Source organism: Poromitra crassiceps, assembly GCF_964638095.1.
Source record: "Poromitra crassiceps genome assembly, chromosome: 11".
NCBI classification, from domain to species: Eukaryota; Metazoa; Chordata; class Actinopteri; order Beryciformes; family Melamphaidae; genus Poromitra; species Poromitra crassiceps.
The window spans coordinates 14,001,065-14,116,835 of record NC_139643.1 but is presented as its reverse complement, the minus strand read 5'-3'; the positions used below and the strand labels follow the sequence as shown (position 1 = coordinate 14,116,835).

The 115,771-nt window shown below is 44.7% G+C and overlaps 4 protein-coding genes across 4 annotated transcripts; 1 reads left to right on the top strand and 3 right to left on the bottom strand.

Annotated features, from left to right (window-relative positions):
• Positions 1–2,852: 2,852 nt before the first annotated feature.
• Positions 2,853–12,052, bottom strand: LOC310785469 (triosephosphate isomerase; the record flags this gene model as incomplete). Its single annotated transcript, XM_083646553.1, has 7 exons — positions 2,853–3,318; positions 4,719–4,806; positions 5,593–5,678; positions 9,638–9,755; positions 10,210–10,309; positions 11,098–11,221; positions 11,938–12,052. 7 exons carry the CDS (start codon positions 12,050–12,052, stop codon positions 3,200–3,202), a joined length of 750 nt encoding a protein of 249 aa, XP_083502679.1. The 3' UTR covers positions 2,853–3,199.
• Positions 12,053–29,022: 16,970 nt separating this feature from the next.
• gnb3b (guanine nucleotide binding protein (G protein), beta polypeptide 3b) lies at positions 29,023–36,902 on the top strand (the record flags this gene model as incomplete). Its single annotated transcript, XM_083645883.1, has 8 exons — positions 29,023–29,088; positions 29,871–30,016; positions 32,037–32,100; positions 32,704–32,860; positions 33,336–33,402; positions 33,773–33,974; positions 36,311–36,527; positions 36,796–36,902. The coding sequence occupies 8 exons, from the start codon at positions 29,023–29,025 to the stop codon at positions 36,900–36,902; spliced, it is 1,026 nt and encodes a 341-aa protein (XP_083502009.1).
• Positions 36,903–41,300: 4,398 nt separating this feature from the next.
• On the bottom strand, positions 41,301–47,614 carry LOC310785281 (uncharacterized protein). The gene is made up of 2 exons (XM_083646301.1): positions 47,336–47,614; positions 41,301–45,107 (listed from the first exon to the last, which is right to left on the bottom strand). The coding sequence occupies exon 2, from the start codon at positions 45,064–45,066 to the stop codon at positions 44,530–44,532; it is 537 nt and encodes a 178-aa protein (XP_083502427.1). The 5' UTR covers positions 45,067–45,107; positions 47,336–47,614; the 3' UTR covers positions 41,301–44,529.
• A 2,415-nt stretch (positions 47,615–50,029) lies between these two features.
• On the bottom strand, positions 50,030–106,975 carry LOC310785640 (cell adhesion molecule CEACAM5-like). Its single transcript, XM_083646785.1, has 10 exons — positions 106,882–106,975; positions 105,872–106,210; positions 86,339–86,514; positions 84,601–84,742; positions 74,584–74,874; positions 63,949–64,227; positions 63,044–63,298; positions 60,152–60,269; positions 56,062–56,104; positions 50,030–54,381 (listed from the first exon to the last, which is right to left on the bottom strand). Exons 1-9 carry the CDS (start codon positions 106,928–106,930, stop codon positions 56,083–56,085), a joined length of 1,671 nt encoding a protein of 556 aa, XP_083502911.1. The 5' UTR covers positions 106,931–106,975; the 3' UTR covers positions 50,030–54,381; positions 56,062–56,082.
• Between the last annotated feature and the right edge of the window lie 8,796 nt (positions 106,976–115,771).

Here is a 115,771-nt window from a genome sequence, read left to right as displayed (position 1 = left end):
CCTACTGAATGTCCATTAGAGTAGCTGTGTTGAAAAAGAAGAAAGACCAAAAAAATTAAATAAAATAAAAAAGTAAAAAACAAAATGCTTGTCATTGAAAATGATGTGAAAATATGTGAAATAAAAAGATGGTAATTTACAGTTTCAATCACAATTGAGTTGTTGAGTTGTTTTTGTCATTTTTGTGTGTGCGTGTGTGTCTGTGCGTGTGCTGCTGTAGAAACTATAGTCAGCATAATGTAACACAATCAGTAATAAGTCTGTATTAGTTTTGACTGATATGTGTTTTTTGACAGGGTCATATTGATATAGGTGAATTTGCTGATATACAGCAGTCGATATTTAATACTTTGAAATGTGTCCATTTTCATGGCAAATCTGAACTGATGTAAAGATACGCGAAGATTAGCTTGCATGGACTAACTGCAAAACACACGCATGCACGCACGCACACACACACACACACACACACACACGCACACAGAACAATTAAATTGATAAATAAAACCGGCACAGGAAATGATTTCATGTCAGGTTTTCAGTATCAGTATCGGCAAACTGACATATCTGTGGTGCCAGATGATGTCACCTTCTTTAAAGTAGTCCTACTACAACAGGTGCTGATCTAAAGATGATCTAAAGATCTAAAGATGGGTCAATTGTAGTTAGCTGACTTCAAGCTGTTTTTTTTACTAAGACTTGACACAGATTTGAGTTTGGGGTTCAGTTTAGAATGAGAATGTGTGACGTGACTGTGTGACCCTGGGCTGAAGGTTTCTCCACATAGGCTAGGTAAAGAGGTGTGTGAGACAGGTTTCTCCACACATAGGTACAGAGGTGTGTGAGACAGGTTTCTCCACACAGACAGAAAGCCACCAGGAAGCCATCCACGAGCTAAAGAGGTGTGTGAGACAGAAGGTCCAGGTGATTATAGGTGTGTGAGACAGAAGGTCCAGGTGATTATGTGCTGTACTGCCAGCTCATGGACCTCAGCCTGCTGAGGACAAATCCTCTCTCTGTCTGACTGCTTGTATTCCACCTGCAGTTCTCTGTCTGACCACAGGGAGGCGCCGCTGCTCTTGAGATGACTGTACAGTGACTTCAGACTTTGATTGTGATTGATTGTTAGACATGATTCTCAACCTTTTCCATATCAGGGACCCCTGATTTAGTCCACGACCACATCTGATCTATAGATCTATAATATTCAAACCAAATCTGACAATATGATTTATTGCTAGATATGATTTTGTCCAGAATTCCATGAATATCTTTATTGTACTGTAGCTGAGTGATAAGGAAAACTATGATTAAAACAGTCATTCTTCTAGTTTCTCTCATGCTGCCTTCTTGGAAATTAACCGGCACTGTCCGCTCAGTTTACAGTGAGCTACAGTCGTGAAGTTAGTAATTATCGCCATAGAATGGAGGCTAATGGTACAGCTATAGAAAATCTGCCAAAACACACATCTCATGGTGCCAAAATACATGTTGTGCTTCGGGAAGAGGTCGGCGGCCATGTTTGGAAAGTAGTGCCGGCTACCTCTTTTCGTTCCAAAAAGACCAATAATTATGTGCATTTTGGATTAATATTTCATAGTGTGGTGAGTACCCGAAGCACACCATGTATTTTGGCGCCGTGAGATGTGTGTTTTGGCAGATTTTTAACAGCTGTACCATTAGCCTCCATTCTATGGCGATAATTACTAACTTCACGACTGTAGCTCACTGTAAACTGAGCGGACAGCGCCGGTAAGCCATGGTGTATCTTGGTTATGTGGCAAATGAGCTAAACTTCCAAAAGAGTGGTGTATCCCTTTAAATAATAGTGAAGGTTAACAATTCATCGGTCTGCTGGGAACCCCCTCAAGGACCCCTGGTGGTAGCCTGGGTAAACCCATCCCCCACGTGACCTGCTCTCAGACCTGTTCTCAGTCACTATGACTGGGAACTGAGAGAGCAGGTCACGTGGGGGCTGGGTTTACCTAGGCTACCCTGGTGGTCCCCGGACCCACGTTGAGAACCACTGAGTTACACAGCAGCAGCTCTAAACATATTGATTTCCTTCATTTGAACACTTTTTGGTCCAACTGTCCAGAGGACGAAGACAGAGACGGAGCTTCTGTACAGATTCATAACTTTTATTGCGATCCTCAGTCTCGCAGGGTTCTACTTGACTGACAGCTGGTTCCACCAATAGGAGAAGAGAGAGGGGAAGGGATACACAGTGTCTGCTCTTTGAAGCCTATTTTACACATTTTGCTTACAATCAGTGAGACTGGCTCCTGCAGTTTTGGACATAACAAGTGCAGCGTTTAACAATGACTGTTAAATCATAGTTATTTCTTTGGGTCATACATTAGTAATGACTTGTTAGGAACCGGTTTCCATTGGACCATTTCACAATAAAAGTCTCTCACTTCTCAAAACTGACTTGAGTAGGAGGACTCTAACGCTTCAAGTAGGTATATTCCTTTATTGTGAAAGACGAATTAACTAATTAACAGTTAGTGCAGTTAAGTGAGGCAGATTTCATCAGGAAAACATAACACCTCAACACAGTTAACAACCTGGGCTGATTGATCCTCTGAATATTGTTGGGAACTCTGTGATACCAAACTGTCTAAAAAAAGGCAAAAACTCCACCAAATATATATATATATATATATATATATATATATATATATATATATATATACAGTATATGCATTGATTTCCTCAAAGCTCCATTGACTTCCTCAGTAAATGAAAAATAAATTAAAGTACATGTAGATGACATTAGATCCTATTGCAAGAATCTGCCATTTTGATCGTTTTCAGTGGCTTCTGACCATCTTAAAGTCTTCGGATAATCAATACTGACACCAAAAAAACAACAAAGTATTGATAATACTTTTAGCAATTGCCCTAATAGTGCATAGTGCAGGGTCATTTGACTCCAGGGTTTTTGAATACAGTCAAAATCTAAAGAAACACACACACAAAAAACTAAATAATAAAAAATTGTAAAATGAAAATATGGAAGTGTTGCAATTTTCTACTTCCAGTGAATGTATCGCCGTTCTACCCTCCCATACTTGACAGGTTACACACATGTGTAAAATAAAACATTGTGGTTCAGTCAGCCCAGTGTGTCGACGCCCAGCAGTCATGTGACGGTCTAAGCAGCAGCGTTCTGATTGGTCCGCGTGCGGAACACCTACGCGCGCGCGTTGATGATGTCGATGAACTCGGGTTTCAGCGAGGCTCCGCCCACCAGGAAGCCATCCACGTCGCCCTGAGAGGCGAGCTCTTTACAGTTAGCTCCTGTTACCGAACCTGTGAGAGAGAGAGGGGGGGGGGGGGGGGGGTGGAGGGGGAGAGAGAGAGAGAAAGTCACGTGAAAATGCTAAAGCCTAATGAATGAACGCATTTGGACACTTGTTGCTTTTGCATAATTATCAAATTCTTTTCTTGCTCGTTAAACAAACTGTCACGTCACAAAAAAAACCTTTTCAGCCGTGAATTGAAACTTTCACATGTGAAGTACAAACTGTCACGCGTGACGTCAGGCAACAACGACATGAGGAAAGTAATCGACATGAAAACCAACTTCACCAAGCTTTAAAGGGATACGTTAATCTTTTGGGAGAGTCACCTATTTGCCATATTGCCGACAGTAAATGGAGAATGTGGATGTCTTTATCGTCACTGTGCGTGGACTGCAAAGAGCGGTACAGCCCTCACTGATACTTAGCTTGTAAACACTCACATGTACATGTTGTGACTGTGACTCATGTACTCACCACGTGATAGGCTACATTTAAATCACATTAGCCTCTATTTTGAAAATCAGTAGTTAATGTATTCATATACACTTTCATTTAAATAGTTAGGCTAACACAGAGTTATTGTGCATGCACAGACAGACAGACAGACGCCATATTCCTATGTCACTCTGAGCCCTGTCGTGGTGCTCTGTCTTTGCAGGGCCAGAAGAATGCTAGGTTGTCTGCAGAATGCCTTCAAAAATATGCGTCAAGGCAGATGTAATCTGATGTGGGTCCTATATATATAACCTGTGTATCCATTCCTGGATGTACAACATGTGCATGTCTTGGCCAATATAATATTAATACATCATTTAAGACGACTTCTGACTCCTGGCTCAATTTCTTTGATCTCAAGTTCTTCAAGTGGTTCAATGTTTACCTTTTGGCTGTTAAATTCCATTCTACAACACCACGCGATGAAATCGTAATCTAACGTTACTGGAAACGGTCTTTTTCGAAGTCAATCCACACACCCAGAACGAACAAAGATGAACCAAACTAACCAAGAGTAACTGAAGTTACTTCCTCCTTTGCCCTGAGGCGCCTGCGCTGTACTGATGACTGCACACAGCGCATGCTCCTCACACTCACAACATGTACATGTGAGTGTTTCTGGCGCTGTTGGAATGTGTACCGTTCACTACCATTGTAGCGCTAAGCTAAGTATCAGTGAGGGCTGTACCGCTCTTTGTATTCCACGCACAGTGACGATAAAGACATCCACGTTCTCCATTTACTGTCGGCAATATGGCAAATAGGTGACTCTCCCAAAAGGTTGGCCTATATCCCTTTAAGCTTTGAAGTCATTGTTCTAGTGAGAGAGCAGAGTCCCGGCTCCTTCAAAAGCAAAAGCTGCATGTGATGTGGTAACATTCTCCTCACACAGATGATTTGTCCCTCACTGACCTCCGTAGATGATGCGCAGAGAGTCGGCCACGTCATCGGAGACGTTGGCTCTCAGCCACGCCCGCAGCTTCTCGTGCACCTCCTGCGCCTGCACACACGCACGCACGCACGCACGCATACACACACACACACACGCACGCACGCACGCACGCACGCACACACACACACACACACACACGCACACACACACACACACACACACACACACGCACACACACACACACACGCACACACACACACACACGCACACACGCATAAGCACACACATTCGCATGCACGCGTGCATACACACAAAACAGAATGTTAATCCCTCTAAAATGTTATTTTGTCAGTAAAAGCGTCGACCTGACAAACTGTCAATAGTATTTATTGAGCGTTGAGTTTGGCTCTGCACCATCTACTGCTGCCATTTATTTCTCATGTCTTCTCTTTCTTGTTTTTAAATTGGGCAAAAGAGTGACTTTTATGACAGTTATGCCTCACTTCTCTTGTATAGCAGGTGTCTCATTTTGGACGTCCGCTGTCCGGACGTCCACGTACGTAAGAAAATGGGGACTTTGTTTCAAGTGGGCACTGTTTGTTTAAGTTTTTGTCCCACTGATGACATCATCAGTGATGTTGTCAGTGACATCATTATTGACCAAAATCATCTTATGACATCACTGATGATGTCATAGGCACTGATGATGTCATAGGCATTGTGACCGTGATGTCATCAGTGATGTGAAGTTGAGCAATTGTGTTGTACGCATGCCAATAGAGCAGGCGAGGCCATGCAGCAGCCGAGCTGCGTGTGGCGAGCCCATTAATAATGTTGGCATGGAGATCCAGAAAGCAGACAAAGGGAAATAAATGGACTGTCAGTCCGACCTACCTGTTCAGGTGAAGCGGTCTTTCCGGTGCCGATGGCCCAAACGGGCTCATACGCCAGAACCACTTTGCCCCAGTCCTTCACATTCTCTGTAAGACAACACAACAGTAAGGCCCCATCACATGACTAGAAGTCACTGGTTTGAAGACCTCTGACAAAACGTTTAGGTCACGTGACACTGAAACTCTCTTACTTGCTATGTCATGTAGTATGTCATGAAGTACGTCATGAAGTACGTCATGTAGTATGTCATGTAGTATGTCATGTAGTATGTCATGAAGTACGTCATGAAGTACATCATGTAGTACGTCATGTAGGACGTCATGTAGTACGTCATGAAGGACGTCATGTAGTATGTCATGTAGTATGTCATGAAGGACGTCATGTAGTATGTCATGTAGTATGTCATGTAGGATGTCATGAAGTACATCATGTAGTATGTCATGAAGGACGTCATGTAGTATGTCATGAAGGACGTCATGTAGTATGTCATGTAGTATGTCATGAAGGACGTCATGTAGTATGTCATGTAGTATGTCATGTAGTATGTCATGAAGTACATCATGTAGTATGTCATGAAGGACGTCATGTAGTATGTCATGTAGTATGTCATGTAGTATGTCATGTAGTATGTCATGTAGTATGTCATGAAGGACGTCATGAAGGACGTCATGTAGTATGTCATGTAGTATGTCATGAAGGACGTCATGTAGTATGTCATGTAGTATGTCATGTAGTATGTCATGAAGTACATCATGTAGTATGTCATGTAGTATGTCATGTAGTATGTCATGTAGTATGTCATGTAGTATGTCATGAAGGACGTCATGTAGTATGTCATGTAGTATGTCATGTAGTATGTCATGAAGTACATCATGTAGTATGTCATGAAGGACGTCATGTAGTATGTCATGTAGTATGTCATGAGGGACGTCATGTAGTATGTCATGTAGTATGTCATGAAGGACGTCATGTAGTATGTCATGTAGTATGTCATGTAGTATGTCATGAAGTACATCATGTAGTATGTCATGAAGGACGTCATGTATTATGTCATGTAGTATGTCATGTAGTATGTCATGTAGTATGTCATGAAGGACGTCATGTAGTATGTCATGTAGTATGTCATGTAGTATGTCATGAAGTACATCATGTAGTATGTCATGAAGGACGTCATGTAGTATGTCATGTAGTATGTCATGTAGTATGTCATGAAGGACGTCATGTAGTATGTCATGTAGTATGTCATGTAGGATGTCATGAAGTACATCATGTAGTACGTCATGAAGGACGTCATGTAGTATGTCATGTAGTATGTCATGTAGTATGTCATGAAGTACATCATGTAGTATGTCATGAAGGACGTCATGTAGTATGTCGTGTAGTATGTCATGTAGTATGTCATGAAGGACGTCATGTAGTATGTCATGTAGTATGTCATGTAGTATGTCATGAAGTACATCATGTAGTATGTCATGAAGGACGTCATGTAGTATGTCATGTAGTATGTCATGTAGTATGTCATGTAGTATGTCATGAAGTACATCATTTAGTATGTCATGAAGGACGTCATGAAGTACATCATGTAGTATGTCATGAAGGACGTCATGTAGTATGTCATGTAGTATGTCATGAAGTACATCATGTAGTATGTCATGTAGTATGTCATGAAGTACATCATGTAGTATGTCATGAAGGACGTCATGTAGTATGTCATGTAGTATGTCATGTAGTATGTCATGTAGTATGTCATGTAGTATGTCATGAAGGACGTCATGTAGTATGTCATGTAGTATGTCATGTAGTATGTCATGAAGTACATCATGTAGTATGTCATGAAGTACATCATGTAGTATGTCATGAAGGACGTCATGTAGTATGTCATGTAGTATGTCATGAAGGACGTCATGTAGTATGTCATGTAGTATGTCATGTAGTATGTCATGAAGGACGTCATGTAGTATGTCATGTAGTATGTCATGTAGTATGTCATGAAGTACGTCATGAAGTACAAATCACAACAATCTAATTTCTTTAGTTTTTCACACTTTTTCACATCAAAAGTTCGTTTTTCAAGATTTCATTGATAACAGTTACAGTTTGCTGACGTCACCTGTACTATCAAATTTCTACCCCATTTCAACCAATCATATCACTACATGTAGCTGTCAATCAAATCTTAATTTCTGGTTAATTTTCTCTTCCAAATGAAGTCGAAACTGGCACCTAGAGCCTGTCATCTGGCAGAATTCCTATCCCATAAACTAACTACTAACTTGGCCAATTGTTAGAAACATGAACAAAAAACAAAAGCTATAATCTCTAAGAATGCAAAGAAATGTAACTGGCTCGTTAAAACGCGCATTCCAGGGATATCGTATCGTTACAGCAGCGATAATGGCGCGCGCATTGGCCAAAGCCCAATCCAGTCCCCAGAATTGTCAAATAAAATCGACATGATACTATGACCCGCCTCTCAACCTGTCATCTTAGACAAACTATGTTTTCAGTCTGCAACGGACTCATTATGCACGTGACGAACAGGTTCAGTTCGACTTTAAAGGCATGGTCACGGGATTCCCGTGGGATGGGAGTAATTTTACTATAAATCCTGACAATAGACCAGTTTTTATATATAAATATGCACATGCAGCTCTAATATGAAGAAACACTATTGTTATTTATTCCTCCCGGCTGGTGGCTGGTTGATGATTGGTTGTGGGCAGACACCTGACCGTGCGTGCATGACGTGTGAGTGTGATGACGCACGGTAGTGTGCAGTAGAACAGGGGTTCTCAACCTTCCGTAACTTAAGGCCCTGAACTTAAAATGTACGAGGATCACCTTCATCATGAGGATCACCTTCCCAAATAAATGAGAAGGAAAAAAAACATCAAGAAAAAAGGAGAAAAAGAACCTGGGCTATATGTGTGTTATTATTATGCCACTGTCAGCTGCATGCTCATGGAAATTATGCACTTTAATTACATGCTTGTTCTTGATGGTTAGATACCACAGTGTGCAGAAATAAGGGAAAAAAAGAGAAGAACATTTTCACTGCATGCAGAACACTATGTCTTTAGGACCCTGGAGCTCTTAAACCCCATGTAGCTGACATATATATAGTGCCCAGGTGGGCTATCTCGTCTTTTTATGTGAAGTTTGCATGTTCTGCCCGTGCCCGCCTGGGGTTCCCTCCATACAGTATAACATCAATATGGACCCCCACTAAAAACATGCAGAAGATCGTTGTCTGACGGACCAGCGGCGGTTGGAAGAAGTTGGTCCCCGGGCGCTTCACTACAGCTGCCCACCGCTCCTGGCCTGAACCAATGAACCATGGAGGACGAGCCAGGATGGGTCAAATATGGAGGACACATTGCATGCATGTGTATGCACATGTGTAAGGCATTTATCCTTTATTGAGAGGAGGGTGGGAGAGAGAGGGGATGACATGACCACAAAGGAATACGGGTTGGATTTGAACCCGGGTCGGCCGCGCGAAGGACTAAGTCTTTATGGTATGTGCTCTACCAGGTGAGCCCCAAAACACTCATCTTCAACTTGAAAATATGTCACGGCCCACTAGAGGGCGCTCGCAGCGTATTTTACCCAGTGGTTGAGAAACACTGCAGTAGAACACAAAGCAATCTAAAAAGGATGGGGAGAACATCAAATCAAAATCATTGCAATCAAAATCATTGCAAGACTAACGCGTTTTGTTGTGTTGCATTGTGTTGTTGATGCTGTGTTGTGCCTTATGGTAAAGGTAAAGTCCCACACCTGAGTGTGCGAAATTAGTTCTCCGCGTTTGACCCATCCTCTGGGGGAGCGGTGAGCGGCAGCAGTGCCGCGCTCGGGAATCATTTTGGTGATTTAACCAACCAAATCCAACCCTTTTGATGCTGAGTGCCAAGCAGGGAGGCAAATGGGTCCCATTTTTATAGTCTTTGGTATGACTCGGCCAGGGATCGAACTCACAACTTCCCAGTCTCAGGGCGGACACTCAAACCACAAGGCCAGTGAGCTGGTACGATGAGTTGTTTACCTGCGATGACCTGTGTCTGAGCGTAGACCACTTCTTCGGTGGTGCCTGCCTCCCTCTCCTCCAGCTTCTCTCCGATGCAGGCGATCACTCCCAGCTCGCTCTCCAGGGCGTGCGCCACCTGGCTCACACAGCACGCACATTCAACATCTGGGGTGTGTTCAATCTGCAAAACGGTGTGCACCGTGCGCTACGGGTTTCCCGGGTTGAACGTCATGTTTCCTCGAAACGGTGCGCAACAGGCTGCGAGGTACGTGGTCAATCGTTTGCTGGGTGTGTCAGAGGTGTTACCCAATCAGCAGCGGCGTGTAAATAAACCCCACCGTTTAAAGAGGCAGTGGATCCAACAGATAGGTGCAACGCTTGCGTCACACAACAACAGGGTGTTCAAACTAAGCACTGCCGTTTCCGTTGAAATAAGCGGTGTCTCTTCGTCTGGTCTGGGTGTTTAAAACCCGACCCAGGAGGCGTGAGGTAAACGCATCGGTCGGCCTCTAGTTGCCGCTAGTCTTTTCGGTGTGTCAAACGCTTTAGATTCATCCCCTCTTTGCTGCACACAGCTGATTCTCGCTCACCTTCTGGCCAATCAGCTCGTCGTTTTCCCCGAAGATGTGGCGACGCTCCGAGTGTCCCAGGATCACCCACTCTGCCCCGCAGTCCTTTATCATGGCCGGACTGGGAGGGGGAGGAAGAGACATGAGCAGTTTAATTACACACCTCATGCTAATGATTTAGCATTAGAAATATCATATTAAAATGATATTATTATTATATTTTCATTTTCATTTGACCAGTCTCCTAGATACAACTTCCAGACTTGGCCACACACAAATAAAAGTACTTACCATTTAGCTTCAGAGCTGCTATAAGTTCTCATATTTCACTTAGGAGGTAATTCTATAGTCACCTATGATCACTCAGCATAGTGAATGCTAAAGTGTTACTGTAGCATGGAGCACTGGAGAGCCAATGGTCTACCAGAGACACGTGGCTGATTTTGGTGTCTTCTCATAGTTGTCCATCGGGGCAATCTCCTAAAACCTTGCTGTATTCCATATAAACATGAATCAAATATGTATCTCAAGTCCATGAACTGCCCAAAAACACATCAGTCAGTTTTCACCTGAACTATTTGCAACATGGCTATTAATCATGGCAGCTGTGTGTGTGTGTGTGTGTGTGTGTGTGTGTGTGTGTGTGTATATATATATATATATATATATATATATATATATATATATATATATATACTGTATATATGAAATGTTGAGCCGCATATATTAACTCATTTAGGATGTGGATTTCCTTCTACAGGCAAACATCTAAATCTATTTGGCAGCTACACAAGACAATTGAATATGCATTACAGCCCAGTCTACATCTAGGATTGCATTATAAACAATTTTGTATTACAGGATGTATTCAGTGTGTGTGTGTGTGGGGGGGGGGGGGGGGGGGGATACCTGATCTCCCCAGTGAAAGCTCCTTTGGACACTTTGAAGCAGTTCTGGGCTGCGACAGCGATCCTGGCATCCAGACTGGAGCGAGCGAAGTCCAGGTATATGGAGGGAGTGCCACACACCACCTCTGACAGATAGAGAGAGAGAGGGGGGTGCATGTATGAAACAGCTGGGTTTGACAATAATAAATAGAGAATAATTAAGTTTCTTGTGTCCGTTTATCTTCTCATTTCTGTCCTATAATTAGTCTGAGATTAATGGTTTTTATTTATTTTCTGTCCAGGAGTGATGCAGAAAACACGTCTACTTCCCAAATGAAAAACAGCTACAGTAAACATGCCCCAATAGCAATATTATAGTGACAATAGAAGAGCTAAAAAAAATACATAAAATATAATAAATTCACTACTAACTCACTACTGAATCCCATGGGCAAATCAGGTGATTTTTGTTTGTTTGGTTTAGGATAGTCCCAATTAAGGATCAAATTGGCTTAAAAATGCATTGGGGAGGAGCAATTCATGGCTATTCAAATGTGTGTCAAGTCAGTCAGTCCTGTAGAGGCTGTAGGCCTTTGCTGCAACCAGCCTGCAGGATTCACCTGACTCCCAATGTCACCGTGTCATCCATAGACTGTCGTGTTAGGCCTAATGTAATCTCAATCTAGATATTATTCAAAGTTTGAATCCACTCGCAATAACTTATTCATGATTACTGTCCGACTTTATTTATGCATGACGCAAAAAGACGCACGTAAATAATGGATCAGTTTCAGCTGGTTTAGCTCGGCAGCTTGGCGGGGGTAGGAAAGCAGAAAGGCCGGGTAGGTCACCGGCTGATTACCGGTGTGTTCGTGCAGGCTCGCCGTGTTCAGAGAGTCGATCAGCTGAGCCAGACTCTCTTTAGTCCCGTTCATCTTCCAGTTTCCCCCCACGAAGAACCTCCTGCAGGGCGACATGACTGCGCTGCTGCGACAGACAGGCAGAGAGAGCAGCAAGACAGGCAGGGCAGGTGATGCTGCTGGAGCAGAGAGCACTGAGCAGGCGGAGAGCTGTCCCGTCGGTCCCGTCTCTGCTGCTGCGTTCAGGGGCCGTGGGACATGTGGAAATCCAGGGCTGAAAGCATACAGTTGGTTGAAAGCGAAATAAGATTGGGGGGGGCGGGGGGCGGGCACATTTCTTACAAAATTATAAAAAAAGAAATGACAGTGTTGGGGGGCAACTTGATCAGGAAGTGTAATTAGATTACTAGGCTATAATTTTAAAAGTAGGCCTAATAAAATTACTTTAGCCTACTCATTACTTTGTATCAAAAGTAATGAGCTATGTTACTAGTAACATTACTCAGCCTACTATTAATTATAGTAGGCTATTTTACTTCTGCTACTGCCCCTTCTGCAAAAGTGACGCACACAACCTGTTTAGCCAGCTCCTATTAGAACTGACTCCATTTTATTAACAGACAACAATCAAAACTGGCAAACTGCATAGCCTACTTTTTACTTGCCTACTTAGGACAAAAACGTAATAGCATTCTGGCAACGCAGTAGTCTTATATATAGCCAGATCTCCACACTGTGTTTTAAAGTAACTAGCAGAATACCCCTGCAGTGTATCAGTTGGCAGTTGGCGAGTTGGCCTCGCCTCTCTCTCCCCAGAGGGTAGTCCACTTCCCTGGCTGATTCCAACTCTGCTCAGGTGTGCTCCTTCACTCCTTCACAGCTCCATGGTGCTGAACCTATGTTGAGTCATGTTTACCACTAATTAGCTCTTTTTGCCCATTTAGTCGGCCATATTTACTTAATTACAAAATACGGCCCCTTTAGGACATAAAATAGCATAACTGTGGCTGAACACAATTTGCTCTCTCTCTGTCTCTCTCACACACACACACACACACACACACACACACACACACACACACACACACACACACACACACTTTACATTCGTATTATAGGATGATGCAGTGACTTGAAGTTACTTGGATTAGTAACTGTAATATAATTACCTTTTCTAAATAGTAATCCCTTACATTACTGGACAAAGTAATACAGTATTAAGTTACTGCAACACTGGTTACAAACCCTCTGTCTGTATTAAAGCAGTACTGGAACAGACTACAATACATTATTACGCCCTCTGATTCTGAAGACTCTGATTATTGGACAATATTGCAGTGCTTAAAATTCAACAAACGCTGCAAGGCCGGATTAATAGTAACATGGGCCCTGGGGCTATGCATTTTTTAAAGGCCCGCCCATGCTGCCGTCAATTTTGGTGAGTTGTATCTATGCAATTCACATGTAAGTAGTAAACATTTTTCTTTAATTCCAGTGAATCATAATCATAGTGTTAGGTCATTTCCCCCACCATGTTTTACGGTGGGGAACATACATAGCTTGCAAAACGACATTGCCCGACATAGCTTGCAAAACGCATAGCTTTCAAAACATAGCTTGCAAAACGCATAGCTTGCAAAACATACAGTAGCTTGCAAAACGCATGGTATTTGCTAATGTGGCTCACGGTTAGAAACCGGAAGGTCTCGCACTGAAATTTGGCAGCGCATCTCTTCTTCTTGGGATGTGTTTGACTTCGTCCTCCACCGAGAGCTTGAGCGAGTGCAGTGACACAGTTACGCACCCTGCGTCACTCGTCACTGCCTCTGGGTTGGGTTGCCAGGTACCATGACACATATCCTACAAATCAGGAGATCAGTGGGAGAAAGTACCAATCGGGAGCACAGCAGAAAGGGTTAAACATTGGGAGACTTCCGCGTAAATCAGGAGTGTTGGCAGGTATGCCCTAACCTCTAAAAATATTAATGTTTTATTCTACATTAAGAATTGACCACAAAGTAGTTACATTAATGTAGCCAACTTTTTGTTAATAAACATGACCAACACAATACAGCAGTAAAAACAATGTAGCCTAGCATAGGTGTGAGGAAGTGTAACCTCTGTAAACTGGTATGTGTGGGTACACACACGCCAGTTTATAGAAATGATTCCTGTCAGATAATTATTTGTCATTGGAGGGTTTGTTTATTTCCATGAACAGAGTTTAAATACATAATCCTAAATAAACTGCATTAGCATGAACAACAGTATTGATAGAGAAAAATCCTTACAATTATCATGATAATATCATCGTAACGCTCAGCCCTATTTTTTGTATAGCCTGCCTCGATAAAAATGCACCAGCCACCCCTGGAGATACAGTAACTGTCTACAAAGTAAACCCTCAGTCAATTGAGCTAGAAAGAGTTATGCTAAACAAACAACATACTTGTTAAGTAAGGAGATCTGTTCAGGCAGAATTATTCACAACTAGCCTACTTAAGTGTCACAGCTTACATCATGCATGCAGCCTACAGTATGTGTGTCTTTAACGCACAATTCAAGACAAAACTCACTGGCCATCTGCTTAAGCGAGTATGGTGAGTACCATACCTTGCCATAATCCCACTTCTCCTTCTTCTCAAAAGACACACACACACACACACACACACACACACACACACACACACACACACACACACACTAGGCCTATATATAATTTTCACTGTTTGTTTAACTTTTGAGCTGTGTTTATGTGCACAATTATACTTTATTTTGCAGTTGCAGTGATAGCTGCAAAATAGCCTATCTACCATTTAATTCATATTGACCCCGACACCTTGATGGATGTAGTGGAACAAATTAATCTACAACCATTTATGGCTGATGCAGCTTTTCTGGGCGTACTTCTGCAGAGGCAATTAAAGTGACTCGTTTCCAAGAATAACAATAAAAACATGAACCAAAAACGTCCATTTTGTTGTTATTGTTGACCAAAAAGCAATTCAGTGCATGATAAATCATGTTTACGACCTGTGATTTAGAAATTCGGAGCTAACGGTGAGCACTTGAAGGTATCATACGTTAAGCCAACCAGAACGACTTCCTGCCCATTCTTTTCAAAATTAAAGCATTCCAATATTGACATCAAAGATTTTATTTTGCACAAACATAACCAAATCAATTAAACACAATTATAGAACACAAACAATGTTTCTCTGTGATAATAATTGTTCTAATCAATGTGATCATTTAAATAATGTTGATGATATAAGTTTATTTATTAGGAAAAAACCCTTGAGATGAACCATCTCGTTTACGAGGGGGTCCTAGCATGCAGTACAAAGTTATCAAAGGAACAAAATGGAATCAAATAAGTAACAATAAGAGGGACAAAACAACACACACACACACACACACACACACACACACACACACACACACACACACACACACACACACACACACACACACACACACACACACATATATATATATATATATATATATTGTATATATATATATATATAGCATCTATGCTGTCTGACCACAGACTGTAGAAAGCGAGGATAGCGGATTGCCAAGTGAATGTGATTGCAAGGCCATAACTTTGGTTTGAGAAGTGGGGGACATAATCCCCCCATGGAAAGAAAAATTGCGGGGGGACTTAAAGGTCCCAATTCGTGCTGCTGTAACCTCTTAAAAACGTGTGTCTCTGGTCCATAAAACATGATTCTGGATTAATTTGTCGAAAATATAGCAACCCCGTTCGTTCTGACGGAGTTCTCACTTCCTCATCTCGTCGCTTCCCAGGAATGGTCTGTTTCTATAATATATTCAGAACTAACAGTTCCTATTGGCCGCTGGGGGAGAGCCCGCCCCAGGCTCCCAGCGGCCAATCAGATTAGCGTCCGTGGACCAGCACGCTAGGTTGTGTCCACAACTAACTAACTAGCTATCGCTAACTTAACGGTTGCTACGCTAAACAGGACATCTCAAAATGCCTAGACTTACTGAATGCACCTCCGCAGTTGCTGGATCACGTACAGTTGGCATCGCTCCAGCTAGAAGTGTTAATTTTGTGGCTAAACCTTGATTGTACTGCCCCAGATTGTTGAAACATTCTGGGCTGAAATGGTTAGCACAGTCAGACCAACAGGTCATGATGAAACAGCTTGCTATGGCAAAGAATAGACAAAATGGCGCAGGTAGGTTGTGTGAGAGAGACCGCGCGCAGTATGCTTAAGGAGCCGCGTGACGTAACGCGAAACCATCTGGGAGAACAGAGTGTAAGGGGGCGTGGCTTGAAGGAGAGAGCAGGAGAGAGCTCGATAGGGACAAATCCAACTCTGGCAGTTCTGAGGTTCTGAGCACTCATTACAGGGAGGGATGACAACAGCATATATGCATTTAGAAGTAAAAACAGCCTTTGCACGGAATGGGACCTTTAACTATAATTGGTTGGATGTGGGGGGAATCCTCCAAAATACAAGACCTTGAGGAACACCATAGAAAAATGCATGCTGTGATTTGGTATCAAATAATTGCATTTTTTTCTGAGATTGGGTGGTGAGCAATTCCATTCTGGAAATTGCTCAGAAACCCCCTTATTGACAATATACATATAAAGCCATACATCCCCTGAATGTGTACATCTCTAGCTTGTGGTTGTAGTTTCACGAGGCTGTGATTATCCTTAAAAAAGAGTTCCTTGAAGAACCACAGTTAGAGGTTCCTGGAACTACCTTCAGCTTCGGGGTCCATCAGGATATCTTCATGAAGAGGTTCTTAGCCTACTGGCATCCCGCTGTGGTTGCAATCTGAAGAAACCCTCAAGGTTCACCAAAGCCCTTTTATGACATTAACCTGAAGCTCAATGGTTAATTGGCTTTTAAGCCTCTGACATAACCACCCTAACCATAACCCTCTTGCCTTGGCCTCGTTGCAGCTTTACCCAGTAGGTGGCACTACTGGGCCTCCAGCTAGCCTGCTGCTGTGCTAAACTAGTTCTTCTGAGAACCTTAACATGTTGACTATGCAAAACACTGAAGAATACTGGAGCATAGTGGAGGTGGAAAGTAACACACAGCTGCTGCAGTTCCTAGATTTTGAGTACTTATACATGCAGGATTTTAATGAGATGCAGGGTTCCCACAGTCTACAGAAAATATGTGAATGTTCGTCAATTCATACGAAAATATAACAAGACCTTAAGGTGTTTGAAAGTAAATGATTGTGTGGCTTTGAAAATACTTGGGGTTTGTCAAATATAGCACCAAAAGTGATCAATAGCTCTCTCTGTCTGTCTGATTATATGACTTCAATATGGCAGCAGTTTGAAATTATTTCACCAGAATTTCTTCTTAATTTGGGAACTTCAGGAGCAAAATGTTCTCTCTTGAGTTTTAGAATCTCTTTTACAGGGGAGTCCTGGCCAAGACAGCAACATACGTTTCACATAAAAGAAAAACAGACACAAGACAACAAATTACATCAAACAATTAGCAGTGTTCAGTAAAAGCACGTGCATTCAGTGGTCCAATAGTCCTTCATCCTGTTTTTATAATCTTCCATGCTTATAAAAGAATCGAGTCAAGGCCAGAATAGCAGCCCAAGGGGCCTCTGGGAGTTGAAGTTCCCTGGGCACCTGCCCAGGGCCCAATTTACCAAAAGCCAAATTCTTGAGTTTTAGGGGCCCTGTATATATAATACTGACTTCGTTGAACTGATTAGAAAGGGACCATCCGCAAACTTGGACAAAGGTTGGACAATAAATCCTCAAATTCTTTGCAAGGAGGACCATGCTAAAAATAGATAATTGTAATTTGTGCGAGATATTTGAATATTTGAATTTTATCGTTACATTAGACCAGTGGTTCTCAACAAGGGGTCCGGTGATGAGCAGGGCTCCTTGAGGGGGTTCCAGGGAGTCCCCACCCAGTGCTAAACTTCACTATTTCATTTACAAGTTAACACAATTAGAGAATGTTGATTTGTTTTGTTTTTATAGTTTTTTCTTTGTTAGTTTTTGTTCACATCACAGTTTCACTGTTATCTATCTCTCTACCTACAATAGATAGTAATTTAATTCTGAATTCTTCTCAAATCATATTTAACAAAAATATTTTCAGATTTTGGGACACTATAATTAAATGTGGGTCTGTGCCTCTAACTGTGGACTAAATTAGGGGTCCTGCATATGAAAAAGTTTGAAAGTTGAGACTCACTTCTTGAGACAGAATTTGCTTTGAAAGTCCATAAGCAACAATAATGAATCATTGACCAACCATATTGGAGATACATCCAACATATTTCCTCTGCCCTGCTCTGCTCTTGGCTGCTGGACCTACATTCAGTCAACCTATCATCTGGTCCGCTTGGTGTCAGGTGACCCCTCTTTAAGTGGGCTAAGAGCATCCCTGAATGAAGAAGTCAAAGGTGGAAGGGGTTTGTGTGCATGGGTCCTGCTTCCCTCCTGAGCTCGTTACTGCAGAGCTCGTTACTGCAGGGAGTTATCAGGAAGTCAGGCAGCCCTCTTCTGTCACACTTCATTAGCCAGGATTACAGGCCTGGACTTACAGAGAGGGACAGAGACAGAGGCCTGTTGCCAACTCTCAATGAAACAACTTCCCATTAACGTAATAATCCATTAACACAATAACGGGTTAAAATCTTTAGATAGGTAAAATTCTATCCACAACCTATTCGCAAATTTGGGTGAGTGTGTGTGGAGGAGGGTCATCAGTGATCCCTGAAAATGATTTACATTTGAAAAAGTTCCACCTTCCTGTTTTATTCCATTAACAGGAAAAACGTTATTACATCAATTGGGGGTATGTTTTATTATATTGATGAGAAATGTATTATTGGATTATTACACTATCGATATTGGATTATCAACTGCACTGTTGTTACCTTAACGGTTTATTACCTTAATGGGAAGTTATAATATGAGCAGTTGTATCAAGGCAGATTCAATTACAAAATAGTACATACTGTAGTACCAGTTCCAGATGAGGCACCACTCATCAATCTCTGGACTATGGATGGTTGATGACATGAAATTGCTATTACAGTAAATGTCTGTTTGTTTAAATGCATGAACTTAGACACCTCATTGTGGTACAGAGGTGGTGGTACAGATTACAGTCACCAGTAATGAACAGAAATATAGTAGCCTATATATAGTTCGATTTTCATAATAATAGTAGCCGTATACGCTAGCTAATTCCAGCAGAGATCCAACATAAACATCTAGTGCAGAGGTAATAGGCTATTTTTTTGCTTGAGAACTGTTCTAACGGCAATTGCTCGCCCATAGCACTGTCCTCCATCTTTGAGCATCTGAACATGCAAGGTGACTGTTCCAAAATAGAGTAAGCGTGAGTTTTTGAAAGCTGAATGATAGCAACTGGTGAAAAAAATAAACATACAGACCTTTTAGCGGGATAGGCAAACATGAGAAATAACAACTAACAACTAACAACAACAACAATAATAACAATAATAACAATAATAATAATAATAATAATAATAATAATAATAATAATAATAATAATAATAATAATAATAATAATAATAATAATAATGATAATAATAATAAAAGTGTAATAATAAAAAATAATAAATAAAGATTGAGCAATCTTATAGAGAGGGACAGGGGGAGGGGAAAGGGGAGAGAAGGGGGAGAGGGTGAGCGAGAGCAGGGGAGAGAATGGAGGGAGGAGGGAGAGAGAGGGGGAGACGGGAGCAAGAGGAGGGAGAGAGCAGGGGGAGGGCGGGGGAGGAGAGAGAGCAGAACAGACAGGGTTGGGTATACTGGGGATGGGCGATATGGCTGAAATCAATATCACGATAATCACAGGGGTCAGTTTTGAAACATACCAATGTATATCACAATATGGTTCATGTAATCAAAGTCACATTTAGTCATCCAATTATCATATTATCATATTAGACAGTTCATTAGCAAAGACATGGACAGAACGTTATGAGACAGTTTTAAAATGGCAAGATGGCAGCAGAAAGAGCTGGCCTAATTTAGTGCTGACATGTTGGAGTTGTTTAGTTGATTTAACCATGCAGTAACATGAGTATAGAGGCAGCTTTGTTTTGGGTATTACATAATATATAGTATAATATATTACATAATAAAGATTACTGTAGACATTACTGCATCATCAGCATACCATGCTTGATCTTGGCTGAACTACTCGGCCACCATGCCAACCAAGGACATATCTACACAAACCTGTTGCATCACTCACAGAAACAAAGAGTAAGGCTTATGTAAATTCCCCATTGGGAGAGGCCATTCAACTTCACTGATGATCTCAACATGCACCTGTGATGCATGAGAGCGATTGGTGGATTAGCGAGATATATTGAACCAATGAGGGACAGACTTAGGTCTTAGAGCCGGGTCTAGTCAGACACTCAGCCAACTGGCATGCCGTCCTGCAGCAGCAGCAATTAATCTGATCTACTGATTTGAATTGTTCCTTTTTGAAAGCTGTCATATGCGGCTGTGGCCTTAAGCCCCAGAACACTGATGCACACAGGTGCACATTGGTGCTGATGGGGAAAATAATTAATATATTTTATTATTATACTTGAATTCACAGGTTCTACTCTCGACTATAGATCAGTTAAAGGATGGCTTTACCGATAACCAACCCACTTTGTATCATTAATAATCTGGGTAATATAAGTGCATGGGCAGTGTTTACCTTCTCTCTCTGTTTTGCTCATTGAGATTTCCCATTTCCTCCTCTGGCAAAGCGCTCCATCACAACGCGTCACAACGGGGCTGCGGAAGTTCTGCTGGAGAGGCAGAATCTCTTATTGTTTATTTTTATTTTTTAAGTATGCACACATCCATGGAGAATTGCATTGAGAGCCTTAACGAGCCTTAATGACTTAATTGCAGCTGGCAGGGGTGGAGTTTCTGCAGGAGGATTTTTCTCCATGAGGTAAACAGAGAGAGAAGGTAAAACACTGCCCATGTGCTTATATTATCGAGATTATGATAGAAGTGGGTTGATTATTGGTAAAGCCATCCTTTAAGCATCACATTACAGCAAACTATTACTAATGTAGAGCTACACCTCACTCCAAATCCATCAGCCTCCGACCGTCTCTAACCCCGCCCTGCAGTAAAGACCTCCATCTATAACCCCGCCCTGCAGTAAAGACCTCCATCTCTAACCCCGCCCTGCAGCAAAGACCTCCATCTATAACCCCGCCCTGCAGCAAAGACCTCCATCTATAATCCCGCCCTGCAGCAAAGACCTCCATCTCTAACCCCGCCCTGCAGCAAAGACCTCCATCTATAACCCCGCCCTGCAGTGAAGACCTCCATCTATAACTCCGCCCTGCAGTAAAGACCTCCATCTATAACTCCGCCCTGCAGTAAAGACCTCCATCTATAACTCCGCCCTGCAGTAAAGACCTCCATCTATAACTCCGCCCTGCAGTAAAGACCTCCATCTATAACTCTACCCTGCAGTAAAGACCTCCATCTATAACTCTACCCTGCAGCAAATACCTCCATCTCTAACTCTACCCTGCACCAAAGACCTCCATCTATAACTCTACCCTGCAGCAAAGACCTCCATCTATAACTCTACCCTGCAGTAAAGACCTCCATCTATAACTCTACCCTGCAGCAAAGACCTCCATCTATAACTCTACCCTGCAGCAAAGACCTCCATCTATAACTCTACCCTGCAGTAAAGACCTCCATCTATAACTCTACCCTGCAGTAAAGACCTCCATCTATAACTCTACCCTGCAGTAAAGACCTCCATCTATAACTCTACCCTGCAGTAAAGACCTCCATCTCTAACTCTACCCTGCAGCAAAGACCTCCATCTATAACTCTACCCTGCAGTAAAGACCTCCATCTATAACTCTACCCTGCAGTAAAGACCTCCATCTATAACTCTACCCTGCAGCAAAGACCTCCATCTATAACTCTACCCTGCAGCAAAGACCTCCATCTATAACTCTACCCTGCAGCAAAGACCTCCATCTATAACTCTACCCTGCAGTAAAGACCTCCATCTATAACCCCGCCCTGCATTAAAGACCTCCATCTATAACCCCGCCCTGCATTAAAGACCTCCATCTATAACCCCGCCCTGCAGCAAAGATCTCCATCTATAACCCCGCCCTGCATTAAAGACCTCCATCTATAACCCCGCCCTGCAGCAAAGACCTCCATCTATAACCCCGCCCTGCATTAAAGACCTCCATCTATAACCCCGCCCTGCATTAAAGACCTCCATCTATAACCCCGCCCTGCATTAAAGACCTCCATCTATAACCCCACCCTGCAGCAAAGATCTCCATCTATAACCCCGCCCTGCATTAAAGACCTCCATCTATAACCCCGCCCTGCATTAAAGACCTCCATCTATAACCCCACCCTGCAGCAAAGACCTCCATCTATAACCCCGCCCTGCAGCAAAGACCTCCATCTCTAACCCCACCCTGCAGCAAAGACCTCCATCTCTAACCCCACCCTGCAGCAAAGACCTCCATCTATAACCCCGCCCTGCAGCAAAGACCTCCATCTCTAACCCCACCCTGCAGCAAAGACCTCCATCTCTAACCCCACCCTGCAGCAAAGACCTCCATCTATAACCCCACCCTGCAGCAAAGACCTCCATCTATAACCCCGCCCTGCAGCAAAGACCTCCATCTCTAACCCCACCCTGCAGCAAAGACCTCCATCTCTAACCCCACCCTGCAGCAAAGACCTCCATCTATAACCCCACCCTGCAGCAAAGACCTCCATCTATAACCCCGCCCTGCAGCAAAGACCTCCATCTATAACCCCGCCCTGCAGCAAAGACCTCCATCTCTAACCCCACCCTGCAGCAAAGACCTCCATCTCTAACCCCACCCTGCAGCAAAGACCTCCATCTATAACCCCACCCTGCAGCAAAGACCTCCATCTATAACCCCACCCTGCAGCAAAGACCTCCATCTATAACCCCGCCCTGCAGCAAAGACCTCCATCTCTAACCCCACCCTGCAGCAAAGACCTCCATCTCTAACCCCGCCCTGCAGCAAAGACCTTCATCTATAACCCTGCCCTGCAGTAAAGACCTCCATCTATAACCCTGCCCTGCAGCAAAGACCTCCATCTATAACCCCACCCTGCAGCAAAGACCTCCATCTATAACCCCGCCCTGCAGCAAAGACCTCCATCTATAACCCCACCCTGCAGCAAAGACCTCCATCTCTAACCCCACCCTGCAGCAAAGACCTCCATCTCTAACCCCGCCCTGCAGCAAAGACCTCCATCTATAACTCTACCCTGCAGTAAAGACCTCCATCTATAACTCTACCCTGCAGTAAAGACCTCCATCTACTGTATAACTCTACCCTGCAGCAAAGACCTCCATCTCTAACCCCGCCCTGCAGCAAAGACCTGGGAAATCTGCCTTAGAGTCACAAGTCAGATTACATGGAGGGGGCAGGGCGAAGGAGATCAACTCTCCTCCAACACCAATGCCTGCTCTCCTTCCTGTCACAGCTCAACCCAAAACCTACATGCTCTCTCTATCTGCCTCTGCTGTCTGCCGTCCTGCTCTGTCATCCACACATTATCTCTGCTGTCCTGCTCTTTTGTCCACATGTCTGCATTTGTGCGTCTCGCTATTTGAACAGTTTGATTCCAAAATGAGCTGATGTGCATCACTCAGTAAAGAGAATCTAGTCGGTGAAAGTATGGACATTTTGTTAGGCAAGGACTTAACCTACCTAGCATTCGCTAAACGCTCCCATCATTAGTTATTTTGTGAATCAATTATGTGGGTGGGTGCCGCGTTTCTCTAGTGGTTTTTCATTTTGGTTTCTCTTGATTTGACTCTTGATCCACTTCCCTCCGAGCCTGCGCGGTGTGTCAGGTGTGTCAGGTGTGACGCACGTTCAGCCGACCTGCTCTAATTCCCTAACGAGATTGCCAGTCCCCGGATATCTCGTTAGACCCTGATTAACCGGGCTCAACTCATTAGCTCTGGCAAACCAATTCACCCCATGCCAGCCTCCACTGCAGACTAACAGAGACATGTCCTGCCATACCACAATATGCCACCATGCCCCTACTCTTTGTACCATGTGGGACACTTTCATACTTACATCTCCTGGAAGTCAAATTACAACAAATACAAATAATGAAGGCTTCCATTTGTGAATAGCAACTTATTCGATGAGAAAGTCTTCTTCATTAGGTTGAAAGGTTTTTGGAATGTGCAGCCTTCTGCATTTGTCCTCTTTCATCTCTTTTGGCTCATTGTAACTGAAACTGAATTGTAACATTGTAACCGTTCGGAAACCGAGTAGAATTGTTTGACTGCAATAGAAAACAAGGGCATGCACGTGTTCTTTATTTTGAATCTATTTCGTGCAGAGTTGTATGTCAGTTGGTGTGGTATGGTTGGTAGGTATGTCAGTTGGTATGGTATGGTTGGTTGGTAGGTATGTCAGTTGTTATGGTATGGTTAGTTGGTATGTCAGTTGGTATGGTTGGTTGGTATGTCAGTTGGTATGGTATGGTTGGTTGGTATGTCAGTTGGTATGTCAGTTGTTATGGTATGGTTGGTTGGTATGTCAGTTGGTATGTCAGTTGGTATGGTATGGTTGGTTGGTATGTCAGTGTGTCTCCTTAAGCACCCAGTGAGTTTTGCCCGACAGGTCAAATTGCTTTGCAAAACTCCAACTCCAAAAATCTTTTTTTGCTGTCTCTCTCATAGTCTCACATTTCACCTCCACCTGTTCCTTTCTCCCTTTCTCCTCCTGTCTTGTTCTCTCATTTCTTCACCTGCTCTTGTCTTTTGACCTCATAACCTGATTTTCTCCCTCCAATCGGTTTACACACCTCTCGCCGTGGTGCCTCGCTCTGTCTCCCTCTCTCCTTCCCTCTCTATTTCCATCTTTGAGCTTTATCCCCTCATCCCTTATCTCCTTCATCCGCTTCAATCCTCATCTGCTCTTCACTGTGGAGGAAGAGAGAGTTTTGACACAAGTAAGCTCCTAGCAGTCTAGTGGGGAGAACGTCAGAGGAGCCAGCGAGCAGCGTGCATCCTGGGACTGTGGGATCTAAAAACTCGGAGAGAGGAATACTGAGCCTGGGACAGGAACTGTACGGGTGCAGAATACGTAGGGAAAGGAAAGGTGAGTATCTTTTTTCATGCTTTTGTAGTTGCAGACTATATACGTAGGTGCTTCCTCCGCTGTTGGAGACCCTTTGGGAACTGCATCGACTCCAGAGACGAGACGCTTGGATGACTTAACGCCAACGGATCCTGTCCTGCTGTGAGGCAACCACAGCGAGATGTTAAAGAAGGAAAAGTGGATTTTTGCTTCACTGTGCAACCAACCAAAAAGGTTCAAACCATGAATTGGAGTTGGAGTTTGTGCATTTTGCTGCGGTTTTGCAGAAGCAGAAACTTTTCCAGCACAGTAGCTCAGTGGTTAGCACTGTTGCCTCACAGCCAGAAAGACCTGGGTTCAAACCCCGGTCCATCCCAGGTCCTTTCTTTGTGGAGTTTGCATGTTCTCCCCCTGTCCGTGTGGGTTTCCTCCGGATGCTCCGGTTTCCTCCCACCATCAAATATGTGTATGTTAGGGTTACAACTACAGTGACTGGAGTTGGTCCCCAGGTGCTGAACTGGAGCTGACAACTGCTGTATAAGATGGGTCAAATGCACAGGACATATTTCCCCACAGGGCCTTAAAGTATATAAAATGTGCAAAATACCTCCAAATTTCAGATTGACGTCTCAAGTAACTCAGCGGTCATCAACTGTGAGAGAAAGCTGCTTTAGAAGCTGTCAGAAGAAACTCCATGCAGCCACTCCTTGCACATTGCACCTGATGTGATGATTCCCTAAACCCTCTGAAGGTGATCTTCAGATTGTGGAGAAGCTGTGAGAGAGGATTGGCGGGCCGGCTCAGTGATCTGACACACAAGGCCCAGACACATCCAGCTCACTCTCTCAGTTTCACAGCTTTTGATGCCTTGATTCTGAGATTGATTCTATCACAGACTACAGTTGCTTCCCAATACGAATGCTTCTTTAACAATCATATTTGGCGTTCTGAGTGTTTTTAGTTGTGGATCGGGCCTTGCATGAGGCATACAATGCATGCACGTGTATGGGTGGACACACATGCAACATCATTTGGGAGACATTCACAGGAGATGAGAGAACAGGAAAGAGCTGAGATGTTCATGCAGCCAAACGTTGGCCGTGACAGAGCCGAGCTCCACTCTCCCTCTACCTCGCTCGCCCTCCCTCCCTCTCTCACTGATCCTGAGGTAAAGAGCAGTCAGTAATCGGATGTCAGGAGATTTGACCGCTAAAGCTTCCCTTAAGAACTACCGCTGGGTTTAAAAGCCCTGTAGCACCCTGCGAGCACCCCCACCCCCATACCTCCTCAACCTTGGATCCCGTCGCTGGTCGAAGCTCCTACCTGTCCAACACGTAGGCCTTCATCCTGAATGCTCACCTGTACTGTTTTACAAAATACAAGTGGTCTTTCTCTCCCTGCCCCACTTCCTTCCTTATTACATAACGACCTTCCTAATCTTCTCATTAACTCTCTCTCTTCCACTTGTGTCTATTTTGATTGTAGTCCGCCTGTAGTCATCAGCTTCAGCCTGCAGTCTGCCTGTAGTCATCAGCTTCAGCCTGCAGTCCGCCTGTAGTCATCAGCTTCAGCCTGCAGGCTGCCTGTAGTCATCAGCTTCAGCCTGCAGTCTGCCTGTAGTCATCAGCTTCAGCCTGCAGTCTGCCTGTAGTCATCAGCTTCAGCCTGCAGTCCGCCTGTAGTCATCAGCTTCAGCCTGCAGTCTGCCTGTAGTCATCAGCTTCAGCCTGCAGTCCGCCTGTAGTCATCAGCTTCAGCCTGCAGTCTGCCTGTAGTCATCAGCTTCAGCCTGCAGTCCGCCTGTAGTCATCAGCTTCAGCCTGCAGTCTGCCTGTAGTCATCAGCTTCAGCCTGCAGTCTGCCTGTAGTCATCAGCTTCAGCCTGCAGTCTGCCTGTAGTCATCAGCTTCAGCCTGCAGTCCGCCTGTAGTCATCAGCTTCAGCCTGCAGTCTGCCTGTAGTCAACAGCTTCAGCTGATTGTCCGCCTGCTGTAGTCATCAGCTTCAGCTGCAAAATGCAGAGTTGCAGAGTTCGTTTTGATAAGTAAACAGTACGGATAATAGTATGTAGAAGTTAATTATTCATTTATTATATATTATTCATTTTCTCTCACTTTGTTAAGCTGCAATTTTGTCAACCATGCACTTAAGTTGACAACTTTCTTAAAAAGTGACCTAATGTATCTTACTGTAATATTGTGCTAAGTTTTAAGAGTAGGTGTCAAAAAATGCAGATATGGGGATCTCATTTTACACTGACAGTCTTTGATTGTCCTCATCAGCACTGACTAGCATATTACAGTATATTAAATATGTCCTGCACCTCTGGCAGACAAGTTGATTTCAGTGGGGAAGGGGTGGTGGTGGGGGGTTGGAAAGAGTTGTGCATGACGCTAATTGGTGTTCAATTAGGCAGACGTCAGTATCCTATTACAGAGTATTAGGCACACACATCGCACTGCACGCAGAGCAGTTGGGAAATGAAATGTATGTGTAAAAAATCAAATAGAAGTTGGGGAAGAGAATGGGGATGTTTCACGCTGCAAAGCACTGGCACGTCTCTATTGTATACATATTTTCAGGAAACAGAAGCAGCTTTAGATCTTTTGTCAAGAAGGCACTGTGTGACTTCACTTCAGTCATTGCTGTTGCTTGATTGTGATGTTGCCGACAGTAAGCTTAACATTGCCCAAAAATAAGTTGCTTTAGTGAGCTGTGTTCCTTTCAGAATCAGTCAGACACCAAAGCCGAAAACGCTGAAAACAAGATGGCCACCAGTTTATGGAATCTTCAGTCACACAGCACTATACTGTAGGTTGAGGGGAAACACTTTGAATTCAAGAACCTAGAGTGTAGCGTTGTCGGTTTCAGTCCGCAATAATTCAAATTCAAATAATTTTATAATGATTCTTAGATTAATTTTCGCTCTTGTATTCAGTGTGCTCAGCGGACTCAATTTCTGTGTTATTGTGAGACGGTATCGATACAATATATTACTTAAATTAAGAGGCACAAGACTTCTTCTCCTCTTTCAGGATATTTCACAATTTAATCAAACTCCAAGTTATGTTTTGGCTTCCGTTCATTTCTTAATTCTCTCGCACTTGCTTCCTTCTTCCTATATGTGTGGTGGCCTTCACACGTTACTGCTACACAGTCAGAACATTGGCTGAAAATGTGTTTTGCAAAGTCTTTTTGAGATTTTGAGTGATTTGGTTACTTTCATGGTGAATATTTTCATACAACAAAAGGATAAGTATTTATTTGTATGGTTTTGGTGGAATGCCACTGTAGAAAATATTCTCACGTTTTACTTTTAGACACATAACAGATTAGAATACTCATAACTTTTGATCTGAGAGAGCTATCTTAGTCATCCAAAAATGGAAATATCAAAACATGAAATTTTCACCAAGAGTTTTGACTGGCCACCACACAAATGTCTCCCTCTCTTTTTCTTCTATCCTTCCTTCCTCCCTCCATCACCTCCTGAACAAACTAATTAGACCAACATCGTAAGTAATTGAGAACTAACAGTGTTACAGGAGGGATTAAACGTGACGGCAGAAACCAAAGTGGCCTAGTTGGAGGTATCAGGGTCAGTGTGTGATAACGAGTGTGGCACAGCCTGTACAGTTACCTGGTGACAAAGGTCAAACTGTCAGCGGAGGATTTCAACATGTTCGTTTAATTTGACTTTGTGACAACTTGCATAATAACACAGACATGGGTCGGGTGGTACAAACACAACAAGATTTTTTCCCCCACATGTGCGTAAGTAATCCAGCTGTCTAAAAATGTCACTAACGTCAAACTCATTGTTGTCTTTTTCCTTTCCCCCTCTCTCTCTCTCTCTGTTTTCCATTGTAGATTGACCGTTCGTTTGGTTTTCCCGTCAGTAACATCCCCTAGCAACTGTTGCCATGTCTGAGAAAGCTGAATGCGAGAAACTGAAAAAGGAGTGTGATGGCCTCCGAACGAGGATTGAGGTGAGTTCCTGCACAGAGAGACCACAACCTGTTTAACGTCATCTGTTTAACGTCTTATGAGTCTGATTATACAGAACACCTATCTGACTATAGTAGTAGCCTACTAATACTATTATTACTACTGTTATACTCATATGCTCATTACACCAGAAAAAGAAAAATAGATCATCACAATTAATTGAGTCTGTTACCAAGATATTGCCATTTTAGCCTTTCTTCTAATGTACCTGAAAAAAAAAGATCCTTAATAGTCTAAATCAGCTATCATGTGATACTTTCCACAATTCAGTGATGTTGTTCCCACACAAAGGTGAGAAAATCAGAATTGAACGTGCACCAAACCACATTCATCTCTAACCTTAAACCATAAGCCGAACCCCCCACAGGCACCTCCAATCATGTCAATTAGCCTATCAGAAGCTTCTAAAGCCATGACATCATTTTTTGGGATTGGTGCAGTCAACTTAGTGCATGTAAACGTCTGACCCACTGGAATTGTGATATAGTGAATTATAAGTGAAATAATCTGTCTGTAAACAATTGTTGGAAAAATTACTTGTCATGCACTAACCGACTTGCCAATGTATCGTTCGTTGAATCGTAAAAAAAAGTTTTAATGACTTCAACCAAAGTGTATATATGGAAACTTCAGACTTCAACTGTACATGGTGAAAATATCTCTGTCCATTCACAGCTGCCTTAACCAGCTACCTGGCCTTTAACTAAGTGTCTCCTGTCTCTGTTCTTTCTCGCCAACATGCACTTCCCCCCTCTGCCACCAGACGGCCCGCAAGGGTGTGAACGATGGCAGCATGAGCTCGGCAGCAGGCGGCGTGGACTCACTGGGCCGGGTCCAGCTGAAGCAGAGAAAGAACCTCAAGGGTCACTTGGCCAAAATCTACGCCATGCACTGGAATGAAGACTCCAGGTGAGAGAGAGACATTAGCCATGCACTGGAATGAAGACTCATTTGAGAGAGTGAGAGAGAGACAGGGGCTGTGTTAGCATGCACTGGAATAAAGACTCCAGGTGAGAGAGACATGGCCTGCAGGCCTGTGTTAGCATGCACTGCAATAAAGACTCCAGGTGAGAGGGAGACATGGACTGTGTTAGCATGCACTGCAATAAAGACTCCAGGTGAGAGAGAGACAGGGACTGTGTTAGCATGCAATGCAATAAAGACTCCAGGTGAGAGAGACATGGACTGTCTTGCACTGGAATGAAGACTCCAGGTGAGAGAGAGCGACATGGCCTGTCTGTGTTAGCCATGCACTGCAATAAAGACTCCAGGTGAGAGAGAGACATTAGCCATGCACTGGAATGAAGACTCATTTGAGAGAGTGAGAAAGAGAGACAGGGGCTTTGTTAGCATGCACTGCAATAACGACTCCAGGTGAGAGAGAGACATGGCCTGTGTTAGCATGCACTGCAATAAAGACTCCAGGTGAGAGAGATACATTAGCCATGCACTGGAATGAAGACTCATTTGAGAGAGTGAGAGAGAGAGAGAGAGAGAGAGAGAGAGAGAGAGAGGGAGAGAGAGACAGGAGCTGTGTTACCCATGCACTGGGCAGAAGACTCCAGGTGAGAGAGAGACAGGGACTGTGTTAGCATGCACTGCAATAAAGACTCCAGGTGAGAGAGAGACATTAGCCATGCACTGGAATGAAGACTCATTTGAGAGAGTGGGAGTGAGAGTGAGAGAGAGAGAGAGAGAGAGAGAGAGACAGGAGCTGTGTTACCCATGCACTGGGCAGAAGACTCCAGGTGAGAGAGAGACAGGGACTGTGTTAGCCATGCACTGGGCAGAAGACCGTTTTTCAGAGCTGTAGCAAATAACTTACATTGATAAGAAAGAACTGAAGGCTAATATGTTGTTCCATTGCAACATCAGAAAACAGCAAATCTGCCATTCTGGCCTGAAGGAGATGATTGGCTGTCAACGTTCTGTGCTGTTGTCCTATTGGCCAAGGAGGCATGTTTTTTTTAGGCCAAAATAGCAGCAGCACTATTGTCAAAAAAGCATCAGAATTCAGCTCTTGACTTCAATACTCTTTGGCTCAAGTTAGCTAACTGGCTAACTTGAATAACAAAGAAGGAAATCAAAATATATACAAAATATAACAAAATACTAATAAAAAAATATAAAGGCAATGCCTTCTTTAAATTCATACCTGACATGGCACTTGGAAGCTCAGCAGCTAGGTAACTATAGCTTACCTAGCTAGCTATAAGCTAGTATGTTAGTTTGAACTTGAAAGGTCAAGCTAAGCTAACTAGCTAGCATATTGTCTTTTCTCTGGGCTTAACACTAGCCTACTTAGTCAAAAAAAAGGCAGATTTAAGCTCAAATTTAACACAGGTTTCCCATCTCAGACGTTACAGCATTTTCGAATTGATGTAAATGTATTGCTTGTGTATTAAACTACTAGCATCATAGCAAATGCTGATAATGTAATCATAGCATCATATATTTTGCTATGATTACATTATCATTACCAGCCACCACAAAACAAAAAACAAAACAAATGCAAACATGCAATGTGTTAATTTCTGAGCATGTAATCATGGATGAGGCTGTAATTGTTTTTAGATCAGTTGTTCAGCTTGTCTCGTGAAGTCTTGTACTGACAATCCGACATGGTGTGAAAACTGATACATGAATACATTTTGGGTGATTTCTAAGGCTGCTATATTTGACAATTTATTTAGCAATACACAACAACAGGCAACAAAGAGAGACAAATCACAATTTACTTGACACTCCTGTATCCTTCTGGAAGTTGCTCTACTACAATGCGTGTGAAATATGATCGCTCTAAATACAATTTTAGCCTATATTGCCAAGTCTATCTAAATGATTAAAACAAGATTAAATACAAAATAAATGTATCATACCTTGATATTGTTTGGGATACATGCTAATGATTTTATGTTCACTCTCTCAGGCACATGGTCAGCGCTTCACAGGATGGCAAGCTTCTCGTCTGGGACACTCACTCAGGGAACAAGGTGAGATCTTCTTCAGGGAATTATGTATCTCTGTGGCATCGGTGCAGAACCTGATACAGTCTCTGGTGCAGACTACAGTCTCTGGTGCAGACTACAGTCTATGGTGCAGACTATAGTCTATGGTGCAGACTGAGACATGGTGATAGGTTTCATACTGCCAGAGGGAACAGACCTCACATGCAGGACAACAAGGGGACAGACAGTGCAAGACCTACAAATATCACAAGCTTCTACCTTAAACTTCAGTATTTTACATTCCTTAAAGTTACCTTCAGCTTCAGGGTTTGTTTTGGTGGAGCGTTGCGTTCAAGCTCCTCAAATGGGTTTCATAGTATTCTATTAGTTTCAGTGCAGAGTTCCTGTCCCATGATGCTCTGCTGTTTCAGAGGCTCCTCCACCCCGACAAGACTACAATTCAGAAACCCTAAATATTTTGAATGTTTTGCCTTGAAAAGGGTCCGATTTGAAGATGTTGAGCAACTTAAAAGTGATCAACAACTTAAATCCGAATAAACATGTCAGACCCTTTATTGGTTAAACCCTTTTATGTGCAGAGAGAGGCAGTAAAGTTAAACCAAACTAACCTAAATGTGCTCCTCCCAGGTGTGTGCTGTCCCACTAAAGTCGGCCTGGGTGATGAGCGCTGCCTACGCTCCCTCTGGGAACCTGGTGGCCAGTGGCGGGCTGGACAACTTATGCACCGTCTACAACATCGCGGCTGCCAGCCCCAAGACCCTGAGGGAGCTGGACGCTCACACTGGTATGCAGGCCGGGCCAAACATGGGCACGCTTCAACATGTATTAACCCTCTATTTCATAGCCTACAAAGTCCTTGTATTTTTGGCCTAGAATGCACTTCTGTTTTTGAGATTTGCTGCAACATATTTATATGCACATATAATTTTTACTGGTCCATGGAAAAAGGAGTGCAGACAGGATTTCCTGATCATGTGATGTAATTTAAAAAAAGATCTGCCCCTTTTAGTGAAATTGAGACAAGTAATTGTTGCCATATGGCAATGCTATGCAATAGACTTAATCACAGTTGAAGATGTGCAAGTAAAGGCAAACAGTGGATGAATAGATGCACAGATGAAAAGATGGATCACTCTAGCTCTCTGTCCCTCCCTCTCTCTCTCCCTCCCTCTCCCTCTCTCTCCCTCTCTCTCTCCCCCCTCTCTTTCCCTCTCTCTCTCCCCCCCTCTCTTTCCCTCTCTCTCTCTCTCCTCTATCAGGTTACCTGTCTTGCTGCCGTTTCCTTAGTGACAGTGAGATCCTCACTGCCTCTGGTGACACCACCTGGTGAGTCTCTGCTGGATCGCTCACTTCATGGTTAGAGCGAAACATGCTTCCCTGTTGCCATACCCAAACGGGACGGAATACTAAAATACTGTAGGTGTTCAGTCAGTGTAGAAAGATTCATTTCAATCAAGCTCAAGTTCAATGTTGACATTGTACATTTCTCCAAACCACGGATATCTTCAATATTAACGTTTCTGGACCAGAAATATGTTGCATATCAACCGTTCAAGTCCTCCAACCACAGGAGCGTTTCCAACATGAATCAGAATTTTGAATGAGACACATTTTCAACTTCCGTCAACTCCATCTCCCTCCTTGGTTTCTTCTACTTTGTATCCCTAATCCACAACCATCCTCCTGTCCTCCTCAGCTGTCTCTGGGACTTGGAGACAGGGAAGCAGAAGACCATCTACACTAGCCACATTGGAGACTGCATGTCTCTGGCTCTGCATCCCGACCAGAACACATTCATCTCTGGAGCCTGCGACTCCCTGGCCAAGCTGTGGGACCTGAGGGAAGGCACCTGCAAGCAGACCTTCTCCGGACACACCAGCGACATCAACGCCATCAATGTGAGGAGCGCACACACACACACATCCACACACATATTTACATGTGTACACCATTGACTGTATACTAGATGGACATGATGTCATCTCCAAAAAAGTGAAACCAAAACATCTCAATACTGGCTGCAGTATATGTCATAAATCCCTCCCCAAAAAAGAAAAAGAAAAAAGTTAGCAGACGGGTCATGAGCCAAAACTAATCAAAGTACACATTGAAGTCGAACTGAACCCAAGAATTACTATTCTTTTCTTTTAGTTCAAATACCTGGGTATGAAGTGCACCTATTTAATAATGTAGGCAAAAAATAATAATCACAAAAATCAAATTTCTTTAGTTTTTCACACTTTTTCACATCAAAAGTTCATTTTTCAAGATTTCATTGATAACTATAATTTACAGTTTGCTGACGTCACCTAGTACTATCAAATTTCTACCCCATTTCAACCAATCATATCAAGACATGCAGCTGTCAATCAAATCTTCATTTCAGGATAATTTTCTCTTCCAAATGAAGTAGAAAATGGTGCCTAGTGCCTGTCATCTGGCAGAATTCCTATCCCATAAACTATCTACTAACTTGGCCAATTGTCTGAAACATGAACAAAAAACAAAAACTGTAATCTCTACGAATGCAAAGAAATGTAACTGGCTCGTTAAAACGCGCATTCCGGGAATATCGCATTTACGGAAATAGCGTAAATGACGCGCGCTTGAGAGCGTGGTTGTCAGGGGTCGCCCGTCGGAGATTCCAGGCGGGTGGGCAGCACCCATGCATCGGATTGTCCGCTCGCTCCGCACGAAGCAGGTGGCTGCCTGGTACTCCGCGGATCCCACTCGCGTAGCACGACAACACGCTGAATCCCACTCGATTTGGGGGTGGAATACGCCATGATTGACCAATGCCAAAGCCAGTCGACAGAATTGTCAAATCAAATCATCGACACGTATATGGTCCGCCTCTCAAATTTGTTTTCAGTCTCCGACGCTCGCGCTAGTGCATTCCGTTCCGGTTCGCCTCAACTTTAAATCCGTTTTTCCCAGATGATTTCTCTCATCAGGTAGTTCTGATCACGTTGATGTATCTTTGATGTATGTACATATATGATGTATGTTGATGAATGTTCAAGTGGTCATTTTTCGGATAAGTTTGTTTTTAAAAAGAGTTAATTGACGACATGAGAAGGGAAGTGAATTCGTAATTGTGTGGGTTACTGCAGCAGAGGAGAAGGTGGCTAGAAGAAGCCACCATGGTTTCTATAATATCCCATTGATATCCCATAATATCCCATGCAGCAGGGATACACACACAAATGCTGCATCAGGTATCAATGGGATAAATAACAACCCATAGACTGTAGGAACCGAGTAGTCAGCGTGAAGGGCCGTTTTGAAGTCAAACGCTTGTTCAAATGTTTCGAGTGAAGGCGGGGGTTTCCTACAGCATCGCCTGCTATTGGTCCAGCAAATTGGTGACCTGTCAATCGCTAGACAGGTGACCTGTCAATCACTGGAAAAAACAACCTAATTTCATAACCATTCAATTCCCTTAATGATGGAATTATTTTGAAAATCGCCATATGGACACTAATTAGAAGAAGTACAAATTAGCTACCGAAAATGAAACAACTATTTGAGTTAAGTCGTGGGTCAGGCGGGTTCGTGTCAGCTTGCTAGAAAATATCACGGGTTCGGGTGGGCGGGTCACAAAGTGACAAAGCAGCATCATTAAATAACGTAGCCTAGTGCTGCGGCAGGATCAGCACCTTGGAGAGCGCTATGCTGTTCAGAGTCCTGTGACAATTAGTGCTGTACTATGTGCACGGATTGGCTCTCATAATGGGTCGGGTCGGGTTATGCCAGTAATCACTTTTTAACCACCAAAGTAATTTATAGAGCCTCCATGAAAATGGCATTTTTCATAGAACTACGTCAAAGTTTGCAGAAGTTTAGACACTTTTTGAACCCGCAGCCAATCAGGAGCCAGTTTGATACAGAGCCATTGCTTTGCTTTGCTTTGCTTTGATTGGCTTCAAGAGTGTATGGTGGCCAGCAGGGACAAAGTTTGAAAACTGTACATGACAAGGCATTCATCTACAGTACATCTCAAAAGCTTACTTATCGACAAAAGACACATTTTACCAATATTATGTGATTTTGGATTTGGCGATTTTGGATTTCAGTTCATGCAACAAGAGTACAGAAGAAAAGAAACACACACACACACACACACACACACACACACACACACACACACACACACACACACACACACACACACACACACACACACACACACGCAAACAGACTCACCTGTCACCTCATCTCTGCCCCCCTCCAGTTCTTCCCCAGTGGAAACGCCATCATCACCGGCTCCGATGACACCACCCTGAAGATGTACGACCTGCGCTCAGACCAGGAGGTGCTTGGCTACAAGGACTCCAGCATCAAGACCGGGGTCACGTCAGTGGCTCTCTCCCTGTCGGGCCGCCTCATCTTCGCCGGCTACGACGACTTCAACTGCAACATCTGGGACACGCTGAAGGGAGAGAAAGTCGGTGAGTAAAAACTAAAGGGTGTTTTATTGATCAAAAACAAGCAGTCACGAAGCGACGTACTGTATACAGAGGATTACAAAAACATCAACTCAAGAGCGATAAGGTAAGAAATAAAGCAAGGCAATATTCATAATGATAGGAAATGTATAAAGACAAATCGCCAAATTCTCACAATCTGTCAGGACCATGTGCTGTCACTTAAAAAAAAGAGAGGAACAAATATTTTTTCCTCTCTTCTTTTCTCCTCTCCTCTCTTCTCCTCCTCCAGGTGTTCTCTCTGGTCATGACAACAGGGTGAGCTGCACTGGGGTTCCCCCCGATGGCATGGGCGTCTGCACAGGGTCCTGGGACAGTTTCCTGAAGCTCTGGAACTGAGGAGGAATCACGAGCAGAGGAGAGGAGGGGGGCAGGGAGGGAGGAGAGGAAGAGGGTAAATGAGAGGAGAGAAGGAGAGAGGAGAGGAAGGGAGGAGAGGGAGTTAAGAGACAAGTCAGGATGCCATCACACAGTTTCGTTGATGCTTTTGGTATCGCTCTCTCTCTCGCTCTCTGTCTCTCTTTCCTTCCTCTCCTTGTATGGATGCTAACCCTGAGCGGGTGTGAATGGGACTTCATAGAGCATATTGTGTAAATGGCATCACAGAAACGATGCAGGGTGCATCCCGCTGCATGTACTTGAGAGTGTTATTGCCATTGAGGCGATGACTAAGTTAACACCCAAAAAAAATGATATATGAATATAAAAAAAAAATAGCACGTTATTCCAAATGATTCCTGAGGATAAAATAAAAGCTCTAACTGTATCTAAAGTGATTTTTGGCAATAAAAGAAAGAAAACTGGATTATTGAAAATACTATTGACCATGATTGGATACGTAGAGTTGCAGATCTATTTTTATTGTCTGTATAAAAACCTGCAACTATTTAGATGAAAGCTTGATATGTACATTTATTTGTATTTTATAGCGAAGACGTTAGGATGCAGAGTTGATGTACAGTGCCGTTTTTTTTTTTTTGTTTTGTTTTGGGCCGCGCATATCCAGAGTATGTGTGTGTGTGAGAGAAGAGTAGAGCCGCCATTTTGGGCCGCTGCTGACCGGCAGCAGGCTTTGATCCAACATGGCTGCCGTTTCCCCCCATTTCACCATGCACAATGCAACGACGCACCCAGACAGCTGAAGGTCAGGCTGCCACCAAACGTCTTCTTCTTCTTCTCCTCCTCAGGGAAGTAAAGTCCTGACCTGACGAATACACTGTCAACTTTATTTCACTCTTCTGTATTCAACTGCATTTGGTAGTAGGCTACACTCCTGCAGTACCTCTGTAAAAAGATCAAATGCTTGTTGAAAATCTTTCTAATAAACATAGAATTCTGCATTAACCCCACGTGAAGGAGTCTGTGTATGTGTGAGCGTGGAGACTGGAAAATAAAGGATTTTTTCCCGCCAGGAGTTATTGACTTTTCTGGATTGAATTTGACCAAGTACTTTCCTTAAAAGTCTTTGGAAAGTGTTTGAATTTGATGTTGAAGTCTGGGAACCCTACAAATAAATCCTAAGAATGTGAATTGTCTGTGTGATGTGAGTGAGTGAGTGAGTGAGTGAGTGAGTGAGTGAGTGAGTGGGTGAGCAGAAATTGTATTCGGTCACAGCTATGCCATTTTATGTACAATCACGCTGAATCTTTCAGGAAGTGTAAAGAAGCACCCCAGCTGCGGGTGACCTAATGGAGCCAGACACAGGTTCAGCACCATAGAGAGCTCTGTTCGTAGCTACTGGTGGAGCTCACCTAAGTAGAGGAGCACAGCTGGGTCGATTTGAATCAGCCAGGGAAGAGGACTATGAAAACCGTCTGGTGAGAGAGAGGAGAGGCTGCATGCCAACTCTGTGACTAAATGTCCAGTGATTGTGTGCTGCAACGGGTAGGAGAATCAGAACTATAATAAGAATGCAAAGTCTCTGTGTGTCCGTGAGCGAGTGAGCTAACAACGTGCAGCCCAACACACTGCATGGGTATTCCACTTGTACACTCAAAGAAATCAGGATACCCAAAAACCAATCAGGATACCCCAAAACCAGACCTAACTATTTCAATTACATGTCGATTTTCCACGCATTTCAATGACATAAGTTCAATGTAAAATGTCTTAAAATGTCGTCAAGTCTACTCGATTAGTTTATAATCAGTTTATAGTAACCATATCTACATAAAAATGTGAACAAATACACTTTTGATTTGATATATCTCAGATACAATTTATATTCAAACTTTGCTTCAAGTTTACGAGGCCCGCAAATCTTTTTTTTTTCTTTTTTTGATAGGCTAAAGAAAAGTCCGGGAGAGCCTCTGATTGGTTGGGTTTAGGCATGAGAAGTGATGATTGGTTGGTTTTTAGGCATGAGGATGAGGTTGCCCCCCCTCCAGGCAGTTAGTCTACCTGTGTAATGCTTGGTGTTCTATCTTAAAGTTCTAAAAACTGCTGTCTATTCGCACATCATCAGCCAAAGAGCTGACATTGACAAGAACTGAAGGCTAATAGGTTGTTCCACTGCAACATCACGGCAGCCGCGCCGCGCCCGCACAAAACAGCACAAAGGCTTAATCTTTTGCCATCATATCCTCTTTGTCTGCGCTAAAGCTGGTAACATTAGCTTAGCTGCAGGCCGGATTATTGCTTACTGCTCAGTGCTCAACAACCGGCCAACGCATTTCAAAGCTGATACTCCCTTTGGAAAGAGGGACTTGAAATGCTTAACAAGCAAAACAGCAAAGTGGTTACAGCAGCAGGCAGTGGGCTTGCTAACACAGCTAACAGCTAGCTATTGAACATGCTAGCTCGTCCTCAGTCAGAATCGAAATTACATGATGTATCACTATAGCGTTCCATGAGTCATACGTCATGGTTCCATTTTAGCAACAGATTAATTTATTTTTACTTGAGGAAAAAATTAAGTTATTTATCAAAACACACACACACACACACACACACACACACACACACACACACACACACATAATATATATACAGTATATATATATAGCTGAAGCTTGACCTCATGGCACTTACTCACGTTGTTATCTTCTGACTAGATGATTGCTTGTTTTGTATAAAGCTCAGATGTACTCGCTTTGGATAAAATCGTCTGCTAAGTGAAATTGTAACATTTATGCCTGTGTTAATCTGAATGGCCACAAGATGGTGTCCTAATCTAACTTTCTCCTGCTGGTGGGCTGTAGAAGCATCAAAGATTCAAGTGATGGTTCATATGTTTTGTGGGTAACCCTTTATTTTACAGGTACCCTAGTTACATATGAACTATTTGTAATTACACATGAACACCAAATGTAATTACAAAGTAATTACCAATAGTTATAGATGAAGTTCATATGTAGTTACATTGTAACAGACCTGTAAAATGGAGTGAGTCTGTTCAACTGTAGTTCATTATGTACTTACATTGTAACAGACCTGTAAAATGGAGTGAGTCTATTCAACTGTAGTTCATATGTAGTTACATGGTAATGGACCTATAAAGTGGAGTGAGTCTATTCAACTGTAGTTCATATCTAGTTACATGGTACCGGACCGGCAAATTGGAGTGAGTCTATTCAACTGTAGTTCATATGTAGTTACATGGTAACGGACCTGTAAAGTGGAGTGAGTCTATTTAACTGTAGTTATGTAGTTACATGGACCTGTAAAGTGGAGTGAGTCTATTCAACTGTGTAGTTACATGGTAACGGACCTGTAAAGTGGAGTGAGTCTATTTAACTGTAGTTCATATGTAGTTACATGGTACCGGACCTGTAAAGTGGAGTGAGTCTATTCAACTGTAGTTCATATGTAGTTACATGGTACCAGACCTGTAAAGTGGAGTGAGTCTATTCAACTGTAGTTCATATGTAGTTACATGGTACCGGACCTGTAAAGTGGAGTGAGTCTATTTAACTGTAGTTCATGTAGTTACATGGTACCGGACCTGTAAAGAAGTTCTGGGCTGGGACAGAGATTCCTAAAATCCAGTGGTGGATTCGAACCACTGAACTTCAGATTGCAAAGCAAGCGGCTTTAACCACTCAGCCACGAGGGCTTTCCAACTTTCTTAGTGGAGTTTGAGAGGATAACTGTATGTGAGTCAGATGTAGTTGCCACTTCATAGCTTTGTTATTATAAACAGAGACTGGTCTGTTACAGTTGAACAGACTCACTCCATTTTACAGGTCTGTTACAATGTAACTACATATGAACTTCATTTATAACTATTGGTAATTACTGTGTAATTACATTAAATTTTGGTGTTCATGTGTAATTACAAATAGTTCATATGTAACTAGGGTACCTGTAAAATAAAGGGTTACCGTTTTGTGTGATTATTGACCAAAGATTTATGATGATATTTTCATCAAAGCATGCCCCCTTTTTTCTACTGAAAATCTATCTTCATACAACTTACATGACTTCAATGTACTGTACATGTTACATCGTACAGTAATACAGTATAATGTAATTTCTAAGCCACATCAAGGAAGTGTTGGACAGAGGAGAAATAATGCTCAGCTGTATTGAGAAAGGAAAACAAACTACCAGAGAAAATAAATAAGACGTTTGGTTGGTCCAGTGTTAGTGAACCAAAGGAGGTATAGACGTGATGTACAGAAATTATATTTTTTTATTTACAGATCACATTTCTGTATAATTTCACATATTTGATTTATATCAAGTTGAAAATAATAAAACAAGCAAAACAGCCTGAAAAACAGATTGAAATCCTTGTGACATATAAAAGCGCATTACAAGAAATTCAAAGCAATCTCTTTTCTGAAGTAGTTATAGGGATGAGGGAGGTGTTGGGTATCACTAGGTGTTATAAGGGTACTGGTTATTTTATTTTTATTTTTTGGGGGTTATTTTCTTGTTGCTTTTCCATGTGTGTGTGTGTATGTGTGTAAATATGCGTATATAATGAGTATTGTAGTCATATATTTAGATAAATATATGAATGTGTGTGTATATTAATATGTATATATGTATACATGTTATTGTATGATGTGTATATTATATTTATATTTTCATATTATTATAAAATCTGAAACAGAATTATTAGTAAATATTACACAGTAGTGTATAGACAGGGTTAGACCAGGAAGCTTGTTATTATTTATTATTTATGGAGAAGGGGTGGGAGTTAATAAGTTTTACTTCTTCCCACTCCTTTTCGAATATGTATATATTCTATTTGTCTTTGTTTCTGAAATGGCTTTTATTTTATTATTTTGCTTTCATATTCGAAATAAACACTTCAATCAATCAATAAAAGTGGTTACTTCACTGAAACATTCGATCATATAATCATACACCAATATAATTAAAACAACTTTCGTTGTACAGCAGAAATAAACCTGGCACTGTGCTAAGCTAAAAGATGCTACAGCAGCGACATTATCTTTAATACCATTACACATGAAACGTGTCTGAAAACATGGATTGTTTTTTCATCCCTGATGCATAAATCTAAATAGAAAGACTGAAGCACCACAGCTTGACATGACAGTCACAGCCATCATGAGCCATGTTAACACCAGGTCCTCCAAGTCTTCCAGAAAATACAAGGGACTTGGAATTGATGTCAGTTGACGGTATAAGATCCTATAAGGCTTTTATTTCACATTGTAATGTATTTGTCACTCGCTCCTCTCAGGCGTGGAGACAAGCCGGCAGTTTACACTGAACTAATGGTCATTTAAGATTTTTGATTAATTTACTCGTATCGATATTTTTTTTTCCAATTATTCAATTAATTATTAATCTATAAAATATGGGATAATGTATATTGAGGCGGTGATTACAGGGGAAATAATGACCGACAGGTGGATTGAGCCCGACGCGCCAGCGGAGGGCTTAATCGTTCACCTGAAGGTCATTATTTCCCAGTAATCACCACCTCAATATACATTATCCCGCTTAGAACACGGCCTACAACTAAATCATTCAATAATCTGACAAAAATAATTATTCAAATAGATTTTTTAATAGCGTTTTCAACGACAAAGCGGTTTCATTCGTAATTGGCACACAAGACACCACAGCTGCAACTGGTTGGTCTAATTAGTAGTGTCTTGCTGACAAAAAGCTCTTATCAACTGATTAATCCAGGTGTGGCAGAGCAGCGGTCGGTTGTCGAGAAATAATGACCGGTGAATATTGTTGATTGACCAATCAGAATCGAGTATTCAAGAGAGCCGTGTTCTAACAAGAAATAATGACTCCCCATCACAACTTACGGGTGATGATCAGCACGAAAAACATTGTTTGATAATGATGAAACAGCAAAGCAGCAAATCTCAGCATTTATGGAGCTGTAAGCAGCAAATGCTTGATGTTTTTACTTGAAAATGACTAAAACGATTAATTGACAGGAAAGCTACTTTGAAAGCATAGCTTAGAAAGCTACCGGCTACTTCACCATGGAAGTGGTTGAAACTACAGCAAATACCCTGGGAGAAATGTAATTTAGGAAACTACAAGCTACGTAGAAAAAGAAGTTCAAACTACTTTGTAAAAAGAAATACATTAAATTGACAATGTACATGTGTGATAGATTTGTGTTTGATGACTTCGCAGTTGAGAGTGAACCTGCTATCGGCTTGCATAGCTCACATGTAATATTACTTTTGTCTGTAGAGCTATAATGTCATGTACAGTATTTACTTAAATATGGCCATGGTGAGTCATCGGGCATTTGTCCATGGTGACGCTGTAACATGTGGTCGTGTTTATGGATCACACTACCTACTTTCGTGGCAAGACCCACCCTGAGCATTCAAGCGCTATGATTGGTTAAGGTTAGGGTAAGAATCTCAGGGCAAGCCAATCAGACGCAGCGTAGGCTGTGTGTACAGTAACATTAGTGGGATCCTGGCTGCCTTCACGGTCTGTGCTGCCTTCAAAGTGATCAGGACGAAAGAAAACGGGGCAGTCCTGTCAAAGGGGGTTAATATATTCCTTTAACACATTCACTGCCAACAGTTCTTTTTTACTGTAGGTAGCTTCTGCCAAGGTTTTTTTTTGAGGATTCTGGCTCATCTTTCAAGAGCCGAGGATTATTTTCTGCTAGGATTTTGTGAACACAAAATATCTCAAAAGAACTAATAGAATGTGTGCTTTCACTGTCTAAAAGAGTTAGTTTGTAGAGTTAGTAGTTATGTAGGCATTAGCAGTTGAATACAGCATGGTTTCAGCGTCAAAAATGAAAGGTGAGAAAAATGCCTTTTTGTGAAATTCGATAGAACAGTCACTTTAACCATTTATTTTTGGCATCAAAGACATCAGACATCTAAACAATTTGTTCTGAACAGTATTTTCCTCCATAACAGCACCCGCACCCCCCTCTCCTTCAAACTCCTCCCTCCGTGGGCGTTCTCCTCCTCCCTCCTTGGCTCTGCAGCGGGTGTGTCACAAGTGAGTAAAATAAATGCTATAGACTTAAGACAAAAAGACTGACAAGACAACACTCAACATGAAAGCATCTAGTGAAGAGTTTAAAACTTAACTCGCCCGGGGCAGACGAGACCCCCCCCCGTGGGGGTCGAGCATAGGAGTCTCCCATCACCGTGGAAACAGCACGCGCCCGCAGCAGCACACTCGCTGCTGTAGCCGGCTTAAAGACGTGACGGTCAGGCGGTTTGCTTATAAAGGTGCGAGATAGCGTGCAGAGCTTCTCCGCTGGTCATATCATCCAGACTGCAAGGGATACTGCAAGGAATATTGTTCCGGACCTATACAGGCCGTCGGTCAATATTCGGAGCCTCCATTCAGACAAAAGCAGCCCAGACTCTCTCTCCGCCCGGCCGTTCAATGTCCCTTTATTATCCCAGCGTGTGCTTCCACACACAGACAACACCGGTGAGCATCATCATTCATCAGTCAATCATCAGTCCCGTACGTGCAACACAGGTGAGAGTCATCAGTCCACAGGGAGGGAGCCCCCCCCCCTCACATTTCATCACACTCCTCCCTCCCCTGATGGAAAAATCATAGTCCTGTGACCACTCGGGTGCCCTCCTCTCGCGCACAGGGCGCCCTTGTGGTGGAGGCCGGCATGGCCCGCTGTGTGGCTCCAGGGGCACACCAGTGTCCGTTTCTCCCCGGTAGTCGTCCGAGGACTGACCACCCTCCTTTCCTCTGAGGGTCTCATTCTCCATTGCCCCAGAATTGGAGCCTCGTAATGGCCCCACTGCTCCTGGCTCCTGGCTCTTGGCTGTAGGCTGTAGGGCAGGCGTAGCACAATCAGGTAGCAAAGGTTACTGCTGCCAGTGGGAAACGGCAGTCCTCTTGTTCCTGCTCCGGCCTGGGACTCCACCCAGATGTGTTGGCGGTTCAGGTACACTGCCAGGTTCAGGTACACACTGCCAGCCTGGCTTAGCGACGGCCCCCTCTGCATTGTAGGCTGCAGGACAGGTGTAGCACCATCTGGTGTAGATGGCCGCTCCTGCCAGGGGTCATTGTTTCTGCCTTGGAATGGGACACCATCCAGCTGCATCAATGGGGCTGCTACACAGTCGTCCTGGGCAGATGATGGTGCTGGACAGGGGGACAAATAGGGTTTGAGACGGTTGAAATGTAACACACTCTCTGACCCCCCTCCTACTGGTGCCACACGGTACTTCTGTGGACCCTATCTTATAGGGGCCCTTAAAGCGCCTCTGCAGCTTGGGACACAACTCAGGGCCGATTCTACGGGGGGGCAGGGGTGGGCTATGCCCACCCAAAAATTAATCTTGCCCACCCAAAAAAAATAAATAAAAAAAATAATTGTATCTCCCTTTTTGAATTCCAGGCGACCGCACTTAGGGTCGCGACCCGAAGGTTGGAGACCACTGGGTTAGTTAGTTTAGGGCACCTAACAGTAGTTATAGCTTTAATTTGATTTGAGAAATAAGCTCATCCAATGCAAAGAATATTATGGAGTTGATTATTTTAAACTATGGATGAAGGATTGTTATTTATTTGATAGGGTAACAAAGTCAATCTGCTTTCAAAGTTTTAATTTCAGTTTGAGTTTGAATAAGACTAAAAGTCTTGTAAATATAGGTTTGAAGGCTAAATGGCAAATAGTTTTTAGCTATGGTTAAGTCTCACTGCACTAGTCTTTAATTTGATTTGAGAAATAAGATCATCCAATGAAAATAAATGTTATGGAGTTGATTATTTTAAACTGGATGAAGTATTTTTATTTATTTTTAGGGTAAGTCAATCTGCTTTCAAAGTAGTTTTCTTTGTCACTTTTCAGTTTGAATTTGAATAAGACTAAACGTCTTGGAAATATAGCAATAGTTTTGTAAATAGTTAGTTTGTACATAGTTTGCTAATAGTTTTGACAATAATAATGTAAACACTGGCCTGTCACCTGAGTGAAAGTTCCTACTTACAGTTTGGTGACCCAAAACAGAATGGTGACTCCTACTGGAACAATTTGGTTCAGTGTTTATGCCTGTGTTGCTGTCTGTTGTAGTGTAAAACGACTAAAGGGAGAGCAGGTGGTTACATGAAAGTGAGTGAGAAAAGGAGAAGATACTGAATAATGACATCACAACAGTATAATCCTAATGTTAATTTAAAATTAAATATTCTTGGATGAAAGTCCAAAAAACGTCAAATTTTCTTCTAAATGAGTGACATATGCACTAAGGAAATGTCTCCTCATCCCCCACATCCAGCATGATGTCCACTGGGAGGACCATCTCCCATCCAAACAGTACTTTATATGGGGTAAAACCCATACTCGCATGTACGCATGCTGCGATATGCCATCATCACATATGGTAACAAGGTGTCCCAATTCAACTGATTCTCTTCCACAAAGAGGGACAACATAGACAGCAATGTGCGGTTGAATCGCTCAATAAGACCATCTGACTGAGGATGGTACGGGGAAGTTCTTGTTTTGTGAATATTTAAAAGGTGACATAATTATTTGAACAGAGTAGACTCAAAAGACCGGCCCCTGGTCAGAATGAATGCTACGTGGAGCCCCAAACCTGCAAACCCACTCTTCCACTAGCACCTTAGCAATGTGTAGGCCTCCTGATTGGGCAGGGGAAATGATTCTGTCCATTTTGAGAAATAGTCTCCTATGACCAAAATATATTTATTTTTGGCAACTGTCTCGGGCAAAGGGCCGAGAATGTCAAGTGCTACCCTTTCATAAGGTCTTGAGACAATTGATGTTTGGAGTGGAGCAAAAGGAAGACGGCCATGCATTTTTCTAGAGGCACAATCTGAACATTGCCTGCACCACTGTTTCACATCACCGATGTGTAGCCGGCATAAAGATGTGATGGTCAAGCGGTTTGCTTATAAAGGCGTGAGATACAGTAGCGTGCAGAGCTTCTCCGCTGGTCATATCATCCAGACTGCAAGGGATACTGCAAGGAATATTGTTCCGGACCTATACAGGCCATCGGTCAATATTCGCAGCCTCCATTCAGACAAAAGCAGCCCAGACTCTCTCTCCGCCCGGCTGTTCAATGTCCCTTTATTATCCCAGCGTGTGCTTCCACACACAGACAACACCGGTGAGCATCATCATTCATCAGTCAATCATCAGTCCCGTACAGTACGTGCAACACAGGTGAGAGTCATCAGTCCACAGGGAGAGAGCCCCCCCCCCCCTCACATTTCATCACAGTACGTTACCATTTTACAATGTCGGATATTTTACAATTTTTTGGAGATCGGGTTGGTGAAGGAGGCAGCGGTCCAGTGGAGACACAACCTGTACACTGTACAGGTTACAGCATCGTCCTCACCAGCAGTGACCCGTCCATCGACTAGGCCAGGAAGTACAGAGCCCAGGAGGAGGTGGACAGAGTCAGGGAGGTGGCGAGGGCGAGGAGTCCCAGAGGAGGAGGAGGAGGATGAAGCAGGTGGTGTCCATGATCCAGGTGTAGGACTCTCGAGTTCTTCCTGGTGAGTCGTGGAGGATGGCGAGGAGGAAGGGGAGGATGAGAACAGCCAAGCACGCGAGCCAAGCCAGAGTGAGAACAGAAGCAGCAGTCCCAAAACATCAGTCCCACCAGTGGGTTTAATGTGCTACAAGAAGCATACTAGAAAAAGTAGATGATGACCTGCAGCAAGAGGAAAGCCAGCGGCAGAGGAGGAACTCCCACCCAGCAACCAGGAGTCACCGGCAGCTACAGAGGTGTTGCCGCCGCTGCCACAGAAATGGAGCAGGGGCCCGTGTCTGCACCAGTGCCCCAGACATCATGCTGGACTTCCCCCCACTGGTGAGGAGGGAGTGGAGGAAGAGGAGGAGGGGCGGTACCCTCCAGTATCGAGGCTCCGCCGACTAGCACATAGGCTCCACCCTCAAGCACAGAGGCTCCACCCTCCAAGACAGCTCCCCCCCCCCATGTGTTAATAGCTGGGCTGGAATAAGAATGTTGATGACTGCATGGGAGGCATATGTTAATTCAGTATACACATTAGATGCACTGTGTCCACCACTCACAATTGTTGCCCACCATAAAACTCACCTTTTGACCTACCTTTCCATGAAAATTTCAAAAAATGATGATGATTATTTAAAAGGGTTACTAATGACACATGATCAGGATATTTTCATGTCTGGGAAAAATTCGGGATTAAATGGGTTTATTCACAGGTGTGGCCATGTGCCAGCTGGGCTCATATCAATAAACCAATCAAAGTCGCCTATCCCATCCCCTTTAAAAGCCAGCATTAGCGGCTGGAGCAGGGCATAGAGAGAGAGACGAGAGAGAGAGAGATAAAGACAGACAACATGGCCAGCAGAATGAGAGCACAACGATTCACTGACCAGGAGATGGACGTTCTCGTGCACGAGGTGGTATATCCTCCTCCCACAATCAATTCTGAATAGCTATTGTAAAGCGACCCTTTCACTCACACATTAATTAATTCATTCATCCAGGATGGATGAGGGAGAGGGAGAAGATCCAATTAGTTTCATTTTTCCCCACATTCATTAATTTCACATGATGCTTTTTTTGTTAATTAAACATTCCCCTCCTTTTGAGATCGTTTTGTGTCCAGTCTTTCTTGCACTTAACGTAGGCTACACGGGGGTAATGCCAGGTACAGGCGCATTCCCTTTAACACAGTTTGCGCCATGCATGCGTAATTTGGGGGTGGCACGTCCGTGCGTAATGACGTACCGAAAAGGAATTACCTAGTACTGCACTGGCAGCAAGGAGAATAATTGGGCGCTCAAGCGCAGCGGGGTGTTTTAGCTCGTAAAAGGTGCTTTTCAAAGCTCTTAGCGCAAATAATTGTGCGCATGCTGACGATGACTGACGAGTGAGGACTGATGACTGACGAGTGAGGACTGATGACTGACGAGTGACGCCGTATTGTGCGATGACTGACGTGTGAGGAGTGAAACAGTAATGCAGGAAGAATGACAGCGTTTTCATGTGAGGACTGAAGGTGTTTCAGAGCACACTCGACAAGGTTTACTAGGAGACATGACAAGTGACAACGCTTAGACTGAGGAATGACAGCTAAACCTCTGAATGAGGAGGATGCCCTAAAATGGTTGCCGTACACCTGGGGTCTATCTGTGCATGTGCCTGATCCTGGGAATGAGAACCTGTTGGCTATTTGTTGACTAGCTTTGACATCTTAGTAAAAAAAAAAAGTAAATAGTACAAAAAGAAAAAGAAAAATGTGGTGCATCCAAACCTTTGATTGATAGTGTACATGAACAATTCAGTTTCAGTCTACCAGTGTCTTAAGCAGACTGAACTTGATGGGGCCTGTGTGTCAGGCAAATGGGTCTCTGTGACCAGTCACCCAACTTCCCCATTCTACGAACTATACACTGCATGTTTTTTATTTTTTATTTTATTTTATGCCGAGTTTTGTCCACCTCATCCTCAAATCAGATACTTCCTCCCCAGAGAATGTTGGTTTTTCCTTACATCACGCAGCATTATAAGAGCCCCCGATGGAGAAGGTGAGGGCCCTTCTGTTCTCATGGAGACGTCGGTGGACAAGGCGGAGGGCGGCCACACCAACCCACTGTCTGAAATGAGCAAGAGCAACAACCTCTTCAGCTCCAGCTTCCAGATTGAAGGTGAGTGCCTGAAGCAGAATTTATATGAGTCGTTTCAAAGATAATAGATTGAGTTTCACTATGGTATGCTCTCAACATCAAAGTTGACCAGGAATGCTTCTTTGGGTAGAGTTATATCTGCCAACTGTCTTAACACATCACGTGTGTCGGCTATGAGAGGGTAGTGCTTAAGCTAAGTCTTTTATATAAACATCTACAAACTGACTCAAAGGTTTCAATAGAGACCCATTGCTTAAAATGATAGGTCGCCCAGGAGGGTTATTCAAAGTCTTGTGAATCTTAGGCAAAAGATAGAGCACTGGGGTTGTGGGAAACTCCTTTTTAATAAAATCTAGCTGTTTTTGACTCATCCAGTGTCTTTTAGACAATTACACTTCAAGCATTTTTTTCTCCGTAATTCTACTCAATCGGCCACTGTATCTGACAAATTTAAAAATGAATCTACATTTGTTCCTCCTGGAGCACCGAATCCGACATTGGCCACCTTCAGTAAGGTTGTTGAAAGAGATATTGATCGATCGATCGATCGATCGATCAATCAATCAATCGATCGATCGATCAATCAATCAATCAATCAATCGATCAATCAATCAATCAATCAATCAATCAATCAATCCATTTTTATTTAAAGTGCAAAATCACCATGAAGCATGGTCCCAATACACTTTACACTTAAAAGAAAGCATAGGACAAAGTATAACAAACAATGCTCTGTTTTAAAATGTGACAAACCCAACCGATAGGGGGCGCGGTAGGCAAAAGCTCTGGAACCAACCATTTGTTAACCACGGGAATGGCTAGAAGACCAGCATGGAGAGAGCGAAGGGGGCATGCCAGGGTTCGAGTTATGGGGGGACCTATGGGGTCTTGGACCCCATAGATAGAGTCTGGGACCCCATAGTCCAGAACACTTGTGGGACCCCCACAAATATAACGTTCCCCCCCCCCCCCAAATAACAAATTTTTCGATGTAAGAATTAGTATTATTTATGTTAACTAGATAAATAGGCTAAATAAGAAACATGTTTTCAGTTTTCCCAAAACAACCGTGTGAATTGTTGTGTGAAATAGGCTGCATTTCACCTCCAAGCCACCATGCGCCGCCCATGAGCGCGTGTTCTTCTACTACAACCGAGTTGCGGGGAGAAGAAGCCACAAGATGCAACCATCACGTGATGTAAACAGCCGCCTGAGACAACAAGATATTAATCTTTAGTATAGCGTTACTATGCCACCGAAAAAAGGCTGAAGCTGCCAAGCCTGGATAGCTTCGGTTTCAGAAAGAAACAAAGAACAGCTTCAGACAACGGACAACAACCTGTTGGTTGCTACTAGCTAGTAGCTAAGCTAACGTTATGGTCGTCGGATGATGATGTGGACGCAGGCTGAGAGGAGAGGAGACTGACTTTTCATTTTGTAAGTACCGGTATTTAGCCTACAGTTTTTTGTTCTAACAAGAGGCTGCTACTGTATCTGCTGAAATATGCTGCTGTTTGTTAAGTGCAATTTGTTTTTCATTCACTAGTTCTTGATTACCTGTGCACATTCGTAAGGTTACTCTCGTTACTTCCGGTCTGTTGTTGCTATGCAACGGTAGCGTAGGCCGTAGGGGATGGCTGCCCCATTCATCTGTTTTCTTGTTGTTGTTTTTAGATAGCGTTTCTTGGGGAGTGCAGAGAACTGCTCGGAAAGCAGCAAATTGTATAATGTATGTATGTATAGGACGAATCAGCGTGACGTCACTTGACACCCAGCGGCAGTTATGAGTTGTTAATATCTCAAAAACTATCACATCGCTTGTATTTTGACATTCTGAGTGAGAGCAGAAGTAGCTCAAGAGTTTGATGTATAATATATATATGTCCTGTTAAAGTTGTGTGAACTGTCGCAGTTTTTAAAATGTAAACAGAGTTAGACGGCAAGAGTCAGACACACAAGCCTTGCGCCACTTGGGCTCCATAGGGTTCGATTGCCGTTGCCACTGGGTGGCATTATTATTAAATCTAATATTAAATTTAATATTAGATATTCCTCTAAATCGCCACAAAACGGCCACAATTTGAGGAAAAAACTGACCAATTTTTATTTATTTAGGGGGACCCCATAGCTATCTGACTATAACTCGAACCCTGGGCATGCCGGTACATAGTGTAAAAAGCTCAGATAAATACGGTGGTGCAAAGCCATGCAAGGCCTTATATGTTCAAAGAAGAACCTTAAAATCAGCTCTAGCATGCACTGGTAACCAGTGAAGCGAGGCCAGAATGGGTGTAATATGATTAAATGTTCTAGTCTTAGTCAATATTCTAGCTGCAGCATTCAGTACCAGCTGAAGACTTCTCGTACCACAACTAGGGAGGCCAGAGAGAAGGACATTACAGTAATCAAGTCTAGAGGATGCATGGATTACAGTTTCGGCGCTGCGCAGAAATAAAATAGGGTGGATTTTGGCAATGTTACGAAGATGAAAAAATGATGTCTTGGTAATAGCTGCAATATGAGACTGGAACAATAAATTAGAATAAAAAATCACTCTGAGGTTTTTAACAGTAGGACTTTCAGGGACAATACAGCCATCAATATTTACACACATTTGGGAACAATTTCTCATGTTTAGTAGATCTAATAACTAATAGCTCTGTTTTAGAAGCATTTAACAACAACAAATTTGAACCCATCCAGTTTTTGGCCGGTGTGCGCATGTGCCAACGGCCCTACATCTCCACTTGTCCAGACGATCTAGGCGCCGACCTAGGCGCCGATTTGGGTGCTCATCCTGGTCTGTCCTAACCTGACTCCGCCAGATGGGGGCGGTATTGTTCACAAATGTGAACCAACCTACATCCATCTGGCAGCGTCAGGTTAGGTCTGTCCTGCTGTTGCTCCCCCTCCGTTTTCTGGTCTGCTCACTGGTCATCACCGCTGTACTCCTGCTTAATTGCATATTGCGGGCGGACCAGCGTTCTTCTTCCAGCGTTTACTTTCTGTCTCCTCCTTGTGTTTGAAGCACATTCACTTGGCTATCCTGCATCTCTTTCTATCGGCTGTGGTCACACTCAGTGGGTCAGACAGACATCAGTTTCTCTTGCCTGCATGAAAGACACCACTGTGTGTTTTATGTTTCAGACTGTCTATTTGTACCGACTGTAAATATTTTCTGTCGTGTTGTGGGGCTATTCGTACCCCCTATTTACAAGCACAGCAGAGCGGCGGAGGCTCGGAGCTGCCTGCGAGTCAGGGGGAGGGCAGTACAGCGAGGCAGGGCGGTACAGCCTACTACGGTAGGCTATATACACGCGCAATACATCCATGTAGGCTATCTGGAGTTAATCTTTTATTTAAATTACCTTATTTTACGAGACAAAGACACAGCCAATACGCACAGCTGTCAGTGAGTCAGTCAGTCTGTCTGTCTGTATGTCTCTCTCTTAACGTTACTGCTGGCTGTGCACGCAACTAGGTTTGCATGAAATAAATTGCATTTTGTTCTTTAAACTGTGCTGACTCCACTCTCCTCCGCTCCGTTCCTCTCTCTTGTCATCAAGGCTCACTGACAAAAACAAACGCTCACTATATACCTACTTTACTTTTGAGATCTGCTTTTCTCCCCCTGTCTGCTTCCCCCCCTCTTTACACATCCTCCACACGCTACACTTGCTAAGATTGAGGGAAACATCAGTGATTCTTCTGGATTAAGGTTTGAATGAAACAGATTAGGTTTTGTTAACTATGAGCGAGAAGCGCCCTGGCTAGCGGGGTAAATGTGCCAGAAAACCACAAAATAAACAATGATGCTGATAAGAATAAAATTATATAGGCATATATGATTCAGTTTCAGTTGTTCTAGCCTTATAGTCTCGCAGACTATATGGGCGACTGAAGTTTATTTATCCACCTTTTTCTCACGATGTGAGAAAACTGCCTCAGAAATTAGTTTATCCACTTTTTTGACCAGTGACCACTGCTCCACCGAAAATAAAGAGCTGCATGACGTTTATAATTGACAAACGGCAGGTTCATTTAACACAAGCCAAGTAATGTTAAACTTCCTTTTTTTAGGCTACATTTTCCACTCCAGATAACATCCAATTCTGCAATCATCCTATGAGAAACATGATATGTGCACGCTTTACCACACCGGCCATATGCTAGGTTTCGAACTAGCCTTGTTTATATCTAACAGACATGCCTCTAAATTTAGGAGTTGGGAGAGATCATGTGGCTTTACGGGTACATATAGTTGGGTATCGTCAGCATAGCAGTTAAAATTGACACCATATTTGCAGATAATGTCACGAAGGGGAAGCATATAGATAAAAAAGAGAATAGAGCCAAGGACCGATCCCTGGGGTACACCAGACATTACTTGAGAAAAAACAGACATGGCATTGTTGTAACCAGATGCGGAGTAAGAGGACAGGCAAACCAGGCAGCCGCTTGGAGCCCCAGCCACTAGGGGGCCCCCTATGGCAGCCAAAATGTACTCCACAGAAATGACCGCAACCCCCTCCCCTTATAAAACCAATGGACGATTTCACATGACATCACAGTAGGAACCCTCCCTTGTGGGGCCCCATCTCATCTACCTTGCCTTCCACCATGTGAAAAACACTTTCAGTTTCATCCTGCACCCTGTACTGCGCGAAAGTGAAAGTAAGAAAGACGCATCATCAGAAAGATAGTCAGCTCTGCAGCATGAAATCAATGGTGCAAAAATGAAGAGGAGTTATCCGTCTGGAGCTGAAAAGAAGAAGAAGAAGAAAGAGGAGGATGAAAAGAGAAAGAAAGACAGTGGTAAGTGCAACACATTGCATTGCCACTACAGCTGACTCCATGAGGGGCTACTGATTAAGCAGATAACTAGTTAACCAAGCTAGCTAAGCTAACAATTTAGCCAGGACACAACAACCTTAGCAGGCTAGCAGCCACCAGCCAGATGCTGGTAAAGTGGCCAGTAGATTTGCTTCACTCAGCAAATACAACAACAAAATAAACAGTTAATCTATTGAGTGGCTAGATAGAAGACAGACAGATTGACTGACTGACAAACAAACAAACATGCACTAACCATTTCACCGTGGACCCAAAAAAAAGGGACATTTTGCACCTTGTATGAAAAAGTTATAATGACAGCTATGTGTCCTAGACTCCTAAGAGAACATTTCAACTTTAAACATGTTGAATTATAAGGTGAAATCATTTTGAATTGACTTTGTAAACATGCTATAAGTATCACATTTCTTTCTTATCTCTCCTCAGGATCATTATTAAAGTTCCTTACACCGGCAGGAAGGATAACGTGCCCCCTCCCAATGCTGATAATGAAAACTGTAAGTTCAGTATTCCACTTTAATTGATAAGATACAGTATGCCATGCCCTGTAAAGATTCTTATGACGGTAACCTTTCCCCCCCTCTATTTTGTCATATCAGTTCGATCAACATCCACCCCCGCCAGCGAGACAGCAACACCTGTGCCTGTCCATCATGACACGTCACACCCTACATGAACCTCAAGCAGCAGTATCACCACCACGACAACAATAACGGCCACCCCACCTCCTGCCTATGAGCAGGAAGATACACCCACGAGGCAGATGATCGAGCGCCCTTTAAAAAAAAAAATCTTACTGTTAATATTCCTCTAATCTGGCTTCAAGTGGTCAAAGTCAAGTCGCCAAAATTGGGAAAAAGTGTCATAATAATATGACAATAATGTCATAATAATAAAAAATAATGTAGCTAGTAAAGTTGTTGTATGTTCTGAAAGACTTATGTTGCAATATTCTTTGCTAAAACACTTTACAGCATTTAAAGAGATTATTTGGTCTTAACCAAAGGTACAATGAAATCTCCATGCAGCAGCTGCACACTTACTGTTTAAACTTGAATTATAATTGTTGTTTTTCTTTGTTCTTTGATGTGAATTTATGGCTTTTTGGCACATATAGCCCATGTAACCTTTTAAAGTTGAGATAATTGTATTATCATTATATGGTCCAAATATTGCAGTAAAGCACTTGAAGCACTTGAAATATTCTTGCTTGGCTGGTATCATTCTACTTGAAATGATGGTAAAATGCATTATTTGTAGTAAAATAACATGTCAAATGTCGGCCCGTGCATGGTTGGAGGGGCCCCTTAGGGAATCTGGCTTGGAGCCCCAATAGACCCTAGAATCGCCACTGAGGGTTGCCAACCGTCCCTTAAAATATGGAATCGTCCCGTATTTGTAAACAAAAAGACGTGTTCTGTATTGAACTGATACGCTGCTGCTCTGCCCCTCACCCTGTCTGGGGTGTCATCATATTACCTTCAACTACCCTAGATTGCGCCTCTCTCATTCTGTTTGTTGTGAGTCACGACCAATGAAGTGCTGTGTAGATGAAGATTGAAAAGCAGTTCTCAATGAGAGGCTTACCAGCAGTGCACAGTGACGTCTCTAGTAAGGAGTACTCTCAGCCCTGAAGGAAAACAGAGGGGAGAAACAGTGATTAGCACGGTAACTGTCTGCCTTTCCGAAGCCCTGCCACTCCGAACGTTAACTTCCATTATTCGGACTGGCGGTCGTTCACCTTAGAAGCCGCAATGCCGACCTTAGGTTTAGGCGTGGGGGTGGGAGAGGTTAGGTTTTGGGTTAGGGTCTGGGGGAGGTTAGGTTTAGGCATGGGGGGAGGTTAGGTTTGGCGTGAAAAACGGGGAATATAGAACCCGGGGAACATACACATGATCCCTTTCTGAGTGCCGATATTTCGGAGTGGCAGAACGTCGGAGTGGCACCATGTAACCGATTAGCACATATAGGCCTACACCGCGATGCTGCGTCAGACATGATAATGCACGCCACAGTCTGCAATATCAGCTGAGATGACATCATGCGTGGTTGCGGATGGTACGCAGACTGGATGAGAACAAGATAACGTGATTTCCGTTCCAACCTGAGATATACCCACCGCTCCAAACAACAGCGCTGGAAGTGGGAAGCTGCCGGGGCTGCAACCCCCTCTGGTGGCGGCCTCAGCTCCTTCACCTTCCTGACGCAGCCCCCCCCCCCAGCCTGTGCCACAGGCAGATAGACATCTATCTCTCTCTCTCACTCCCCTCATTTCCCCGTGGGTGCTCTGCTCTGGGCTGTGACTGAGCGGGGTCGAGTCATTTTACATTGATTTGATAGCAAACTCCACCCACCCGAGGCCCGCCGGCGGCCCCGGGTTACAAAATGAGTTGATCAAAACATAGCCCATTAATCTGATTGGCTGCATGAGTCAGTGCACTCTACGTGACCCTGCTGACGTAGTGACGTAAACACACTTGTGCTGTGCACTTGAGCGATATCTCAGAGAGAGTGACAGACTGACACATATCTCAACACAACTAGCCAAAACAAAATAAGGAGATTTTTGATCACAAAACCTAGTGCGTTTTCCACCACCACCAGTGCAACCGTGACGAGTACGACTTCCAGTTCCAGGTGAGGTGTAGTAGTGTATGTTAATGTTGGTTAAAACCTTTGATCTCTCAATCAATGGGTCTGTGTGGGTCTCTGATCATGCTGTTCATGTTCTATGGTGCTGAGATGAGTGTGTGGTTTAGAGTGCTTCGGTCCCTTGTTCCTATTCTGTCGAACTGAAGTGGTGTGTGAAGTGTGTGTGTGTGTGTGTGTGTGTGTGTGTGTGTGTGTAGGTCGCTGCTAAATCTCCTATGGTGCGTTTGCGTCACTACAGCTTTATCGCTTTATCGGGGGATGGGTTGGGCGACGGGCATGCGCAAGCATGGGCACCCACTGGCACAGACATAAATCGGCGCACCTGATTCCATTCAAGTTTTAAGACAATGTGCAATACAAGTGCCAACTTCACGCAGCATGCTCGCACAAGGCCACGCCGCGCATCGCACTTTGCGCGTGCATGCACCTTGCACGTGCAGTTGGATCCGTGCGAGATCATCATGAGAAAAAAATGAAAAACTGATCTTTTAACCTCTGCTCAACTGGCAGCTTCAGCCATCTGCAGCTGACACAGTGCCTCTGTATTCACAACACTAGCAAGTCAAGTCAAGTCAAGTCAAGTCAAGTTTATTTGTATAGCACATTTCATACACAGAGGCAGTTCAAAGTGCTTCACATAAAATGGTTGACAAGAAAATAAAAGAATAAAAGAAGAGAATAAAATGGACATTTAAGCAACTTTCACATTAGACCCACATGTAACAGTTCAGCTGCTTTGGAGGCTTAAAGTCCCTGGAAACCAAAATCCACAAAAACGTTCTAACTATGTTATTTAGGGTCTTATGTTAGTAATTGTGTGTCTCCGAAATTATTATACATTACTTTCAACCCAAAGCCTTAAAATCGACACTTTTCTACAAGATTCTACAAGATACTTCCTCATTGAAGAGAGCAGTCCGTGAGGTGCTAAAATGCAGGAGCTTATGACGTCATAAGCTCTATATAACCTTTGTACACGCACGCAACACGCAGTCCCGCACATTTTGCCTCCATCTCTCTTCAGAGTTCTAGTGGTCCCACACCTTTTTGCAGCTAGCTAACTACGCATTGCGTCAACACAAAGGCTCTTTTAAGAACCAACATCTATCTATCTATCTGTCTATCTATCTGCGAGTTTATCGCTTACTCGTCAGCGGTGTGTAGAAACCTTGAGAGGGAGAGATCTCTCCTCTGCCTGCAAGTGCACAGCGCTGCTGTGTGTGCTGTGTGTGCGCGCGTGCAGACAGATAGACAGATGACCGTCAGTCAGCACGACACACACACACACACACACACACACACACACACACACACACACACACACACACACACACACACACACACACACACACACACACACACACACACAACCTCTCTCTCTGGGAAATGTCCCTGCTGCAGACAGGACACGCCCACACAGTCCGCGGGAGAAAATACACTCTAAAAAATAATTGATTATCATTACTTTTGCCACACTGTCAAACCAAAATTTATATACTTTGCGACGTTCATCATCGTTCAAATTTGGCTGGTGGCTTATTAACATAGGCTCCTGTGATGTGATGAACTCAAAATGCTAAATAATAATAAAATATTTCTGGTTTCCAGGGACTTTAAGCCTTTGGGAGATGTAAGGTGACCACTTGTGTTTTTAAAGTCGATTTCAAGTGTTAAGAATAATGCAGGTGAAAGATAAAATTATGCTGAAACATATTGATCAGAAAATCTAATTGTGATTATTTGACAGAATATTGCAATTGCGATTTAAATTGTGATACAATATCATCACAAGCTTTTCTTGTCATACATTTCATAACTTTAAAATGGTTTAAAGAAAAGTGATTTAAAATGATTAAAGTGTAACTAACCCCCAAAACACTTTTTTCCAGCTTTTAACCAATATATATGGCTTTCGGGGTGGTGTGTGAAGAATTCTGGTCAAAATTTCCACATTTGAGACCAAACTGTTACCATTGTACCATTTGTATCATTTTCAGCCACATAAGTGCCCTCTATGGGTTCAAACCTGCTTTTTTTTGCCCTCAAAAATGGCCAAAATGTGGTACAACCTGACGTTTTTCACCTTCTTTTCTTGGTTTTTCCCATGGTTACCCCCCCCCCCCCAAATCAAGCAGCATGCCGTTTTGTCACATATCTGGCCGGGGGGGGGGGGGGGGGGGGGGGGGGGGTAAGTCCCCCTTTAAGTAATTAACTGCAGCCTCTGCCATTTTGGAATTGCAGACGTTCATAGCGATTTGGAGTTCAGAGAGTTCAGAGACATGACTCGTCCCTTCACCACGTCATTGAATAATAATGCAAGATGATGAGACATCATCATTTTCAAAGTAAATACATAGCCGGAACTACTTTCTTGACAAAAGCGCTGGGCACATGAACTTCACTGTCACAACCACCAATCTTCTTATTTATGGCATCTTTGCTCATTGGGACACCGTCAAGTTTGTTTTCTCAAGATGACAAAATTCAAGTAAATGTTACTCAAGTCAAATGACATTCAGCATGCACAGGACAGTGACTGGGGGAAATGTGACTCTAAATGACACCAGCATTCTCCTTTAAGAGACCAGGGCTGACACAGAGCAGTTTTAGGTAAGGGATGGTAAAGTCCCAATGATTGTCACACACCTGAGTGTGCGAAATTTGTTCTCCGCATTTGACCCATCCCCTGGGTGAGCGGTGAGCAGCAGCAGTGCCCGCGCTCGGGAATCATATGGTGATCTAACCCCCCAATTCCAACCCTTAGATGCTGAGTGCCAAGCAGGGAGGCAAATGGGTCCCATTTTTATAGTCTTTGGTATGACTCGGCCGGGGATCGAACTCACAACCTCCTAGTCTCAGGGTGGACACTGAAACCACAAGGCCACTGAGCTGGTCATGAGGATAGATTCATAGATAAAAGGCCTGAAACCCACAGCACTCACAGACCCCCAGATCTCAGCCCGTGACCCACTGTTAAATCCCAGGCCACGCCCACACAGCTTGAGAAAGCACACAGCAGACTTACGCTTGTTTCCGTCTGAGGTAGATCACTGCAGCGATGGCGGCCACCACGGCGATGAGGACGCCGATGACGATCCCAGCGATGGCGCCATCTGAGAGACCCCCGTGCAGCGTGCCCTCCTCTGAAACAACAAGATGGTTTATATGATCAATATAGTCAATGTGGGTTAACGATCGATTCCCGAATCCCGAATTGGAACAGACTAAAAAGAGTTTCTGTGACTCTCTTATGAATACAATATGAAGTGTGTTCAGCATTGCACTAAAAAGTCATTACAAGTACAATACTGTGCAAAGCAAAGATTCTTTCAAAAACAATTAACTGAAAAGTTTCTAGATATAGAAAGATTTTACTGTAAAGAACAGTGTACTGACACCATAATGCGGAAAACAAACAAAACATCGAAAATCCAGGGTGTCTCTGCACAGTAGGCTACATACAGTATTGAGGATGAATCAGTTGCATGCTGAGTGGGTGGGTGTGGTGTTAATGCGGGACTGATTAATTAATTTTCACTTTTTCTGCGTTTTCAGGCCCCAATAACACCGTTCCCGTGTAAAAGGAAGGCACTAACGCTAAAAAAGTTTGCCGTTTTATGCAGGGAGCGTTGGCGTGTAAAGGGCCCAAGAGGACAGAAAGCAAACAAAGGATTACTAATCATGATTACGTACACTGAGAATGTACTGGTATATATGGTATGGTATGGTTTGGTATATGGTATGGTATGGTATATATGGTATGGTATGGTATATGGTATGGTATATATGGTATGGTAAATATGGTATGGTATGGTATATGGTATGGTATATATGGTATGGTATATTTGGTATGGTATGGTATATATGGTATGGTATATATGGTATGGTATATATGCTATGGTATATATGGTATGGTATAATGTATATGGTATGGTATATATGGTATAGGAGACTGTGTGAGACGGGAAGCTGTGTTACACATCACATAGTGTTAACTGTATGGAGTGAGTCTCATTCCAAAATGATGAAAAATGTGAAGCCTACATTCGGCTACTCTGACGACGACGACGACAACAACAACAACAACAATAACAACATCAATAATAATAATAATAATAATGATAATAATAATAATAATAATAACAATAACAATAACAATAACAATAATAATATAATAAATATAATAAAAATAATAAATATAATACATAATATAAATATGAAAATGAATATGGGCCAGGGGCATATAACGTGTGTGTGTGGGGGGGAAGGGGGAAGATGGTCCCCTTGCTCGGATCACACTCATTCAAACTCGGCCGTCATTGTGATCACAACTACACACTACTGTAAAGTTTCATGGTTTCATCTTGCAGTTTTGACGCTATCGCTATGTGATAGATCCAGCTATGAAAGGTGTCTCCAGGAGCACATTATGCCATGATGACACACACACACACACACAGACTCACAAAGTGAAAATGATAGCAGCAGTAGCACGCTGTCATGGCTGGTTTTATGAATGGGTTCATGATAAACACATGATGAGTGCTGCGTCACATGGCTACTGACTCAGGAAGCGGTTGAGTTACACTGATACACTGTATCAAATCTCTGTGCCTCTGTTCTGTAATCTTACCTATTGGTTGACTGTCAGTGATTTAACCGTTATTTCTACAGTTGTAAGTTGCTGTGGAGAACAGCTTCAGTTAAATGCCTGTAATGTGAATGTGAACAGGTGTCAAGGATCAGCTTCAGAGAGAATCAGGGATGGAAAAATGGGAGGCAGGAAGTATAGAGTTTAGCCCAGGTTTACAGAGGATGGAGTCACATCTGAATTGTATCCTATAATTAGCTGATTTGATTTAGAGAATAAAATAAAATGTAATCATTCACAAACTCTCGCCTCCCGCAACAACTGCTACTCAGGCGCTCTTGGGTATTAAAGGCATTTAAGCCCAAATTGCTCAATTTCCAAGACTAGAGGTCTGTGGTGGCACTGCAGCAGCTTCAAGGTGTGACTGTGGAACTGTGTGAAAGTGGACCTCCAATCTGAGATTGCTGCACGGATTCAGCCGAACATATAAGCATCTTTTCATTTCAGAAACAAACATGGATTAACAGCACTCTGTGTCACAAAGGGTTAAAGGAATGCACAAAGTTTTTTGGAGATTGATCCATTGGTAAATTTTCCAGTTGAATGATTATGAATACAGACCAAATAAGTAAAAGCACTAACAACTATTTATCACTATTCATCAATTTTCTTTTGTCCACTAATCGCTTTGGATAAAAGAGGTCGGTGGTTCGATCCCCGACTCCCCCAGTCTGCATGTTGAAGTATTCTTGGCCAAGATATACTGATGAAGGCCAGTTTGCTCTCGGTGGCTGTGACAGCACCCTGCATGCTAGCAGCCTGCCACCATCCGTGTGTGAATGTCTACGTGAATACGTGTGAATGTAAACATTTGTAAAGCTTTTAAAAAAGCCTCGATCTCATCTATGGTGGCCGCCATTGCCATCAGCGCACTTGACAACGGCATGTTCCGCCCATTGCGCTGTTTATTGACACTGATTGCTAATCGACAGACATTTGCATCTCATGATGCCAGACCAGAAGCATACAGCCAAAACACAAGTCTGTGGAGTGGGCGCGGTTTCGAAGGTCTGGACCCAGGCAAACTCAACGCTATATATAGTATACGCTAATGCATTAGCATTAAGCCTCCTACCACTCAACATAGTGTATGCTAATGTGTTAGCATTGAACCTCCTCAACATCGTTTATGCTAAAGCGTTAATGATCTATGATTTTGGTTCTGTACTTTTTTTCACTTCAAAAAGGGGCCAATCTCCCCAAAAAGTGGACGTATTCCTTTAAAAAATCAAATGTGAGGTTGTAGCCTTGAGACTTGGATCTGACCTCTGACAGACAGGGTGTGCTTGCTTTGGAGGGTCACGCCGGTGATGGCATTGTGGGCGATGCAGGTGTACGTCCCCGTGTTCTGGTAGGTGGCTTTGGGGATGTTGTACTCGGCTGTGGTCACGGCGGTCATGGAGCTGTTAAACTTCCAGGTGTAGCTGGCAGGGGGCATGGAGACAGCCGAGCATTTGATGGACACGGTGTCGGTCACCTCCACTTCAACTTCACCCGTCATCGTCACTGGCTCAGGACCGACTGGAGACAGACAGAGAGGAGAGAACCGGGCTAAGAGTTTTCATTGGGGTTTTTAATATCAGTATAAATCAATACAGCACCACGGTTAAAGGGGGACTATAGGCAGCCCCCCCTCCCCTTCCCCAGAGTATACCTGGAAATAGTAACGGCCTATATAGAGATCCAACAACATACATACAAAAACACTGTCAGCAACAATAAAGACATGCCAATAAATGCCATACAGTATGAACCACTGCAGCCAGAGTTTAGAGCAGGGATACTCAACTTGCTTTGTCTGGGGGCCACTTTTGTATAATGATAGGAAGCCAGGGGCCAGTTAAACAAACATTCATATTCTTTTTTTCTGTACAGTAGCGGATTGTAGGTTTTTGGGGTGTCAGCCGGAGTTTAGTCTGACAATTTTGTGCACACAGGATAGTTAGATATGTTAGGTACATATTTGTGCCAGGGTGGCGAGCAGACGGCGGTATTTGACAATTTAGCTGGAGCTCAGTCAAACTTTATTTCACATGAGTTTTCTTTGTGCAGTAGAAACTGGTCGGCCGGCCACTCTGCACCCTAACGTGTCATCTGGCGCCCAGCCTGCGAGTTGAGTATCACTGGTCGAGACTGTACCAAAAGAGAAGCAAACCCTGTGGTCCACTCACAGTTGACCACCATCTTGTAGCTGGTGCTGTCGGTGCTGACTTTGTTGGAGAGCTGGCACTTGTACTCTCCGTTGTCCTCCTTCTTCACCGGCTTCATGGTGACGGTGCTGCCGTCCTGGGACAGCACCACGCGGGCGTTAGGCAACAGAGGCTTGTTGTCCTTTAGCCACACCCGGGTCGTCACGTTGCCCACCGTCGCCTGGCAACTCAGGATGGCCGTCTGCTTGCCGGCGATGAGGGTTGTAGTGGGAGCGGTGATCTTGCTGCCTGAGATCTCCTCTGTAAACATGGAGGAGATACAGCTTTTATTTGAGTTATTTTACTGTATTTTCTCTTCTACCTACTAGATATTATTTGTTATTGCCATTATTCTAATTGTTTCTTTTGATCTTATTGGACTTTTTCATCGTCATCATTTATGTTATGATTGTTTATTACAGTACCAGCAAAGCTTTGGAAATATATACCGATTATTTACTTCATGCCAATTAAGGTTTGTGTCCATCATAGTGTTTTTCTCTGAGCACCAGCGCCCTTTCCCGATCAAAAGGAGCGGGAGGCGGACGCAAGGCGCACAAAAGGCCTTCTCCAGGCGACCAATCACAATGACGGAGACGTTGGCCGTTTCCCATAGCAACAACAAATATGGAGAAAGTGAAAGTGGCGGTGGAGAAATAGGACATTGTAATCAGTGAATGTATGTTACTGTAAGAGCGATCATGAAGGCTGTATGGATAGAGGTATTGGAAACATCTGGTCAGCCTTTGCTTGTTCCACAACACTGTGTTGTCTGCTAGAAGAGCTAAGCAGCTGGTTAGCTTGTGATGTCATCATCTGATTTCACTGTCAAAAGTGCTCCAGGTAGTGCCTCCATGCAAAAAGAAAGAAAAGTGCTATGTAGAGATGCACCCTCGCTCAATTAATTAAACTGAACTCATGAGAGAGAGAGTGAGAGAGAGAGAGAGAGATTGAAGATAATCATGGGAGAGAGTGAGGGAGGACTGTAAAATGTCAGAGGGAGAGAGATAACAGAGAGAGATGGAAAATGTGATGAGAGAGTGAGCGAGGGATGCCAAGTGTGTGTGTGTGTGTGTGTGTGTGTGTGTGTGTGAGAGAGAGAGAGAGAGAGAGAGAGAGAGAAAGACTGAGAGAGCATGTTTAAAGAGGCACAGAACAGATGGTCAGACGCAGGTTTAAAACAGAGGCTCAAACAGATTCCAGACTCATCACAGCAACACACGACATTAGAGACATTAGAGGTTTGAAAGACTCAGGCTCTAAACTTGTCTTTTAATTCAGCGGATTAGCTATAGACCATATTCACAGCGCGGCCATCTTGGAATGATGTCACCCGCTGGTTGGGAATGCAACGAGACTCATCCAAAACCTTGTCTGAACATGGGAGCAGCAGACCAAAAGTTTGAGTTCTGTCACACCAATTTCATTTGATCACATCGATAATGGGCAGATGAATGTATACAGGAGCCAGCCAGCCAGCCAGCCAGCCATCCAGCCAGCCAGCCAGCCAGCCAGCCAGCCAGCTGTTTCGTTTTCCAGGTACATGAGTCAGAGTGTTTACATGCCCAGGTAGTTGACTGGTCATATTCTGACTCCACCCCCGAGTCTCAACTCCCTCTGTGTGTCTTCCTCCCTGATTGACTCAATAGTAGTAGTAAAAAACAAACAAACAAAATCCTCCTCAACTCTTAGTCATACAGGACCATTCCAGCATCTCCAGTGCCTCCATTTTGTTTGATTGGTCCAATAATGGAGGGTTTGCCTCTTCTTCTGTCTGCTGATTGGCCACAAAGTTTGACGGTGTTATGTGGATCAGTTTGAAATATGCCTTTTGGCGAGAACCCATGCCCACTGCCACGCCCCGCTTGGCCAATCAGTGTGAAAAGTTAATCATTTCGTCTTTGGCCCATGAACAAACTTTCCACCAAATTTCATGCAAATCCATTCTTCCACTTTTGAGAAATTCTGCTAACAAACAAAGTAATATAGGTAAAGAAAATTTGCCTAGAATTGTACATGTATAATCTCTCTCTCTCTCTCTCTCTCTCTCTCTCTCTCTCTCTCTCTCTCTCTCTCTCTAATTCCCTCCTATCATATACAGAGAAAAAAAACATTCCCAAGACTTCAGGGCATACTGAAAGACCATCCTCCAACCAAGCAGGTTTTGGAATTGCACACACACACACACACACACACACACACACACACACACACACACACACACACACACACACAATGGTAGTCTGCCGCCAACTTGAAAACAACATCCTCCCCCCCCTCCAAAATGTGCTGTTAGTGATGCCACACTCCACAAGACATGAACCCTTTGCAGAGCAGGTCTTGGTGTGCGTTACACAATGTTTAAACACCTCGGTAGGAGGAAGGAATGTAGAAAAACTGTCATATATATATTTGCAGTGGGTCACCACAGGGTTTATGACCTGCATATGTGTGGTGACGAGCAACTTGACGAATGTGTCTGTGTCCATGCAACAGTTTCACAGCTAGAGGGCGTGTAGACAAAGAACAGTTTCAGTCTGTCATATATGGGTTTCTTCCAGAGATAGTAGAGAGGAGGAGGTGCTATACCAGTTTATATGGGTTTCTTCCAGAGATAGTATAGACGAGGCGGTGCTATACCAGTTTATATGGGTTTCTTCCAGAGATAGTATAGACGAGGCGGTGCTATACCAGTTTATATGGGTTTCTTGCAGAGATAGTATAGACCAGGCGGTGCTATACCAGTTTATATGGGTTTCTTCCAGAGATAGTAGAGACGAGGCAGTGCTATACCAGTTTATATGGGTTTCTTCCAGAGATAGTAGAGACGAGGCGGTGCTATACCAGTTTATATGGGTTTCTTCCAGAGATAGAGACGAGGCGGTGCTATACCAGTTTATATGGGTTTCTTCCAGAGATAGTAGAGACGAGGCGGTGCTATACCAGTTTATGTGGGTTTCTTCCAGAGATAGTAGAGACGAGGCGGTGCTATACCAGTTTATATGGGTTTCTTCCAGAGATAGTAGAGACGAGGCGGTGCTATACCAGTTTATATGGGTTTCTTCCAGAGATAGTAGAGACCAGGCGGTGCTATACCAGTTTATATGGGTTTCTTGCAGAGATACTATAGACCAGGCGGTGCTATACCAGTTTATATGGGTTTCTTCCAGAGATACTATAGACGAGGAGGTGGTATACCAGTTTATATGGGTTTCTTCCAGAGATAGTAGAGACGAGGCGGTGCTATACCAGTTTATATGGGTTTCTTGCAGAGATAGTATAGATGAGGCGGTGCTATACCAGTTTATATGGGTTTCTTGCAGAGATAGTATAGACGAGGCGGTGCTATACCAGTTTATATGGGTTTCTTGCAGAGATAGTAGAGACGAGGAGGTGCTATACCAGTTTATATGGGTTTCTTCCAGAGATAGTATAGACAAGGTGGTGCTATACCAGTTTATATGGGTTTCTTCCAGAGATAGTAGAGACGAGGAGGTGCTATACCAGTTTATATGGGTTTCTTGCAGAGATAGTATAGACGAGGCGGTGCTATACCAGTTTATATGGGTTTCTTGCAGAGATAGTATAGACGAGGCGGTGCTATACCAGTTTATATGGGTTTCTTGCAGAGATAGTAGAGATGAGGCGGTGCTATACCAGTTTATATGGGTTTCTTGCAGAGATAGCATAGACGAGGCGGTGCTATACCAGTTTATATGGGTTTCTTGCAGAGATAGTATAGACGAGGCGGTGCTATACCAGTTTATATGGGTTTCTTGCAGAGATAGTATAGACGAGGCGGTGCTATACCAGTTTATATGGGTTTCTTGCAGAGATAGTAGAGACGAGGTGGTGCTATACCAGTTTATATGGGTTTCTTCCAGAGATAGTATAGACGAGGCGGTGCTATACCAGTTTATATGGGTTTCTTGCAGAGATAGTATAGACGAGGCGGTGCTATACCAGTTTATATGGGTTTCTTGCAGAGATAGTATAGACGAGGCGGTGCTATACCAGTTCATATGGGTTTCTTGCAGAGATAGTAGAGACGAGGTGGTGCTATACCAGTTTATATGGGTTTCTTCCAGAGATACTATAGACGAGGCGGTGCTATACCAGTTTATATGGGTTTCTTGCAGAGATAGTATAGATGAGGCGGTGCTATACCAGTTTATATGGGTTTCTTGCAGAGATAGTAGAGATGAGGCGGTGCTATACCAGTTTATATGGGTTTCTTCTAGAGATAGTAGAGACGAGGAGATGCTATACCAGTTTATATGGGTTTCTTCCAGAGATAGTAGAGACGAGGCGGTGCTATACCAGTTTATATGGGTTTCTTCCAGAGATAGTAGAGACGAGGAGGTGCTATACCAGTTTATATAGGTTTCTTCCAGAGATAGTAGAGACGAGGAGGTGCTACACCAGTTTATATGGGTTTCTTCCAGAGATAGTAGAGACAAGGAGGTGCTATACCAGTTTATATGGGTTTCTTCCAGAGATAGTAGAGACGAGGAGGTGCTATACCAGTTTATATGGGTTTCTTCCAGAGATAGTAGAGACGAGGAGGTGCTATACCAGTTTATATGGGTTTCTTGCAGAGATAGTATAGATGAGGCGGTGCTATACCAGTTTATATGGGTTTCTTGCAGAGATAGTATCCACCTTATTTTTGAATGCCCCACTGTAAAAAATAATTGTGCGTACAAGGTCCGGTTTAACGTGACTCATTGTTGCAGCTTGCCATTTCCTAATGTATTCTACTTGATTTGAAAAGATGGCCACCTACACTCAGTCCCTTGTACCCTGGCTGAATTGAACATAACTTGGCCAATAAGTATGTAACATACCAAATAAAACAACCCGTAATATCTTAATTTTATGTAGAATGCAGAGGACATGTAACTGTTAAGTTAAACTCGCGTTCCAGGAATATTGTATTTACTGCGCTGCTCTAAAATAACGTTAGTGGTGCGAGGCTCAGAGAGCCTGTTCGTCCTAGAAGCCACTCGCTTTGCACCAGAAGACAATCGATTTGGGGGTGGAACACGCCAGGATTGGCCAACACCAATGCCAGTGCCCAGAACTGTCGAATCAAATCATCGACAGAGATGCTATGGCCCGCCTCCCAGTATTCTCAGTGTGCAGAGATAGATAGAACGTTAGAAATATAGCCAACCACGTTATAAACAACTAACCAATGCTGATCCGTCCGTATGGAAACGGTTGTGCCCGAAATGGTTAAAAGTTATATCAATTTGGTCATTCAGTGGCGTTTTACTGCCATGTAACATAACTAACTAGCGGCTAATATTAGCCATGATTACCCATGAATGCACTGCGCTCTTAAAGGGATATTTATCGACGCGATTTTTGCCAAGCTGGACCTGATTAGTGATTTGCTCCGTTCGCCCAGACGGGTGTCAAGCTGTCAGCAACAAGGCTGGGAGGATCACACCGGAAGAAGCACCCATCAGCTAGATCAGGCAAAAATGGCCGCCAAAAATAAGGTGGATAGACGAGGCGGTGCTATACCAGTTTATATGGGTTTCTTGCAGAGATAGTAGAGATGAGGCGGTGCTATACCAGTTTATATGGGTTTCTTCCAGAGATACTATAGACGAGGCGGTGCTATACCAGTTTATATGGGTTTCTTGCAGAGATAGTATAGACAAGGCAGTGCTATACCAGTTTATATGGGTTTCTTGCAGAGATAGTAGAGATGAGGCGGTGCTATACCAGTTTATATGGGTTTCTTGCAGAGATAGTAGAGACGAGGCGGTGCTATACCAGTTTATATGGGTTTCTTGCAGATATAGTAGAGATGAGGCGGTGCTATACCAGTTTATATGGGTTTCTTCCAGAGATAGTAGAGACGAGGAGGTGCTATACCAGTTTATATGGGTTTCTTCCAGAGATAGTAGAGACGAGGCAGTGCTATACCAGTTTATATGGGTTTCTTCCAGAGATAGTAGAGACGAGGAGGTGCTATACCAGTTTATATGGGTTTCTTCCAGAGATAGTAGAGACGAGGAGGTGCTATACGAGTTTATATGGGTTTCTTCCAGAGATAGTAGAGACGAGGCGGTGCTATACCAGTTTATATGGGTTTCTTCCAGAGATAGTAGAGACGAGGAGGTGCTATACCAGTTTATATGGGTTTCTTCCAAAGATACTATAGACGAGGCGGTGCTATACCAGTTTATATGGGTTTCTTGCAGAGATAGTAGAGACGAGGCGGTGCTATACCAGTTTATATGGGTTTCTTCCAGAGATAGTATAGACGAGGTGGTGCTATACCAGTTTATATGGGTTTCTTCCAGAGATAGTAGAGACGAGGAGGTGCTATACCAGTTTATATGGGTTTCTTCCAGAGATAGTAGAGACGAGGAGGTGCTATACCAGTTTATATGGGTTTCTTGCAGAGATAGTATAGATGAGGCGGTGCTATACCAGTTTATATGGGTTTCTTGCAGAGATAGTATCCACCTTATTTTTGAATGCCCCACTGTAAAAAATAATTGTGCGTACAAGGTCCGGTTTAACGTGACTCATTGTTGCAGCTTGCCATTTCCTAATGTATTCTACTTGATTTGAAAAGATGGCCACCTACACTCAGTCCCTTGTACCCTGGCTGAATTGAACATAACTTGGCCAATAAGTATGTAACATACCAAATAAAACAACCCGTAATATCTTAATTTTATGTAGAATGCAGAGGACATGTAACTGTTAAGTTAAACTCGCGTTCCAGGAATATTGTATTTACTGCGCTGCTCTAAAATAACGTTAGTGGTGCGAGGCTCAGAGAGCCTGTTCGTCCTAGAAGCCACTCGCTTTGCACCAGAAGACAATCGATTTGGGGGTGGAACACGCCAGGATTGGCCAACACCAATGCCAGTGCCCAGAACTGTCGAATCAAATCATCGACAGAGATGCTATGGCCCGCCTCCCAGTATTCTCAGTGTGCAGAGATAGATAGAACGTTAGAAATATAGCCAACCACGTTATAAACAACTAACCAATGCTGATCGGTCCGTATGGAAACGGTTGTGCCCGAAATGGTTAAAAGTTATATCAATTTGGTCATTCAGTGGCGTTTTACTGCCATGTAACATAACTAACTAGCGGCTAATATTAGCCATGATTACCCATGAATGCACTGCGCTCTTAAAGGGATATTTATCGACGAGATTTTTGCCAAGCTGGACCTGATTAGTGATTTGCTCCGTTCGCCCAGACGGGTGTCAAGCTGTCAGCAACAAGGCTGGGAGGATCACACCGGAAGAAGCACCCATCAGCTAGATCAGGCAAAAATGGCCGCCAAAAATAAGGTGGATAGACGAGGCGGTGCAATACCAGTTTATATGGGTTTCTTGCAGAGATAGTAGAGATGAGGCGGTGCTATACCAGTTTATATGGGTTTCTTCCAGAGATACTATAGACGAGGCGGTGCTATACCAGTTTATATGGGTTTCTTGCAGAGATAGTATAGACGAGGCAGTGCTATACCAGTTTATATGGGTTTCTTGCAGAGATAGTAGAGATGAGGCGGTGCTATACCAGTTTATATGGGTTTCTTGCAGAGATAGTAGAGACGAGGCGGTGCTATACCAGTTTATATGGGTTTCTTGCAGATATAGTAGAGATGAGGCGGTGCTATACCAGTTTATATGGGTTTCTTCCAGAGATAGTAGAGACGAGGAGGTGCTATACCAGTTTATATGGGTTTCTTCCAGAGATAGTAGAGACGAGGCAGTGCTATACCAGTTTATATGGGTTTCTTCCAGAGATAGTAGAGACGAGGAGGTGCTATACCAGTTTATATGGGTTTCTTCCAGAGATAGTAGAGACGAGGAGGTGCTATACGAGTTTATATGGGTTTCTTCCAGAGATAGTAGAGACGAGGCGGTGCTATACCAGTTTATATGGGTTTCTTCCAGAGATAGTAGAGACGAGGAGGTGCTATACCAGTTTATATGGGTTTCTTCCAAAGATACTATAGACGAGGCGGTGCTATACCAGTTTATATGGGTTTCTTGCAGAGATAGTAGAGACGAGGCGGTGCTATACCAGTTTATATGGGTTTCTTCCAGAGATAGTATAGACGAGGTGGTGCTATACCAGTTTATATGGGTTTCTTCCAGAGATACTATAGACGAGGCGGTGCTATACCAGTTTATATGGGTTTCTTCCAGAGATAGTATAGACGAGGCGGTGCTATACCAGTTTATATTGGTTTCTTCCAGAGATAGTATAGACGAGGAGGTGCTATACCAGTTTATATGGGTTTCTTCTAGAGATGGGCCGATACCATTTTTTTCAGACCGAGTACGAGTACGAGTACTTAATTTTGGGTACTCGCCGATACCGAGTACCGATACGAGTACTTTTTGTTTTTGTTGAGTAACCACTTATTTTACCCCCTTTTTTCCCCCAATTTCGTTTCATTGTCATGCCTTGTACTTTTAATGATACTGTAATGTTCAATTACCACAATGAAAATAATAGGGGTTCTCCGATCCGGCTAAGCCACGATCCGATCCGATTCCGATTCCTGGGGTCACGATCCGATTCCAGAATCGATTCTCGATTCCAACGATTCTCGATTCCAGAATCGAGAATCGATTCTCAATTATGTAGTTTTATATTTCAATAACACACAAAGGTAAATATAAGACAAAAAATGACAAATGTATTAATGCTGAACTTCAAATTCAACTTCTGTATTACAGTCAGGGCCTAAATTCATTTTGCAAACTAGGAGGGAATTTCCCCCTTATGTTCTTCAGATAAGATGGATTTATAGGCTGGGGGGGATCTGTAGACTTTTGGGGGGAATACATTAACCAGAGTTCTTAAGTGCAAGAGGTGGTGGCACCGTGGCAGTACAGTACACAAATGACATGAACATTTGGACACTTATTCAGCCGGTATCTTGCATGTTGCGTTCAGGTGCACTGTAAATTTTTTTTTTTTTTTTTTTTTTTTTACCGATACCGATACGAGTACTTGAGTACGGTATCGGAGCCAAGTACCGATACCAGTATCGGTATCGGCCCATCTCTAGTTTCTTCCAGAGATAGTAGAGACGAGGAGGTGCTATACCAGTTTATATGGGTTTCTTCCAGAGATAGTATAGACGAGGTGGTGCTATACCAGTTTATATGGGTTTCTTCCAGAGATAGTATAGACGAGGCGGTGCTATACCAGTTTATATGGGTTTCTTGCAGAGATAGTAGAGACGAGGCGGTGCTATACCAGTTTATATGGGTTTCTTCCAGAGATAGTATAGATGAGGTGGTGCTATACCAGTTTATATGGGTTTCTTCCAGAGATAGTATAGACGAGGTGGTGCTATACCAGTTTATATGGGTTTCTTCCAGAGATACTATAGACGAGGCGGTGCTATACCAGTTTATATGGGTTTCTTGCAGAGATAGTAGAGACCAGGCGGTGCTACCAGTTTATATGGGTTTCTTCCAGAGATAGTATAGACCAGGCGGTGCTATACCAGTTTTGAACGGGAAAATCCGCAATGCTTAAGATGGCGGCACCAACAACGTAAGACGTGTCATCAGCTAAAGTGGCCAATCGATGCACCTAAATCATAAAGAAAAGACTTTCGGGTTTACACCGCAGCCAAACTTGATTTAAAAATTAACATATAGATTTTAATAACAATGATATTCCCTCATACTGAGGACGGCATCCATCAATCATATTGTTACCGTTTTGTCAAGCAGAAGCATTGATAAATGGAAGAAATAAGTTCTTCTGTGATGACGGATGTCTTTTGGAACAAAATTTTTATTGTATGCAATTTATCACTGTTCATAAATAACTGTATGTATGTCAGAACTTTAGATACAGATGACTCACCAAAATTAAATCGATCTGACTGAATTTTGATAACTGGTTAATTGTATCGATTGTTTTAGTCTCTTATCATCATAAATAAACGGGAGCAAGTGGGCAATCTCTGCTATTTTTGTCCTGGAAGTGATGTCACTCAACTGGAAGTGATGTCAATTGTGACATTATCAGTGATGTCATAGGAGCAATTGTGATGTCATCAGTGATGCAAAGTTGTGACATCATCAGTGATGTCATAAGAGCAGGTGAGCCCGCACAGCGGTCGAGCTGCAGGGCAAGTGAGGCCGCGCAGCATTTTTGCTTACATTCGAGCAATTGTGGCATCACTGATGATGTCATATAGACATTGTGACATTGTGATGTCATCATGACGCAAAGTTAGGCAAAAAAAAGTAATGCCAATAGAGCAGGTGAGGCCATGCAGCAGCCGAGCTGCGTATGCGAGCTGCAGGGCCAGCCCGGCGAGCTGCAGGGCATTGAGCAAAAATACCAAAAATGTGCTGTTTACAGCTTCATAAGTGTCAGGAGTTGCTGCTTTTCTGTTTTGTATCATTATAATATCAATCATTTTGCTGTCAGACTAAGGAAGACATGAAGAATGACTTTGGGCTCTGGGACATTTTGATGGGTATTTGTCCTTATTTTTGCCATTTTATAGACAAAATGATTAATCAAATAATAAGTGATCGGTTACTCAATAATGTTTCTTTATACAGAGTGTGTGTCAGTGATGGGGAAGCTCACCCAGCACGCTGATGTAGTACCCCATAGATTCGGTGGTGTGCAGGGTCTTGGGGTTCAAGACAACGCAAGAATATTTTCCACTTTGTGCCTTTTGGATGTTGTTCAGAACCAGAACTCCATCTTTAGTCTTGACCACAGCCCCGTCGCGCTTCCATGTGATGATGGCGGGCGGCTTGCTGCTGGAGCCGTCGCAGGTCCAGCTGACGTTGGTGCCCTTCTTGTAAATTGGATAGTTCATATGAGTAGTGAATTCATTAAGGCTCATCTGGATGCTCGTCCCATCTGGTCCATCTGAGGAGAAAAGCTTTCAGAACTTAATGCTCGTCCCATCTGGTCCATCTGAGGAGAAAAGCTTTCAGAATGTTCACAATGAAAATGGAAAATGGACTGCAAGGACCGCACCTGGGGTTTAAGCGCTCTTGGCGGCTAGTGTTTTTTGGCGGAGCGCTCTGGGCGTCTCGAGCTGAAAAAAGTGTAACATTTGGAGGAAAAGCGCACTGCTCGTCAATGTCACTCCTCCTACCTCTTCTCCTGCAGGGAGGATCTTCAACCTCTGCTGCTGCCAGAATTGCCAATAATCTGGCTTTCATGTTTACAGTGCGAACAATCAACAACATCAAACAGACTAAACCAGCTGGCTACCGTCTGTGTGATCTTGTGTCCTGAACTGAACTGTGCGCGTGACTGCAGGGGAAAACAAAACGTTAGGGTTGTGCTACAACCCAGGTTTTACGAGTGAGAACGAGAGCTCTCACTAGTGCCTACAACGCTGCAACGCAGCCCTATGGAAGACTGTCATTTTGCTCCAAAATTACTTTTCATTAAAACCGACCAGCCACCCGTAGGTGGCGTGGTACCCCCTGGGGCTCACACGGATCCACGTGACTACGTCACGTCCTGTCAGCCCAGGGATAATCACTCTAATTTCTTCCAGCCCGCTGAGATCCGACGCACCCCGTGACGCATCGACACAGCAAGGCTGGGTAGTGAGAGCTCTCGTTCTCACTCGTAAAACCTGGGTTGTAGCACAACCCTAACGTTTTACTTCGTTTCGAACTCAAGCTCTCACTAGTGCCTCAATTCAACCGACCTTGCTGCCGGGAGCACCCACAGGGCGACCCGAAAGGCACCGGTGAACCACGGCCATATGGCAACGTTTATGCCTAACCGAATGACATATTAGAGTGGCAATGATACTACTTTCTTGCCACCGACAGCACCGTGTGCGCGAACTGCGAACCGGACACGTCGAGACTGTAGTACCTGACAAAAGTGTGATGAGAGGACCATGAGGCCGCGGCACACATGTCCTCCACCGACACACCACGCAACAACGCAGAGGATGTCGCAACACCTCGCGTCGAATGCGCCTTGATACCCTCCGGGGGAACCTTGCCCACGGCAGAGTATGCCAACGCGATCGCCTCCACTATCCAGTGCGATAAGCGATCCTTGGAAAGGGGTCCGCCGTGGGCCCTTTGCCCAAAGCAAACCAACAGCTGATCTGTAATGCGTAATGAACGCGTCCTGGCCACATAGGCCGAGAGCACCCTTACGGGGCACAGCATGTGCAAACGTCTCTCCTCACCCGAACTGAACGGCGGGGGACAGAATGCTGATAAGTCTATAACCATAGACCTATAGCTGGCATTAATATTCTTGGGCTGGTACGCCGGGTTAGGTCGCAACGTAACCCTGCGCCCATCGTCCCCAAAAACCATACAGGCCTGCTGCACCGAGAGGGCAATCAGGTCACCGACTCTCTTTCCTGACGATAAGGCCATGAGCAGCGCGGTCTTTAAGGACAGAACCTTTAAATCGGCGGAGTCCAAGGGCTCAAACGGATGACCCGTTAGCCCGTCCAGCACCGTAACCAGGTCCCATTTGGGAAAAACGCACCGCAACGGCAGGCGCAGTTTACACGCCCCCTTCATGAAGCGCGAGACCAAAGGGCACACCCCCACGGGGGTCCCTTCAATCCCCATGTGGCAAGCCGAAATCGCGGCTACGTACACCTTAAGCGACTGCGGGGACTGGCCCGCGTCAAGCAAGCTTTGAAGGAAACAGAGAACTGGGCGCACGCTGCAGTTCACTGGATCCACACCCTTACTTGTGCACCATCGCGGAAAAACCCGCCACTTGTACGCGTACTGAGTGCGGGTCGATTTTTAGCAGCCCTAGCACTCTGAATAGTGCGCACCACATTGTCGGGCAAGCCCTGTGCTAGCAACTGCTCCCATTCAGGAGCCAGACCGCTAGCTTCCACCTGCCTGGGGAGGGGTGGAACACCCCCCTCTCTGCCTGGGATAGGAGATCGGCCCGTACCGGCAACGCCCAGGGCGGATCTTGCGCCAGGGAGACCAGGTCCGCAAACCATGTCTGCCTGGGCCAAAACAGACTAAAACGAGCCGGAGGCGCTGTTCCCTCACCCTGTCCAACACCTGACGGATCAGGGGGGTCGGGGGAAACGCATAGAGCCCCTCCCTCAGCCACACGTGCGCTTTCAGCGCATCATGACCTAATGGGGGCTGTCCTCCTGGATCGAGAACCAGTGGGCAGTGTGTCGCGCGCCGCGATGCAAGAGATCGACGCAGGCGCGACCAAACCTGGCCCAAACCTGTTCCGTCACCCGAGGGTGGAGGCACCACTCCGTATAACGGGGATTGCCTCGAGACAGCAGGCTGGTCGTAACTCCGCCGTCCCGGCAGATAGACCGCTGACACTGAAAGGAGACGGGGATACACCCACAGGTGAATCCCCGCTATGGTTCAGCACCCCCGACCGCACACCGCCCTGTTTGTTCAGGTGGGCGATCGCTGCCATATTATCCGAGCGAATCAGCACATGGTGCCCATGTGTGAGCCGCTGGAAGTGTTACCTCCGCAGGCTGGGGGGACTGCGGAGGCAACGTTCTCTTTCGAGTCTGGCCGCACGCGGACTTGTCCGGCAGTGCGGTCCCCAAGAGAGCTCCCAACCAACAATGGGCCCACGGCGCCATTGATGGTGGGCTTGTCCTGAAGCAGAGCCCGGTGAATCGCCTTCAGCTCTAGCACGTTTATGTGGCGAAGCTCCTGAGCCTCCCACCGGCCGTTCGCCGAAAAATGCCCGCAAATCGTACCCCCTCCCCAGAGGGAGGCGTCTGTGCGAATCACCATCCTGAGCGGGATAGGGCCCCACCGAGTACTTCTCGAGAGGTAAGGGGGGTCCGCCCATATGGCCAGGGCCCATATTTGGACCACGGGAGCATGTGTAGCCTCCCCAGCGGGAGCACATGCAGTGCTGAGGCCATCAGGCCCAACATCACTGTGCACTGATGCACTGACACCGAGGGCACAGACCTAACGTCCTTGGCTTGCTGTCCAAACCGTGCGAGCCTGTCGCTCTGGCGAAAGGCTCGCAGGAAGTCTAGCTCGAGCCCCAGGAAGGTCGCCGCCTGCGCTGGGACGAGGCCACTCTTCTGCCAGTTCACCAAACACCCTAAGGTTTGCCGGTGATCGGTCACCACCTTGGTATGTTCCGTGGCACGGACCCTCGAGTCGGCCGCTAAGCGAACGTCGTCGAGATATAGGAAGACGCGGATCCCCCTCGCGCGGAGGGGAGCCAAGGCTGTCTCCACGCACACCGTGAGGGTTCGCGGGCTCAAGACATGCCGAATGGCAAGACACAGAACTCGTAAGCCTTCACCAGGAAGGAGAACCTCAGGTATTTCCTGTGTCTCCTGACCACGTGGACATGGAAGAACGCACCTTTCAGATCCCCGGAAGTAAGAAATCCCCCTGTCTCAACTCGTTGAATAGGCGGGGAAGAGAGCATTCGGAACGGGACTTCCTCAGCGTCTTGTTGAGATGCCGAAGGTCCAATTTTGGACGCATGGAGCCGTCCTTCTTGGGTACGATAAGTACCTGTGGTAGAAAACCCAAGCGCACATCTGCCTTGGGAACCGAGCGAATCGCCCCTCTGGCGAGGAACGAATAACCTCCTTGTGGAGTATGTCCATGGCCTCCCCCTCCACGGCCGGATCGGGGGTCCCGTCGAACGTGGGTGCGGGGCAAACTGTAGAGCGTATCCCTTCTGGAGGGTGCGCCGTAATGGGGACGGGGAACATAGATGCTCCCAGGCATCGAGCCTGTTGGACAAGATGGTCTCTTGTGGCCAAAGGAGCGGAACCCGTCATGAGCATATTGCTGGGCACCGGGACCTTTTGATCCGGTACCCTGATGGGGGGGCGGGACGTAGGCTACGCCCCCCCCGCCGCATGGTCAGTTCCGTAGAAGCTGTGCATGCTGGGGGAGAACTTCTTACGCAAGCTCCGCCTACTGACGCGCTGTTGTATCGAACAGCGCGTCCCAGTCCCCCCTCCTGCCATGCGACTTTCGCAGGCTGGGGGGACTGCGGAGGTAACGTTCTTTCTCGAGACCGGCCGCACGTGGACTTGTCCGACAGTGCGGCCCCCAGGCGAGCTCCCGACCAGCAATGGGCCGTCGGCGCCATTGATGGTGGGCTGTCCTAGGAGCCTCTAGCCGAGGCCAGGCCGTAGCCATGGACCAAGGCGAGCCTTGATATGAGACCCTGGGCGAGCTCCCGACCGAACTCGGGCCTTGGGCACCGAGGACGGTGGGTCTAAAGCTACAAGCCGCAGGCTGGAACTGAGCCCAGCCTTGGTGAACCAACTGGTGGGCTTGACCTGGGCGCTGCCAACCGAGGCCAGGCTGTGGCCATGGACCAAGGTGCGCTGTGCCCCCTGCCAGGCTACCTGCACTTGCAGGGGGCGCCCCAACAAGGGAGTGCGACCCATGGAGAGCTCCCAACCACCCCGGGCCTTGGGCACCAAGGGCGGTGGGCTTGTCCTTAGAGCTACCAGCCAAAGGCTGGCACTGAGCCCAGACATTGGCGAGCTGTAACCCCTGCTGGATGCGTAGCGCCAGCACGGGGCGGTACGTCTATTGTAGCGGAGGTAGCTCGCGCCCAATGTACTTAGCACACAGATACTAACTGCACGGGTGCACGCCAGCTACTGTATCTGCAACCATACTATAGTTCTGTGCTAAACAGTACTAATGCTATCTGCACGTATGCAAGCTAGCTTTCACACTCTTTTGAGAGCGGACCTTGGTCAGCTCTCAAGAGCTTAGCTGCGGGCCTGGGCTAGCCCAGCAGCTGCAAGACCGCGGGTTCAAGGCGCCTGTGCAGCGTGCTTATGCTCAAGGCAGAACACGCACTTAACGTGCCGGTTCATACTCGGCCAATGCAGTGATACACACAGCCCATCCCCTCGCTGACTTTCCCTGCTAGTAGCAAGGGAAGGCCGGAAGCTAATCACTAATAGCAAGCTCCCGCGGGCCGCACCCTGTTAGCGGGAGTACCGTTTAAGCAGGCTAGCAGGCTAACAAGAAGCACAGGCTAGACAGTAAGCAACCCGGAGGCTAGCGAACGTGCGCGTGCAACGGTAACGTAAGCGGCAATAGCCCAGCCCGACGGGGGGGCAACAATACCCACAACCTGTTAACCCGCGAGAACAGGTGTGAACCAGCCACTAGCTAAGCTAGCGTAAGCACTGAGAGACAAGCGTGCGCTAACACAAGCCTGCGTACAAGCCGGTGCAGCGAGTCTCTACCCTGAGTAACACGGGGAAGCAAGCGTGACTGCAGGCAGAGGCCAGCGGCCCGCGAAGCTAGTCAATCTCAGAAGAAACTCCTCAGAGGGAGTTACAATCTAGTAGATGCTATTTGCACGCAACACTTAGCAGACAAGCAAGCTGGCCAAGAAGGGTAAGAACTGAGAGAAGTCAAAACAACTTTTAGCTAGCGTACTCGCTCAGCTAAATCTCAGAGTGCCCCCTTAGGGGCCGGCGCCAGTAAAATCTACACTACAAGCCGTATGTGGGTCCCAGCAACACCTGTGCAGCGTGCTCATGCCCTTAGGCAGTGCACACATCATTTTCATTGTGCCGGTCGTAACCGGCCAGCGTAGCCTCACAGCTAACACAGCACCTAGCTGTTCCCCCCTCTCTCTGCTAACAGGAATAACGGGGTTACCGTGTAAGCAATAGCCTGCGACGGTAAGAAGCTGGAGTGCTACAACACTAGATACTGGCTGCACGGGTAGCAAGCTAGCTATCTAGCTAACTGAAGAGCATGGCTTCTAGCTACTACTCTCGCTTACCGCGCGCCCTACACAGAGGTAGTCGTTACCCTGTCTGGGGACGCAGCCAGATAGCTGGAGTGCTACAAGCTAGTCCAAGCTAGCTGCACTGAGCAACTCGCTAACTATCTATTTAACGTTACTCCTGGAGTAACGTGCGCGCTCTGACAATATAGCCGGCGCCTAAAACAAGCAAACGGACGCTAACGACACGGGTGCACGCTAGCTTATCCGCAAAAACCAGGCTGGCTAGCCTATTGCTCTAGTGCTACACTGTAAGCTAACAGCACGTATGCAACCTAGCTTAACAGTTTTGAGCGCGGACCTAATTCGGCCCTCAAACGAAAACGCTGCCCCAGCCAGGGGAGCGAAGCAAAGCTACACAGCGGCAGCAATAACCACTATACGGCGGTAGCAGCAGAACTACACGGCGGTAGCAATAAACAGTTAACTAAGGAAGATACTTTTAGCTTTTAGATGACTTGTTCCGACGCCGCTGGTGGAGGGTACAGGGTCGGGTCCCCGAAGCCTGCTTTATCCCGTCCACGCAAACCTCTTGAGGTGGGCAAATCAGCCGGAACGAGCCTAGTATCTAAAGCTATGTAAGAGAGCTAACTCATAGTTAACCGCGGAACTTTAGAAAACACGTCTTCTCAGCGGCTGGAAGAAAGCGTAAGGATTATCCCTGGGCTGACAGGACGTGACGTAGTCACGTGGATCCGTGTCAGCCCCAGGGGGTACCACGCCACCTACGGGTGGCTGGTCGGTTTGAATGAAAAGTAATTTTGGAGCAAAATGACAGTCTTCCATAGGGCTGCGTCGCAGCGTTGTAGGCACTAGTGAGAGCTTGAGTTCGAAACGAAGTAAAACAAAGCACACACAAAAATGCTCCGTGTGCTGTGTTTTGTGCGCAATGGAAGCGCTCTCGACATGCTTTCCAAAGCATTCTTATGTGAAATACACACGTTCTTTGTGCATGGCTGGCTACTATCACATCATAGACATTGTGAAATCATCAGTGATGTCATTGTGACACCATCACAATGCTAAGTTTCCCGTTTATAGACCAACGAATGACGACGTGGTCCTGAGTGATTCTGAGGCGATCACTGTACTAGATGGCGGCTGTACTGTGAATACGTGTCGAGGCTGCTTGCAGCTTCTTCTTTTTTTATTACTTTTCTTGAGTGCTGATATCATGCTGCTGTAACAGCAGGCGTAAATCAATAAAACCATCCCAGATTTTTTGAACAATCCAGTCGCTCCCATGCATGAAATAAAACTGCCTCTCCCTCCCTGAAAACCCTGTTGATTTACACATTTTGAATGATTGCTTCCCCAGTTAAGTCCCGCCCCTACATCATGTTTCAACCACAAATACTTCAAATGACAGAGGTACAATGGCTATGCCCTTGCCTGGCTGTGACATAAGCACATCCTCAGTGTAAGTGGCTCAGGGTGCGAGTATGTATCAGTCAGTGTATTATATAAACCCCATACGGTACAGCTTGGTGCCTTATCAAACAGTCTGACCAATGAGAACTCTCCAAGCCGGTGAGTTGATGACTACTAAGGACAGGCTGTGTGAGGTGAAGCATGTGATTTGTTCACTGCCTGTGGCGTTACTCATGGACAGGAGTGTGTACATAGTGGCTCAGTCAGGGAGGGAGCGCCCGGCCCAAACACAAAGCCTACAGTTCACAATCTAAACTGCCTATCACCACTGCCAGACCAGAGAAATACTAGAGTAGAAGATATACTCCCATTCCAGGAATTTGATGGATAGGGGCATGTTTCAGTCTCCTAAATGACCAACAGTATCTAATTATTATTTAGGCTACTCGTGTTACTGTAATTGAGCATGTTTTTTTGTGTGTGTATCTGCACTTGAAATATTCTAAAAGATATGTGGCTCTATCGTTGCATCGGCCTATAAACTGCGCCCAGCGCCCGGCGCAACGCAGATTAGTGGGCGTGGACCAGCCCACTCCATATTTTGGTGTCGGCGCTACAGGCGGCCTTAAGCATTATAACCACGCCTTTAAAGCGTAAAATCATGCACAATCTGGTCATTGGAGAAGTGCAGTAAACGAATCACAAGCTTCCCTTTTAAGCTCCAATTCCACTGAGTGATCCAGTCCGGTCAGAAAAGCTCCCCCCCTCCCTTTCATCCCCGTCTGTCTGTCTCCATATATAGGCTATAATTCCATATTATTATGCTTCTCAAACCAATCTAACTGCAGTTTAAATACTGCAAGCATGTAAATACGCTACACTATAGCAAGATCAAAGTGAAAAGAATGTTCTAAACGCATTGGCTAGAAAAATATAGCCTATCCCTATGTCATGATGAGATTTGATTGGTGAAAGTTTGTCCACAATGATATAGTTTTCTCTCCCCTGCTGCACAGGTAGGATGATGCACATAAATATAGCCTACATTATGTAAAGTCATTGCATAAATGTGTTTTTATTGTAAAAGAAAATGTGAAGTTTATTGGAGCAACATCACAGTAGGAAGTCACAGTAGAACCGTGTTACGGCTGTCACTCATTTCCTAAATTACGTTAAATCTGCGAGGGATATATATACCACCAGGATGACATATATGTTTCACATAGGGTTGTGTTTTGATTTCGAGATTTTATTTTGTCCAATATTGAAATGTTCTACAATTGCATGTTGTGTTAACATTACACATTATTTCTATCTACCTTTCTATCTATTTAGGCTAATTTGGTTGCTATTTATTATCGAAATGTATTAGCCCAATGCATGCTGGGAGATTTCACAAGTGTGGCTTTGTGCCTGTCTGCTGTCTAATGCGCGAGGGAGTGAGAGAGAGAGAGAGGGGACAGAGAGTGAGATGGCAGAGGAGAGTCCACGCAATCACGCACAATAATAGAACCGGCAAACTTTTTTTCCATCATTCATCAACCGGCGCACTGAATAGGCCTGTTTTGAAAAGAGCTAAGCGCTAAATTAACGCCAGGGCGGAAGATATCGTTAGGCCAGTATTTAAGGCCGAAACGCCCATTCTGGCCTATTCTGGCACTGCGCATTTCGGGGCCTAAACCCATGTTGCTATCGTCCCGAGGCAGGCGCAAGGCACGTTTTTTTGCGTTTAACGCCAGTTTTTGGGCCTAAGGCCTGTACCAAGATACACCATGGGCCCGGTGTCCCTCCAAAAGCAAAAAAAAAAACTGTGGAAGCATTCACATTGAAAGGAGAAATCTGATTTGACTTTGTGAAGTTAATTTTGCAACTTATAATGTTTCCATACACAATAATCTAGTGCGAAATGAAGGTTAACTTCGGCTTTGCAAAATAGCAATACTTCTAGGATATGCGAGTACTGTTTCCACCACTGTAACTAATCATATAAATCCAAGTAGGAAAAACATAAATAAACGCTGTGGAATGAATGCATGTTTGGGCTGTGGAAGAGTAACAGTAACTGACTCAGTTTGGACTTCCTTTGTTGTCCGGTGGGTGTGGAGTTCGTTCAGTTCAACACTGCAAGGATCAGTGCTAATGAATGAATGACAAATGACTGCTTAACGGCCGTCAGTGTGGATTGGATTAAGTTAATAAAAATAGTTACAGTAGCCAAATGTGAAGCATTGTGTGTGTGTGTGTGTGTGTGTGTGTGTGTTCCACCTTCTGTAAAACAGCCAAAATGTTTTCCCCCCTTTATTCTCATCACCTCTTTCAGTGGTGTTTCTATGGACTGCACTTCCCACAGACCACCTGTCAATCAATCACACAATGTGGACGGAGCTTTGATTCTCAGTTTGAATTATCTTCGCTCTGTCTGTTGAACGATGGTGGCTATTAAACAACCTTTAAAACCAACAGTAGAGGTGCAGTACTCACAGCTGACAGACAGGTTGAAGGGGGCGCTCCTCTCCGTCCCCAGCTTGTTGGACGCGGTGCAGTAGATGGAACGCATGCCGTCCCCCCGCAGTACCTTATTGATAGTGAGTGTGCTGAACAACTTGTCCTTGACATTCTGTGCCTGCAATTCCATTAAATGAAAAAAAATAATTTTCATTTGATTACTTGATTACTGATGAGAAAATTTTCCCTGCACATGATCAGCCAAACACAGCATACCGTATTCAGTTTAATACAATTCAATTAACTCCACTCGACTACTCCACCAATCCAATTGAATAAACGTTACTTATAGCTGAGGTGCAGGTGTTACAGTGTAGCCTGGTAAACCATGCGATCACGTGAACTCAGGTGTTCCAGCGTAGCCTGGTACAGGTGTTACAGCGTAGCCTGGTACAGGTGTTACAGCGTAGCCTGGTACAGGTGTTACAGCATAGCCTGGTACAGGTGTTACAGCGTAGCCTGGTACAGGTGTTACAGCGTAGCCTGGTACAGGTGTTACAGCATAGCCTGGTACAGGTGTTACAGCGTATAGCCTGGTACAGGTGTTACAGCGTAGCCTGGTACAGGTGTTACAGCGTAGCCTGGTACAGGTGTTACAGCGTAGCCTGGTACAGGTGTTACAGCGTAGCCTGGTACAGGTGTTACAGCGTATAGCCTGGTACAGGTGTTACAGCGTAGCCTGGTACAGGTGTTACAGCGTATAGCCTGGTACAGGTGTTACAGCGTAGCCTGGTACAGGTGTTACAGCGTAGCCTGGTACAGGTGTTACAGCGTATAGCCTGGTACAGGTGTTACAGCGTAGCCTGGTACAGGTGTTACAGCGTAGCCTGGTACAGGTGTTACAGCGTATAGCCTGGTACAGGTGTTACAGCGTAGCCTGGTACAGGTGTTACAGCGTATAGCCTGGTACAGGTGTTACAGCGTAGCCTGGTACAGGTGTTACAGCGTATAGCCTGGTACAGGTGTTACAGCGTAGCCTGGTACAGGTGTTACAGCGTATAGCCTGGTACAGGTGTTACAGCGTATAGCCTGGTACAGGTGTTACAGCGTAGCCTGGTACAGGTGTTACAGCGTATAGCCTGGTACAGGTGTTACAGCGTAGCCTGGTACAGGTGTTACAGCGTATAGCCTGGTACAGGTGTTACAGCGTAGCCTGGTACAGGTGTTACAGCGTATAGCCTGGTACAGGTGTTACAGCGTAGCCTGGTACAGGTGTTACAGCGTATAGCCTGGTAAGCCATCCGATCACGTTAACTCACATTTTATTTTGTTCTGCGGGAGCGTCTGGCCTCAGCCCGGGGCGGGCATTTTCAGAAATGACCAAGTGCATCATTCAGGGACCTGCCTCATAGTGGACATGGTAACCAGCCAATCAGAGACGCCACTGGCATAACTGTAATGGCTGCTCCCATGGCTCTGCATCTCCCGAAGCAACGAGCAAGTTTACACAGTAAGTCATAAGTGCAGTTATTGCAGAAATAGACCCAATAACCACAATTAAACAAAAACAGGAGTTTGCACCAGCCGAGTTTCTCGGCAGAAATGACGTTTTTTGCCGTTCTTCCGAGATTGATTGGCTGAAGGCGTGTCTGACAAGGCAACACTGAAATGACTCTGAACTGCTGATAGAGAAAAACACTGTGAGCTCATGAATCAGGATGGTTTTAACTACAGCGAGCAAAAAGGATCTAAACACAGACAGGCAAAACCTCACCTCTGGCTCAGGATCACTCAGCGTCAGTCTCTTGCCGTCGGCCAATATGGGCGCGGTGCCGTTGGTCCAGGAGAACTTGAGGAAGGATCCCTTGGCAGAACAGGTCAGAACCACGGTGTTGTTTTTCTCACTGGCCTCGGCGACGCTGGACTTGATGGTCAATTCAGACACCGGCTCTGAAGAGAGAGACAGGAGAAGGTGAGACTGGTGAAGCCATGTTTAAACCTGTATGATGCTGGCAGGGTTAGCAGCTCCAGTCCCGCTCACTGCGCTGTAAGGCAGCGCTTCACGAACGTTTTCATGTCAGAGACCCTGCCAATAGATCAGCAATTGCAGACAGTGGCGTGCCTGACCAAGTTGGTGCCCTAGGCAAGATTTTTGCTGGTGCCCCCCCCCCCCCCCCCCAACAATTAGAGGGGGTGAACTCAATTTTTGGCGGCGCACAAAGTGCAGCGCCAAAAAAGAATTTGGGGGGTTGGAAGCCAGATTTAGAGAAATATCTCATTTTAAATTAATAGACTGAGCAGGTGTAACCATAAGGCTATTGATTTAGAGGAATATCTCATTTTAAATTAACACATTGAGTGCCAGCCATTTTTTCAATCCTGTAAGTAAGTTGTGCCAGTTTTTTTTTTGAGGATTCTGGCTCATTTTACAAGAGCCGAGGATTATTTTCTGTTAAGAATTCGTGAACACCAATCATCTAAAAATAACTAATAGAATGTGTGCTTTCTCTGTCTAAAAGAGTTAGTTTGCAGAGTTAGTAGTTATGTAGATATTAGCCGTTGAGTACAGCATGGTTTCAGAGATTTTCAGAGAGTTTGGAGATAAATGGATTTTTAGAACCACCTCACATGCCTGTGATTATGGGTGCCCTTGTCTCCCACTCTGTGCGCTCTCTCTCTCTCTCTCTCTCTCTCTCTCTCCTCTCTCTCTCTCTCTCTCTCCTCTCTCTCTTTCGTTTTCGCGCTGATTGCTGGCGATGCGGGATTGCAAATTTACATAATAGATTACAGGTGGAACACACTTTGAAACACGCAGCATAAATATGACCAGAATCGCAAAAGCTTCTCTCAACCAAAACTCCAAGAAGCGAGCGAGTCCATCCCGACTTCCTCAAACAGCGGCCGCGCAGCCACAGGCACAGGACAGCAGCAAAGCACTGAGACTGGTGACAAGCTTGTGACGGCCGCTGCAGCCAAGAAGAACGCCCACGGAGGGAGGAGTTGAAGCAACTCTCCCTCTCGCTCTCTCCCTCTCTCTCTCTCCTCTCTCTCTCTCTCTCTCTCTCCTCTCTCTCTCTCCTCCGTGGGCGTTCTTCTTGGCTGCAGCGGCCGTCACAAGCTTGTCACCAGTCTCAGTGCTTTGCTGCTGTCCTGTGCCTGTGGCTGCGCGGCCGCTGTTTGAGGAAGTCGGGATGGACTCGCTCGCTTCTTGGAGTTTTGGTTGAGAGAAGCTTTTGCGATTCTGGTCATATTTATGCTGCGTGTTTCAAAGTGTGTTCCACCTGTAATCTATTATGTAAATTTGCAATCCCGCATCGCCAGCAATCAGCGCGAAAACGAAAGCGTTTTCCCCCATCCATTTTCATGAGAATGGCTGGGGTGAGAATGGCGTGACAAGTTAAAAAAATGCTTGCCTTCCTCTAGTCAGGAGAGCACTGTCGCCACTTAGTGGTCGGTAAAATAGATTATACACATTCTCTTGCTCCAATAGTGATCTAGAAGACGTAAAAGTTGTTGATTGATGTCCCACCGTCAAAAAAAAAAAATGTTTATGTAAGACGAGATATCTCGGCTCTGGCACTCAAGCGTTGGATTATGTAAGACGAGATATCTCGGCTCTGGCACTCAACGTGTTAATAGACTGAGCAGGTGTAACCATAAGGCTATTTTCCAAACTGCTCAGCCTCCTGGAAAGATCCATAATCACCAAACTACCAATTGCCACTGCCCAGGCTCAATGGACTTGACAAAAAAGGGAGACCACACGTTTCAAAGCAATGTAACACAATGTTTATTTTGGCTGGTATTGCCTGTTCAGAAGGTAGACATCTTCTCTTCCATTAGTCTCATCTAGTGTCCTCTAGAGCAGTGGTTCCCAACTTTTTTTGTCTTGTGTACCTCTTGAGGTTTTTGCCATGCCAATAGTACCCCCTCACTCATGTGTGTCGCTGATTCTCCTAAATTTGTTCTATTCAACTCACATCAAACTTTTAGTGGGCGCATAACATCTGATTATTAAATGTAAATAATTTAAATAACTCCCCTTTAATACAATTCTGACAGTTTTCAATTGGAAAAAGTCATCAGTTTTACCAAGATGGACCTATTACTTGGAATATTGTTTTTTTTTAATCATTATGGTACCCCCTGCAAGCTGCTCAAGTACCCCTAGGGGTACACGTACCCCTGGTTGGGAATCACTGCTCTAGAGCAGGGGTTCCCAACCTTTTTTGTGCCAAGGACTGGTAGATACATGGGAAAAAAGGTTGCGGACCGCTTGTCAATTTTAATGGTTTTAGTTATATATATTTACTCACCAGGTGGCGACAAAGGTTAAATAACAGCCTTTTGTGTTGTACTATATGTAGCCTATACAGTATTTATGTTTTTGTTTTAACTACAAACATAAATAAACGTCAACTTTTTTTTTTTTTACCTCTAAAAAATCTGAGGGGGCAATTGCCCCCTCAGTTACAATGGGCATGACGCTTCTGATGTCACCGCTAAAACTGCTGCCTGCAGTGCAGGCTCAGAATCGCCCTTCCCCCACTCTGGGAAAAAGCTCTGAGCAGGTAGAAGGGGGCGCGGCCGCGCAGGGGGTGGGGTGGTATGGATTAGGGACCATGGTGAAAGTGCTGCAGCCCAGGCAGCCAGAAAGCCAGAATTAGAAAAATTATTTCACTATTATTTAAAGACTTAAAGGAGAATTTCGTTTTTTTTTAACCTGCAGCCCTCTCCTCACATTAATTATGATCTGACGACTCACCCAGTGCTCTCCGCAGCATTTTTGTCGTCCTAGGCGTGGTTTTGAGATCAATAGCGTCCAAGCCAGTCCTAGAATGTAGCTCCGTGGGGCCAAGTGGCAGCATGCTTTTCCTCGATTTAAATACAGTTTTATTCCCGTTTTCGACGCATATCATCATAAACTGTTCCTTAAGGAACAATCAGACTGCATGTCTTCCCCGGGCTCTTTTCACTAGTTACAAGCATCCCATTTTTGCCTGTCGGGTCAACAACTCTCGTCAGGAAAGTCTCGCGGGACTTTCCTGACGAGAGTTGTATCTCACTGACCAAAACTAAACTAAGTCTAGATGAGGACAAAAACGCACCTATCTTGTCTAGATGCTTTGTTGTTGTTGTTGTTTATTTGCACAAAGAAAAATGAATAACAACATAGTACAAGTATCTTAATACAAAGAAAATTGTGCAGGTGAGGGAAAGAAACCCGGAGGGGCTTATAGAGTCTCACCTTATTTAAAAGAAAATCTAAACTAATTAAAAACTAATAATGAAAGAAAAACAAACAATCAAGACAATATATTTAAAACAATATAAAAGTAAAAAAAAATATATATATACAGAAAAGAAAAAAGAAAAAGCAAACAGGTGCACCAGTGGGTAAACCAAATAAATCAATCAATAAAATACAGGCGAAAATAAATAAATTAGGGTTAGCAAATAATTTGAACTTCATTTCCCATAGTCAGATACTGTGCTCTTTTGAGAGAAGTTGTTTAAGTTTTTTTTTTAAAGTGGAAATGAGGAGTGACTACGAAGTGCAGCAGAAAGACTGTTCCACATGATTGGACCTCTGTATTTGATTGAGAATTGGCCAAGGTTATAGGTCTGAAAAACTGACTGTGTAAAAGATCAGCAGATCTGGTGTGATAACAATGAATAAGAGACCTATTATTAAAGAATCTGTTTGTATCTCTCTTCCACTCTTTTCCTCGTGATCTCTCTCATGATTAAAGTCCTAAATTCCCACATCGCCCTGCTGTAAATTACCCATGTTTAATACATATTTGAAACCTGTGGTGCAAAAGAAAAGGTGAGAGGAGGAAGGAAAGGAAGGAGAGGCTCGTAGCAAGCATGAACGGACGGTGGAGAGTTTCAAGCAGACGAGTTGAATTTAAAAAGAGGAAGGGTGGATGGGAAGAAGTAACGAGATAAAGAAAGGAAATCGCTTGGTAAATGAGTTGTGACACTTTGGGCCTCTTCTCATTCCTCTATCTGCTTTGCATCATCCTCAGGATATTATGACACAAACTGGATGACTGTGCGCACCGATAGCACATGGACACACACACACACACACACACACACACACACACACACACACACATAAGCCCCTTCTAAACATGCAGTGAAATCCGGATTATAACCAGCTGCTAGCCAGTCGGCCTGCATGTTTAGAAACAATTACCCGCCTTATGCGCACTCCCACGAGTGCGGATCATGACCATCTGAGCCCCTAGTATAGGATCCGCATTATTGGAAAACCGGCTGTTGTTTAACTGGCAGCTCATGTTCCGGATCATGTAGCTGTTATGTCTCAGTGGGCGGGTGGTGGCACTTTACAAACGATTAATGTCCCAGTGATCATTATTTTCATGAATGGACGTAGCGTTAGTTACGTGGCTGGATTATTTGGAAGAGAGCCAAATTAGGTGAGTAAACAAGTAAAAGTTGAATCGTTTCTTTGTCCCCCATCTGCCAGTTTAAAAATGCAACAAGGAGATGATAGCCTACTACTATAGCCTACTGCATAGGCTAAAGTACCCGCTAACGTTCACGTAGCCTATTAATTAATTAATCGTTCGGGCAATCGCTTATATCAACGAATTAAACGAGCAAACTCACGGTTTCCTCAAGTGCTGCAAACGGCTTGAATGGTTTATTTTCCTCTCGACCTGTCTGTCTTGTAGGCTATGTAAAAATGCAAGAATTGCATCAGCCTATATCGAGACATAGGCCTATAGCCTAACTTTTGTGGGGAGAAATAAATTGAAAACTAGTCAGCTATGATTTGAATGCCACTTGTAAAATCACCCACAGTGATTGACGACGGTGCGACCACTATTTTGACTGGGCGGCTTTTGGGCGATGTAACAAAGGCAAGCACTCATTTTTGGCACATTGCCACCCCTCGTTATTGCCTGAATGGTCGGAATGGATCCTCCGTTAAGACGGCATGTTTTTGAATGGAGTTTGGTTACAGATACGCTAAAGCTGTTTCCATATCACATTTCTTTTTATCGATACACGCACCCATGTCTAGAAAGGTAAAACCGGAAAATATCCTGCTCTGGCTAGCCGGACATGATCCAGACTTCATGTTTAGAAGAGGCTTCAGTCTCAAGAATCTCCATATCGTAGTTTATCGCAGGATATTATGACACAAACTGGAATCAGCCAGTTGTGCGCACCGATAGCACATGGGCACACAAACACACACACACACACACACACACACACACACACACACACACACACACACACACTCAGTCTCAAGAATCTCCATATCGTAGTTTCAGTTGGCTAGGTCTCACCCTGGCACACAACCAGGCAGTAAGACAAATCAACCCAGAAACTGTGTCTGACTGTGTCTTAATGGCCACCTTGTATACAGTAGTGACAAGGCATTACACAGGAAGTCGAATGGTTAAATACGATTGCTTTATGTGGGGGAGAGCAGGGCATGTGGTCACACCTTTCACTCATTGGTGTATTTCTCACTAGTGCCTTACTACTGAGAAACAATATTTATCGGGAACACTTTATAATAACTGTACGCTACGAAACACTAAATAGGCTACTTAATTATTCAATATGCGGACATTTGTTTCTTTACTTTGAGTCTCTTTTAGTCCAGCACCAGTTTTTTCAACTGGTGGGGGGATGGATGTGTGGGGATGTTACAGTATTTAGGGCCCCAAACCCTATATCTTTGACAAAATGTTCCATAAGTTTATGGACAATTAGAGGCTTATTGTGCTTTTGGCTTTAATTGAGTGTACCTGCACTGTAAATCCTGTGTTGGATACAGGTGTTTATATTTCTTGTTGGGTTGTGCTGTTGGGTTTGAGTGTTCAGGTGGCTGTGCTGTAAATCATGTTGAGATGCAGGTGAGTGAGTGTATGTCTTAGTTATTATTCTGGCCTTAATTGTGTGTCTGTGCGCTGTGAGCGGGGCCCTTTATGCATCCAGGCCCAGGGGCCCGTCATGTCATAATCCGCCAATGGTTCGATGGCATATTTTTCAGCCCCAACTGATTGGTTGCTGTCTGTGTCAATCATCAAACTACTTCGATGATTCTGTGACAAAGAACCTAAATTGATAAGAACTTAAGGGAATACCTTGTTCCACCGATTATTCCACTGCAGCCCAATGACAGCAGCTCTCTGTTTGTTCTCTCTTTGTTAAAGTCTTTGTCTGGTCCAGAGCTGAAATACCGGAAACAGCCTCCATGACAGTCTCACCGTATTGATAAAAATGTTATTTTAGAGCCACCATATTGTTATAATTATCAACAACTAGCCAACAGATATCAAAGCTGGTGGGCTTTATGGAAAGAGCATGACTCGAACTGGTTGACAGTTACATCGAACTTTTCAGTGGCGTTTTACTGCCACATAACTAACATGCTAACAGCTAGCTAGCCTAGCTATTAACTCATTGAGTGCCAGCCACTTTTGGAGAACGGACGCTCCCAGTGCCAGAGTTTCAGAGCATTTTCAGTGATTTCTCGAGGTAAACACCGAACACGTACCAAGAACGATCAGACTCTCTTCTATCATCTGCAAAAAAAAGTTTATTGATCCCATTTTCCGTTCTTTAGTTATGAGCCGGAGAAGATAGGCTGTTTTGAGCAAAAAGGCACTTTTCAAATTAGAAGCTGAGTTATTCCGCCTTTTGTGAAATGCAGCATTTCAAGCACATTCACTGAGTCTGAAGATAATATTTTCTGATGTAGTGACGTGGTGTAGTTGTGTGGTGCACTGCGTGCCCCACCCCCCTCTCCCCCCCTCAACTGCAAACTCCTCCCCACACTAAACACAGCCTCACGCACCCAGTCTATTTTCGGAGAGCTCCGTTTGTGTGCACCGGGCAGCTCCCAGCGCAACAAGGAAATGCCAACCCGGACTGCAGGGAATGGTTTGGCCCTTCGGCGTCGGGTGCTGCCTTTCTGGCGGCTAATCGTGTGAAGAAACTATGCAGACAGACAGACAGAGGCAGAGGAGCTCAGTTGTGTGCGCGGATTGACTGCGGTTCTCGCAGACAACGTCAGCTGCAGACAGAGCAATCTATATGGCTCTGGCTGCAGCATGCATCGGTTTCTCTTTGATCACGGCTTTTTCCTCCTGTTTTCGGGACCTTTCTGTAATCTGGAGAGCACTGTCGCCACCTACTGGGTCGGTAAAATAGGTTATAGAGCTCCAATAGCTCCAATATTTGTACAGGAGATGTATCGGGCATTGATCCACGTCCCACCGTCAAAAAACGCAATTGACGACAACTGTCGTCATTGGCACTCAATGAGTTAACATACAGGTGTGTTGGTGCAGCGCTCTGTAATGCGTTATCGGTAAGAAAAACACACAGTGGATGAGCGTGGGGTTCAGACCCCATATGAAGAGTGATGACAACTGTGATTCTTATGGGGCTGGATACCAGGCTACAGGAACGCAACATGCATCGCCATTTACACTGCTTAAGTGTTTCAGACTGGATCTTTCCTTGTTGACTAAACTTTTCTTTCTTAGACGTATACGTTTAATTCCATCGATGAAATTCTACGACAATGCAGTGACCACACGCTGAATGGAAGCATGATTAAATTCAAGGCCATTTGGATAACCTGCCCGCTCGAGGCTGCTTTCTCCTCACACTCACTTTCAAAGCAACATTTGAATGGAGTGAATGAAGACAGTGGAGTGAATGAAGACAGTGGAGTGAATGAAGACAGTGGAGTGAATGAAGATAGTGGAGTGAATGAAGATAGTGGAGTGAATGAAGACAGTGGGGGCAAATCGCAGGTGACTCGACCTGCTGGACTCGTTCTCCTCATTCTTTAGTTCTATCTAGTATACGGGCTGTTTACCAACGACGAGGCAACGGCAGGCGTGTGGGAACAATGTAGGCCTGTAGGAAGGGAAAGGAGTGGCAACCAGTTCTGACAGCAGAGAGAGAGAGAGAGAGACTGAGAGAGAGAGACTGAGAGAGAGGGGGGGGAGGGAGACTGAGGGAGGGAGGGAGAGGAGAGAGACTGAAAGAGAGGGGAGGGGGAGAGAGACTGAGGGAGAGAGAGGAGAGGAACAGAAGAGGGAGAGAGACTGGGGGGGAGAGAGGAGAGGGAGAGAAACTGAAGCAGAGAAACTGAGGGAGAGAGAGGGGAGAGAGACTGAGGGAGAGAGAGGAGAGGGAGAGAGACGGGGAGAGAGAGGGAGAGAGAGAGGAGAGGGAGAGAGACTGAGGGAGAGAGGGGATCAGGAGAGGGAGAGAGAGGAGAGGGAGAGAGACGGGGAGAGAGAGAGGAGAGAGGCTGAGGGAGAGAGAGGGGAGAGGGAGAGAGACTGAGGGAGAGAGGAGAGAGAGGAGAGGGAGAGAGAGGAGAGGGAGAGAGAGGCTGAGGGAGAGAGAGGAGAGGGAGAGAGAGGAGAGACATTGTGCTTATTTGCAATGCGGTGTGAAAAGGTGTTGAACCACAGTAGGCAGTAACAACATTGAGGAGTGAAAAATGAACGGAAGAATGAATGGAAGAGTGACAGAATGAATGAATGAATGAATGGAAGAGTGACACTAGAATGAATGAATGAATGAATGAATGGAAACTTGGAGAGTAGAAAGAGTGATTTACCAAGCGGTGGTTTTTACCAGGCGAGATCCCCTATGCAAATGAGTGCAACTGGATATATGAATAAGCCTGAAGAAGAAGCGTCAAAAGACAGGAGGGATTTAGGATAGCGTTACAGTATTTGGCCCTGAAGTGAAATAGCAAAAGCTCTTAATGATGTGCGGGGCAGTGAGTGACATCATGACAGCAAGCTAGCCTCGAGGACGAAGAACCAATCTTATCTCATCTAAAAGCAGATGTATTAAAACATATATCAGTAAGACAATAAGACAGTAAGACAGCCAGACAATAACATAGTCAGACAGTCAAACAGACAGTCAGACAGTCGGACAGTCAGTCAGACAGTAAGACAGTAAGACAGTCGGACAGTCAGTCAGACAGTGAGACAGTCGGACAGACAGTCAGACAGACAGTTAGACAGTCAGACAATAAAACAGACAAACATTAAGACATTCAGACAATGAGACAGTCAGACAGTCAGAAAGACAGACAGACAGACAGACAGACAGACAGTCAGACAGACAGACAGACAGACAGTAAGACAGTCAGACAATAAGACAGTCAGACAGACAGACAGACAGACAGACAGTAAGACAGTCAGACAATAAAACAGACAAACATTAAGACATTCAGACAATAAGACAGTCAGACAGACAGACAGACAGACAGACAGACAGTCAGACAGACAGACAGTCAGACAGACAATAAGACAGTCAGACAGACAGACAGTCAGACAGTAAGACAGTCAGACAATAAGACAGTCAGACAGACAGTAAGACAGACAGTCAGACAGTAAGACAGTCAGACAGTAAGACAGACAGTCAGACAGTAAGACAGACAGTCAGACAGTCAGACAGTAAGACAGACAGTCAGACAGTAAGACAGTCAGACAATAAGACAGTCAGACAGACAGTAAGACAGAGAGTCAGACAGACAGTAAGACAGTCAGACAATATGACAGTCAGACAGACAGTAAGACAGTCAGACAGACATTAAGACAGTCAGACAGACAGTCAGACAGACAGTAAGACAGTTAAACAGACAGTCAGACAGACAGTCAGACAATAATACAGACACTCAGACAGTCAGACAGACAGTAAGACAGTCAGACAATAAGACAGTCAGACAGACAGTAAGACAGACAATATATATATATAAGTTCAGCTTGAGATAGAGTCAACAGAGCTTGCACAGGCAGGAGCTGTGTGTCCATGAATAACATCATTGTATTTAGTCTCAGTAGTCAGTGTGCTGAGAGGCGCCAATGTCTTATATTACATCCGCCAGTCTGAAACCATAACAACATTCAAATCCCAGCTCAAAACCCACCTGTTCAAACTCGCCTATTCACTGTAATCACTAACCCCCTCCCATACTGGTCTTTAATTTTAACTTTGTTGTTTGTTGCTGGTTTTTGCGGACTGTTTTTTATATATATTGTATGCTTTTAAATGATAACTGTTTTACATGCACTGTAAGGTGACCTTGGGTGTTTTGAAAGGCGCCTCCAAATAAAATGTATTATTATTATTATTATTATTACTGTTTTTCCATTCAGTTTTCTATGTAAACACTGTGAAACTAACACCAATATCCTGCATTAACAATAATCAACAGTCATTCTTGTTTTCCACGTAAAAAATAAGCAAAAACGAACTTGCACTTGGGAGGAAAATAACGTTTCTAGGTTTAACGTCCACCCAAACAGGCACAAGGATTCAGAATTCCATGCCATAGCTGATAGGAAATGGCTTCAGTGCAGCTCTTAAAAAAGAGAAGAGAAGAAAATGAGAACAGAAAAAACAACAATAACAACCACGCAAACAAGCGCATGAATGAACAAGTATAATAACTCTTTTGAACTGATATAAGAAAGATTTAGGTCCTTAAATCACAAAATTACAGGTAGCAGCTACTACTAGCTAATACTGCCTATATCAATATATACAACTGTATATATCCATATACTACAACATATATGTATATATTCATATTCCCTTCATACACACACTTACAACATAGATGCTCTTTCATACACTTATTATTATTATTATTATTATTATTATTATTATTATTATTATTATTATTATTATTATTATTGCATTGTATATAGTTAATGCTAATGTTTAATTATCCTTTGTGATTCTTGTTTGTTTTAGCCTGTCTACTTTTTCTTTTCTTTTGAGTGCAAGTACACTGAGAGTTAAGTCTTTTGTGTGCAGGTACACTGAGAGTTAAGTCTTTTGTGTGCGAGTACACTGAGAGTTAAGTATTTTGTGTGCGAGTACACTGAGAGTTAAGAGTACACTGAGTTAAGTTTGTGTGCGAGTACACTGAGAGTTAAGTATTTTGTGTGCGAGTACACTGAGAGTTAAGAGTACACTGAGAGTTAAGTTTGTGTGAGAGTACACTGAGAGTTAAGAGTACACTGAGAGTTAAGTTTGTGTGAGAGTACACTGAGAGATACGTTTGTGTGAGAGTACACTGAGAGTTAAGTATTTTGTGTGCGAGTACACTGAGAGTTAAGAGTATACTGAGAGTTAAGTTTGTGTGAGAGTACACTGAGATTTAAGTTTGTGTGAGAGTACACTGAGAGTTAAGAGTACACTGAGAGTTAAGTTTGTGTGAGAGTACACTGAGAGTTAAGAGTACACTGAGAGTTAAGTTTGTGTGAGAGTACACTGAGATTTAAGTTTGTGTGAGACTACACTGAGAGTTAAGGGACCGTTCGTTATTTAGAAGGGGGGGTCAATGGAGGGATTTGGTGTGCTCTGAAATAAAAAGCTGTGCCCCTTCTCTGATCAAAATACATTTTTCCTTGACCCTCCCCAAGTGATTTGAAAAATATGGTTGACCCTCCCCAAACAATATGCTATTTTCGCTTGTGAAACAATCTTCAGTCTGTGTATACTTTACTTTTACTTACTTTACTTTATTTCATTTGGCAGACGCTTTTATCCAAAGCGACTTACATCACATTTCAATACAATTCATTCAGAGAAATACAAACAATGAAAACATAACTAAAACCATATATAATCAATAAGGGTTAACCGATTCCGGAGGGACTCAGGTATAGCCCGAAAAGGTAAGTTTTTAGTCTCCGGCGAAAAATCGGCAGTGTCTCGGCCAGCATGACCAAGGGGGGAAGTTCATTCCACCATTGCGGAGCCATGGAGGAGAACAGTCTTGAACGAGACAAGCGTTCACCGGGGTCACGTAGCGATGGAGGGGCAAGGCGAGCCGTGCAGGTGGAGGAGCGGAGGGAACGGTGGGATGTTTGGAAGCTGACCAGGGATTGTAAGTAGAGCGGGGCTGACCGGTGAACTGCCCGGTAGGCCAGTACCAAGGTCTTGAATTTTATCCGGGCCGAGATGGGGAGCCAGTGGAGCTCACGGAAAAGGGAAGTGACATGGGAAAATTTCGGTAAGTTGAAAACCAGACGGGCAGCTGCATTTTGGATGAGTTGAAGGGGTTGAATGGCCGAGGCAGGTAGCCCCGCCAGCAGAACATTACAGTAGTCCAGGCGTGAGAGGACCAGTGCCTGTACAATGATTTGAGCCGCCTCCCTAGTGAGAAGCGGACGGATTTTCCTGATGTTGTACATGGCGAATCTACAGGAGCGAGCGGTCGCTGCAATAAAGGCTGAGCAGGACAGCTGGTTGTCCAAGGTCACCCCAAGGTTCCTGACTGTATATCAATATTTGTGTTTAAATAGCGGTCTCGTTTCTGTTTGGTTTAATTCTGGGTATGTAATTGCAATACACCCCACCAGCAGCCCTGCCAATCTCAATAAACTCCGCTTTCATGTATTATTGTCTATTAACTCAATCATGCATTAAACATTTAATATGAATATGCGGGAAATTAATGCATGTTGCTGCCAGTGCCTATACTGCCTGGAAGAGCCAACAGACATGAATTGGCAGGCAGCTCGTGTTGCCATCTGCCATCAAAGTTGATCTCAATACAGTACGCTACAATACAGTACGCTACAATACAGACACACTTGGAGGTTGAGATTTACCTTGCAAGCTATAAAACCATCCATTTGGCAGCGTCAGGTTGATTTTGCGACCTCCTACTGTAAATGTCGCACACACGTCGGCGCGCTTTGGCTAGTAGCAAGCGATAGCAGGGCATGGTCTTCCTGGGAAAAGACCCGCCTCCAGTAGTGTTTCCGTGTGGTGTGTTTTCCTCCGGAAGACCATGGTGTACGCCAGTTTTGTTTTGGCTCCACTGCAACAATGAAAGATAAGCGGGGTGTGATCCGGGGGGTTACATGCTGCCACTCCGACGTGCTGCCACTCCGACGTTCTGCCACTCCGAAATATCGGCACTCAGAAAGGGGGTCTATATTCCCCGTTTTTCACTAACCTCTCCCAGCCCCCACGCCAAACCTAACCTCCCCCCATGCCTAAACCTAACCTCCCCCAGACCCTAACCCAAAACCTAACCTCTCCCACCCCCACGCCTAAACCTAAGGTCGGCATTGCGGCTTCTAAGGTGAACGACCGCCAGTCCGAATAATGGAAGTTAACGTTCGGAGTGGCAGGGCTTCGGAAAGGCAGAGGAACCCCGATCCGGGGTAGGTGTCTGTCATGCCCCGAATGTGACGAATATGAACCGGGAGAGGGGAACGTGAATTCCTGCAGCTACTGTGGCTGTCCACCTGCGAGCCACATCCAGCAACTGCCAAGATCCGTGGAATCCGCACCGGAGACATCAAACTGCAAATTCAACCAGGTAGATAGAGATGGTAGTATACATATCTCATCACTGTTTGTTTGCTTGTAGGCATAGGGCTAGCTAGTAAGGTGCCGAGTGATTGGTTTAACAGGCAATCCCGAAACCATTCTATTTGAATGTGTTCGCGTTCAAAAAAAGAAGAAAACAACTCAAACGCAAAACTGAAATTAAGCCATCCACACGGTTTGTCGCCGTTGTTGTGAGGCAGCAGTAACTCTTCCAGCACTCATTTGATTCCTCTCAGTTTTTTGTCCTCCTTTTTGTCTAAAGCATCTTCGAATTTGACAAGAACATCGACAGCAGAGAGAGACTGCAGCAAAATCCTTAATCTTCTGTGCAGATAGCTGGTTTTACGGACATTCGTCCTCTCTATATTTTTTGATGCCATGTCTGTTTGTTTGCTCGACTTTGTTCCAGTGGGTTATTCGCGCTGGAAATGTACTTCTGTATTATCACCAGAAAAGCGCCACTGATTCGCCAGATACTGTACACGCCTACTGTCTGGATAGGCCAAGCACAAAGATCGACAGATAGGACCGCCAAAGAGAAACAATAATAAAGAGAGTGTAGCCTCCCTCAGACTAAATTTAAAACAGGATGACCCTCCCCTATTTCCCTCCAGTGGACACTTCCCTAAATAACGAACGGTCCCTAAGAGTACACTGAGAGTTAAGTTTGTGTGAGAGTACACTGAGAGTTAAGTTTGTGTGAGAGCACACTGAGAGTTAAGTTTGTGTGAGAGTACACTGAGAGTTAAGTTTGTGTGAGAGCACACTGAGAGTTAAGTCTGTGTGAGAGTACACTGAGAGTTAAGTTTGTGTGAGAGTACACTGAGAGTTAAGAGTACACTGAGAGTTAAGTTTGTGTGAGACTACACTGAGAGTTAAGGGAACCGGAGCCTATTTCCTTGTATGTGTACTTGGCCAATAAAGCTGATTCTGATTCTGATTCTGAGCTATGGATGTTTTGGCCTGGTAGCCTATTTGTATTTACAGGAGTTTTCCAAATGTTTCATTTCTGGCAGCAGGCAGGTACAAATGTTTTGTGTGGACACTGTTTGGGGGGTGAGAGCACCCACAGAGTATCATGCAAACTCCAAATACATCAAATGATGCTTCACTGGCTGCATGTCTGCCATGTCCTCATTTATCATGAGATAAGGACTCACTTCAAACTCAAGCATGGTGACATCCTAGATAATCTCTGATCTGTGTGTGTGTGTGTGTGTGTGTGTGTGTGTGTGTGTGTGTGTGTGTGTGTGAGAATCTTGCCTTGTAAGAGCCAAACAACTGCTGTGCCAAAGGTACAGAGGTCTAACAACACCCATCCAACACACCGAATGCAACCACTTATATAGCCTACATAATGTTATTATCTTTATATAGCCTATACAGAATGTTATTATCTTTATATAGCCTACAGAATGTTATTATCTTTATATAGCCTACAGAATGTAGCAACAACTCAGGGACTGCTTGATTTGCCAAAACTGACATTTATGGTTCTGCAGGGTTGTCTAAACCTGAACGTTGTTGTTGTTGTTGTTGTTGTTGTCTTTTTTTTCACATTTCTGTTTATTGAAGTTTTCCAGGCCATAGATGATACAGCACATCAGTATTTCACTGCCTGTTATAGGACTGGAAAGACAAGATAAAAAAAAAAAAAAAAGTGAAGATATGTGTATACGGTCGTAGGAAAACAGGTTCACTGGAAAAGAAGATGAAAAACAAATACCTATACCATACCCTCCCTAACAGCAACAGTACAAAAGTAGTTGTTGTTGTCTTTTAAGCTGCCCTAAGTTGGCACAAAAACCAACAACACGGTAGCCGCTTTCACACCGGCCTTGAAAGCCGTAAAATGCACGGAAAATGAGATCCGCGCCTCCGATGTAAAAGTTGTGAACGCGGGTTGGTGGGTAATTGTTGTACGCCTTTCGTTCCGCCAGTGGACCTAGTCACAGCACCGGGTTACCCTGCAACCCGCATCCACCTGAAAGCGTAGGAGCGGCAAGCCGGAATGGTACGAATGGTCAGTTCATTCATAAAACAAATACAGGGGAAATCACCTCATGCACCATACGTGAAAGTAAAAAAAGCGGCCAGGAGGAATGCTCCGTGCCTAGTAAGTAGGTTAGGCTTTATGCTCAAACGATGTTGACATTAGTAGGTAAAATTAACGGATATAATAATAAGCTTCAGAGGACTATGGCGAGACTATGTCTGTGGCGAGTTGGTCTGAGGATATTCCCTCTGGAAACCAGCTCCAGAACTGCAATCTGTCTAGCTAGCCAGTTGTGCCCTTACAAAAACTACTAACGTTAGTCATGTGCATTTATAGCCTATAGGCCTACTATTCTCCCGACGACGAGTAACGTTATGCAGACTGCCGCTGTTTGATATGCGGGCGTTGTCTTTCAGAACGGATGCTAATTAGGCTACTTCATGGGAATAATTTGCTTCACAAAAAACTGGAACCAAAAGATAAGAATTAGCCTTGTACCTAATAGGCTACATGATGGTGCATCTGTGATCCATAAAGTCGATCAGATGAATATTGAAAGCCTTGTTACCATGCTGCATGTGGACAACACTTTCTGTTTTATCAGTTTGATCCTTAAGGAGCGCGGCTGCACGGTGTTGGCTGGCGTACATCGGCGATGTTTGGTTGTTGAATTAATTTGTTCATCATACAGTAGCCTAGGCTACACTAACCTATGAAAATATTCATTTGGGCTAGGAGGAGCTGGGTGGAGATGCCTCCGTTCGCCTTTCAATCCGGGAGTAGTGGCTGTCACCTGAAAGCACACCCCAAGACGGGAATGTGGCGGTGCTGCTTGGCTGTGTGTGAAAGCAATTTCTGTGGTGAGGCTGCCGGCTTTGCGGGCCTTCTGAACTGCAATTTTGCGGGATCTGTGTGTGAAAGCGACTAGTGACGTCACTAGATTACAGACAGCTGTAACCCCCCCCCCACACACACACAGACACACACCCCCCCCCCCCCCCACACACACACACACACTTACATACACACCTCCCCCCCACACATACACACATACCTACACCCACCCACACACACCCCCACACAAACACACCTACACACACACCTCCCCCCCTTCACACACACACACACACACACACACACACACACACACACACACACACACACACACCGCCACTATCACGTAAGTAGGCCACCACAGCAGAGGGTGCCACACCCTTTTTTACCCATGGGTAAAAAAGTGAAAAAGTTTGACCCATCTTCCGCACATAGCCTACTGTAACATAGCCTAATGTAAGCACATAGCCTACTGTAAGGACATAGCCTACTGTAAGCACATAGCCTACTGTAACATAGCCTAATGTAAGCACATAGCCTACTGTAAGGACATAGCCTACTGTAACATAGCCTAATGTAAGCACATAGCCTACTGTAAGCACATAGCCTACTGTAACATAGCCTAATGTAAGCACATAGCCTACTGTAAGGACATAGCCTACTGTAAGCACATAGCCTACTGTAACATAGCCTACTGTAAGCACATAGCCTACTGTAACATAGCCTACTGTAAGCACATAGCCTACTGTAACATAGCCAACTGTAAGCACATAGCCTACTGTAACATAGCCTACTGTAAGCACATAGCCTACTGTAACATAGCCAACTGTAAGCACATAGCCTACTGTAACATAGCCTACTGTAAGCACATAGCCTACTGTAACATAGCCTACTGTAAGCACATAGCCTACTGTAAGCACTGCTGCTGCCTTTGGCCAACTAACTATCTTCTTTTTTTGTGAATCTCCCTTGAATCACTTATCTAGTGGCGTTAGGCTCTCAGTACACTGACTACTAAGAGGAAGAGAACACACAGCAAGAAGAACATTTTGTCATCATGAAACTGAAAACTTGAGGCCAAATTTAAACATAAGATTTGGTGGGTCTATTGAGCGAAGCCTTCTTCAGATAAACACGGGTTCTCATTCAAGAGAAGCAACAAGCCACTCCTGCAGCAGGACCAGTTTACACTGATTTTTACAACAGCCAAGAGGTGTGGTTAGCCAGGCACCAAGCCAAGTATTCACAAATGTTCAATACAACGTTTATTCTTAATCGATAATAAATGAAAATAATAATATGATTAACTGTTATTGTTCCGCCAAGCAATATAGTCCTTGAATGTAATAGTTGCTAAGCAACATGAGTTACTACATTGGCCGATCTCAACAACAGGAGCCTATGCCTTCATCAGTTACATGCTCCTATACTATGTTCAGAACGTCAAACATAACTCCATTCAAATCTCTGGCAATTTAGTGCAGCTTTGCTTAATGGGAAAAACACCAAAAAAGCCATAGCGCGTCTCTCAAGACAGAGGCGTTGGCTGCCACAACAAATGATAATGCCTACTCTGTACCTCTGCCTATACCCTTCTGTACTTCTGCCTACTCGTCTGTACTTCTGCCTACCTATCTGTACTTCAGCCTACCAGTCTGTACCTCTGCCTACCAGTCTGTACCTCTGTCTACCAGTCTGTACTTCTGCCTACCAGTCTGTACTTCTGCCTACCGGCCTGTACTTCTGCCTACCAGTCTGTACTTCTGCCTACCAGTCTGTACTTCTGCCTACCAGCCTGTACTTCTGCCTACCCTTCTGTACTTCTGCCTACCCGCCTGTACTTCTGCCTACCCGCCTGTACTTCTGCCTACCCGCCTGTACTTCTGCCTACCAGTCTGTACTTCTGCCTACCAGTCTGTACTTCTGCCTACCCGCCTGTACTTCTGCCTACCAGTCTGTACTTCTGCCTACCAGCCTGTACTTCTGCCTACCCTTCTGTACTTCTGCCTACCAGTCTGTACTTCAGCCTACCAGTCTATACCTCTGCCTACCAGCCTGTACTTCTGCCTACCCGCCTGTACTTCTGCCTACCCGCCTGTACTTCTGCCTACCCGCCTGTACTTCTGCCTACCCGTCTGTACTTCTGCCTACCCGCCTGTACTTCTGCCTACCCGCCTGTACTTCTGCCTACCCGCCTGTGCTTCTGCCTACCAGCCTGTACTTCTGCCTACCAGTCTGTACTTCAGCCTACCCGCCTGTACTTCTGCCTACCCGCCTGTACTTCTGCCTACCCGCCTGTACTTCTGCCTACCTGCCTGTACTTCTGCCTACCAGTCTGTACCTCTGACTACCAGCCTGTACTTCTGCCTACCCGCCTGTACTTCTGCCTACCCGCCTGTACTTCTGCCTACCAGTCTGTACTTCAGCCTACCAGTCTGTACCTCTGCCTACCCATCTGTACCTCTGCCTACCAGCCTGTACTTCTGCCTACCTGCCTGTACTTCTGCCTACCCGCCTGTACTTCTGCCTACCAGTCTGTACTTCTGCCTACCGGTCTGTACCTCTGGCTATCAGTCTGATATTTGCCTACCTGTCAGTACTTCTGCCTACCTGTCAGTACCTCTGCCTACCAGTCTGTACCTCTGCCTACCTGTCTGTACTTCTGCCTACCTATCTGTACTTCTGCCTGCCTGTCTGTACTTCAGCAGCTCTCAAAGTTGGTCAAAACATAATGCAGGTGAAAATAAGGCCGATATCCGCTCATTTCCCCACTTCTGTGTCACCTGTGCAGTCACTTAATAGCTCCACCTGGTAAACAAACAAGTCAAATCCTAACTAGCTAGCTAGCTGCTGAGCAGAAATGGAAATTGGACAAGGTACTTTTTTTACTGATTTTATTTTATTCATTTATATTTTCGTGATTGGTCGAATACCATCGAACTGAAGCGTTGTTTTATTTTTCTTTGGACGATGACAACTAGCTCTCTCTGAATGTTAATGGGCTGAAGTGCAGCTAACTAGCAGTGTGAGACAGCTAACGTTAGATCAGAACTGTCCATCTCATGACCAAAAGTAAAGACTCACCCAGAACTCGCAGCTTGGTCTCCCCGGTCTCAGTCACACTGGCAGCCGTCACCACATTGATGAGATAGTCCCCGCTGTCCTTAGCCTGCAGACCGGTGAGGGTCAAGAAGCCATTGGCCTTGTCCATGGACACCCTCCCCTTGTAACCATCGGCCACCTTCGCTGCTGCTCCTGAGGTTGCGGTAATGATGGGTAGCAGGTCAGTGCCGTCACTGAAAGACCAGATAATGGCGATGGCCGGCACTTTGAGGTCCAGTCGGGTTTTGAAAGTCACATTTTCCCCCAGAACCCCGTCCACCGGACCGTCCGGCAGGGCATGTCCCGCACAGGCACAGCATCCTGAAATGAACAATACCAGTTTCAAGCTGCTTCTCTGTTTTGTTAACCAGTCAAAAGGTATGGATATGTCACTCCCATATCTTTTTATGGCCGGTTTTGATTAAGAAAAAGAAAAAAGGCAAAAATCAAATAACATTTTTCAAAAAATATAATAACTTCTTCCTTGTCACTTTTATAAGGATACCATACAAAACTGCAGGAATGTTATAGTGATACTATAGGAAAAAACAATTTCAAGGGGGAAAAAACACCATAACGTAAAGTCACTACTGGGCACCACATAGGGTACACTGCAGTGGAATAATACATGACAAGGATACTACACACAAGGGATATGACTATAGGTCTATAGCATAGCCTACTACAGTATGAGATTACCTCAAAAAGCATACAGTACTTATAAAGTCATTATTGAGAACCACAAATACACTTGAAGTCGCGATATGACTTTTAACTTCCTCTTATACCTATTCTAGTTCCCACAGAAAATATTTTACATTATTTTAGTTTGAATGCAACATGAGTAAACAGAAAACGCCCCTCGGCGGCAACCTGCGCACGCATTTTCCATGAACAAAGTAAGAAACACGCAGCAAAACAGCACAAACTTCTCCTCACATGTCTGTTGAGTCTGTAACTAAATGATAAATCAACAAAGTATTCAGTTTTACCAATGAGAGAGAGGAGATACAGAAGTGTCTTCATGTTGAGCAGATTCATCAGGACGCTTCAAGTCTTCCCAGCAGGCGACGGAGAGAAATGTGCCACTATGCTGCTTTTAGCAAGACACACCCAGGCTAAGTGAACACACACACACACACACACACACACACACACACACACACACACACACATATGTGGGGGGAAAAAAGGCTGGCTCAGTGATTGGCCTTCCCCCTGATTCCTTGGAGATCACTCTAGCCAAGAAAACAAGGAGAAAACTGAACTCTATTCTTTCTTTTGAAGGCCATCCTTTGTATAATGTATTTAATGCCCTGCGTAGTGCTTTTGATGCCTCGGTGCTCTACTGAGCGATTTAGAAGATCTTTTGTTCCTGCTTCTGTAAAATTCTTTAATGAACACTGCTAGCTCTGCATTGTGAGGCTCTCTCTCTTTCTAATGTGTTATTGTTATTGTGCTGTATGTTACTGTTTCCAGTTTGTGTATCTGTACTCGATTACTGAAGCTCCTAGACAAAGGTCAATGGTTCAAAAACGTATCTGTCATTCACACATTTTTTTTCTTTCTTTAGAAACACACACACACACACACACGCACACGCACACACACGTACACGCACACGCACACGCACACGCACACACACACGCACACGCACACGCACACACACACACACACACACACAGAGTCAAAAGTTTGAACACACCTTACCATCACTTAAATGAGAGTGTGTATCCACGCATTTGACTAGTACTGTCTGTCTATATAAACACTGTCTAGAGCTGCTGGTATGAAATGCTTTCACTAGTTACACTGCTTGTAACTATAGTGCAGCTTTCTCTACACACTCAGTAGCAGGAGTTGGCTGGGCTTGAAGTCTGTCTGCTCTCATGTGGTATGAGACTGTAATCCATTACCTGGTCTCATGTGGTATGAGACTGTAATCCATTACCTGCTCTCATGTGGTATGAGACTGTAATCCATTACCTGGTCTCATGTGGTATGAGACTGTAATCCATTACCTGCTCTCATGTGGTATGAGACTGTAATCCATTACCTGGTCTCATGTGGTATGAGACTGTAATCTATTACCTGCTCTCATGTGGTATGAGACTGTAATCCATTACCTGGTCTCATGTGGTATGAGACTGTAATCCATTACATGCTCTCATGTGGTATGAGACTGTAATCCATTACCTGGTCTCATGTGGTATGAGACTGTAATCCATTACCTGCTCTCATGTGGTATGAGACTGTAATCTATTACCTGCTCTCATGTGGTATGAGACTGTAATCCATTACCTGGTCTCATGTGGTATGAGACTGTAATCCATTACATGCTCTCATTTGGTATGAGACTGTAATCTATTACCTGCTCTCATGTGGTATGAGACTGTAATCTATTACCTGCTCTCATGTGGTATGAGACTGTAATCCATTACCTGGAAGACAGTAGACTAGGAGAGGGGACTTGGGGCTGGCAACCCCAACCCATAAAATCACCCATGCTACAGAAACGTTGATGAGAACCAAAACATCCCAAAGTCTCCACAGGACCGGAGTGGATGGAGGGTTTTGGTTGATGGCCTATGTTCTTCAGGGAATACTAAGGCCTAAGTAAGTAAGTATAAACATATATGTGAATCCCCTTCTAATGCTGTTGTGTACTGTTGTTCAGCAAGACGCTGCTGACACCCAGTGGATATCTGGAAAAATACAGAGAGCCAGAGAGAGAGAGAGAGAGAGAGAGAGAGAGAGAGAGAGAGAGATCCAGAGAGAGAGAGAGAGAGAGAGAGATCCAGAGAGAGAGAGAGAGAAATGGGGCTCATCACATGTGATGTTAGGGCCACAGGTCTGAAGTCATTCAGCTCACTAGGGAACGTCTTCTTGGGCACCGGGACGATGCATGATGATTTCCAGAGATCTGGGACCCTCCCTTGCCTCAGGCTCAGGCACAAGGGCTCATTATACTCGAGCAAGGCTCCGTGAGGTGGAGCTCCACGAGTCACGTGCGGACCTCGCGCTGGGGCAGATGCTCAGAAGTGATCAGCCAAGTGATCAGCATGTATTGTACAATGGTAATAGTGAGAACCAGGTGCGGACTGCATAATCGGGGCACGTCGGGCAAATGCCCGGTGGCCTGGCCTGGCCTGCAATTTTCTTTTTTCTTTTCTTTTTTGTGCCCGCAGTCAGGCCACTCACTGAACAGCAGGCCAGGCGCCGCCTACTGGTTTACTAGTGGTTTTATTACTTTATTAGTTAGTCTGAAGTAATAATTACACTTCAGGGTTAAAGTGGGTGCATCTCATTGTAAAATTGGACTCAGCCCAAATTGGGCTTCAAACGGCCCAAATCTGGCTTCAAACGGCCCAAATTGGGCTTCAAACGGCCCAAATCTGGCGTCAAACGACCCAAATTGGGCTTCAAACAGCCCAAATCTGGCTTCAAACGACCCAAATTGGGCTTCAAACAGTCCAAATCGGGCTTCAAATGTCCCAAATCGGGCTTCAAACTTCAAAAGTTTAGCCTACCACATGGGTCAAGAAATGTGTTGAAAACACGGCTCAGTGGCTCGAAAGCGTCCATGTTTGGAGAGAAGCGGAGTGTCTTCAGGTACGCGCTGTGCAGAACCGGAGAACCCAGCCAGCAGAATCAGCCGCCTCGCAAATAGCCGCGCACCGCACAAATAGACGCCATCCTAGTTTTTTGCAACAGTGAAGTGAGAAGGACATACAAGATAATTAATTCTACACACAGAGCATGGAGAGTCGAACAATTTATGGATGTGAGTAGCCTACTAGCGTTAGCTAACACTAGCACTACTTACTGAATATGAATCAAGTTGTATTTGTTTAACATTATAACAATTCATGTTTCTAGTCTAAGTATGAGTCAGTATTGTAACCACGCTACCACCACCCTATACACTGCAAACTTAGCTTAGGAAATTGAGCAAAACGAACTGTTCGTAATAACGCTAGCATGTTAGCCTGGGCGAAGCTAAATGCCGTAAAACATGTTTTACGGATATTTTTTATGACCAAACCCTAACCAAGTTGTTTGACTTATTAACAACAACCAACCGTCAAGGCGTAACGTTAATTCATGTTTTAATTTCTGTTACAAAGGTCTGCATAGATCTGCATAGATCTCTGATGACATCACAATTATTGTGCATACACATTGTTTCAAGTTGGCCCTGTTTCACTCACGATATGATATAGATGACTGATTGATGACATCATCAGTCATCAGTCACATCACTCACTCATGACATCACACTCCTGTCCACATTGCTCCACACTGCAGACAGACACACAGACAGTACTGGAATTATAGATAAAAGAAAAAAAAAATTGCCATTTAAATTAACTTTTTTTTTGGTAGGCTATCATCTATGGCCTGGCTGCGCAGCGGAATGTGTGCTTGCAGGAGGCTGAGCAGGTTTTCCTTTCTGGTCAGGCTATTCATCACAGGTAAGAGTATAGAGCAAGTCATTTCCCCGGGCTCTGTGGGTTGCCACCCGGCCGGGCTCCTCCCTCGTCTCACCAGGTCTAGGACCTGTGCGCTGCACCAGACTCCCCCGCTCCAAACATCTCATTCCGATGTGATGGTATTTTGGTGGATACCATGCAGTACCAGTAATTGGTGGCACTGCAGACTCCACTTGCGGCTTGAATGGCCCTCCTAGAAGGCCTCTCGTGGACATCTTTTCAGCCAATACAGAAGCTTTGCATCAGACAATTAATCGAGGAAAGAGACGTCAAGCTAACGGCAACAAAGATGTTTTTTGGTGCACTTCCTTCTGGTTCCGTGGTTTACGCCCCCATGACAAAAAGCGGGGTGAAAGGTGCCCAGACTAGGGTGAACACACACACACACACACACACACACACACACACACACACACACACACACACACACACACACACACACACACACACACACTGCAGTTATTAAACCCCTACTAAAAAAGCGTAGCCTTGATGCATCGGTAATCAGTAACTACAGACCAATATCTAATCTCCCCTTTATAGCCAAAATAATTGAAAAGGTTGTTTACCTACATGATTCCTAACCTTAAATGATCTCCTAGATAAACTCCAATCAGGCTTTCGCCCCCATCACAGCACAGAAACAGTGCTTACTAAAGTCATAAATGACATCAGAATGAACACAGACTCAGGCAAAAATTTGATTCTAGTGCTACTGGATCTTAGCGCTGCATTTGACACTGTTGACCACTCAATTTTATTGGACAGACTGGAAAACTGGCTTGGGCTATCGGGTACGGTCCTCCAGTGGTTCAAGTCCTATCTTCAAGACAGGAAGTACTTTGTCTCCATTGGCAATTACACATCTGACCTAACTAGGATGACTTGTGGGGTGCCTCAAGGATCCATTATGGGGCCCGTTCTCTTCAACCTTATGCTCCCTCTAGGCCTAATTATGCAAAAAGTAGCCTATCATAACTACACAGACGACACTCAGTTGTATATAACTCTTTCCTCAGCTGACTATGCCCCCATAGAATCATTGTGCCAGTATATTGATCAAATAAATAACTGGATGTGCCAGAATTTCCTACAGCTAAACAAAGACAAAACAGAGGTGATCGTCTTTGGCCCCAAAGAACAAAGGCTTAAAATCACTGCACGCCTTGAGTCTCGATCCCTGAAGCCTAAGGATCAAGTCAAAAATCTTGGCATTATTATTGATTCCGATCTCAACTTTAACTCCCACATTAAGTCAATCAGAAAATCAGCTTTTTATCATCTTAAAAATATAGCAAGAATTAGGGGATACATGTCCAGACAGGATCTAGAAAAACTAATTCACGCCTTCATCTATAGTAGGTTAGACTACTGCAATAGCCTTTTCTCTGGTCTCTCCAAAAAAGAACTTAGGCAACTTCAACTCATTCAGAATGCTGCTGCTAGAGTTCTAACGAAGACTAAGAAAGCTGATCATATCACTCCAGTTTTTAAGTCCTTACACTGGTTGCCAGTGTGTCATATAATAGATTTTAAAATACTGTTATTAGTCTATAAATCACTTAATGGCCTAGGCCCAAAATACATAGCTGAATTGCTCCCACGCTATGAACCGTCTAGAACTCTTAGGTCAACAGGGTCCAGCTTATTAACTGTCCCTAGGATCAAATCAAATCATGGGAAGGCTGCATTTACCCACTATGCTTCTGCTAGCTGGAACAAATTGCCTGAGGACCTCAGATCTGCCCCAACCTTACTTACTTTTAAAAATAGACTAAAGACTTTTATGTTTACCGTCGCTTTTAACTGCTGACAGCTACTATGCAAACCCAATGAGTCCTCTATAAGTTTTTAGCTCTTTTTGCAACTGCTGCGCCTGTTGCTTAATGCACTTTTTATTCTCTTTTTTTAAGTTTTGTTGTGATGCTTTTAAATGTCCATTTTATTCTCTTCTTTTCTTTTCTTTTCCTGTCAACCATTTTATGTGAAGCATTTTGAATTGCCTCTGTGTATGAAATGTGCTATACAAATAAACCTGACTTGACTTGACTTGACTTGACACACACACACACACACACACACACACACACACACACACACACACACACACACACACACACACACACACACACACACACACACACACACACACACACACACACACACACACCAAACAGTATAATAAGCATCTGGATCTGGAAGCTGTTACTCATGTTGTACCGTTATAAGGTCGTGGAGCCGGGTTCTGGGGGCTTTTCCCGTAAAAGTGGCGTCACTTTGCATCAGTTGCATCACATGTGGACAACAGTGAGCTGCGTCAAACTCGCGGCAGACAGACAGAACCGCACCGGAAGTCAGGTTGGCTTTCCTGCAAAATAATAGCGTAAACTTTGAGCATGACATGAAATTGAATGGAAAAATGAGCCAATTAAAAAAGAAAGTTTGCATTCACATAATGCTTTGCTTACTACACAGGCCTACACAGTGTGATGCAGTCGTTCTCAAAGCTTTTCATGTCAAGAAGACCGAATCATCATCATCATCATCATCTCATAAATCAATGAGCCAGATTTGAAAGTTGTAATTATATGTAACTCAATCAATTGTCTTGTCACAGGCAGGAGCATAGAAGTGTTGCATTCACCTGGATTAAATCATTGCGTCATATACAGTATATATACTGTATATATACAGTATATATACTGTATATATACAGTATATATATATATATATGTATGTATGTATGTATGTATGTACTGTATATATACAGTATATATACTGTATATATATATATATTGTAGCATTGTCAGGAAGCAGGCGAGAGTCAGGATCTAGTTACCACACTTTATTCTTTGAACACAGGTCCGGGGCTACTGTCAGCCGTAGCCCACGCCAACACAAACCCCACAACACACACCGAAACCCCGCTATCTCTCCTAGCTTCTCCGCTCTCCCCAAACACAGCCGTCTCCCTCAGGCTCCACACACCAACTCCCCGAGCTGTCCCCCGCTCTCACCGCTCCCCTCCCCCCAGCCAATCACAGGTGAACCCCCCTCTCACCCCACCCACTGGCCACATGTCGCCTTCACAGACCCCCCGCAAATCCCCACAGACACGTCAAACCCACAGTTAACCCCCATGCACAGAACAGAACACACCACAGTAGCACACAAACCCAACCCGTTACACTTCCCCCTCACCTCAAAGCTTCTGGCCCACCAGAAGCACACTAGTCCCTTCCCCCCCCCAGTGGGGTCACTCCTCCGCCGGGTGACTCTCCTCGGCCCCCCCCCTGTGTCCCACAGTCATCACACGCACTGCAGTAGTTCCGCACATCCTCCTTGTGTTTGCCCCAGTAGTGTCCCCCACGAACACGGCGGAGCGTCTCCTCAGGCCTGCGATGCCCGAGACAGCCGAGGCCCTTGTGCGCCCACCGCAGTACCAGCCCTCGGAGGGAGCTGGGTACAACCGTCTGGAACCCTCTTTTCTCCCCCCTCCCCAAAACTCCATCTTCACTCAGACGCAGCTTCGCAAACATATCCCACAGTCCTTTCGTGGCACCGGAAAACGTGTGAATCTCCTCCACAGGGGGCCGGCGTCCGGCCACCACCCACGTATACACCGGACCGATATCCGCGTCCTCCGCCTGCCTGCGTTTCCACTCCTCCGCTTCGACCGACCAAATGGCCATGTCGCCCTCGCCCGCCAGGTCCACATCTGAACACTCCCCCTCTTTCTCCGCCTCTCGCCCGCGCTCGTCCTCCTGTCCCCCTCCCCCAGGGGGCGGCGTGTTCAGGACAGCAGGGAGAACACAACCGGCCGCGACCACCACCTCGGCTTCCCGTACAGCAACCGTGGGGGGCGTAGCGCAGCTCAGCTGTGCCGGTCCCTCCGGCGTTAGTAGCGACACCTGCTCACCTGGAAATATGAGCGTCGCTCTCCCGATCCTAACAACGCTCTCTTCCCCCCGGTTGTTCACATCCTCCCCAGCCTGTGTCTCTCCCCCGTCCTCTACTGTCTCGGTGCAGTCTCTGGCCAAATGTCCAGGCCTCTTACACGACCAGCAGAGTCTCACCTGCCAGCCGCCTGCACGTCTCTCCTCTCCCGCCGTCCTCTGCTCCCCGACAGCCTCCGGACACCCCCTGGCGAGATGCCCGAAGGCTCCGCACGACCAGCAGACACCCGGCCGTCCCCAGTATCGTTGCTCCGCGTACCCCGTCTGTCCCCCTGGACCGCTTCGGCACCACCTCGCCACGTGGCCCGGTTCTCCACAGGTCCAACACACTCTTTGCGGCTCCTCCGTCCGCTTCTCTCTGCGCTGCGCGACGTCCCGTAGCAGCTTCATAAGCCCCTCTGCCCAGGCAGGCGTCGCCTCCAACAGCCGTCTGATCTCCTGCATCAAGCGGGCCTCCACGCCGGCAAGTACCGCGCTGAGCTCCTGCTTCAGGCGGCCCTCCATGCTAGCAAGCACCGAGCTAAACTCCGGGGTCGGTAGCTCCTTTTCCCCCCCGTCCACCGACAGGCGTTCTTCTAGGCGCACCATTCCACGTGGCCCTTGTAGCAGCTAGCACACAAACAGCTAACCGCTAACGCCAGGTCGCGCTCGAGCCTTCCAGTCGTTAGTTTTTCTTCTGACGCCAGTGTAGCATTGTCAGGAAGCAGGCGAGAGTCAGGATCTAGTTACCGCACTTTATTCTTTGAACACAGGTCCGGGGCTACTGTCAGCCGTAGCCCACGCCAACACAAACCCCACAACACACACCGAAACCCCGCTATCTCTCCTAGCTTCTCCGCTCTCCCCAAACACAGCCGTCTCCCTCAGGCTCCACACACCAACTCCCCGAGCTGTCCCCCGCTCTCACCGCTCCCCTCCCCAGCCAATCACAGGTGAACCCCCCTCTCACCCCACCCACTGGCCACATGTCGCCTTCACAGACCCCCCGCAAATCCCCACAGACACGTCAAACCCACAGTTAACCCCCATGCACAGAACAGTACAACACACCACAGTAGCACACAAACCCAACCCGTTACACTATATATACATACATACATACATACATACATACATTACAATACATTAAATCATCCCATCATATACAGTATCATCCGCATCATATATATATATATAGCGAAATATGTGTCCCCCTTTTCACTGGGGACCCCCTGGAACCCCCTCAACCCTAACCCTCACTCTAACCACTGCTGTAATTAATGTGTTTTCAATTGTAGCTATTAAATAGGCTCAAGTAGCATAGGCATGAAAGTAAAATGAATGTAATACTGTAGACTATACTCAAAAAATAAAATACACAAAAAGATAATGTTTAAAGTAGGCTAATGTGTAGCCTATTAGTTAGCCTACTTCCACGCTTGATAACAAGTCCC

What these genes read in the sequence shown, in the direction of transcription:
- LOC310785281 (XM_083646301.1), bottom strand. Translation starts at nt 45,066, where the DNA reads ATGCAGCTGGATGGTGTCCCATTCCAAGGCAGAAACAATGACCCCTGG.
- LOC310785640 (XM_083646785.1), bottom strand. Translation starts at nt 106,930, where the DNA reads ATGAATCTGCTCAACATGAAGACACTTCTGTATCTCCTCTCTCTCATT. An exon ending in CTACAAGATGGTGGTCAACT is followed by an intron (nt 63,299 to 63,948) that starts GTGAGTGGACCA and finishes GTCTGTCTCCAG; the next exon opens with TCGGTCCTGAGCCAGTGACG. An exon ending in GCACACCCTGTCTGTCAGAG is followed by an intron (nt 60,270 to 63,043) that starts GTCAGATCCAAG and finishes TTGTTGTTTCAG; the next exon opens with AGGAGGGCACGCTGCACGGG.